This window comes from Mixophyes fleayi, chromosome 2, assembly GCF_038048845.1.
Source record: "Mixophyes fleayi isolate aMixFle1 chromosome 2, aMixFle1.hap1, whole genome shotgun sequence".
NCBI classification, from domain to species: Eukaryota; Metazoa; Chordata; class Amphibia; order Anura; family Limnodynastidae; genus Mixophyes; species Mixophyes fleayi.
In genome coordinates this window covers 145,412,461-145,556,639 of record NC_134403.1, presented here as the reverse complement: position 1 = coordinate 145,556,639, position 144,179 = coordinate 145,412,461, and the positions used below count along the sequence as shown (strand labels likewise).

Sequence of the window (144,179 nt, the reverse complement as noted above, 5' to 3'; positions counted from 1 at the left end):
CTTGAATTAGATTTTTATTCTAGTGGATTACATTTCAATTCAATTCCTGTCATCTACAAATAAAGAACATTACATGATGATCTTCTTGGATTACAATTTTTTTTTTTATTATTTTGAATTCTATTTATTTTAAAGAAAAGATACAGAAGACAGGAAGCTAGAATCAGACAATTGGTTGGTATCAGTGGTACTGAAGAAACAGTCCTTGATTTGAGGGGAGGCACGCAATCCTGAAGCCCTCGCTGTGCTCTTCCACAAATGAAACCCAAAATGGGGCAATGCATATGCGTCAGCCACTGCAGATGCCCTGGCCCCATGCCTGATCAGAGTAGAGTTAAAGCCTCTGGGACGGATCACAAGGCCCCCATACATTTTCTAGAGGTCTCACCAATTGAATGTTATGCCCCTGTCCTTAATTACCTGCTGCTAACATTGATTTTGAAGCTTAAAAAAATGTCTGGTAATGGGGGCTATTTCACAAGCAGAAACTACCAATATTGGATGATTAAAGTGAAGATGCTGCTAATAAAGGAAAGCCAAGCCTATTTCACTCCCACATGACTAGGTTGAAAAAGATCAAAAAGCCCAAAATACCATCTCCCTTAGCATAGACAATGATCAAATTGTGCACATATGTAAATGTGAAACTGCAAAAATAAATGTGGAAGTAGCAACAGAAAGTCCATGAATGAGCAAGTTTCAGCAATAAATTTAATTTAAAAAATATATATTGAACTAGGCTGATTAAGGGCCAATAAATATAGGACAAGAGTGCCTTAGAAATGGTAAAGCACCTTTGTGATATTGGAGAACAATGAGTGCAAGTGTAAAAGGGCCTACCTGGCCTCGACTGGTCCACTTAGCACTAGCACTGATCTTCCAGCAACTCTTCCGTACATGCCATTCCAGTCAGGCCTAGGAAGAAGACAGCAGAAAACTCTCAGGCAGGGTATCAGAGTGGAGGAGAAGAGGTAATAGACTAGAATAGGGTAGAAATAAGCCCACGCTCAGTATATCCCATGTTATATATGGTACAAGTTGCATGGCAATATAAATGCCCATATACAGTATGTATACAAAACAAAAAGACAGTTATTGTCTGCATTTATCCTTAAAACTGCATATCAGTGTGTATCTAGCAAAATGAAAACATGCGGTATTGGTTCATATTTTGATCAAAACATATAAACTTGCATCCCAGTGTCAAGTACACCTCATTGCACACAGGTGTTACACTCTCCTATATGCTTTAAATACTATTAAAAAGCAGTTGAAATCAGATGCAATTAAAAAGACAGTTGTTGTCAGCACTTATCCTTAACACTGCATATCTGTGTGTAGTTCCACTCCAGTCGCCGAAACCTCAGTTTTGTTCTAAGCGTAGGATTACAGATATTTGCTGCAGGAAAGACTCGCTCACAAATGCCTTACTCACCGGAGGTGAGGGTCTACTCAGGAGTAAAACATCAAACAGAATGGGGGACACTCCCCATAGGGACATCATCTCCTCTTGTTAGTTGTCTGGAACTAAAGATGGCTCTTAACAAATAGGTGACAGAGCAGCAGCCTTCCAACTGGACTAACTATTCCTCTTGAAGTATTTACTACCCACTCTATTGATAGCTATAATGCAACAACAACTAGCAACACCCTATTCCTTCCCATATTTTATTTGACCAGTATGATGTGCGCCTGGCACTAGGTGTAGTGTACTACATTAATTATCACACTCACAGTATAATTTAGCCTTATTATAAGAACACAGACTATATATATATATATATATATATATATATATATATATATATATACATACATACATATATATATCACAAATCAGATACCAAAAAAAAAAACTTTAATGAGGCATAACTAATGGAACATATAATTGGGGCACACAATAGCCTACCTTCAATGGGGGCCTGACGAATGAGTGCAGCAAAACTGATGAGGGCACAGGAAAACCTAAGGGGAAGAGCAAAAATAACCTAAACAATCACTGTATACAGTACCAATGCATGCAACAAAAAGACAGAAATAATGTATCCAGGGCTTGGCCCCCAATGAGTGGGACTGAGTGCACTAGCCAAGTGTTACTTTTTCTAGAGGATAGGGAAACCCGCAAAATAGCAAGAAAGTTTGAAACTCCTAGTGCAACAGGCCTAATGCTTAAACTGAAGCCCCGAATAAATGCACCACAGGCCTACAGCCTACTGAACTTGATGACAGGGGTCTAGCACTTGTTTAAATGGTGCCATTGGCCTAAAGCCTGAAGGTCTTACCTGGTTCTTGCAGCTTTCAGCAGCAGCAGAGGGGAACCGTGACCATTTTTTGCCTTCTTTCTGCTGCTTCTTGGGTGGATTGCCTCTAGCAGTCTTCTCCACTTGAGCCCAACATCTTTAGTCTTCTTTGATTGATCCCGCCGTCTTCTCTTCTTTGCTCGCCTACGGCATATTGTTTGCTTGATCCTGAAGCTCCTCTTGCTAAAATCTGTTTGGCTCCTAATGGCTAAATATAAGCCATTACAACGGGGCAGGGTAATGAAGTGGCAAGCCTGGATTGGCTTGCTGCAGTGTGCAAAGTCAAAATGGCCTTTGACTGGACCAAAGCAAATTTTCTCAGATTTCCTTGGTCTAGGGCTGGAAGACTATACAATTATCAGGCGCTTACCTGTCCATCCTTAGCATAAGATGCAAAGGCTGCCTAGGGAAGCAGTGGGGGTTTGAAGCTGCTGATGAAGACAAAATCTGTCAATCAGCCTGAGGCAGGAATGGTTTAGCCATAGGCTTCAAAAGGAATTTTCCAGGTAGGCTTGTGGCTCATTGGGCTGTTGATTAATCTTTTTTAAACTATATGCCTGTTTTTATTTAAACTGGGTACTGCTCACTGGGGGTTAAGCTATATTGTTCTGCTGATGTCTGGCCCCTCCCCAGGGACCAGCCAGCTTATGCAGAGTGTCACAGATCAGACCTGGGCTGATATCCCCCTCCGCTTTGACACCGGTGGTGTTCGCCTATCAGTGCTTCCATATCCATGTGTGCTAAGCCCATCCAATCAGTGTTCAATACACACTACTTTAACATGAGGCTGAGCATCAGAGGAGTGTGTGTTGAGCCCCAATAGGAGAAGCTCAGCGTACATAGTTACTGAGGCTGCTCACTGCCTCCCTCATGTATCTTCTGCCAGACTGCAAATTGCTTCATTTCTGCTTCCCGATTGCCTTGTATTTGCATCCTGCATGTCTTATGTACCCCCCTGCTTCATTCATCTTGTTTCTCCTGTACCCAGCCTTCTCTATGTCCCTTCCTTGTCCTCTTATATACACTTGTCTTCATCTCTTGTCCTCCCTTTTCACCTCATTGCCTAATGGATGCTCCAATTGCCACCTTGGACCATCAGTTTATGTAACCTACTTTCTTTCTGATTTTTCTTCTTTTATCCACGAGTAGAGAGAATGTAAAATTACCATATCTCCGATATTGATTGGGCTCCTGCGGTACATACAGGATCTGATGGCTGGTAAGCCCTAAAGGTGGAGTAGGAGATGCGATGTCTAGATTCAAGTACCAGGGGCAAATAAGTAGCTGCATGGATATGTAAACTACTGCCAGGTGAGTGTGGCCGTGATAGAGGGTGGAGGATATCCTGAACATATGCTGGCTATGTGTCTGTGTACATTTCTCTGCATTATATAGCCATTACTTAGGTGCTTTCTGTATTGTATATCAATCACTAGGATGCTCTCTATAGTTTAAAGCATCACTAGGATGCTGTCTGTATTATATGGTGACCACTAGGATGCTCTCTGTATTGTATGGCAGTCAATAGGATGTTCTCTGTATTGTATATCATGCATTATGATGCTCTCTGTATTGTAAGGCGGTCTCTAGAATTCTCTATATATTGTAAGATGTCACTAGGATGCTCTCTGTATTGTATACTGGTCACTAGGATGCTCTCTGTATTGTATATGATTTTCTGATATGCTCTCTGTATTGCATATCAGTCCTTGGGATGCTTTCTGTATTGCACAGTGGTCTCTGGAATGCTCTCTGTATTGCATATCAGCCACTACAATACCTGCCTTGTATATAGGCCGAGAAAATGTATGTCGTTGTTGTGACTCTGCCTACCATTGCATGTTGCATTGGCTAGGGATAAAGGTGTGCTAACCTTGCCTACTTTTGTGTTGGCCCCACCTACAGTTGATTTGGTCCTGCCTATATGAGGCAACTTTCAGATTTTTTTCCGAGGACACATTAAGTTCACCGTTGCCTACTCTCCCAGAATGTCCGGGAGACTCCCAACTTTTTGGGAGCAGAGCAACCTCCTGAATCCCGGCCAGTTAGAAAAGTTAAACGGAGGGGGGGGGCCTTAGTAACGCAATTCATGCGTCACTGTGGCCCCGTCCCCTCTTATATGAGGTCAATATTATTATGCCCGTTTAGGAGGCGGGGCTAAGTGACGCAACTCACCGAGCCCTGCCCCCACTCGCCCACCTCTCCCTGAATCTCCCGGATTCAATCTTGCCAAAGTGCCAGTCCATTCTCCCACCCCACAGCCTGTGATAGACACACAGCCTATGATTGCCCTCCCACTCCACAGCCTGTGGTAGCACCTTCTCCCACCCCACAGCCTGTGATAGCCATGAAGACTGTTATTACCCTCCCACCCCACAGACTGTGCCAGCACGCCCTCTGTTCTGTAAGCCTGTAGCAGCCCTCCACCTCATTCCAGAGCCTGTAAAAGTCCACCAACCCGACATCCTGTGGGATCTAAGTGTAATTTAGATGGTGTTGGTAGGTAGGGTTAAGGACTATTATTTTAATGATAGGGTGAGGGTGGGCACTCTTCATTCAATGGTGGGTAAGGGCTATTCATTATATGGTGATTGTGGTGATGGGGCTCTTTAATAATGGAGCAAAAGGACTAATAATTTAGTGCTGGGATGAGGAGATTCATTGAATGTGGGGTTAAGTTGCGCTAGAAGTAGGGCTATTTACTTATTATGATTGTGATTAATTTATTGTCAGGCTGAATTGCAGGGGGGGGGGTATAGACATATTTATAATTTTATAGAATCTTATTTTAGGGTTGGTGAGGGGAAGGGTGAACTAGTGTTTACTTACAGCTCTGCTTTACAGGAGGTGAATAGTAATTATCTCTTTTCCAAATAGGGCCCGAACATCCCAGGGACCGGACAAGCAGAAACTGAACTCAAGACGCTAGCAGAAGCGCCATGTAGCCAAAGCTGCAAGAACAGGTAAGAGAGTGCAGCACTGGGTTGGAGAATAGTCTAGCGCTTGTTAAGGGCTACGTGCTTCCGTAGGGAGTCAGCATGTACTGACACCAAATAAAGGGGGTGGTGGGGTTGCAGGTGTTCCATTTTGCCCAGGGCACTAAAATGTCTAGTTACAGCTCTGGTAAGGTGTGTTAAAGAAGATGTGTCATCAAGTCATCTGGTGTTAAGTTTATAGTGTCCTGTACATAAAAATAACAAAAAAACAGGGTTCCTCAATTCACTCAGCAGAGCGAATAATGTTCAAAACAATGTTTATGTGCTATGCTATCCCGTCCTATACAACAGGAGAGCTGTAAGATATAGTCAGAGCCGGCCTGGAAGACATTTATCTGCTCTGATAGCAAGTACTATGTAGAAAAGCAGAAAGATAATATCATAGGACCCAGTGATAGGTTCATTTTAATAACTGTACATTGCAATGATACTTTCAATAAGGCTGTACTAATAATAAAATAGAGGTTGCAAAACTACATCACACATTTAACACTATGTGTTCTGAAGATCTGTGTGATTTTTGAAAAACGTCATGTAAACCAGCCTAATTTCTCTTAACCAGGAACCTCATGTTTTAAACATTTCCACTGGTGAAGTTCCACTATTACACAATGATAGGTCTGGTTTTGTTGATTTGAAACTGAAACATATCTGGAAGAAGTAACATTGACTGGAATGAGATAAAGAAATCTAGATACATTATAATTCTGCAAAGTAATATTTGCTTTATCGGTAAGGGATACAATATTGGTTTTGAAAGGTAATATAAATATGGAGAATGAAGGCGTCAAGGTGGTTATCCTGTTCTTTGAAAAGTTATTGCTATGCAATATAATTAATGTTTTCTAGCAATTTTGCTAAATAATGTGGCATTGCTTTATTGCTGTTTTGTATAGGATATATTATTTTATCTAAGCCATGTAAACAATCATACATATAAACACATAAGTGAGGTACTCTCCAATATGTCTTACTGACCTTTTTTAGACTTGCTAACAAGAAAATGACCATACGCCATAACAAATGTTCTGAAACAGTAAAGGTAAGTTAGTTTGATGTTTCTGATGCTTATATGTATGGAGATTACACAGGTTCACTTGTTACACCGCCTGTCCCCCATCACTCTCTTTTCGATACAGGGCTTCTGTCTTTAGCTGTTACCCACAACATGACAACAAGAACAGGTGCACTGCTTAGGATGGTGCCATTGCCCCAACCTCCATAACCCTCCACCAACCCCACCTTTCTTGCCTTACGGAGCAACCACATGCTCAGTCTAAATGGAGCAACCATTCAAAAAATGACTTGCTGAGGTGTCACTGGATCAAGTGGAGTTGCTCGCTACTAACAGGTGCTGTTTGCCTGCAGTGCATAAAAAGTGATGGGAGCCCGGGGGATGGTGCTGCTCATGAGGACAGAGGCACAGGCTACAGGAGTGGATTGCAGGGCCATGAAGTGTGTGGGTGGTGGCATTGGGCAACCTGAAGACTGCAGTAGTGGTTTGCTCTCTGATGCTGAGGATCTTGAGAGTGCAAGTGACAGCTCCGACAAATCTCTGTGTGGAGGAGATGATGGAGGCTACAGTAGTCCATCTGGGGACAGCAGGGGCAAAAGGAAGAGGAAAAGCAGACTGTCTGGAGTCAGCAAGCAGAGACAAGCTGCCAATGCCCGGGAGAGAGACAGAACACACAGCGTGAACACAGCTTTCACTGCCCTCAGGACACTAATCCCCACAGAGCCTGCAGACCGCAAACTGTCCAAAATAGAAACCCTGAGGCTGGCTTCTAGTTACATTTCACATCTAGCTAACATCCTGCTGCTGGGGGAGGACTGCATGGATGGACAGCCATGTCTACAATACAGAGCCTCTGTGGCCAGTGCAGCACCTAGACCCATCTGTACCTTCTGCCTTAGCAATCAGAGGAAGATGGTAAGTGGTACTCTAATAGAGAGTCTATAGAATCATGTACAGTATGTGACTCATTCTAAACGGCACAAGCTGTTCCCAAAATGTGTAATTTCTTTTCTTTTAGTCTGAGTGCAGTAAGGAACATTTTGTCCGTGCACACTTAAAATAGCACTATATGTTCTAATGGACTGTATTGCTTTATATTATTAAAGATATATAGTTATAGTAACACAATTTAAAAAGTGTAAAAAAAGTGAAACTTTCTCACAACTTCTGTTTGTATACCCATGTTTGTTCTCTAAAAGCAAAAGTAATTTTACACTAATTTAGTTGGGTTATATTATCAAAATGCACTTACATTCTTTCTTGTTTCAATAAATGGATTTTTATGGATATTTGTTAAAAACAATTAAAGGGGAACAAATGGAAGAAAATGGATTATAGGGTTTAACATACATGTGGGTCAAAGCAGGTATATACGTATTTGATATCTCATTTTTTAACATGTTTAATGTAATGTAGGAATAACTGAAGGTTATACAGTGTTGGGTACTGTGCATTTTTATCTGAATACTATGCAATGCATGAGAAAATAATGCTCTACTGTCTTGTACAATATTTCGGACTGATTGGTAGATGTGGTCTGTTAATGCTGAAATGTTTCTAATGTTTACAAATGTTATTTGAAGACACTCATGAAAATGACAGTTTAAACATTTTTCAGTGACCCGGTCACTGGCGAATAATCACTTTCCACTGATCACCCATTTTACATCCACTTATTTTCTTTGGGTTGATCTACACATTGAAAATTGCCAAGTAGCATGACCATTGCCTGTGATTGCACAGTGCCGCAATTTAATAGCATTGCATGAACTTCAAACAATCAACCGCTTTTTAAAATAAATATATATATATATATATATATATATATATATATATATATATATATATATATATATATAAAACTGAGTCAGATACTGGAAATGCTACTTGGATCTATATAAGGAGGTTTCAGAGATGTCAGGTAATACAACTCAGCATAAAGTAGCAGTGTTTTCTAAGCGATTAATCGCACTAGGTGTTATCGCAGAGACTAAAAATCGCCCATGTAGCCCTAGCCTTCCTGTTTATGTAATCAAGTGATGAAAAGCACACAGCTACAAATGCTGTTTATTGCTCCTTTTAAAGAGACATTGGTGATAGTAAACAACTTTGACTGGCTGCAGGAATATTTTACAGGGATTTACTATCATATTCCTTCAAGGTTATATAATGACACTATATGACACTATAAATATAATAACACTATAGCAGAACAGAAAGTCAAGACACATGTTTGCTGCAGTTCTACAATCTAAAGGGCTTCTAAAGCATACAAATATTTTATTGATGCAGAGTAAGTCTACATACAGCTATGTTATTTTCCAATGTAGGCTGTAGTACTGAAGTCAATCGTTTGCATAGTGTGACCTTATGAAGCATGAATTCTAATATATCTGTGTTTTCTTTACAGCACAGGGAAGGGGAGAAGCACTTGTCTATTTAAGGTGTATGTGGCCATTAACTCAGATGAGCAGCTTGCACAATACTTGCACTGAATATAGACCTGTTCTAAATATATCCACTTGACACTCTTTTGTTTACATTGAAGTTATGTAATGTAACTTACATACTTTATTTCTAAACAACAACAACAACAACAACAGCAGCAGCAGCAAAAACCCACCATGACCTGCACTTTATTTTATACTGGAACAACTTTATTTAAGATACTTTGCAATTGAAATCTAATTCAGAATGGAAAGTTGCACCTGGTGTTGTTGCTATTTTTTCCACAAGAAATGCTAAACCCGAGCACAGACGGTGGTTAAACCAACGACACATGATGAAACCTGATCATGGACACGCAATGCTTCCATCAGAGGGTGTTGTCATAACACGCTTTCACCTGTGCTTTTCACCACTAACACTCCTGGCTTTCTTGTCTTAGTACTCAAGGAAACCACAGGTTTGAATGTGAAGGATATATTGCTGGCCCTTTAAGGGTTCTACAGTGGATGGAATTAAAGTTTGGACATAATGCGCATTTTAAAATTGTATTTTGAAGTATAAAAAGTTTTGATGAAAAAAACAATATTATAATGACAAATGCCATTTATGGGATACTAACATGAAAAAGTTTGTAAACAAAAGAAACAAATATAATTGATATGATATTATAATTGTGTAAAAATGTGATGTCATATATAATAATAATATATTGATCTAAATGAAACACTCCTTGGGCTTCCAGTGCTGGAAATGTTAGGGGCTAGTTAAAACAAAACATTCAATTTAATTAAGTTAAAATAAAGCTTAAAAACTCATGGGATAAGAGTTTAGAAATAGCTGGATTTACTGGCATTGTATGTGACATCTACCACAGGACATTTATTTAGTGTTTAACCTTGAAGAAATATATACTGCAAACAGTTCATTATATAGATAAAAACAAACCATTTTATATCACTCTAAGTACTTTAAAGGCATTGCTGTGAGCTGGTGTCTCCTGGTGTACATTGGTTGGAAGCATTAATTAGCTTGTAAATCATGTTATTACTAAAGTATAGCTTTAGGTGATTCTCATTGGTAATATGATGAACAGTTAACAGTTATAACCTAAGGGTTTCCTCTGCACCCATTAACCCCCTCCCACACTATGGTGGGGTCCCACACCTGGGAGTCACCACTGATTCATCTGTACAGCTCACATCTTCAGCTCTCCCAGATAGTGATGCCTGAAGATTTAACAAAATAAATGTTTTAAACTGTTATTGGACATGTTATGTTACTTTCATCTTTTTCAATTGTTAAAGGTATAAAATAAATCCCCATTGGCTGATTGTTCACCTTTAAGTGCAGATACTAGTTTAAACTGTCAAAGCCATTGCTGTGCCACAACAAAATCGCTAGCGCATTTTGTCTGTTGGAGAGCGATACATTTAATATACCTGTACTGTGTATTTAATATATTGTCTTGTTTACATTACATATGCTTTTATATATTCTGGAATATAATTACATCCAACACGGTGACTCACAGGCAATTCAAAGCACAATATATCTACCAAACTTATTTCTTTAAGATATGTAACTTAATTCCATCAGAATGGGACATAAATATATTTTTGTCCCATTCTGATGGAATTAAGTTAGATATCTTAAAGAAATAATTCTGTTTATACCGCCATTTTTTTTAATTATATATTTCTAATTCTAGAATACCTTTAATTCTGCAAGGGCTGATCTGTAATGGCTACATATATTACTGAAAATGCCAGATTAATCTTTCGGTAAATTCCACCAACATTTTGCAAGTGCGTAACAGTGCTATGAACTGAAACTCTTGCTGCCTCATCCCACCTCCTCCCATTGTGATTTGCTAGATGCCATTTACTATTACATACAGTGGTCGAAGTGGAAATTTAGAAGTGGCGGTATGAAAATGTAAATTTGATAGTTTTACAATGAAGGCAGTAGGGTAAGTGGCGGTATGGCAGACCACCGTATACCGGACCCTTTTGATAAATAATTACATCTGATATAACACAGACCTAACCTTGGCTTTAGAAGCCTGAAGGTAACATAGATGGACGAACATATACAGACAACAAACAAAGCTATAATTGTTAGACTTATGGGAGATGTACACGTAGCAAAGGCAGACAATGTGTGGAATGAACCAATATTCCAAATAAATATTTGATCATAATATGACTGGTCTTTCATGAACTGTTAAGCTGCATTTTCATAAATACTGAATCAGTGATTTTAAAAGCTGGGGTCCGGCAATTGTACCATTCTTATATAGCAATTACAGTTCTGACTCTTTCTAATGAGAGCTTTTCTTTAATAAAAAGGAGAACCACACTTTGACAAATGGCAGCTACTTAAGTTCATACACACAAATATGTGAAGCCAATTACCATCGGAAAATGTAAAGACAACTTGACAAATCATATGTTTAATACGACATTAAGGTTGTTTGATTACTGGTAATAAAACTAGATGTATTGCTCAATCATCTATAGGATGTGTATATTTATATACCTGTCTAACAAGGGCAGTCATTACTGCAAAGAACAGGTAAATAGTCAGCACTTAATTTAGATATGTTCATGTATGATGATTATCATTATGGAACATAGTATGGTAGTAATTGAAACATTACTTTTTTTTATAGTAATGGCAATGTTAATATTATTGATCATTTAAAGTGGAACTGTCACCAAGAAATTACACTTACAGAATATCATACACTAACAATATATCAGGTTAACCACATGTTCGAGAAATGTTTATTTTTTCGTTCTCTTTTTGGACATTCATTAGATCTCCTTTACCAGCGGCATTACATAAAAATGTGAAGTTGTAGCCAGAATGAGCAGGTATTTTAGCGGTATAAAAAGTAAGGTTACTCCTGCAAGCATAATTTACGGATGAGGATTTAAAGGTTAATTGCAAAAGCCTAAGGTCATCTGTGTGTTAAGACACAATAGTTTTATGTAGAGGTGACAGGTCCACTTTAGTGCACTTTATTACATGAATACCAATCTGATTACCTCAAAAAATATATGTGATTGTGTAGTCCTCAATGTACTGTATTTAAAGAAACCATGTAAATTTGGTAAAATGTTCATTACATCTATCAATTGCATCTGATTAAATGTAGGAAAAGAGCACTGTTGTGCTTGGTGTACTTGGATCCAGCACAGCGCTCCTCTTCTGAGCTTGGCACATATGAGTAATGGGGTGGCTGTAACAATGGCTGCCTAGTTATGTAAAACACAAAGAGGATCTGCTGTTGTCCAGGATCACAGAACTCTTCACTGAAGCGTGTCTTTTACTCAGAAACTAAATATACTCAGTGCCAGTCCCACATAATGTTTACATTCTAGTTCCATTCAAGTAGTACATTATGTACTTGATGCCATTTGCCCTGTTTACTAAACGGTGCTAGGATGATTTAAAGGTATTTGCTGTACATGAATAATTCAGTATATTTGACCCATAATGTTGTGTCATGCAAACTAATGTTTATTTTTCTAGATTCAGTGTATATAACTTATGATAGAATTGTACTTAGGCTGGAACAAATTGTGTTGTTATATTAAACATATGTCATATAAGTGTGGACAACATAGAATTTATTTTGTGATATTTTCATGTTGAACTTCTATCATATTTATATGAAATAAATGTTATTTTAATAAATAAAAATATAAACAAAATACACCTTTGTACAGTGCCATTTATTTGACCTTATTAGGTTACCATTATACAACCCACCAATAATAGTATACAGTAATGTGAAATGGCTGCTTTCCTCATGCCTTTTGCCACAGATACACTCACAATAACAATGCAGATGTTTCATTTTAAACTGATAAATGTAGAATATGATGTCCTGATAATAATTTAAATATATGTGGCTCTGTTGCTATTGTTGCATATGACATTTGTTAGTGAACAAATTAGGTATTTAATTTAATCAAATAAATCAAATCTAATTAAAATATAAACTTTGAATAGACAAAAAAAATCATGCAAACTGGATTTGAGGGGAAGAGGTTCAGGGAAAGGTGATGGGAGGGAAGAGAAGGAAGAGGTGGATGGGAATATCACGGAATAGGTCGTTAGAGTTCAAGATACAGTTTTAGATGGTAGTAGATGAAGTTCGTGGTCAATGTCCACTTTGAGGGGAGAGTGCAGCTAAGAAGGTAGGGCATACTTGCCAACATTTGTTTTCTGGCTTCCGGGAGATGCCGGCTGGGACGTGGGCGTACAGGGGGCGGGGCGTCGAGATCGCGTCATTTTGGCCCCGCCCCCTTGACGTGATGACGCAATTCGCGTCATTTTACAGCGGGGACGGGGCTAAACGCTGCGATTCCGGGTGAATCGCGGCATTTAAACTGAATTTTGCCGATCAGGGAGATTGCCACACTTGCCCAGGAGTCCGGGAGACTCTCGCAAAATGCGGGAGTCTCCCGGACATTTCGGGAGAGTTGGCAAGTATGAGGTAGGGGTAAAAACAGTGAAATGGAGGGGTTCTACGCATGGGAGGGTGGGTTCTACGCATGGGAGGGTGGGTTCTACGTATGGGAGGGTGGGTTCTGGCCCCCCTAAAGAGTCCATACTTGATTGAAGAAGTCTGGTCTATTATGGTGGTAGTAAGTGATCTTTTCCATGCATGTGACATGCCAGATGTGGTTTTTGACCGCTGAAAGAAGAGACAAGTCTTCCTGCTTCCAGTGGGACACAATCAATGATTTGGCAGTTGCTAGTATTTGGGAGACAAGTTTGGCCACAAATTCTCCAAGATGCTGTATCTGCCGTGGAAAACATTTTATTCAGCTTATCTGGGGTATAATACAACCAATAATACAATGTGTAGGCTGTTTCTTTGATAAATGTAAAGCTTGAGATACGGGATATTCTCTACCTGATCTCATACCAGATCTCTTCATCAGCAGAGGGGTCATGATCCGATGAAGCCAAAGAAGATCTTAGGAGATGCCTAAGAGCATATTATAAATTTATGAGATCATGCCCTGTTCAAGAGTGTCCCTATAATTTGTGCCAGATGGGAAGCTCAATAATAGAGTTTACCATCTGGGAACCCTCTGTTCCTACTAAAATTGATTTTTTTAAGGATCGATTGTTTGATGTGTGGGGAGTTTCCCATTTCATACACATTTTTAGAACATCTGCTGTGAACAGTAAGTGTGGGTCAGCTAGTGGGAGGGTCTGGAAATGGTATAGGAATCTAGGGAGTACATTCATTTTAATCATTTTGATCTTACCCAACCATAATATTATCAAGGGCTACAATTATTCTTTTATTATTATTATTATTATTATTATTACATTTTATTTATAGGGTGCCACAAAATTTCTGCCGCGCCTTACAGAATATAGACAGTGGTACATACAGGGAAAACAGTACAGAACAATAAACAAATAATACAGTACAGAACATTAAACAAATAATACCAAGACTTCAAAACTCCCAACATAGCTAGTAAACTGGTTGGAGCAGAAGAATAGGTAGAGAGACAGGAGGGAAGAGGGCCCTGCTCATAAGAGCTTACATCCTAAAGGGAGGGCAAACGGACAGGAGGCACAAAGGGAGTCAGAGGAGGGGATCAAGTACAATGTAGCAGGACAGGGGAAGAGAGGTGAGGAGATCAAGCATGGAGAGAAGGTTAAGTGGATGGCTGGTAAGCTTTGAGATTAGTTTTGAGTGAACAAATTACTTTTCTGGATTGGAGGGAAATTGTCTTTATTGAGAGTTTTGTAATAAGAGGGAATGTAGATTCCAAGATACTTCATGTTCTTGGGCTATCACAAACTGGGTTTTCATGTGGGTGGATATAAAGTGTCAGTGCATCTACTTTTTAAAAAAGTATTTTGTATCCAGAGACCCTGCTGCAATTGTTCATGACTTTATAGAGGTTTAGGAGGATTATACGTGGTTGGATGAGGGTAAAAATATGTCAAGCACAAGGCGGGAAATTTTGTAGTTAGAGTCCCTCACCTTCACTCTCCTGCCACCCTGCCATGTCCTAATGAAAGCAGTTAGGAGCGCGATCACCAGTGCAAACACAATCAGAGGTAATGAGCATCCTTGTTTGTGTCATTATTAAGAATCCTTTATCAATATTCTAACTGTTGGGGAGATATACAGGGATTTAATGCCTTTGAGAAAGACACCATGCAGACTGAAATTTTGTAAGATCAGGAACATAAACTGCCAAGAAATCCTGTGAAAAGCTTTCTTGATATCTAATCATAGAATGATAGAAGAAATTTTCTTGTTATTGAGGATCTGGATTAAGTCTATATTGCTTCTAGTATTATCCCTGATGCAGCTTTTATAAATATTTTTATTTAATTCCTTAGTACAATATATGTATATTTAATTGTTAGCAAACCAAATGTTCAGTTGTTATATACGTTCAATACTTTATCTGCAGACAATATCTAGATGGGGTCTCTTCTGCCAACTAACACAATCCTCCCATGAGAAGCTTGCCTCGGGCAGCACCATCCTAGTGATGGTGGAGAGGAGTTCCCACCTTGCCTCTTGGCCCCCACTATGTCTCTCCCTGCATGCTACAGTCAGCTATGGCATTTATTTATAATTCTGACCCATTCAAAGTGGCTCTCTGTCATCAATGCAATACCATATTTCCCCAGAAGGGCTTCTGTACAGAACACAGTGGGCAGAATGGGGCTGGTGCAAAATTGGCCGCAATTGCATTATAACAACATATGATTTCACCTTGGGTTATTAATGGCAGTGCAAATGAGCAAAAAACAGAGGAACCAACCTGACAGGTTTTTTTAAAAAAAAAATTGTACTGCTGAGGGACTGCTATAGGTTAATGCATATTAAAGCTTAAATAACATGGTTGCAACACTTTTGATTGTGAAAAAAGAGCCCCTTTATGTCTATACTCCCTTAGCTGTACAGGGCTTCATTCATTCATTCAGAAGCCCTGCTGGAAACAGTTTCTTCACAAATAGACTACCCCAGTGGTTCTCAAACTTTTGCAGTTCGCGGCACCCTTAGAGTCTCCATAATTTTTTCAAGGCACCCCTCCAAAATAATTACTGAGCAGTCCTGTTTTAGAAGTAGTTGGGTAAAAAATTGTAATAAGTATTTAGCTCAGGACAGAAATACATATTTAGTTGTATGCAAAAATGCCCCCTCTGTGTTCAGACACTCTGCCCCCTCTGCATCCAGACACTCTGCCCCCAGACACTCTGCCCCCTCTGCATCCAGACACTCTGCCCCAGACATTCTGCCCCCAGACACACTGCCCCCTCTGTATCCAGACACTCTGCCCCAGACATTCTGCCCCCAGACACACTGCCCCCTCTGTATCCAGACATTCTGCCCCTTCTGCATCCAGACACTCTGCCCCCAGACACTCTGCCCCCTCTGCATCCAGACACTCTGCCCCAGACATTCTGCCCCCAGACACACTGCCCAATCTGTATCCAGACACTCTGCCCCCTCTGCATCCAGACACTCTGCCCCCTCTGCATCCAGGCACACTGCCCCCTCTGCATCCAGACACTCTGCCCCCAGACACTCTGCTCCCTCTGCATCCAGACACTCTGTCCCCTCTGCATCCAGACACTCTGCCCCAGACATTCTGCCCCCAGACACACTGCCCAATCTGTATCCAGACACTCTGCCCCCTCTGCATCCAGACACTCTGCCCCCTCTGCATCCAGGCACACTGCCCCCTCTGCATCCAGACACTCTGCCCCCAGACACTCTGCTCCCTCTGCATCCAGACACTCTGTCCCCTCTGCATCCAGACACTCTGCCCCCTCTGCATCCAGACACTCTGCCCCCTCTGCATCCAGAAACTCTGTCCTATCTGCATCTAGACACTCTGACCCCAGACACACTGCCCCCTCTGCATCCAGACACTCTGCCCCTCTGCATCCAGACACACGGCCCCTTCTGCATCCAGACACACTGCCCCCTCTGCATCCAGTCCCTCTGCCCTCTCTCACGCTGTCCTCCTCCTCTGTCACGCTTCCCCCCTCCTCTGCCCTCTCTCACACTATCCTCCTCCTCTGTCACGCTGTCCCCCTCCTCTGTCAAGCTTTCCCCTCCTCTGCCCTCTCTCATGCTGTCCCCCTCCTCTGTCACGCTGTCCCCCTCCTCTGCCCTCTCTCAGGCTGTCCCCCTCCTCTATCACGCTGTCCCCCTCCTTTGCCCTCTCTCACGCTGTCCCCCTCCTCTGCCCTCTGTCACGCTCCCTCTCACTCTGCCCCCTCTGCCGCGCGCCAACTATAGAGAAAATAAACAACACAAATGTCGATATTCAGTGACAAGCTGCGGGAGAGAGGAGGATGCTGGGTCCCGGCCCCACGCGGATTGGTAAGTTTTTGTCTTGTTTGTTTTTTCTATGGCTGGCCCGCAGCACCCCTCTGACAGCGCCGCGGCACCCCTGGGAGCCGCGGCGCACACTTTGGGAACCGCTGGACTACCCCATTTTACCCATGAATTCTATATATTTGCATATTTGCATTTATTAATATGAGGTAGTTGCAATATTACTTGTGTGATTAGATGAAATGAAGCACCATCCAATAGAACACTGCCACTTAGTGGGTATTTTATCATGAAAAAACTCAGAATGCAACTATGGCATCATTAAAGGACACGTTTTCTGTCCTTTCTGTCCATTTGGCTTCCGTTGCATGAAATCAATTAGGCTGAGTTTTGTTGTGAAACTGGCCATTTTGCAGTGGTGCAAAATTGTAGTGATAGAATCTTCGAGTTCTGCTTTTTGCCATTCCGCATAAAAATTGTATATTTGCATTTTTAGCCAATGAATAGAACTGTTACAATAACAATTCATTCATTATGCTGTGTGGTTTGTACTGGGAACACTTAAGGCCAAAATCAAAATGTGTATAAATTCACGGCCAAATGTGTAAATGTTTCACTTGAACATTTTTGAAAATTTCACTGATCTCAAAATTACTTATTACCTGTCCTGTAAAAGTTAGCTATGTGCAGGCAGGATTCAAACACTACTGGTTCAGTCAAGCTTCAGACAGCCTGGTTATGAATGGTGTGGGAAATATACTGTTTAATACCAATGTAATGCATGCAATGCAAGATACAGTTTTCTGCCATGCTCACAGCAAACAGAGCTCTTTTATAACTTAGCTTATGATGAAAAAAAATTGTACAGATATAAAGCCAGAAATTGGTTACTGGGACTCACAGAAGCTCCTACATATGGTATTTATCAGGTCCCAATGAAAAATAAACAAAAACCCCAGATATATTTCACGTTTATTACCCCCAGTCAGGAGCCTGCCACAGATCCCACTGCCATTATGCAGGAAAGAAACACTTGTTTTCTCTGGAGCAAGTTATGGTAAATACCATGAGATTAGACGAAACAGGAGTGAGTAGAAGACAGAGATGGAAAGAGGAGAGGGGTGAACAGTGTCATGCCCAGCAGGGGAGGGTATACATAAAAGCAGAAAATGACTCACCTCCCCTTGTTTCCAGAAGAAGACACGGAAGCATTTAGGGAATCTATAATGAAAAAGGATTTGGGAGTGCTCATAGACAGTAGACGTAGCAATAGTGCTCAATGTCAAGCAGCAGCTGCAAGGGCAAACAAAGTATTGGCATGCATAAAAAGGGGCATAGATGCAAGGGAAGACAGTGTAATTTTGCCACTGTATAAATCGTTAGTAAGACCTCATCTTGAATATGCAGAACAGTTCTGGTCACCACTCTATAAAAAAGATAATTTAAACTAGAAAGGGTTCAGAGAAGGGCGACAAAATTGATAAAGGGTATGGAGTCATTAAGTTATGAGGAAAGGTAAGCCAGTTTAGGCATGTTTACTTTAGAAAAGAGGCGTCTAAGAGGAGATATGATTACTATGTATGTACAAATGCATTAAGGGTCAATACAGAGAACTTTCATGGGAACTTTTTACCCCAAGGACTATACACAGGACACGCGGTCACCCCCTAAGGTTAGAGGAGAGGAAATTTCACAACCAGCAAATAAAGGGATTCTTTACAGTAAGGGCAGTGAAGATATGGAATTCATTGCCAGGGAAGGTTGTGATGGCAGATTCAATAAATATGTTAAGAAAGGGTTAGACAATTTTTTGGCGGAAAAGTGTATCCAGGGATACGACCATTAATTAAAATGAATTGATAGTAGTAGATATAGGGTAAAAATAGGACTGCAATATTGGGTCTGGGGGGATTTTCACAATTGAAACCAATTGGCGGTTGCTTACTCTGGATCAATTTCAAATATAAGTGCAGGATCGCAGGAGATCCAAAATAGGTTGAACTTGATGGACTGGTGTCTTTTTTCAACCTCATCAACTATCTTAACATATCACCTACAGTAGTTAGGTGTATTTTCTACAGGTGACTACAAGGTAAGTAGAAGCAGCCCCTTCCACCTTATTTGGGCGAGGAGAGTTAAATATTGTTGGGGCCATGACAACATCTCGAGAAATAGGAGTGGAGTTGGGAAGTCCCTAATAGTATGTGGAACGCTTCTAAACCAATCCTGGGGTTACACAGGGGAGGGGACCTTTGGTTGAAGTGGGGTGCTGTCATCGCCAATTAAAGGGCCTGGATCAATGGAGGCATCCAGGGGTTCAGATACTGGAAAGGGACAGAAGGTCCTGAGCTAGTCCCCACCAACCAAGAGAGAAATAAAAAGCAGGCCTGGAGTAAGGACGAAGGCAAAGGACGTTGCATTCTTAAGGCTAATGCATAGAAGCAGCGAACTAGCAGACAAGAACAGTTAGGTCACCATCACACTGGAGTAATGAGGGCGCTAAGGCTTCAGTAGCCAATAGGTGGTTGAGATTCGCAGAACAGACTGCATGTGGTGTGTTTTGGTTTGTAAAGAGTACTAGAGAAAGAGATATAAGTAAATAATTGCATGTGCATGTTGTTGATGGCTTTCTGTTTCCAGGCAGGGATGTCTCCCGCAGTATTAGAAGTGCCTACTTCACCGAATGCGGGCTATGAAGCTACTGGGAGATGCGGAAGGTAGAGATGGGACAATGGCGGCCCCAAGTGACAGCTGAATTATGGTCCTTTCATCCTGGGCAGCAGTCAGCACAGGTAACAGACCTTTGCACACATAAGGTAGCAGCACTGGAACAGTAATAGAAGCATTGTGTGTATTACTGACACAGCACAGGGTGGTAGATGAATGCAGCTGACAATGGAAGGTGTATTTGCCTGCAATTATTAAACTTCAGGCTGAGGCAGGAAATGCAGCAGATATTAAAGGGGAGATGTTGTAGGCATCTTTTACTTAAAAACCCAGCTTCTTTCTTTCTGAGGGTCCCACTGACTGCACTGCCTGAAGTGGTATTATTATCAAACATTTAGGCAGTGCATCCAGATATGCTACAGGGTGCAAATATATGGGTCTATTGCTGCATTTCACATCAGGAAAGCACTCATATCCCTTTCAAGCACCGCCTGTTGGTTTTCCAGACACCAGGCAAAAGGCCATGGGTAAAGGTGTTTGCTGGGCATCTACAGAGGAACAGTGAAAGAGAGGCTCAGAGTGCCATTATAGGCACAGCCTGCTGCGATGCACTTTTAATAAATGTGCACATTACTTAAATGTGCATCAGTCCTCTGAAAACAGCTGTTTTCAGGGGAAAGTTATGAAAAAAGGCCATTAGGGTGATTCTATTAAACCTGTTAAACCATTTGAGCTGCAACAGCTTCTTTCCCTTATCTCTACCCTATATATTATATTTCAATAAGGAACAAATAATATAATGGTAGTGAACAGAGAGTATTTCTAAAGCTGGGTACACACTACAGAAATTTCGACCAACTTTTTATGCCGAGCGATTTTACATGCGATCGATGTTCCGATCGCTCGGTCCATGGACTGCATACGCACTAGCCTTGTTTAGGACGAAAAAGGGAAGAGCGGACATCCCGTTAGCGACTTTTTACAGCTATGTTGTCGTGAGCAATGACTGTAATTTCATACTCACTGTTGTGGATCGGTCGGCAGTTTATACACGCTACACAGCGGAAACGAGATTGGAACGAAAATATTAAACGGTACGACCAACCAAATGAGGCGACAATCGTCCATTTGGGCAGACTTTCGACCATCGTGTCACTGTACACACTGACCCGACTTTTGAACGAGCATTCGTATGTCGGCTGATTTAGCCGATTATTGGTTGAAAACTGTGTAGTGTGTACCCAGCTTAACTGTAGGTGGGTTTCACTAGAGCTCTCTGCTGTTTCACTAGAATATATTGAACAATTACATTTTTCCTTGTATAGTTTTTTTTTTAAAGAGGTGTTGCCTTATTATCTATTTTACAGAATTTATCTATGTGTTGTAATTAAATGTAATTAAATGTGCTGTATTTAAATGTGCTTTCATAAAAAATGATCCATCGCTTCCCAACATCACTACCACACATGCATTGTAAAGCACCCTAATGGACAAAGCTGTCTTATAAAGCCTGGACAATTGGAAATTCAGGAGTCTTCAATTTTGGCCTGGTAGAGGGCCAAGCAGCACAGAATGGGTGTGGCCTGTTCTATGTGGGTGGAGCAAGAAGGTTTGGAAGCCCGGTTCTCAGAACACTAAAGTGCAGCATGCCTTCATGGAACAATCTATTCCTGTCAATGTGTGCACCAGAAGAAGCATTGCAGTTCTCCTCTGATGGTCATTATGTATAAGATGTACGTGAATATAAAAATAATGACACCATTCTATCAGAGTTCTCTTTCTGTAACGGCATATATTTAGTGCATTAATTACAAATGTTGCTAAATTAATTCATGGCCTCTTAATAGAGAGAGCTTGTGATCTAGGGTATTTTAAAACCTGTGATTGACAGGAGCAGGGGTGCTACTATTTTCTACCCCTTTCTAGGACCAAATGTTCTCACTTCATTGAACAGTATTATCTGAAATGCTTTCATGATAGCTGGCCTCTGTTGATTTAGATTTGCTGTTACACATTTCTAATCCTTACATACTATGCATGGAATTGTTCCGACATTTTGTTAAGGAGAGGGAATTATGTCAGCAATTGTCCGTTATTTTTTTAAATATAAATGTGGCTTAGAGATGTAATAATATTGAGAGCAGAGAAACGAGCAAGCAATCTTTTCTGCAGTTGCTCATTGCTGACAAGTGTACACACCAACCCTCTTGGTGAGATACTGAGTAGCTGACAGCAGAGACCAATACTAAGCTGGTGAACAGCAAAATGCCATACCCTTTGTACTAAAAGATCAATGTACTGCCTCTCTATCACTTGTAACTAACAGACATTAATACTATAGCTGTGTTTCATAAAATAACAACATATTTTATCAAGGTAACTCACTTAAGAAAACGGAAAACAGGATATAATTATACTATAAATAAAAATAAAATTCTATACAGTTGAATGGTTTTTTTAACTTCACTGCATTTAGCTGTTGGGTGGTATATTACGGAGTTTCAGAATCCTCTTTAAACTCCTCACACTCACTTACAAGGCCCTCGCCAACTCCACTGCGCCCTACATCTCCACCCTCCTCTCTATTCACACTCCATCCCGCCCTCTCCGTTCAGCCTCTGATCATCGCCTCTCTTCCCCCCTTATTACCTCCTCCCACGAGCGTATCCAAGACTTCGCCCGCGCTGCCCCCCTCCACTGGAACAAGCTCCCTTCCTCCATCAGAACTTCTTCTAATCTGTCCAGTTTTAAACGGGCTTTAAAAACCCACCTTTTTCTTAAAGCCTTTCAGTCTCCCACTTAACTCCCTACCTTTTCTGCTGCCTCTCCTCCTTCTTTCCCCTTCCCCGCCCCTGTCCCCCTATTCTCCCTCTCTCCCCTGCGTCTCTCTGTCTGTCCACCCCTTCCCTTAGATTGTACGCTCCTCTGAGCAGGGCCATCTCTCCTCCTGTTTCCACCACTTCTAACTCTGCTCTCCAGCTACTTTGCCCTCCTCCTTGAGGACCCTCCTCCCCCCGTCCCCTCTGGGGGTCTCCCTGTCTTCCGCGCCCTCCTTCTTGGGCTCCGTTGTTTGCCGATCCTCCCTCCCCCTTTCCCCGCCCTCTCTAGCTGTGCATTGAGCTTACTGAGTTACTGTGCTTACTGTTTACTGTACTGTGCTGTCTCACCTTGTATTGTAATTCATTTTGTCCCTGTACGGCGCCACGGACACCTTGTGGCGCCCTATAAATAAAAATTAATAATAATAATAAAAGTTATATCACCTGCACAGACACCATCTGTCACCATGAAATAACATTTTGATCTAGACTTTCCAGTTTTTTAATGGTAAAATATGTTTCTAGTTTAATTATTAGACATATAAGAAACTAATTATTTCAGATGGTCACTCATTTATTGTTGAATATTGCCTATTTCAATTACAAAAGTAGTTGCATTGCTAATACATTATGCAAAAAAAAATAATCATCCTATTAAGGGATATATTTACTAAGCATCTGTTCTCATGAACCACCAATTCCCGGCACTTTGCTGTCATTTTTTTTTAAAATGGCAATTTTATTAAACACAAATCCTGATGGGCTTTAGCTTTAATAAAATTGCCATTTAAAAAAAGGATCCGCTGCTTAGCAAATATACCCCTAAGTGTCCGTCTCTGCTTCCAAAAAGCACTAAAAAGTAGAACATGTACTTAACCCCTTCATGATTGGACTTAGTTTTAACCTTAATGACATTGACAGCCCAAGGGAGTAAATCTACCTAGTCATCCTGGTTGGCTGAAGAAAAAAATCCTTAAAAAGGTCTCAAGATCCTGGTTGACACTCTCGGTCTGGCCAATAGACTGAGGATGGTATGAGGAGGACAAGCACAGGTGAATACCTAGGATCTTGCATAAGGAATGCCAGACGAACTGTACTCCTGTGTCCGAGACGATCTCTGAAGGACATCCATGAAGTTGAAAACTTTCTTTAACGAAATGATCTGCCAACATGAGGGAGGAGGGCAGACCCACCAGGGGAACAAAATGGGCCATTTTGGAGAACCTGTCCACGATTACACAAATGGTATTAAATCTTCTGCTGGGTGGGAGATCCATAATAAAGTCCATGCTAATGTGGGACCATGGCTTGAAAGGAATAGGCAGAGGTTGAAGAAGGCCAGCGGGAGCTTGATGGGAGGATTTGAATTGGGTACAAATATCACAGGCAGGGACATAATACCTGACATCGTTTCTGATGGTAGGCCACGAATAACTCTGAGAAATGATCTTTAAGGTTTTCCGGATTCCAACATGACCAGTAAAGTAAGAAGAGTGGTGCCAGGAGAGGATTTTTTTTCGAAGCAGATGGGGCATAAAGGTTTTGCCCGGAGGTGGAGTAGTGGAGGTGGAGGCGGATAAAAGGACACATTTGGGATCAAGCACTGGATGCTGCTTTGGGTCTTCAGAGTCCAAGATGGAGCCGAAGGCCCGAGATAGGGCATCTGCTTTCCTATTCTTAGAGGCAGGTTTGAAGGTGATAATGAGGTCAAAACAAGAGAAAAATAGAGACCATCTGGCTTGCCGGGGGTTTATACACTGAGCGGAATGCAGGTAGAGTAGTTTTTTATGATCTGTGAATATAGTTATTGGATAGCGGGCACCCTCCAGCAGGTATCTCGATTCCTCCAAAGCGACTTTAATAGCCAACAACTATTTATCACCGATAGTATCACCGATAGAATAGTTGTTTTCCGCTGGTAGTAGGCTCCGAGAATAGGAGGCACAGGGATGAAGTTTATTCTGTACAGATGTTTGAGACAGAATGGCTCCTATACTGATGTTGGAGGCGTCATCCTCAAGAAAGAACGGAAGAGGAATGTCGGGTTGTTGCAGAATAGGAGCAGTAGAGAATGCTTCTTTGAGAAACTGGAAAGCCTGAAGGGCGTCAGAAGACCATTGCTTGGTATTGTCACCTTTGCGAGTAAGGGCAACTATGGGCGCAATAATAATTGGCGAAGCCCAAAAAGTGCTGGATAGCTTTAAGACACGTGGGCAAGGGCCAATGCAAGACTGCCTTTACTTTCACTGGATCCATTTTGTGACCCACACTGTATACTAGGTAACCCAAGAAGGGAATTTTAGGAAGTTCAAAGGAGCACTTCTCCAGTTTACAGAATAACTGATTCCTATGGAGTCTTGAGAGAACTTCTGCCATGTGTTGTCGGTGTGAAGAAAGGTCTTGAGAGAAAATCACAATATCATCCAGATAGACAACCACACAAACGTAGAGAAATTTAGGGAAGATCTCGTTCACAAAACCTTGGAAGACAGCTGGGGCATTACACAAACCAAAAGGCATGACAAGATATTCGTAGTGTCCATCCCGGGTGTTAAAGGCTGTCCTCCACTCATCTCCGGCCATAATCCTAATAAGGTTGTAGGCACCGCGGAGGTCCAGTTTGGTGAAAATCCGGGCGCCCCTGATGCGGTTGAAGAACCCGGTATTTAAGGGAATCGGGTAGCGGTTTTTGATAGTTATGGAGTTAAGGCCTCTATAAACTATACAGGGTCTTAACGTGCCGTCTTTCTTCTTAACGAAGAAGAAACCTGCTCTGGCAGGAGAAGTAGAAGGTTGGATAAACCCACGCTGAAGATTCTCTTTAACGTAGTCAGACATAGCCTGCGTTTCGGGTAGAGAAAGGGGGTGCACTTGACCTCTAGGTGGAATTTTACCGGTTTGCAGACCCACGGGACAGTCCCAGGCTCGATGGGGAGAAAGCTGTTCCGAACATATCTTATCAAATACATCAGCGAAGAGAACATACTGGGAAGGAAGATCAGGCGGAGGAGAGTTCAGAGTTGAATTAGACAATTTAACTGAAAGGACCCGGGAGAGACATCTGTGATGTTAGGCAGACCCCCATGATAGGACTTGAGACGAACTCCAGTCCATTTGTGGTGAGTGGAATTGGAGCCAGGGAAGGCCCAGGACGAGAGGATTAGTTGCAGAGGGAAGAACCAAAAGGGAGATTTGTTCTCAATGTAATGCCCCTATTTGGAGAGAGAGAGGAATGGTATGTTCACTGATGACTCCATTGGGAATTTGTGAACCATCAATAGCTGTGATGACGATGGCCCTTTTCAAGGGAATGACAGGTAGAGACCACTGAAGAACTAGAGAATGAGAAATGAAATTACCAGCTGCTCCGGAATCCAAGAGTGCCCAAGATGTAAAAGAACCGGCAGTAGTGGAGATGGTAACAGGGAAGGAGCAAGTTTTAGAGCCCAAACAGATTGCAGAGTGTTTCAAAGACCCCAGTCTGACCTCTCCAGAACAGGTTAGAGTCCGACCTCCTGGGACAAGAATTAAGCATATGGCCAGGGACAGCACAATAGATGCACAGTTTATTCTTCAAGCGACGTTCTCGCTTCTCTAGCGTTAGTCTAGAATGCCCCAACTCCATGGGTTCTGCTGGTGGAGAGGGGTGTTGAAAGCGGGATACCAACTGGACTGGTGGACGTAGAGAAGACTCCCTCTCCGAGGTCCTTTCCCAAAACCTTAGGTCCACGCGGTTACACACAGAAATTAATGCGTCCAGAGAGGAGGGTAACTCTTGCAAGAACAGCACATCTTTGATTTTATCCGAAAGACCTTGCCAGAAGACAGTCACTAATGTCTCGTTATTCCACTGGAGTTTCGAAGATAAATTACGAAATTGGATCACATACTGCGCTACTGAACGAGATCCCTGTCGTAACTGAAGGATGCAGGAAGCAGCTGAAGTGACCCGCCTGGGTTCATTGAAGATTCTCCGAAAGGTGGCTATGAAGGCAGCTCTATCATTTAGAAGTGGATCGTCACTTTCCCAAAGAAGAGAGGCCCAAGCCAGAGCCTGGCCGGAGAGATGATATAAGCTACCTTGGAACGATGGGTAGGAAAGTTTTGAGACTAGAGCTCAAAGTGAATGGAGCATTGATTGAGAAAGCCCCTACAGGATTTTGGGTCTCCATCAACTTTGGAGGGAGTAGGCAGATGTAATGTAGGCGATGTAGGTACCAGAGGTGGCTCTGTGAGCTGAGGAGCCACGGGAGGGTTCTGAGCAGGAGGCGGGGTTGCAATTTGCAGGAAGTCCACCCAAGAGACTAAAGATTGGAAGCATTGTAGTAATTGCCGCTGAATGGCATCCTGTTGTTCCACTCGAGCAACCAGATGTTGCAGTAGATTGTTAGCTGAAGGTTCCGTGGCTGGGTCCGTCATGGCCTGTTCTTACTGTCATGGGCACTAGGAGTCTCGACCCAAGTCCTGCCAATAGTAGCTTTACTCACCAGAGGCGCGGAGTCTAATGCAGCGTCTGGTCTTCTCCAGGAACCCACGCAAGAGGGTATGGTTTTAGCGGCTTCCACTGCGCAGGTCGCGGCCCTCGGTAACAGGAGATGCTGAGATGGTCTGCAGACATACACACAACATTTTTTCCCCCAGCACACTGCTATAGCCAGCAACAGATCTGCCATTTCTACTGTAGATAAAAATGCAAAAGTCTTTGTTGCACACATTTGCAAATGTATGTTTAAGCCATCCGCCACGCCAAGACGCTTTTGCTAATAGGATGGTCCTACTCTAAACAATGAGAGTCCCATATATTTGGGCCATACATATGTGTTTTTAAATTGAGAGCCAACTTACCAAAGAGGTACCCCAGAAGCCTCCAAACAGCAATTCAGTGCCAGTACCCCCTCTCAGCTACTGACACCAACATGCCTTTCAGACAAATACAGAAGTGGAAGCTGCTCAAATCAATTTATAGGCCATAACAGGTGCTTGAAAGGGTGGGGTTATCCTGCAAGGAACATACACACATTTCAGACTGGTTTGGAGACCCGGCGAGTGACAAAGATGTTGTCTATCAAGAACTGGTTTCCCCAGTTTAGTGTGAAAGAACTTGACTGGCCTCCACATAGACCTGTCCTCAAGCCCATCTGTGAGCCAGGCGTTATCACCCAACATCAGTGCCCAAACTCACTAATGCGCTTGTGGCTGAATGGATGCAAATTCCTGCAGCCATGTCCCAAAATCTAGTGTAAACTTGTCCCAGAAATAAAAGAGGCTGTTATAACAGCAAGGGGGAGATTAACTCCAAATGAATGCCCATGGTTTTCACATGTGATGTTCAACAAACACATATGAATGTGATGATCAGGTTTCAACATACTTTTGGGTATGTACTTTTCTCACTGTTTGAGAGTTACAGGCCAGTAACAATAATATGATTTTTCTTATTTTTTTTTACCAGAGACTATAATGATCTAATTAGTTTCTCTATTATCAGCACTAATATATTTGATGTAAATTGTATCTATTATTAACTAGTACAGCAATTACAATTCTATCCATTTTGCATGGATCTACTGTTACTGTTGTTCATAGTAGACCTGACTATTAGGTTTTTTCTACTTCAAATGGGAATCTTTCATGTGATTTTACATTACCTTTTACAAATTCAGAAGTGTGTAGCACTTCCACACTTAACATACATCATACATTTTGTTCACCACATGTAATGATTGTGAGACCAGAAACCTGTCTGTATAATTCCTGGTCCCACCATAAGAACCTCCAAGTATGAACATGTTAAGGTGTTGGTTATAAATGGCATGAGGAAAAGTGGTATAATGTTTTTCATACATTTCTTTCACTACCTTTCTCTCTTTCTCTCTATATATATTGAGATATATGTATGTCTACATATATATTCAAGGAGTAGAGAGGACACTCAGCATATATATATATATATATATATATATATATATATATACACACTATATATATTATATGAAAAACATATGACACCACTTTCCTATATTTTCTGACATCTATTTTTTAACGCAAAAATGGTTGTGCACCGCACTGGGTAAACCTAAGAGGATAAGCGATATTATTATAAAGTCTGAAAAGACTTACTTGTGCTATAAATGTATAATCAATCGCTATAAAAGGTGCACCCTCGCATAAAGTGTAATGTATCAACAAATGAAGAGAAAAGGAGAGTATGCGCTGTGGGGCACTCAAGGGGTTAATGAGTGTATGTAATACATTAAAAGTGATATATAACTTTATTGGTATTCATTTAAAAATACATATATAAATGTAGCAGACCTTTACTGCAAGGCCCGACATACGTGGCACCCCCTTAGAAAATTTAGATTTTACGTTTTATACAGACGGGAGTTGTCATAGACATACAGAGACGGGAGAGATATGTACTGGTTACGCTGTTGTAGACGATCAGGATGTTGTAGTAGCTAAACCCCTTGGTCCGCCTCACTCAGCCCAGGTGGCGGAACTAGTAGCATTAAGGAGAGCGTGTGACTTGGCAAAAGATAAATCAGCGAATATATATACTGACTCTAGGTAAGCATTTGGGGTAGTGCATGATTTTGGGGCCCTTTGGCATCTTAGAAACTTTACGACAGCAGCAGGTACGCCAGTGGCACACTCACAACACATAAAAGGACTTCTGACAGCGATACAGTTACCCAGAACAGTAGCCGTCATAAAGTGCAAAGCCCATACCTTTGAATAAGACCCGGCGTCATTGGACAATAACAGGGCGGATGAAGCTGCTAAATGGGCATCAGGGCAACCTATGACTGTATCGACCGAGACTATGATGGTTTTTCAGATATTAGACATGCAGAAATTAATTGAAATGCAAGATTTGTGTTCCCTGCAGGAAAAGGCGGTCTTGAAGACGAAGGGATGTGGTCAAGAGTCCTCAGGACTCTGGAGGGATGGACAAGGTAAGCCTGTAGCTCCTCGAACATATTATCCAAGCCTGGCTGAAGCAGCACATGGTCTGACTCACCTGGGTAAAGAAGGTATGTGCAAACTGGTGAGAGCATACTGGTGTGCTCCTGGATTTTCCTCTAAAGTTGGTAAGAAAGCAATGTCATGTCTTACTTGTTTGAGGAAAAATGTCAGGAAAACTATTCCAACTGAGCCATCCCACATCCCTCCTACAGATGGACCTTTTCAGGTAATACAAATTGACTATATCCAATTACCACCTTGCAGGAATCTAAAGTAAGTGTTAGTATGTATTGATGTGTTTTCCGGTTGGGTAGAAGCATATCCGGCAGCCACTAATACTGCTGTGTTCACTGCAAAGAAAATTGTACAAGATTTTGTGTGTAGGTTCGGTATCCCTAGAATCATTGAAACTGATAAGGGTACCCACTTTACTGGTGATATCTTCAAAAATATGTGTAAGCTCATGGCAATCAGTAGCAGACTTCACACCCCTTACCGACCACAAGCCAGTGGTAAGGTGGAAAGAGTAAATGAACAAGCTTGGTAAGGTAATGGTGAAACTGGGTTGGCGTGGCCTGAAGCTTTGCCACTAGTCCTCCATAGCATCCGAACCACTCCCAGACCTCCTCTTAATCTGTCCCCCTTTGAGATATTGTTCGGCCGACAACCTCATATGATCGTGAGTCCGCAAGACGACTTAAAGTGTAATAATGAAGTGACTGTGCAATATCTTATAAAAATGAGCAGACAGCTGAAACAACAACAACAAAAACTCAAAATGCTGTCACCTGGTATGCCAGAAACGAACTGTCATGATGTTGAACCTGGGGACTATGTTATGATCTGCAATTTCTTACGTTCAGGTTGTTTAACAGACCGTTGGGAAGGCCCGTACCAAGTGCTGCTGACCAGTACCACATCACTGAAGGTTGCAGAGAGAGACACTTGGGTCCATTCCACCCACTGCAGGAGAGCCAGTAACCCAGAGAAAGTGCGAGATAAATCTGAAACCGACGACACTGATCTGTCACTCGTACACCCTTTCCGGGAGACCTAAAGCCTGCAGTCAAAACACCTGAACCAGAGACGTTGCCTCAGAACTATCTTTCCAGCGATGGAGTGGTGGTTATTGTTTTTCTTTTGTTCCAGGATTTTCCTTGTTTTTACTTTTTCTAGGACACTCGATTTTTGTGAAGGAGGATGGAGGACAGAGGCAGGTTCTGGTAGTGATACGGATGAGATGGAGTTATTAGAATACCGAGAGCAGCCCATTATCAAGCTTGGTCCAGGGGTTATGAAAAGGTCTGCTAGCTCGGGAACTCGGAGACAGTGTGAGGGGCTATTGTCTGATGAGTATTGTATCTGTAAGTTCTGTGATTCCCTAGTTGAAGAAACGTGCATCCAGCGATGCTAGTCCACCAGTACCCTGGACATGGGCGGGCATCCTCTGGAGGATTATCACTCCTTAGTGGGTAAGGTTCTTAATCAAACTGAGTGCTGGGTGTGCTCACATGTGCCTCAGGGACAGCATAACATAGGACTAGTACCATTCCCCCTAAACATCACTGAGGTACTAGAATTGAAGGGAGGGAGGCCCATAGAAGAGAGGTACAATAACACTAGGTCCCCTAGTCTGAAGCTTCGACAATACTCCTTAGACAGATCCTTATTGTGCCTAAACATCTCTCATGCAAAGCGTCTGGAGAATTGGGAACCTGACCTATCCGATCAGACAATGGCTCGCCACACTCATTTTGGAAGGAGACTTGTAAGGTCACCAATAGGCAGGACTGTTGATGGACACCACAAATTAGGTCGTGTAACTAAACATAATATAACTTAGTCCGGCACTGAAATGACTGCTCAGACTCGGTACCAACGCTGGGGATCTGCATCCCAAAAATAGATAAATATAACAACCAAGGTATGCGGTGGTATGCCCGAGTCTGCCACAAAAACACTCATGCACAAAGTATATAATTAAAAAATGTTTATTCTAACATATAAAAAACCATAATAGGTACAACCAATGTGGGCTGTTATCGGTGCCAAAACAATTAATAGCGAGGTAGGTGCACCTACACGCTAACCAGAGAATATGTATACCAGTCCAGCAACTGTATAAGAACCGTTCCACTCTATTATTATAGAGATTATGATATGATTTTCACGGGATTTCCAAACCCTAATATTAGGGATAATAATATGGAGAATAAAGTGGTGTATTTGGGAGGTCCAACTCCGGAATAACTGATGAAATCCAATACGGAATGTCAAAAAGGTAACAAAAGTCTCTTACCAATTTCTGGCGATGTATTATAAGACCGGTACCTTGATATGTACTATGTACAGTATAACCGAAATGGATCCTCCTCTTCTAGATGTAGATATTATACGGAGCTCTGTGTATAGCTCTTATTCTCACCACATCAACTCCAAACACTAGCGCGTGGTCCCGCTAGTGACTGACGTCATAGAAGTGCGTCCCCATCTCCTCCGGGACTCTTCAGAAGTGTAAAGGTGAACGGTTAGTAGAAAGATGCACTGGTATAGGCACTGAACTATAGTCCACAAGAATAGTTTAAAATTAATTGCTGTTCATCTGATGCGTTTCATCCCCATATAGGCGATTTCCTCAGAGATAAGTTTCACACTGACTTCGGTCATCTTTTAAGACCACAGCAAATTGCAAACAATTAACACCTGGTAAAAAATTAACCCTTTGTAATTCGTGCATGAGTGTTTCGCCCCTATACTTGTAGAGGGTATATATCCATTAGAAAAAGCATATATATATATATATATACACAAACAAAGATCTACACATATTTCCAAGTTGACATTTTTCATATGTAGTGATGTTCTCTTGTTGTTTTTAACATTTCTTCTTAAAAACATACAAGTATCCATACACTTAGTTGTTCCTCCACATATATAAATGCATATAATTACACATATATACACATTGGGGCATATTCAATTAGCTTTTGGATTCGCGGCAACGCGCGTTACCGCGAAAAGTGCGCGTTCTTGCGGGTATTACGGTACCGCATTAACGCGGATTTTCGTTCGCAACCCTATGGGCTGCGAACGAAAATCCACGTTATTGCGGTACCGTGTATTACGTTTCGCGGCTGTTCCGGCGCGTTGCCGCGAATCCAAAAGCTAATTGAATATGCCCCATAGTGTTTATCAAGTTACACACATAACCATTTTTGAAAATATATATATATATATTATTCTATTTAGCTAACATTCCAACATAAGGATGAATTGAAATTAGCAAAATTGCTATTTATTAGGTCCATATTTTAATAAACATTAGACTATAATCAGAAAGGTATAAAATTTTAAAGATTTTATAGAAACCAGACTCTACCGTTACTGACAGGCAGAACATAAAAAATTATAATAAATAAAAAAGGAAAAAGAGAGATCACTACATAGGCAGACATCTAGTTGTCTAATAAAACTCATTCATATAATATCGTTAAGTTCAAGAGACTCATTTAAACCTACAGGGTACAATGTATCTAAGAGATAAATCCAGTATACCTCCTGTTTGCATAATTTTTTATATCTATCTCCTCCCCTTGCTGTAGGTTTAACACACTCCAAACCAGTAATAGAGAGACCTTCTGGATTACTATCATGCTTATCACAAAAATGTCTCGACACACTGTGAGATCTCAAACCCTTTAAAATATTTCTTCTATGCTCATTGAAACGCAGTTTGTTTTCTTGTCGTACGACCTACATAATATAGGTTGCAACTGCACCTCAGTAAGTAAATTACATAAGAAGAATTACAGTTAATAAAACCGCGTATATTATACATTTTCTTTGACTCTATATTTTCCACTGAAATTTCTTTATTCCTAATATATTTACAGGTTATACAGCGGGTTCCGCCACATCTATAAGAACCATCTGGAACCCAGGCGAACCATTTTGGTTGCGTTTCCATCATAGAACTACCACTGCTTCCAGAATTATCACGTGTCTTTTTTATTTTTATTTGTGAATGTCTTTTCAAAAAACTTGGTGCCAATAAATTTTTTTAATTGTTTGCTTTCTTAAAAACCACTATTGATTTTTCTGGTAAAATAGATTTCAAAACCGGATCTTGTTTTAATATTGAATAATTAGAGCATAATATCTTTCTTATTGCTGTAGAAGATTCATTATATTTAGAAATAAAAGCCCATTCTGTATTTTCATTATTTTTGTTGACTCTACTGTGATCCCTTTTCCCGTCACTTTTAGCCTCTTCTAATTCAGGATCAAGAGTCCCATTATTAGGATTCAACAAAGTTCCTCTATTCATTAGTTCTACTTCTTCAAATGCTTGTTTAACAAGTAGGGGAGGGTACCCTCTATCTAGGAAATTTTTGGATAATATCTTGGCCTGATCTAAATAGGTATCTTTATCCGAACAGTTGCGACGTATGCGCATAAACTGTCCTTTTGGTATATTCTTTTTCCATTTATGATAATGGCCACTTTTGAAATGGAGATAATTACCGTATATACTCGAGAATAAGTCGACCCGAATATAAGCCGAGGTACCTAATTTTACCACAAAAAACTGGTAAAACTTATTGACTCGAGTATAAGCCTAGGGTGGGAAATGCAGCAGCTACTGGTAATTTTTTTTTAGATTTATTCATTATTATGTTTTTAATTTACATCTGTATATGCATTTTTATATCATGTGTGTTTTTCAGTTTATTGCTATTTTGTCATTTTGATGTATGCTTTCACCCCCTATGTACATTGTTGTGGAAAATAAGAATATGTATACACATAAAATACAAATAAATTATTAAGTGTGTAAATTGTGAAATTTGAAAATCTATTACTTGCAGTTTGGTGGGGTTGTCAGTTGTCAGGACTTGAGTTCCAGGGTCACTCTCACACGTTTGCAGCCACTATCAGAAAATATTTTGCACTCCTTTGGGACGTACGGCATCATATTTGCCACAGCCTCTATTATATGTGCATCCTCCTGGAGCCCATATTGTCTTAGCTCTTCCTTGATACACATCTTCACATGCCGGCGCTCCAGTGGCAGAAAGGGGATGAAGAAATCAACTATGTTCTGGTCAATGAGGCTGCTGTGAAAGAATGCACCTTTTTTGTTGTAAAGTGCTAGAGAGATTTCAGGCTCCAGATCCTGTAACTTCATCTCCTCCCTGTCTTTCCCCATTTTCAAGTTCTCCGGCACCTTTGTGTTTATCAGGTTGCCATAATCATTGCTGCTGAAAAATGAAGATCGCTTTAAGGTAAGACACTCCGTTAAAAAAAAAAAAAATAGAGAGAGATTTTTTCAGCCTTTTCCTTCCCCCGCAGTGGAACGCATGTGCGTTCCACCAACAGGAAGTTCGGCATTTGGAACGCAAGTTTGCGTTCCAAATGCCGAACTTCCTGTCAGTGGAACGCACATGCGTTCCACTGCGGGGGAAGGAAAAGGCTGAAAAAATCTCTCTCTATTTTTTTTTTTTTAACGGAGTGTCTTACCTTAAAGCGGAACTTAACAACTGAGGGACCGGACACCAGGTAAGTTCACCCGTGTATAAGCCGAGGGGGCTTTTTTCAGCATACAAAAATGTGCTGAAAAACTCGGCTTATACACGGGTATATACGGTATTACAATCTACCTTTTTAAAGAAAGTGGAGGTGGAAATATTACCATCTTTAACCATTAGGGACAGATCAAGAAACTCCATGTTTGGTATACATATTATCTGGTTAGCGTGTAGGTGCACCTACATCGCTATTGTTTTGGCACCTTGGTTGTACCTATTAAATGGCACCTTGGTTGTACCTATTATGGTTTTTTATATGTTAGAATAAACATTTTTTAATTATATACTTTGTGCATGAGTGTTTTTCTGGCAGACTCGGGCATACCACAGCATACCTTGGTTGGTGTAACTAAACATAAGAAAGTATCCATTGGAAAGGTCTCTATAAGTAATTGTAAGAATGTCATCCATGCTGACACGTGTCTTGAACAAATGGAGGCACTAGGCATGGGTAGTTTTGTCAAAACCTTACGTGATATAATTAATGGGCATACTGTTCCTTATGTTCTCCCTGATGATGTGTTCTCCCTGATGATGTGGGAGAAAAGCTTATTCCTGGGTGACTCGGAGTTCCAAGGGTTTGTGTTTCTTAGGTAAACTGGTTCCTGAAATCATGACTATTACTCATGAAGAAATGGTTGGTATTCACAAGACTACATCCCCACCATACATACACACACAGTATGAACACCGTGGCAAGAGAAATATGATTCCTGGTGAGGAGCCCATAGCTACAAAATTGATTAGTGAAACCGCTGGTTTTCAAGTTATGGTTGCTCTAGACCTCACCAGGACCGCTCGGGGAACTTTAAATTTTAAATATATTCAAGACCTAGCTAAATTGGTAGACAATATCACCGAGATGTGTGATGACACTTTCAGGTATACTGGAAGAGAGCTACAAGCGTACAAGAAGGAGTTGGTGCAACAAAGGTTGGTACTGAATTATCTCACCTCTATTACTGGTGGGTACTGTGTGATTTTGGCCACCCAGTTTGGTGTCAAGTGTTGCACGTACATCACCAATAATACAGATGACCCCAAAGAAGTTATAGACCGGAAAATGGATGAAATTCTGCAACTGAAATGGGAATTTTGAAGGAACCATAATTCTTCGTTATATGAGATTGTGGAAAAGGTGGAAGGTTGGTTCTTGTGGTTGAACCCTGTGAAATGGTTCTCTGGTCTGGGGGAGTGGGTACAGGAAATGGTTGCTAGTGTAGGTAAGCTCCTTCTCCTTATACTGGGTGTCATCTTAGCAATTGGTTTATGTGTCAAATGTGTTCCTACTGTGTTGAAGTGTGGAAAACAGTCTTCTGGGAGAAACATTGAGAACGAGACTGAAAGGGTGGTGAGAGATACCGAGATCATGGTCTGTGAAGAAGTGTTGTATAATCCTGAACTTGAGACGGTGATTATGTGATAGTTTATAACACTATTAAAGGGTGGAGCTGTCGAAGTCAGCAAATTGGATAAAGTCATTTCAATTAATATCGAGCAAACTTGATTGTCTTTGTCTGAAATTATGCGTAGAGCACGCTACGGCGTGGAAGGGCGTATCCAGCCGCAACACGTGGCAATAATAGTTTTTACACTTTTATATACATTCGCACAAACACCCACATTTGTAAATAGTACACATTAATCGTAGTTGCAACACATAGTTATTTATGTCGAAATATAGTAGTGTTTATGTGTAACATTATAAGTTATATGTATATTAGTGGTTCAGGTTAAAGGAAATGTGTCTTGTCAGATATCATATTAATCCCCTTTATATCAGCAGCTGTCCGATGCATTCGGCGAAGAGATCGCACAGTGCATACTCTAGTTATTGATGTTAGGGAATAAACCTTTAATATGATGCTGACTATAAAATGCTAATGGACTAGTTGTAACTGGAGTCTTGGCGGGAACAAAGGAGCACATCCCCTGGAGAGATGACCCCCACCTTTGGATTCTTTAGTTTAAACTAGCCTATGATCTGCAACCCCCTGGACCTTCCTGAAGCCTGGACCAATAGAAACAAGCCATACCATCTGCATTGTTTTACTGTATTTCTGTTTGCATATAAGCAGTAGCTTTCATCTAGTGTTCAGTCATATTGACCACAGACTTCAGACCTGAATGACTGTTCACTGGATCCAGAGCGCATGCGATAAGTAACGGATGTACTTATTATTATTTCACTTGAATTATTCTGCTACTTTTTGAGAATAAATATTTATGCGTTGGAAACACAATCGAGATTCGACAATCGTTATTGGATAGCGACAAAACGTGCATAACAGACTAAAAGTGGCCTGGGACATCCCTGATATCACAGCTACTGTGGTCTGAAATAAACCAGATGCACAGAAATGTAACACAGCCAATAATCAGTGGTTGTACCGATATGCGGATACCTATCAGAGATTCAAGGTCACTCTGCACAATTCTCCATGATGAAGATGGGAGCCTGAACTGGCTTCTGTGTATCAGGCATCCCAAAAAGGCTTGCACGTAACCTAAAGATGCGCTTCCTGCACCTGGGCCATCAGTGCAACTGGTTGTGACATTGTTGCTCCCAAATAAGTAAATATGAAAAATAACATAATTGTTATGTTATATATGAGATTTCTACATTTAAAAAGAACCCTAAAAACAACAATTCAAGACAGGCGATAGTTGGCAATGTATAAAATATTTGTAAGGGTTTTCAGAACTGCTGCACCCTTGTGGCACTTTATAAGTAAAAAATATTAACTGTATGCAAACACTTAAGACAATGGTGGACAAAAGGTGTCCTATCAAGGCCTTTACTTGCTCCCCCCAGCTGGCTGTTTCCAAACTGATTAGATCGGCCCATGTTCACGTCATATATGCATAGTGCAGGGAAGTCACTTCTGTGCGGCTCTTTTGAAGACTGGAGGGCCACTCCCGTGGATCTCCAGCTACTTCATGTTGCCCATCACTGACTTAATACATATATGCGTACCTCCCAACTGTCCCGATTCAAGGTCTGTAAAAGGGGTGGGGCTTACAAAACCAGGCAGAATTTCACCCCAAAATTATTGTTTCGGGTGAGGTTTATGCAGGGCGTGTGCTGTGCAAGGCTTATTTTCACCAGATTCCATGTTGGAGGGTATATATATGTATATATATATATATATATATATATATATATATATATATATATATATATATGACATCCCTGCAGCATAGATGTTGATGAAAAATGTCTTAGATTTCTAGTGCCAGTAATATTCTAAAAAAAGAAAGATTAGAAGTCAAAGACATGTATTACCTCAAGATGGTATGACTATTTTTTATTCATCAATTCAAACACTACTTGTATATATAAATTATACATCTGTTTATATGTATATACAGTATAACCTAGACACTTTTAAAGTGTAGGTCTGCTGTGTTACACCATAAACAAAACATCTTCATCATAAGCACATTTTTATGATGTTGCAATGTATTTAGATATGGACTGTAGATAAACGCAGGATACAGCCTGTAGCCTTGCATGGCCTGTGACGTAGTCCCTGGCCCAGGCGTTGTATAACACCACTGAGCCGGTTATATAAAGTAGTCCAGTGGGGGTGGGGAAATACTGAATTGTCTCACGTGTCCTCTTAAAATTCCCTAACAGCCGAGGGACAGCTATCCCCACCAGAGGGCAACCCTGTGTTGTGTATTGCTCAGGACTGCACAGTGTTCTGTGTTCTCAGGAGGGTTCCGCACGTAGACAGTAAGTAATACTAACAGACAGTATTCTACAGATCTGCATGTAAGCCACGCGTCTGTCACACAGCAACAAGCTAAAAGCAGAGGTGACAAACGTGTAGTCGCATTAACTCCTCCATTCCACATTTGGCAAGGTACTGTAATACACGACAAAGGTGCAACCAATGGAACATATACATTAGTTGGGTAATAAACATATAACGCGCAAATCATTATCATGAAGGCATCAATAATTATAACTAGATTGGCAGTATTGTATTGGGCTGCTCTGGCTCATCTCCACCTGCGTACACTTCCCCCATGTGTCTTTAAGAGGCAGGGCCGGTGATGTCAGGGCTGATGTCCCCTCCTCAAGTGATGAGCTCACAGCTCAGGATAGGGCAGGGAGGGGAACTTGGTGGAGTCTGACAAACAGTGCGGGGCACACGTACCATAGAACCCATAAACTGCCCACACGAGGCCTGGATACACATGCTTATGTATGAGGGCACTGCATGCAGATCTATTTGTACATCTGACACATTGATGTTTATATGTCTGTAGGTCCACTGACACAGCACTGCAGAGAGGCATCACCATTCTCTCCTCTACTCTCCTGGCACTGGAGTCTCATTGCCCCGAGCTGCACTCGTTTTACACTCTACGGAGCTTTGTTTCACCAAAACAAGGCAATGACGGTGCGGTGCCAACTTGAATACTCAGCTAGGAGCTCGCTGTGCGGTGGGCATTGCCCATGTACTGCAATCGATGTTGGGGACTGGGGACATCCTGCAGTGGCACTTTAATCACGAGCTCTATTTTCTTGCTTTTCACAGGGAACAAAGGACTGTGACACTGGAGCTGCACTCAGACAATAACAAAGCTCCGTGACAATGGATTAGCTTTATGTAACAAAGTCACAGATCTCTGGTAATAGTATAGCAATGTGACAGTTACGCTGCATTTGTTGTGACAGTAGTATAGCTCTTTATGATTGTATTATGGTTATGTGACAGCAAACTGTCCTTTTAGACTCTTGCAATGCTGTGATGTAGAACCTCTGGAATCCCTTTGTTCTCATGGCAAGCTTTTTGATAATGTAGGAAGTGTTCTATCAGCTTTCCAATAATGGAGGTGATATCTTTGCAGCTTTCAGACCCATTTTCTCTTGACCCCCCTGGCCTTTGCTCGGAGATGCTAGGGGTGGCAGAGGAAGCTTTTAAAGCTGGTAACTTTGAACTGGCAGCAGAGATCTATGGTTCTCAACTAGATGAGATGCCCCAGCCTGAAAGATCTTTATATCTGAAGAAAGGGGATGCATTGGCTTTAGCTGGTCGAGTAGCTGATGCTTTGGACTCTTACACAAGGGCATCAATTCTTAGTAAGCTGTATCCAGAGGAGCTTGGAGTACTTGTTGAAAGTATTGCTCAAAATATCAGAGAAAAAGAACTTAAATTACCTTGTGCCAAGACAAAGAGTGACTGTATACAAGTCTCCTGTACAATAAGCATCCCTGAAAATCCTGACCGATCCCTGGAATCTGACCTCTTCTCCTGCCTAATGTGCAGGCTCTTACTGCTGGATCCTGTGACTTTGAACTGTGGGCACTCTTTTTGTAAGACATGCTTGTATGACAAGAAACCACCTGAGTGCAATTGCTGCAACAACAGAGCTAAAAGCAAAGTAGAGGGGCAGGAAGCACCTTCCATTGACGTGAAGGTAAATGTGGTGCTTGGGAACCTGTTAGAAAAGTGGTTGGGTGAAGAGACCAAGGTACGGCGATTGTCTGTGGAAGGGAATACCCTATGGCAGAACAACGATTTCACAGGCGCGTTAGAGAAATTCAACATGGCATTGGAGCTGGGTAAGTGGCATCTTGACTTATTGTAAGTGGCATTTTGGCTTACCAGCACTTAGTCACTCACAAGAAGGTAACTTAACACTATATACAATCACTACATTTTGGGGTATCATTTTAGGGTACCAGTAGAACAGTTTTTCCTGAGTACTGCAAAAGTTTTAAAATGTGTACACCTTGAGGGTTATATAAAAACAATTATGTTATATGACGCCAGCCATAATCTCTCAGCAACTACTGTTTATTACTGTGTTAGACATTCGTCATAAGACCTATACATGTAATACATGAAAATAACCCTATAAAGATAGCGTATATACGTGTGTGTGTGTGTGTGTATATATATATATATATATATATATATATATTTATATATTCCATATACAAGAGCCACAGATTGTGTGCTACTTTTCAATATTATTGTTTTGTAATATAACACTATTTGTTTTAATTCTTAAGTTTCAATTTAGAACAAAATACATTGTTTGTATGAGGTGTCCACATACCTGGGTCTGTGCCTTCAGTGATAGTCATGCAGTCCCTTGTAGACCGCTTGCAGAATGAGTTACTACTCTCCAAACATAAGTGATGACCTTATTATTCACCAAATGTTAGCATATATTTCAATGCAGCTCCTACATACGTTTATGTTATATGTATATAATGTATGTGTGTTTACACATGGTGTGGTAGATAGGCGTTCACAATTTGGTAAAATTCACTTGAATCTCTGATACTATAAAACTGGTGGGAAACACCAGCGGCTCCCATCTGTCTGCTCCAGATCTGACTTATTCTCTGCTGTATTTTAAACTCTTCATCCTTATTTGAAATTCATCCTAGTGTCTCTATATTATGCAGTTAGAAGGATGCTGTTTAGAGCAGTGATGGCTAACCTGTGACACTCCAGGTGTTGTGAAACTACAAGTCCCAACATACCCTTCCAGCAATAAGCTGCTATATATAGGCAAAGCATGCTGGGACTTGTAGTTTCACAACACCTGGAGTGTCACAGGTTAGCCAACACTGGTTTAGAGTAACCATAAGGTTATGGAGGATGTCTGATCTGAGACCTTGTGGAGGTCTGCCTGCATGTGGGTACATTTACTAGCAACTGGGGATTTGAGGGCATGAGGGGCTATTTTGGATCAAGTGGGAGGTCTGAGTAGCATGTGGTGGAAATTTGGAGCAAGTGAGGGGCATTTTGGGATGACTGATGTGGACGTGTCCAGGTCCCATTCTCTTTCAAACTACTGCAATACTGATAATTAATAGATCATTTACACCCACCTATGCAGATATTTAAACATCTCTACTTTAAATAACGACTGAACCCCGGCACTGAAATTTTGAGACATGAACCAAGAAGGTAGAATACTTTGTTTAGTGTTAATCTAATATACATCTTCAGTATAGTGATATGATTGGATCTCACACAGGTGAGTTGATGTGATATCGGTGGCCCAGCCCCTGTGTATGAATCAACCTATCCATATTAAGCATTTTTGAAAAGCAACTCTACCTAGCTGTCAGTCACTGTCTGCTTGTGTAGTTAGAGAAGCCCCTCCCTCCTAACATGACAGCATGCTGAGGAGTGAAAGAGGGAATGGAAGACATAATGAAATAAGTATAAAAACACCCGGGGGGTAAATGTATCAAGCTGAGAGTTTTCTGGCGGTTTAAAAAGTGGAGATGTTGCCTATAGCAACCAATCAGATTCTAGCTATCATTTTGTAGAATGTGCTAAATAAATGATAGGTAGAATCTGATTGGTTTTTCAAACCCGCCGGAAAACTCTCAGCTTGATACATTTACCCCCAGGTATTCCAGCTCAGTAATACACAGCCAATGATATATATTAATGTGAAATAGTGAACTTTTCTCTCTCTTTGAGCAATGAATGAGACAATTATGATATAGGTAGGGTAGGGTAAATATGCAGCTGGTAGAAATCCCAAAAACATTGCCATCTCAGCACTGATATCACACCTCATAATAATACTTATATTCAGGTATTGGTTGTCTGGATGATGGAATCTTTATTAGGGTTGTAGATAAAGTTGTCCTTAGATCTTAGATTTCTGCTTTTACATGTATAAACCTACTTCTGTATCTGCTGTTTCTCTGGAGACAAACTGCCTAAGAAATACTCCTATACAAAATAGTGCATAGTCGTAAGACAAAACTTAACTATAGGGGGAAAGCAACAATTAATACTGTGAAAAATAAAAGCTAGACATATCATATTGTCGGCACTAGCTATTAACACAGTATTACTATGGTACCGGAAATATGCAGGTCCCTAGATACTGGACAGATTTAGTTAAGTATAAACACTTAATTTATGTAGGTCATGATCTACTTATCTTAACACCCCCTCTGTGGCTCCAGTGAGCTGCAGATAGCGCCAAGGCTAGCAATTGACAAGAGCTGCATTCCAAAGTTTTAAACTCTCTCTCCTCATTTGACATTCATCCTGGTGAATATGTATTTTGCGGTTAGAAGAAGGATGCTGTTTAAATTAACCCAAAGGGTTCAAAGTGCAGTACCCCCCACTAGGCTCCTACATGCCCCAATTGGCTACTTATAATAAAGGGATGTCTGTATGTAGACTACCTCATTTCATGTCCAATAGTGGCTTTATTTACTCTTTATTTTATATTTTTTCCTCTTCTTTTTCTAGAGGTCATAGAATATTATAATGTTCAGTTGTCCTGTATCAATCTGAAATGGACACCATCATCAAAAAAATGTGTATAACCTATCTTTATGTTTAGTCATTTGGTTAGTTTTTGTCATCCCCAATGTTCAACAGTGAGGACTATATTATTCTTTGTATTTAGTCCTGGAAAGTTGAATTGTACTTTTTTTTTTTTTTTTTAAACACATTGTTCTTCTTTATATTGAAAGATATCAGGCTTTGTGTTTTAGTAATATAAAATATGGATACCCATGTGATGGGAAGTTTAGCCGTGAAAAAGTTACAGGAACCTCTCCATTTGTTTAGTTAAACTGAGTAGTATTGAAATATGTTTATAGATCAGAGTTAAATATTTCCAGTAGCTAAAAAGAGGATTGTCTGGAGGAAGTATGGGGCATGTGGGAATATCCCCTTTCCAACCTCCACTGTGAGTTCTGTTTAGATTAGTGTAAAAGAATTAAAAGCAATGCTAATCTCTTTGGAGAACCTACATGGCAAAGTTAGAGAATGTGAATGTATACAGGAAGAGGAAGTTTTTGATTTACAAATTTGTACATATTCTTAAGTCAGAGTTGGAAGGCGTAATATTTTTTTTTTTTTTTTTTTACAAACTTTAATTATAACTTAAGCAAAAAGTTTAATTGTAACAAAATAAACTACAATGTTTTGCATATTAAATATATAGGACATATTGGGGCAGATTCAATTGTAAAAAAAAAACCAAAACTCGCTGTGTAGTGTCTCTGAATGGCTAGCAATTTTTCAAAAAATTCTTTTGTGAAATATCCGCTCACCTTTGCTCGCACCCAATAGAGGTGCGAGCAAATGTGAGCGTTACTTTTTACCATATAAACAGTAAAAATGCTTTTCCGCGATATTCCTCGGAACATCATGGTGTAATTGAACCTGCCCATTGTCAACCATATATTGGAATAGTTCTACTAAAAAGATAAATGCCAGTGCAAAGAACTCAGCACTCTTTGCTTCAGAATCGGTTTTTATTTAATAAGGGGCCAAAATATAGATGTTGAGGGGCCTGAAATGAACACCTCGATCAAATTAGAACATTTAAAATTTATCGCTGGGCTACAGTTTTCTGCTGGGCAGATGTATCCACGCAGATTATGTGTAGCATACTCTAAATCAGGGTGTCCACATCTTTTTGCTGCAAGCTTCCCTATGATTACTGTAAGCTTTCAGCAAGTGCCACCTAATGGCTATAAATGCTTTTAATGGGTTAAATTGTACAGACTGGCATACTCTTGAAACCCCATAAGGGAGTCATTTAACACAGGTTGAGAAACCATGCTGTATATCCATTGGTGGTCTTTGGTTGGTAGCTTCTCATCCTTTTGCAGGGCGATGCATTATTTTTCAGTTCAATGACACATTTTTACCTTTCACCTAATACTGAACATTATCTTGCCTAAATGTAAACTACATTAGCTATTAGTTGTTTGTCTATGCTGGGTTGACTTGGAAAGTATGTCAACAGCTGTGATTAAGTATAGAAGTAGTATATTACAGATAAACAGTGCCACAATCACTGAAAGCAGCTTAATCTTATCTATGTAAGAAGTACAACTTCAGTATGGAAAAAAACTCAGTTCAACTCTCTGAAATGGTAAATAATAAAAGACAAAAACAACTGCATTTCTACAAGTATTGATGAACACATGGATAGGTTGGTCTGGTTTGGTGATCAGCCCTGAAACCCCAGCAATGTTGCAGGTGCACACACATCCCGATTATGGTCATTAACCATCCAGATTTCCCATCATTCCAAATAGAGCCTTTTGAAATTGGTTGGGTTAAACTGCGAGTACACAGTAAGATTTTGTTGATTGATGTGGTCAATTTGACATTCTGAACAACCATCCATAAATTGGTTTCCATCCAAGCCAATCAAAGTCTTGAGTAATGCTGGTAGCAATAATGAGACTTCTGAGTAGTAACAGTATCTGTAATAAGAGAGTGTGGTCTCGCTGGTGGGGACAGAAATGTTGGGAAAACTATTTGGTTGTTTTTTTGTTTACAGTAAAGTAATACATTTCATGGAGGTGGGGGGCATTATCTTTGGGAAAATATCAAATATGGTTTTCTTCTGTTATTTGCCCATTTCCCTGTAATAGATAAAGTAAAACAAGAAAAGTTAAAAGGATAAAAAGGTTGTTCTTGATGAACCCGACACATTATAAATCTGTGAAAATGGGTACCCCTGGTCATTAGCGGTCATGTAGACTTAATTGCTAGAGCACTTGATATGACATATAACTAGTTTTTCATGTTTTATGAAATAAATGTAAATGTTATTCATGATGACTGGTACACTTTAAAGAGCAGTTGCTCTTGATGTTGACTTTCAGTATAAATGCATCAGTAATGTATAGTGCGTAACTACATAGTAATGTAAGGAAGTGCATTTTTATTAGTGTTCTTTGAGTGCATTGTGAGAACTCTGCTTTTTAGATTAAATCCTTTACTCCCAATCAGGGCTGCCATCAGAAAATGTGGGGCCCGGTAGAAACAAAAGAGGCAGGGCCCCCCCCTTCCCGATGTATAGTGCGGAGTATATTACATTGACCCCATATTAAGCCACACATAGTACCCCCAGATAATATTATGCCACTTATAGTACCCCCAGTTCATATTATGCACTTATAGTACCCCAGTTCATATTAAGCCACACATAGTACCCCCAGTTCACTTTATGCCACACAGTATTGTCCCCAATTCATATTATGCCACACTTTAGTGCCCCAATTCATGTTATGCCACATATAGTACCCCAGTTCATATTATGCCACACAGTATTGCCTCCAATTTATTTCATGCCACTCAGTAGTGCCCCCAGGTCATATTATGCCACACAGTAGTGCCCCCAGTTTCATATTATGCCACACAGTAGTGCCCTCAGTTCATATTATGCCACACCAGTAGTGCCCCAGTTCATATTATGCCACATATAGTACCCTCAGTTCATATTATGCCACACAGTAGTGCCCCAGTTCATATTATGCCACACAGTAGTGCCCCCAGTTCATATTATGCCACATATAGTACCCTCAGTTCATATTATGCCACACATAGTACCCCCAGTTGATATCACGCCACACAGTAGTGCCCCAATTAATTTTATGCCACACAGTAGTGCCCCCAATTCATACTTATGCCTCATATAGCACCCCCAGTTCAAATATGCCTCATATAGCACCCCAGTTCATATTATGCCGCACAGTATTGCCCCCCAATTCACATTATGCCACACAGTTGTGCCTCAATTTATTTCATGCCACACATAGTACCCCCAGTTCATATCACGCCACACATAGTACCCTCAATTCATATTATTTCTGTTACATGTACATATTTGCATAGTGTAGGAACCCCCTGTGTACTCACCTTCTACTCAGCGCGGCAGCCGAGCTAGGAACATCAGCTGTCAGCACACTTTACAGACAGTCCACGGGATGACGCTAACGTCATCGCGCGAGCTCCGCATTGGAAGGACCAGAGACAAATGTAAAGAGACACAAGCGGACATCACACAAGAACACCACCGCTGGGCTCTATCAAAACCCCACCCCCGGGCAGGAAACATTTACACGTTCTCACAATAGAAAGAGCAAAAAAGAAAAGGATGCTGGCTTCATGTTTTAGACATGTCGCAGCCGGCGGGCCCCCCAGTCACTACGGGCCCCCTCACAACAGTACCCCCCTGATGGCGGGCCCTGCACCCAATATCTGTTTGAATTTCTGATAAATTAAAGTACATTGGCTGTCTTATTTTTCTTATGTAACAATTAGACAACAAAACAATTATTTTTGAGAAGGTTAGCAGCTGCTCGGTTGTCCTGTATCCAGAGAAACAGCTTCTTATAGCAGTGTCCTTCACCTCGTTGCTTTGAAGTGCGGTCAATGCCCTCCAGGTTTTAAAGCAGGAGAAAAATGTTTTTTTATTTATTTTTATAAATAAAGCCTACAAAGACAAATATTTCTGCCATAAGCTGATCTTGTAAATCACATGCTGGCCAGCGTTTGAGTAAATGTATTTTACAGTAAACATTTTATTTACACTTAAAAAGCAAACAACAAAAAAACATAATATTGATGGTTAAAGACATAATAGGTTGCTGTAGTTTAAAAGGACTGTCAGACCCATGAAAAGTATTGAAAAAGGGTACTCATTTGCATTTAATGGGGGGATGTCAGTATTGTGGATTTTACAACTTGGATGAAAACATCTAAATTCCCATATGCTCCCTCTGCCAGTTTGAGAGCAGAATACATGCTGGACTTAAATTTCAAGGGGTATATTTACTAAACCTGCGGGTTTGAAAAAGTGGAGATGTTGCCTATAGCAACCAATCAGACTCTAGTTATTTAATTTTGTGCATTCTACAAAATGACAGCTAGAATCTGATTGGTTGCTATAGGCACAGCACATCTCTACTTTTTCAAACCTGCAGTTTAGTAAATATACCCCCAAGTCCTGCTCTTTGTTGGTCAGCTTCCTGCTAAGGTTAGTTTACACTCTGGTATTAAGGGAGCCAAACTCATGATCCAGTGTAGCCTTTTTCTGACAGTTCGCACGCCCTCACTATTCAGCTTACAAATTCTCACACAAGTGCTACAAAACAACATATTTCTGTTTATCTCTGGAAACCGTGAATAGCATGCACCAATTCCTATTTTTATCCTAATTTTATTTAGCCATTATTGTTCACTTTATCATGCTGACAGCACCCAGCTAGGACACCTATATGCCATGTATGCCATGCTGGCATGAAATTATTACAGTGTTATGTTCATCGTGCAGTGATGCTATCGTGTGCCTCTGGTTTACTGGTTTGTAGCTGGGTTCCGACATTCATCTGATGTAACAGCATGTCTATAACATGTTTTTTTAAAAAAAACAACAACACCAAAAAACAACATTGACTCATTTAGCTATAATTATGGTTAAGGGTTTGATACATTTGTGAACACTTATATAGATGTAGGTGTTGCCTACACTTTTTAAAAAAACAAAAACAGAAATCTGACATGTCATTTGCTCATTAATTGTTTCCCTCTAAGTGCTAAATGTAGTAAAACAGGTAGGAGATAAAGGTTCCTGAGTCTTTGCTGCTCCCCACAGGACATGTTTTTTAGGATTTCTCAGACCTGCAGACTGAGGTGACTCTAGATACACTAGCCACTGAGTGGATATCATATTTTCTATTCTGATTAGAGCTGTCATGTCACAGATAATCTCAGCCAATGGGTGCTCTGAATTAACAGCAAACTGGCAATCAAGCATCCAGCAGAGCGGATTATTTTATACATACTTGCCAACTCTCCCGGAATGTCCGGGAGACTCCCGAAATTCGGGTAGATCTCCCGGACTCCTGGGAGAGCAGGCAAATATCCAGCAAACGGCCTCTTGCCGTCAAAATGACGTGATTCGCGGTGAATCGCATCATTTTGACACCGCCCCCCGCGACAAAAAACAGCATTTTGACGCGGGGCCAATATGACGCAATTCACTGCACCCTGCCCCCAACCACGCCCCCCTGCCTGGGATCTCCCGGAAAGACCGCTTAAAAGGTTGGCAAGTATGATTTTATAGCTGATGCTGTCTATATATTTGAGATTGGAGATGCAGTGTTTGCTCAAAACGAAAAACATTTCCATATAAGATGAATTGACCTTATGGCTAGTAAAATTACTCACAGACCTATAGTTAATATTAAATGTCTGTGACTTGCTCACTAAAGGTATGGACCAGGTAAGCTGCCTGTTTAAAAAGTGTCATTTGTAGCTTTTGCATTTTTTTTTCTACTATTTAGGGCAGCTTACCACCCTCCTTTTCTCTATATCCTTGTAGCAAAACAAGGTCCCACACCTTAATGTCACACCACAAGTAGGCCCTTTTGTCTGTCACCTGGCAACTTGAACATCCTAGTGTCGCAGGGCTTCATGCATTAGTGAGAACTGTTTGTGAAAACTTGGTATACGGCACATTTACGTTTCTATTGGCCTTTGTCTCTACAGGCCTGAGCCTGCCACAAAATAGTTTTGCATAGCATAATTAGTACAATAAAAACTGTATATTATATATCTATGTGATATGCTTTGGCAAAAAAATACATGTTGCAGTCGTTCATTTTATGTATTTTTGTCATTTTTATTTTTTTGATGTTATTTAAGGCCCACAGTATGAAAACACTGGCCCTTATTAAATTCAAATTTCTTTATTTATTGTTTGTTAATTCAAGGACAAAACTTGATTAATAACATGTCTTATTGTAATATTCTCTAGACTGGTAAAATACAGCAGCAACCGGTCAAAGAGACAGACAGACTCTGAAGGCTGTGTAGATAATAGCACTGACACATCATGGTCAACAACAAGAGTTCAAACATAGAATAGTCACACACAGGATCAAAGTACAATAATCTGCCACTGACTGAATGCTGGAAGCTGCTTAACATACCCTGGTGTTGTCAGGAAGTCCGTATCAGATATTTAGAGCCATGAGTATTGCACTGATTGAGAATGTCCAATGTGTTATCTTTCTGAACATGCTCAGAGTGTTTTCCTAATAATTAGTTCCAGAAAACTAAAAGCAAAGCTGTCTTACTTATACAGTTTCTTTTGAGAACAAGTATGTACTTGTTTTTTTACATTAAATATAGAGTAGTTGGTTTTTGTCAAGACAGTGACATTGTTCCATGTCAAAAAGGGAGGTCATCTAGAGTTTGGAAGTGGGGCCTAAAGTGTCCCATGTTTCAAATCAGGTTGGCCCAGAGCCATAGTAATGCATGAGCACACTGGGCAGTTGCCTGGGGCCCCACAACCATTGGGGCCCTATAGGCTTGCCAACTTTTCAGTATATTATTCCAGGAGATTTATTCAGAACCTTCAAACTCTATTAAGATGTTTAGGTGGACTAATCACCTCCATATCAGCTGTTATCTGTACATGTGATCTTGCTGTTGTGAATACATATCTTGACCTTGCTGAAAACAACGTACACGTATTATTTGTACTGTACAATTAGTGTGTGTAAGACCCCAGTGCACTGCTTTGCCCCAGGGTTGGGCTGTATCGACCTATGTTCTACTGCCCTATGACAGACATGTATTCTTTCAATTTTAAAATACTCTCCCTCTGATATCTCCTGTAGGTCAAGTGTGTGTGTGTGTGTGTGTGGGGGGGGGGGGGGGGGGGGGGGTCGGGGGGGAGGGGGGCATGGCAAAACAGATTGCATAACTTTGGCCCTGTCTCTGCAGGGTGAGGCGCACATTTTGCTGCGTGTGTCGGGACCAAAGTGGTTTGTGGGAGGAATGACTGCTCTTTTGGGGGTCCAAGAGAACTACCCAAAATTCTAGGGTCTCCCAGGCATTCTGGGAGAGTGGACAAGTATGAAGGCACGTTGAGTACTGCAGCTCAAAGTTCCCAAAAGAAAAGAATAAATGTTGTTTTGTAAGATAAGCCTAAATCGCATTGTTTCTAGAACATAGCACATCTGTAGAGCGCTTAGAGCTGTGTATCAATAGAAGTATTTCAACATTATAAAAACGTATTGCTAGGCACAATGCTGACACATCATTGCATATACCTCACTGAACATAAACAATTGCCTAGACCTTATCACCCAATAGTTTGTACGGGGTACACCTTGTGTGTGGCTAGTTTAAGACCCATATAACCATGTATGGAAATAGCTTGCTTAATGCATCATATCTTCATCTCATTTTACTGATTTGATATTATTATAGGGCAAAATATGAAATTTACTCATCTTTCTTATGCTGTAGTAGAAGGTCTCACATGCTATAATATATCTTTCATATATCTGTTTACAATGGAGAATTATTACACCCTTTTGTGTGTAAATGGTGTATGTTAACAAAACTGCAAGGGGGACCCTGCCTATTGTGCCTGGTGAGAAGATTAACTGAGCCTTTGTTTGGACTGTTATTAATATTACAAAATAAATAAAATATATATATATATATATATATATATATATATATATATATATATATATATATTCATAAAAGTATATTAAGCTTAATTAATTTTTATACAGGATGATTCATACTAATTGCCAAATCTGTAGCATGAGGCTGAGTTCTCTGTAGAAATAAAATATAGAGGGTCAAACCCTCATGCCTTTTTTACATATCACGTGGCAATATCATCTTATTGCTAATAGAATTTTCATTGTTTTTTCCCCATTAAAGCTTTTTTTTATTTCTTTGAGTGGATTTAGCTGCACTTTCCAAGTTTCCTCTTGAAAGGCCAGGTAAATAATTAACAGGCAGAGGGAAGGCTCATATTTAAGTTTTTGTTATTTTGCTTTACCTTGTTGTACTTTGTGAACTGCTTTTACTTTACACTGAAATGTTTTACAGTATCGCTGGCTATGCAGCAATGTGCAAATTCCTTCACTGTTCTCAGCCATGGCCGTAGTGTTATGTTATATGTGTTTATTGGTTGTATGGCTGGTGTTTTTTACATGAATCATATCTTTATCTCAAATATTTTCTGTTACAAATATTGTGTGGGGTTTTTTTTTTTGGGAGGGGGTTAGTAGCTAAGTCTTAGTTCTCTTTACTGTTTTCTTTTTAGCTGTAGATACTGAAAGGTAAGTGCTGCAAATCAAATATAGCTATAAATGTATAATTTGACTTAACAAAAAGAGAGAATATATATTTTGTTTTGGTATTGGTGACTTTTCATAAATAGGGTTCGCCCAGAACATTTTTTTTCTTTTCATTGCATTCGATATTGAATGTAACTGAAGAAACAGCTGGTGAACTAGGACAGGCTAGAGATCTACTGAGATACATACCGGTCTATTGTCTGAGATATGTGTGTCATTGTTGTCTTTATAGATATCACACATGACCTAGCATAGAGATAAACAGATTTGTAGTCTGCCCTATTTTAACATCTGTTTGTTGCAGTGTACTCCATGTTTTAATGATAGGATATTTATTATATGCTATATGGACAAAAGTATTTGGCCACACCTGTTAATTATTAAATTGAGATGTTTCAATCAGACCCGTTGCCAGAGATGTATAAAATCAAGCACCTAGCCATGCAATCTCCATTTGCAAACATTTGTGATACAAAATGGGTCATTCTGAAGAGCTCAGTGACTTCAAGCGTGGTACTGTGATAGGATGCCACCTTTGTAATAAAGACGGTCTGTGAAATTTCATCTCTGCTGGATATTCCACGGTCAACTGTAAGTGATATTATTAGAAAGTGGAAGCGTTTAGGAACAACAGCAACTCAGCCACAAAGCGGAAGACCACGTAAAATCGCAGAGCGGGGTCAACGACTGCTAAGCCACATGGTGCGTAAAAGTCGACAAAGCTCTGCTGATTCCATAGCTGAAGAATTCCGAACTTACATTGGCATTAATGTGAGCACAAAAACTGTGCAGCGGGAGCTTAATGCATTGGGTTTCTGTGTCCGAGAAGCTGCATGCAAGCCTCACATCACCAAGACAAATGTGTTAGTTCTTATAATCCCTGAGTAGTGTGTGGATTTTTTTTTTTCTTAAATGCATTTTTATTTATAAAAGCAGGTAAAATATCCCTCATAAATTTCCAAATGAAAAGGTTATGACGAGCCACAGTACTCAAACCAGCCTGAGCTTAAGGGTTCAGAGCTGTTATTTAGCCATGTGTGTAATTACTGATGTGAGCTTTGTGCCTGTACCATAGTTTACCATGGTGAGTTTTTTTTGACTGAGTCACTGTTTTCCTTTTTTACTATATGATGAGTGAAGTTTATATGGAAAAATGACATGCCACATGCCCACCCCCCTTATATTTACAGGTACTCATTCCACCTCTAACTAAAATCTGTAATCTCTCTCTACTGTTGTCTTTCCATCACTATTCAAGCATGCAGTGATTACTCATTCTAAAAAACTGAATTATGAACCAAACCCTCTCAAATTGCCACCCCATCTCTCAGCTCCCATGTCCCTCCAAACTGTTTGAGCAAATTGCCTACACTCGCCTCACACTTTTCTTTTTTGCAAACAACCTATTGGATCCTCTTCAATCAGGCTTTCGCTCTCAACACTCCACAGAGACTGCACTGACAAAGGTTGTCAATGACCTGATCACAGCTAAAACTGAAGGTGATTACTCTCTTCTAATTCTCCTGGATCTCTCTGCTGCATTCAATACTGTTGACCACTCTCTCCTCATGCAGACCCTACAATCTCTAGGTCTTCAAAACAGGGTGTTATCCTGGTTCTCATCCTTCTCATCTAATCACTCTTTCAGTGTTAATTTCTCTGGAACAACCTCTAATCTGCTTCCTTTATCAGTTGAAGTACCCCATGGCTCAGTCCTAGGTCCTCTGCTATTCTCTATCTACACCACTTATCTAGGAAAACTAATAAGCTCCTTTGGATTTCAGTATCATCTCTATGCGGATGATACATAAATTTATGTATGCTCTCCTGATCTTTCACCATCTGTGGTGTCTCGCGTTACTGACTGTCTTTCTGCCATTTCAGCTTGGATGTCCTCTCGCCAACTCAAACTTTCAAAAACAGAATTTAATAATATTCCCACCCAACAATATAAGCTTCCTGTTTGACATCTCTATATCTGTTGACATGACCATATCTCCCACCCCGCAATCTCACTGCCTAGGTGTAATCCTTGACTCGCAACTATCCTTTGTTCCCCACATCAACTCTATATTTACATCATGCTGCATACATCGAAAATCCATATCCAGAGTATGTACATATCTCACACAAGGCACTGCAAAAACTTTTAATTCATGCACTCATCACCCCCCGCATTGACTATTGTAATTCCCTCCTTAGTGGTCTTCCCAAAATCAGACTTTAGCCCCTACAATCTATTTTGAACACAGCGGCTAGATTGATTTTCCTTGCAAAACGTTTTACATCTGTGTCAGTCTCTACATTGGTTGCCTGTTTTTCAACTAATCCAATATAAAATTATTCTACTAACATACAAGGCCATCAACAAATTTGCACCAACATATATCTCCTCGCTTGTCTCAAAATATCTCTCAACTCGACACCTCCGTTCTACACAAGATCTCTTTTACTCTCATCACTTCCTCCCATTCTATGTTGCAGGATTTTTTTTCGGCTGCACCCACTTTATGGAATTCACTCCCTCACACCACAAGACTTTCCTCTAGTCTTCAAACATTCAAGTGTTTTCTGAAAACCCACCTCTTCAGACAAGCTTATAGTATTCCTCTACACAGCTAACATAGGACAACAACCCTTTGACAAACATAGTAGTGTGACTGAGCATACAGCCCACTAAATACTTTGTAACTCTTTGCATTCTAGCTGTACAAACATTCAATATGATGTAGCACTTACCCTTGTATATCAAACCATTGTCCCATAGATTGTAAGCTTGCGAGCAGGGCCCTCTTACCTCTCTGTATATATTACCCAGTATTGTCTTATTACTGTTCGTTCCCAATTGTAAAGTGATATGGAATCTGCTGGCGCTATATAAATAAATGATAATGATTTACAGTGATACTAGTACACACCACCACCACGTTACAAAGCGCACTACTTTAGAGGGTCATACATTTTCCACCCAAGGGGTGTTAAACAAATTTACCTCCCCAATGATTGCACACACAGCTGACCAGAGGCAGACCTAGTGAGCTGTGGGCCCCACGAAGCACGGAGGAGAGAACCGGTGCCCACAGCTCATTAGTTCACTGTGCAGCGGGTTCCATTATCTCCAGGGGCCCCGGTGCACCACACCTGCTGCACCAATGGTAGTTCCGTCACTGCAGCTGACCATCCATCCTATTTTCATGGTCCAGCATTGGGCTGAAGCTAACACAAAGCTCTATAACCAAAAATATTTGTTCTGTAAATTGTGCCTGTCACACACTGTGCAACCACCTGTTTTATTGACAGAAACAGTATTCATAGAAAAGCAGTTTTTAACTTCTCTAAGAACTAGTAACATCACTGAGACACATCTTGCCTAACACTCATTAAAAAAAGCTCTCTTCATTTTGAAACAAAACATATGGGTCCGTCATGTGTCCTGAAGTTTGCTCAGGTCATTAAATCCACCTTTTACATCCTTTTGAAGAAAAACATATAGGAACGTATCTCACATATATGTGTGGTCAACGGTCTGAATTAGGACAATATAAACATTGTAAAATAAATATTTTGGATGGAAAAGGAAGGATTTTCTGGGAGAATCGGGTCACACAGGAGCCCTACTCACAAGGGATAAACAATATTCTCAAAGGCACTGTTTCTTAGTGAATGATTGCATTCTGTTAAATATTGGTTCATCACACAAAATGACGTGTAGGCAACAGGTACACATTAATACAGCTAACTTTATACTATCCCTCTGGATAGACAATGGGTCTACTTAGAGATTAGTGTATATACAGCGTGCTGCAATTCCTGATATGTAACAAGTCCATATTGTCAGTGTATGGACATTCCAGATAACCAAGATTTTACATATTAATGTCCCATGCAATCATTATTACAACTTACCTTGTACAGTCTCATAACTTCTGAATTCACTTAGCACTTATTGCTAATGCTGCTGCACATATTACAGATGGAATGTGGTTTGTCAAGAGTTGATGCCAAGTAAATAGTATCTTTACATGTTATATACATTGCTTTGATTGAAAGTCAAGACATACAAAAAAGTACTATACTTTCTGCTGAAGTGCTTGTGTAAGCTCTATTGGGCCAGTATTTCCAGAATATCATGTACCTGAAAAACATATGCAAGATGTAATACAACGGTAGTGTTCACATGAAACAAAATGGTTGTGCGGCCTTGTATCAATTTTTTGTTGCTATGCATATATTTTCTTTATTATTCAGTATCTTGTAATTGTAGCTTGCTTTTGCTACATATTTTTACTGCATTTTGAAAGTTGATTGACTGAATTACATGCCAGGTTTTGAAAGTTTCCCATCTTGAAGGACCACTTCACATAATGTACATCTGTGGTGGTCGAGACTGATGGGATTTCCTTCCCTTACCTTGTCCTCCAGACACGAGTCAGGTTCTTTTTTTTTGGTCGGATATCCGGTGGTCAGGAGATAAATACTTCAATGAAAGGGACAAGGATTGGTCAAATAACTTGGGATTATTAATAATGCGGTAAAGATAATTTTGGCAAGCAACCGCGCCACTGACCCCTTCAACTCAATGGTAATGACAAAATATTAATTTGATCAACATAGAGCACAATAGCATTTAACATATAATAACAATAAATCAATTTTCAGGTAAATCACATAACATTAACATCATCTAAAACATTTGGTGCACCAATATTATTCCTGGTAACGTTACTATATTTTACACTCAGTCCTGGGCTGACCTGTGCACAGGAATTTTATAGAAGTGCTGCACGTGGTTGGGGCCCATAAATTACTTTTTCACGCCAAATAAACTGATGATCTTTTGTATTACACAGTCTCTTTTGTGTATTCACTAGAGATGGTCACTGACCCCCGTGTTTTGGTTTTGGATTCGGTTTTGGATCTTGATTACCGTCGTGTTTTGGTTTTGGTTTTGGTTTTGCAAAACTGCCATTGCGTGTTTTGGTTTTGGTTTTGTTTGGTTTTGTTTTGCTATTTTTTTGGAAAATCCATGTTTTTGGGCCTAAATTAACCCAATTTAGTGCTCCAACTGTTTTAGAGACAAGTAATCTAATTGTTGAGGTAATCATCCAAAAAAACAGTTTAATTCTTCGTTGGTAGGCCTATTCTACACACAAAACAGATTGTCTTCCTCTCCATCTATGCATATTGGCAATGCAGCCATCGTCTTTGAATGTATATTACACCCTACACTTATAGTTAAATATGTAAAGAAATGGAAAAAGCCAGTTTGGTTTCTGTCTCTCAAGGCCCCCCTGTATAAAATACCAAAAAATTCAGCCATTATAGACTGTACAATATTAATTGACATGGAGAAAGCCAGTTTGGTTTCTGTCTCTCTAGGCCCCCCTCCACTTGTATAAAATACTAAAAAATTCAGGCATTATAGACTGTACAATATTAATTGACATGGAGAAAGACAGTTTGGTTTCTGTCTCTCTAGGCCCCCCTCCACTTGTATAAAATACAAAAAAATCCAGCCGTTATAGACTGTACAATATTAATTGACATGGAGAAAGCCAGTTTGGTTTCTGTCTCTCTAGGCCCCCCTCCACTTGTATAAAATACTAATAAATTCAGCCGTTATATACTGTACAATATAAATTGAAATGGACAAAGGCAGTTTGGTATCTGTCTGCATCAGATCCTCTCTCCACTAGGAGTAAAATAGAAAACTATTCAGCCGTTATATAATCTAGAATATAAATAGAAATTGAGAAAGGCAATTTGGTATCTGTCTGCATCATAATCATCAACATCATCATTAGCGCCCTCGTCGCCTACACAAATCTCCCCCTCATCCTCTTCTAATTCCAAAATGGCATCCTCAATTTGGGTATCACCGGCTACACTCGGGCTATTAAGGCACACATCAGCAGAATGCTCACGATTAGACATCCCACTGTTGGATGGACTCTCCACAGGGATTGTTGTCATTTGTGAATCAGAGCAAATATTCTCCTGTAATGCCTCACTGTTATCTTGCAGCTCGGCTTTGACGCGTAACAGTAGTTGTGCACCAATTGTAGGCTGGGTAACTTTTTGGGATCTGCCACTAATAGCCAAAGGTGAAGGCCTCATTCTCTCTTTGCCACTGCGTGTGTAGAATGGCATGCTTGCAATTTTTTTTTTATCGTCACTTAACTTTTGCTCAGTTACACTTCTTTTTCGCTTCAATACAGTAAATTTTTTTTTGGTTTTTGTTTTTTGCACTAATTTGAAAACACTCTGTTGTTTGACATCGCCTTGGCCAGATGACGTACTGGGAACACTAACATCAGGACTGGTGACAGAACCTGGTTGCTCATTCAGATCATATGTGGACTGCTTTGAATCCATTCTGAGCGCAAACCACTGGGGAGTGCTAAAAATTATTTAGGAGATACTGCTGACAGATATGACTTTTGACAGCCAGAAATATTAATGCACAATTAGGGAGGACACCCCAAAAGCACTGAGGAGTGCTAAAAATTATTTAGTAGATACTGCTGACAGATATGACTTTTGACAGCCAGAAATATTAATGCACAATTAGGGAGGACACCCCAAAAGCACTGAGGAGTGCTAAAAATTATTTAGTAGATACTGCTGACAGATATGACTTTTGACAGTCAGAAATATTTATGCACAATTATGGGGGACACCCCAAAAGCGCTGGGGAGTGCCAAATATGAAGAAAAAATAATAAACCTCTATCCTCCTCTCTGCACTAGCGATTTTGGTTAGAGCAATTGCAAGAACAATATTGTATTCTCTGTCCCTGCTCTAATTAGCCTATGACTACACCCTGCTCTCTCCCTCTGTCAAATGGCGATGGATTGCTGTGGAGGCGTGTATTTATAAAGTTGAAGCATCGCGAGAACCGAGCCCCGAGATCCGACGACGTCACAATGACGTTCGGCCTCGATTTGGATTCGGAATGGGCGGGAGAGTACCGAGCTGCTCAGCTCGGTACTCGGATACCCAAAGTTCGGGTGGGTTCGGTTCTCGGAGAACCGGACCCGCCCATCTCTAGTATTCACAGACCTCTCTATTTTCTCTCCTCTCACACTGTTCTCAGTACATAGCTCAGTCTGTTTAGTGTGATGTCACAGATCTCTATACTGCTTATTTGTTTTCAGTACTTTCCTTTTTACTCACACCTCTCTTTGGCTCACTTCTTATCCTCGTCTCTTCTTACACTTACTTCACTTTTAATCTGCTTATAGATCACTTTGTCCGATTTTCATTCTGTCCCTATTTTTCTCTCTCAGTCTATGCAGACACAGGGCTCTCTCTCCCTCAGAAGTCTAGAACTTTCCTCTTCCCACTGCCTTCTGGGAGTTCACAGTTATTACCAAAGTTAGTGGACTTGTTGCTATGCCACACACTCCTCCTTCCTGTTACTCCCGGCAACCACTCCCAACTGTCACTTCTCCCTCAAGAAAATATATTTTTTTTAGTTTTTTTTTTTAAATCTTTATAAACACTTTTAACAATTAACAAATTAAATTAACAAATTAAAAACATATAGATACACCCCAGGGTACTCGGATTTTGGGGCACCACACATCCTCTTTTCTTCCACTCCAGAAGATTGTTTGGAGTTCATGTTTTTCCTGGAAACATGATTTTTTTTATCCTGCTGTTCCGTCTGCCACACGTGTCCGGAGAAAGGGAGAACTGGCTCGGCCTGGTTACCTAGAAACAGCATCTTAAGAGTCTTAGTCAGTGGCCAGGGCTTTGCATGAGCTGCTGGCCTCTCAACACTATTGTAATCTAGAATATAGCTTGCACATGCTCATAGCAATTTGCTGTAGGAGATTACGAGAGCGGGTCATGTATTTGTTTTCATTCTTGCTGGAGAGTGCAGCAGATTTCATCTTTAGAGATACGGCTCATGTCATGTGTTGTAGAGCGCCCACTCATATGTTTGTTGCTAATGTGCTGCATGTGACACATTCTTTTATGTAAGGTTGTTGGTTTTTTTTTCTGAGAAATCTTCGCACAGTTATAACAGAGGGCTATGTTTCTCCCACATTTTGGTAATGTCTTTTTCTTTTTTCTGATTGTATCATAATAAACTGCATTCCATCATTAGTTTATTTATTTTTTTGGGAGGGGTCATTTACAAACATGGAAAAATTAGAAGATACAGTGCAAAAGCTGTGTTTTTGTTTTTCCTTTTATTGTAATATAAAATGCACAGTGCGGAAGTTCATAGTGTTTACCATAATACCTTCTAAACCAATAACGACACGGACACCAGAATAACGTTGGAATTAAAATATATTTATTAAATGGATAATATTAAACTAAAGGGGCTGAAAGGCGGACGAGAGCAGGGCAGATGGCAAAAACAAAACCAATAACGGTGGAAAGGTCAGACCATTGAACCACCAACCCAGGATTATACCTTATCTATTGGCCGGTGCAAAATATATGTCCAACGGCAAGACTACACCCCCTATATAAACCGCCAGCAAGATAATCAACATACTGGCCCAGAGTCCCATTCACTGGACCCAACACACGTGATGACAACACAATCCGAAAGGTGGAGTAGTGACCTATGACATATAACCCAAGCACCATATGCAAACTTACCAACTGCACTGCTCTCCCACCCACGCTGCAGAGATGACTATAAATGCAGCCCGCCAACCACAGCCCTAAAAATAGGTCTAAGTTTCCAAAATAACTGATCAATAAAAAGGATAATGCCTAAATCCGACAGATGAACCCCGTCTACTCTAAATAAATGAATATATTCGGCTTTTAACAAAGGATGGGAAATGGCAAAACCTCCAGACTGACGAAAAATCTTACTCGCCACCTGATTCACTTTTCTGACCACAGATGAAATAGCCATAGGAGGCAAATCAGACCTCTATGTCCTGCGGGGAACAATGTAGGACCAACAAAACTTTATAGACGGCCAATTCTCAGAGGCCGATAAAATGTCATCAGGGATATTTATAATGAGTTCCAGGGATTTAACTTGCCCAATGTCCTTACCGCCCAGGTGAACCACGAGGATATCAGGGGCTCCGCGAACAGCAATCTCACAGGATAAAACCGACAAGAACTGCCTCCATCTCATGCCTCGACGACCTATCCATATGACTTCTGAATTCACAGGGACCCACGGACATAAACGCACAAACTGATGTCTACCGGCCCAGAAGATAAAGGAATGTCCGAAAAACCACACCGATATTTTTCTGGAATCAAGCTCTACAAGAATAACAACTTCTAACAACGAAATGTCAAATGAAACAACTAAAAAATTGGCCAAAAAAAACTGGAATCTAATGAAACTACTAACCAAAACAAACAGGAAGAAAACGACCCTGAAACTAACAATAAGGGTGATTTTACTTCCAACATTAAATAGAACGGAAAGGAAAGGCAGCGACCCAGGTGAAGGTGAAAACCCGGTGGGAAAAAGCCCTTCACGCACCCGCAAATAGCGGCGAGCAGCTAGCCCCTGGGTCTACCACTTAAGGAAGAAAAGCGAAGAAAAAGGAGACTGCGTACAAGGGAAGCAAACAATTGTTAAACATCAGGTCTAATGTATCTCTTATAGCAACTAGATTTCCATCTACCTAATGCCTGTATAGCTAAAGTAGAAGCCCCATTTGCTGCTGCCTCTGTCGCTGCGCCAATACGAAAGGAATGTGTTCCGAATTCAAAGGGGGGGAAGCCCAGGTCCTGTAGAGCCTTGGACATAATGGAGTGGAACTGAAACTTGGTAAGCGGGGAACTGTCTTTGTGAACTAACCAAGCTTCCGCCTGCGGGCGTGATTCTGATAACTGATGACATAGCCTGACCGGACAAATCCTACCATTGACCTGCTTTGAAAGGGTTAACCAATGACTGACTCCCAATTGATCTGTTTTAGACCGGGCGATCCTAATTTGAACAGAATCCGAATTTATGATGACATTACTTGCTAAAATAGCTGACCCTAACTGCTTTTTAGACTGAGCAACCAACTCCCCTACTCTCAAAGCCCCGTGAAAAGCCATGGAAAAAGCCTTGCTAAAAAGGGAAGCTTCAAAAGCATCTATCATTATACCAGGCAGTACACCTATCAAACGGGACAACAAACAAGCATCAATGGGACGTCTGTGATCTCTTGGAACAGGGTGTAACCTAGCCCATCCTTTAAGGGCTTTCTTAACCAGAAAGGATTTCGTAGGATCCGTTAACCCCCGAACTCTAGACATAAAAGATATACCTGCTAAAGTGGAAGACATAGACGCCTTGCTAAACCCCTCCTGATAACACCTCAACATGAACTCCTCTATGTCTGAACCATTGCCCAACAATCGCCTACCAGAAATTACCAAATAATTCTCCTAGCGTTGCCACGCCAACCGGTAAGTCTTCAGCGTAGAGGGAGCTAGGGCCGCTTCAGTCAAAAACCTTAATCCGGACCGATCATCTGCCAAATATAAAATGGACAATCTATACCTACGGGATTAGCTCTCGGGGCCAGTAATCTAAACCGCACCCAATCAAAGCGAGAAAGAGCGTCAGCAATGCCATTTTTAATACCCGGGACGTGTTTAGCACGAAAATTAATGTCGTAGTCCAAGCAACGAAGAACCAGAACCCGCAATAAATTCACTGCTGGTCTTGAGGATGCACTCTGGCGATTAATTGCCTGGACCACTCCCAAATTGTCGCACCAAAAGGAAACATTATGGCCCTTAAGCTGAGAAGCCCACAACTCCAGGGACACTATAATGGGAAATAACTCCAATACCAGTAAGTTTTTAATCAAATCGCTGTCAACCCACTCCTGAGGCCAAGAAGCTGCGCACCACTCGCCCTGAAAGTATGCTCCAAAACCTTTAGACCCGGATGCGTCTCTGAACAACTCTAAATCCCTGGTGGAAATAGGGGGGGAGGCCAGATTCTAATGCCATTAAATCTCCCCAGGAAAGATGTCCAAACCAACAAATCCTGCCTAATCTCCTCCTTGAGTTTGATCAACGCATGCGGCCTGTTCATACCCGTCGTAGAAAGCTGTAGTTTTCTACAAAAAATCCTCCCCATTGGAATAACCCTGCAAGCAAAGTTAAAAAGCCCTAACAGGGACTGAACTTCTTTCAGTTTAAGAGAGGGGGAAGACAAAGCATTATCTATCATTCCTTTTAGCTTCATGATTTTATCTGCCGGCAACCTACAGCAGCCCGCCATTGTGTCTATCTCAATTCCCAAGAAAGCCAGACATGTAACTGGACCTTCAGTTTTGTCCTGTGCCACTGGCACCCCCATGACTGAGAACAGGGCCTGTGCTGAGAATAATAGGTCTTTACACGTTGGGGACTCGGCCGGGCCAACAAATAAAAAATCATCAAGATAGTGAGCGATGCCCTCCTGCCCCGTCCCTGCTTGAACTGCCCAATGAAGAAAGGAACTAAAAGCTTCGAAATAGGCACATGACAAAGAACAACCCATGGGCAGACATTTATCCACATAAAACCCTCCCTTAATTTGGAACCCCATATATTTGAAGGAATCTGGGTGAAGGGGAAGTAATCTGAAAGCGGATTCGATATCTAGTTTCGCCATGAGAGCTCCCGCGCCAAAGTGTCTAACCATCAATAGGGCCTCCTCAAATGATTGATAAACTACCGAGCTTATATCCTGATCGATAGCGTCATTAACTGACTCGCCTATCGGGTGTGACAGATGTTGAATTAGACGAAATTTACCCGGAACCTTTTTTGGAACAATCCCCACAGGGGAAATGACTACATCTGATAAAGGGGGTGAGCTAAAAGGGCCGATCATGCGTCCTAAGCTAATTTCTCCACGAATCTTTTCATCAAGGACTTCCGGGAAAATATAAGCTGATTTCAAATTTCTCGCCGCTCTGGCCTTTACCGTTGCCCCAATCGGCAACCGGAACCCGTGACGAAAACCCTCCCAGAGAAAAGAAGCCTGTTCTATATCTGGATATAATTTAAGCCATCGTTCTAAATAATCAATACGAATAGGGGAGGGGCCCTTAACCCATATTTCCGTCGCTGCCACGACCTCTGCCGAGACCGGGGGCACTCCTCGGACACTCCTTGGCAGAATGTGGTCCGCGGCAATACGTACAGCTGTGTCGATACCTACACGTTTCCCCCCGCCCACAGGATGTATTGTTAAAGGCGAAACATCTGTTCTTAGCAAACTGGGGAGCACTACGTCTCCCCCCCTGCGGAAACTGATTCCCTTGCGCCCCTGGACCGAAAGCTAAGCTAGCCCGGTTAAGTTGCATCCAAATCTCGACGTCTTTCACCCCCAATGGCATGTCAACACGACCGTCCACCCTCTCTCGAAATAACTCATCATATTTAAGCCAGGTTCCTGGACGATCGTTAATATACATCTCATTTATGAGGTGCAAGTATTTCCAGACCTCCTCATGCGCCTCCGGCCTCGTCTCGATGTAGCACGCCGCAAAGGCACAATAACCGGTCACCCAATTAGAGAAGGTTTTATATGCCTCCTCGCCGATACCCCCTCTTTCGCAAGCTGCATCTAAACCTTTTTTGGCCGCTTTCGTTATCTCGAACATGTTAACGTACCATCCCTTCCTAATCCTGTCTTTAATACTGGGCCGTAACCCTGCTAAAAGAGCCGTGTTCTCACATAGCACCATGGGGGCCTTGGACGCTGCCAATTTAGCTACCACACCCCGTCTCCCTCCCTGGGATCTAGACCTGCCAAAGTGTGTGTTAAGCAACTTAATCAATTTCCGAGGACCCTCCCCCGATGAAGAGGGAGAATCCTCGTCAGTGGAGGACAAAGGAGAACTATGTGTGAGCTCTTGTGAAAAAACAACATCTGACAACTCACCACCAACAACAGCCTCTGCTTGTGGCCCGGATCCTGACGCCCCGGAAGGACCTGATGCTGCTACGCCCTCCGTGACGGCCGCCTGCTGAGATACCAGTCCCGACCGATCAGCTGCTGTCTTCGCTGCCGGCGACAGATTATCTGCTGCAACCCGAGCTCGCGCCTCCACTCCTGGCCTGTCACCGACCACCTGCAATGGCTGCATTCTCGTCCCTCCAACCATAACTTGAGAATCTGTAACAAGAGACACGTTAACATCTGACGGTCTTGCTGGCATCACTGCCAATGAATCTGCCACTGTTACTGAAGAAGTGTCTACCAAGAGCTCCTTCTCTAAACCTAAAAACCCCAGGGGAGGGGGTCTATTCGAAGAAACGCCTGGGCCACACCCAGGTCAAAAACTTCCCCGCCAATGGGTACTTCGGGCACCGGGTAGGAATGAGTGTAAACCCCGGATGGAATAGGGTAAGGAGGGCCTCCCCCAGCCGGGACCAGGGCCGGCCCGCCCACCAGAGGGTACGGCAAATCCCACGCAACCCGGGCGGGAACCGCCATGGCTGCCGGGAACTGAGGGAGCGGAGACCGTAAGCTATACCGGCCTAAAGGAGGAGAGGGAAACCCTGACCTGGCACCCGCCCCGGCCAGAACCCCCGAGGCCAAAAAGGGACTACCTGCCCAGGGAAAAAAGGCCCCAAGACCCGAAGGGTCCGACCCTCCTCCTCCCCCCACCGGAGGCAAAGGAACCTCACCAAGCACGGGCTTATACTGACCTAACCCCGCTAACCCGCTATCCCCACTGGAAACACCCATGGAGGAAGGGGGGGGAACCTGACTGACCCCCCCCCCCCTGCTAACACCCCCTGGAAGGACTCGTGGGCAGGAGGGGGAAAAGGAAGCCCCCCGGGGATAGGGGGATCCCAAATCACAGGCCCCAAACCTCTGTAGGAGGACCCCACCCTAGCTTCCACCCTGGGCCTAGAAACTCCCCGGGACCCACAGACCGGGGAAGACTCCCTGCTCCTGAAAACACCACCTGATGAAGCTGGCCTGGGAGGATAAACGGAGGGGCAGGAACGGACCAAGGGCCCCCCCTGAACTTCCCCGTTGACAGGGACACCCGCCCCCACCCCTGCCCCCGCCGGGGAACCGGATGCCTGAGCCGACGGAGAGATACCGCCGACCGATGTACCCACCCGCGTCCGCCTACCCCTGGTGACAGCCACACTCCTGGAAGAAGAAGGGGGGGAGGCGCTGCGCGACCCCCTGGAGGGAATGCTGACAGGAACCGGGGGAGGGAAACCCGCCGACCGGGCAGACGGGGAGGAAGGAAGGGACACAGGACCAGGCCCCGTCTCCCGGAAGCGAGCTGGTGCGCTACGCACCCTGCTAGGCCGCGACATACCGATGGATGAAACAGAAGAAAGGAGGAGAGAGGGGGGAGGAGAACACCACGGGGGCGCACGAGAGGGAAGGTAAGGGGGGAGAAAAACGGGAGGGGGGAGAGGGGGAGAGAGAGAGGGGGGAAGGGAGGAACAGAGAAGAGAGGGGGAGAGGAGAAATACGGGGAGAACAGAAACAAAAGGGGGAAAATACACACAGGCAAGAACACGGAACAAATACAATACAAAGCCCTACAATACGATACCACAAGAGCACTCTTCACGCGTCCCGAATCCACAGCTCCAACCGCTCAGTTAGGAATCCGGAAACAGAGAGGGGAAAATGGTGGAGAACCTTCACCTATATAAAACTAAACCACCCCCCCTCTCTGCCTATTGGTTCACATATAACACAAGCCCATAGGCTAAACACCTAATTACTCACCCACGTGATTTTAACTGCGTTCAGACTGATGGCCACACTTCTTTTATACATATATTTTTCCTCACCTGTTTTATGAATGTGCACAAGGATTACCACAACAACTGCAAATCTGACCAGACATAACTGGATTGGGGAGTTAAGTATCATATGCAGGAAAATCACTAAAAAAAACATATCCTTGTATGTGTATATTGACATAGTGCTATTATTTACGCTAGCTTTACAAGAGACAATACAGATAAATCTAGTGTAGGGCAACAAGTGTAACACAATTAAGTACAAACTGAATCAACCATTAGGAGAGTAGGTCCCTGCGGCGGCACCGCCAATACAGCACCGCTGCGGACGCTTCTTTGACAGCTCTGCGGCTGCTGGATAGTACAGGGGCACTTCTTTAGCGGAGGGGAGAGGTTTCTGGAGACCCAGAACCCCCCCCCTGTGTGCGCCACTGTGCCCCATAGAGCTTACATTCTAATTGTAGGTTGGGACACACACAGAAGGTGGAGGAATAAATGTAGTAGGTATGCTTGGCCACAGTAGTTGCCATGTGTGACCAATTGACTTAAAGGTGAAGAGAGATGGTGTTTGATATATTCCTTGTGATCTCAATCCGTCAGTATGGGGCAGAGTGGGAGAAAGACTTGAGGTTGAGAGACGGCTGTAGTAGTGGGTGACAAGGAAACTATATGCGCAGAGTACAGAATATTATTAGGGACATAGCAAGAAATTAAAGCAGATGTGTAGGAGGAAAGATTGCAATGTAGAAAGATGGGTGGTTCTAGCCTTGTTAGCCGCAGGTTAAAGTATTCTAAACGAGAGAGGATGAGAGCAGGCGTCAATTTTAGAGTGTTTTTGTCTGTTGTGCTACAAAGGAAAGGATCAATCTTGGCAATATAACTGTTTGTACACACACATGCAAAAACTGTGGAAAAATGATTGCAAAGCACCTTTGTGGCTAAACTATGAGAAATTTGAATGGTGCATGTGCTTCAAAGTATGCACTGTGTGAAGAAATAGGCCCAATCATGTCAAGTTAAATGTGTTGCACCTTCTAACTTTTTTTTGTTATGAATCACAACCTTAGCCTCACAATACTGGGGCAATGTGTGACACTGGAATGCTAGCCTGTAGCAAACTACATTTTACATAGACATACATTAGACTACATTAAATTATTATCAAAATACAATCCTATAAATTACTAACTTAACTTGGCTTTTTTCCACCTCTCTTATAAAAGTTAAGTCCATGATTGAGGTTGTGATTTGTTCTGCTTCAAAGAATGTCGTTCAATGTGTGTATCTGTGCTGATCGACACAAACATGACATTAGAGTAAGAGAGGAGTGTAATCAGCTTTGAAAAAGAGCACATGGACTATATCTGTTAGAGAAAAATAGAAAGCATATATTACTTGTATGGGCAGTAAAATGTACTGTATAAACATGCAATTAATACATGCCATCTTTGGCAGCAAGCTCTCCAGGAGGGGGCCGTCCTTGGGGCGTGGCTACGCAAATTGTGTCATTAGGCCCCATCCATCTGCTAAACTTTACCAATTTTGGCCTGTTACAGTAGCCCCTGCCCACTTCACCAATGAAGAGAGCACGCTACAGGAGGTTGCCTTGCTGTCCTGGGAGTCCGGGAGAACTTCCAAAAATTCAAAAGTCTCCCGAACATTCCGGGAGAGTAGGCTACTATGAATTAATATCTGCTATACGTGATTCATTCAAATGTGCGTTGCATCTTAAAGTTATTTTATGAAAGTAATAGTTCACCTCTTGTGGACTTTTTGTTGCCTAGCTAGTATACCCATAGGGATATGTTTTGCAAATGCAATATTATTACAATCCTCTCTCTTGTTGACATCAAGGGGTATATTTACTAAACTGCGGGTTTGATATAGTGGAGATGTTGCCTATAGCAACCAATCAGATTCTAGTTATTATTCGTTTAGTACATTCTACAAAATAACAACCTTATTGGTTGCTATAGGCAACATCTCTACTTTTGGAAACCTGCAGTTTAGAAAATATACCCCCAAGTGTTTCGATATCCCCAGCATAGCAAGCTATTCATGCTGGGGTATTCAAAACCACTGACATTGGGCACGTGGCGTACTGGCGAGGTAAGGCAGGTGTGTATATAATACATTCCTTCAGCAGAAATAATTTTAGTGTTTTCAGGTGCCTTATTACTTTCCTAGAGATGTCTAACTGACACTGCAAATAGACCCTAGAAGTCGATTTACATTTCATTTTAAAGAACAAAATGTCCACAATCCCTTTTATCTTTTGTCTTTCTATTTTTGAACTATTTAGAGGTAAACATATAATCAATTTTCTATAAAGGAGTTGTGTTCAGTGCTCATTTGGTAGACAACTATTATTTATGTTTCTCATAATCCTCTTTATATCCTTCTAGTTAATATCAACGGCTCTATTTATTATGGTGCATCAATGACATAGATTTACTATCGATGCTTATCATAGCGATAGGAAATGTATTAGCATTGCAATTTACCATTAATGTATCGCAGGAGCCCCCCCAGATACCACAAAACACCAATTCAAGCTATTTCATTTCTGCTGTCAGCTCGCAGCGTACTGGAAATCCCAAAGCTTCTCCCTCTTTTGCCGCAGTTGTGAAACGCATACTTCATAGTAAACAATTTGGCAAAACCATTTTGTAAGACCTGGGAACCCAGGGCAATCTACATTAACATCTACCTGCCTATGACATACTGAATAAACTCTGCTTCACAGGACCACTATATTATCTCAACTCCAACACCCTGGACTTTATATCCCCCCCCCCCCACCTCTTCTTTATTCCTCTTTCTTTTCCCTTCTTGAAAAAAAAAAAAAAGTAAATTCAAAAAACCATGGTGACAATCCCACAATCAACCTTCATTTTTCAGCAATTTTGAGATCTTCTGAATACTTATTATTATTCACTGTATTTATAAGTTTTGTTTAATGAAAAAAATATCTGATTTGTTTGTATGTTAATTGTTTTGACAACTGCATGGCATTGTATAAAATAAAGTTAAAAAAAATATATCATGCTTGCCAACTCCCGGAAACTTGCTTCCGGGAGTTGGGGGCGTGACTGGAGGGCGGGAGGGGGCGGGGCGAGGCCAATCGCGCCATTTTGCCCCCCCCGCCGCAAAACCGTACTGTATGACGCGGGCGGGGGCGTGATTGACGCGATTCAAATGACGCGATTGTCGGTGAAATCTTGGATCCGGGAGAAATGCCAGCTCGCCCGGGAGACTGACCCGAATTTCGGGAGTCTCCCAGACTTTCCGGGAGAGTTGGCAAGTATGAAATATATATATATATTGAATGGGCATCTGAGTGATAGTCAGCTGCCTGGCGATACTGGCTGGCAGTGGTACGAGGATGCTTACCACTTCACCAGGCCAGTGCGAAGGGCAAAGTAAAACTGGAAGCCCTTGTTTTGACTTCCATTTTCACTTTCAAAAAAAAAATAATTATACATATATATATATATATATATATATATATATTATACATATACATTTTCTTCTGTAATGGTCCTCTAACATCGTCATAGGAAGACTGCAGTAAAACCCTGCAATAGCTATCACAGGCCAGGAGGCCTTTACAGATAGGGAGAAGCCGTTTTTTCGCCTTATAAAGGGCTTTTCTTTCTTTCATAAATAGGCCCCCAGTGTAATAGTCCGCTAACAGTGCATTAGCCTGGAATAGTAGTCTATTGGCAATATCACTGGGAGCTATGCTGTGGAGGAATGAAAATGTGACCGAGAGCAGTTAAGTAGGAGGCAGATACAACTTTCTAACTTAACACCTCTTGTACAGAAAGATATAATCCTGTGTATGCCGTCCCTTGTGCTAGTTAAACAGAGAAAATTGCCTAGGTTTGAGTGCCTTTTAAAAAAACACATATTAGAACTAGAGATGTTCACTGATCCCCCCCCCCCCCCCGTGTTTTGGTTTTGGATCTGGATTAACTTTGTGTTTTGGTTTTGGCAAAGCCGCCCTTGCGTGTTTTTTTGGTTTTGAATCCCAATTTTTTTCTAAAATCACATATTTTTGCTTTCTTTTTCCCCCCTACATTATTATTAACCTCAATAACACTAATTTCAAGTCATTTACAGTCAATTTTGGCCACCTCAAAGATCACAATGTTATTTTCATACACTTTCAAACAAAAACTGCAGATTTAGAGGACCAAGCCTGCCAGACCTATTATTTGTATGTCATCAATGACAATTAGCAAAGGAGCAATGGAGCTCTCCTCTTTGTGTGTTACCTATATAACACAGTACAATGTGACTGCAGATTTAGAAGACCAAACCTGCCAGACCTATTATTTCTATTTCAGCAATGACAATTAGCAATGGAGCTCTCCTGAATGTCACTGGAGACTTTGAAGAACACTGCTACCCCTCCTCTTTCTTTTTTACTTATGACACTGCCCAACTGCTATAGAGACTGCCAAGAACTGTGCTACCCCTTCTGTGTCCCTCTGTGAAATGGCACTGGATTGCTGTGGAGGGCGGTACTTATAGAATCCAAAGCTCGAGAGATCCGACAACGTAACAATGACGTTTTGCCTCGTTTTCAATTCCGAGGGCACGTGAAAGTACTGAGCCAAGCTCAGATCTGCAAATTTCAGGTGTGTTCGGTTCTCGGGGAAACCGAGCCTGAGCTTCTCTAATTAAAACACATAGATCTGGAGTTTGAATACTAAGGGCTAGATTTACTAAGCTGCGGGTTTGAAAAAGTGGGGATGTTGCCTATAGCAACCAATCAGATTCTAGCTGTCATTTTATAGAAGGTACTAAATAAATGAAAGCTAGAATCTGATTGGTTTTTATAGGCAACATCCCCACTTTTTCAAACCCGCCGCATAGTAAATCTAGCCCTAAGAGTATATGGTACCATACCTACCAGGTATTTTGGACTGTACCCAGACAGACAGCATGCCATAATCAGCTAACAACTAGGCCCCGTGACAAGTACAAGACTCTGACCCACCATTCACCCCTACAGTGGAGGCTTCCATGAACCTACCTGACCTCAGACTGGTACATCATTGTATTAGTTATGTTGTCACTCCTGTTCTGTACTTTCCTATATGTCACTGTTGTTATTGCTGGTTCTGTGTCTTATTTATTTTTTCCGCAATGACTAAAAGCTGTCACTAACTAGTAATGGTACCATGCTACTACATCTGAAAGTGCTCCCTTCTCCAAAGGATTTAATTATTCAGTAAATGCTGTGTCTCTATTTCTAATAATGTATGTGACCAATTTTGTTGAAATATGTTCACCTCTTATAAAATGAAAGCGTAATAATTGGCAGGATATTGTGTGAAATAGCACAACTGCTGCTGTACCTAGTTCACAGTGTTCTAAATATAGGGCAGCCTGTCCCACAGAGAACCTATTGATAGTAAAAAAAATAGCTGCTTTATGTTCCTTCCTCACATAATAGACAAGCATGACTCTATTTTTAGTTGGAATAAAATGTGTGTGAACTGGTGAAGGTATTATATTGGTTTTTTTTTATCCATGTCTTGAAATCAAAGTTACGCCATTGAACCATATTTACTGTTTATTTGGTGTTTTTTTTTGTTTGTTTTTTTCATGAGTAATGTGGACCAAATTAGACAGGAAAAGGATGCATAGAATCAGACTATATGACTTGCAAATAAATTTAAGTGTAAAGTAAAAGTTGTGACTACCTAGGTACCAAAACTTTGTAACTCTACATATTATTTTACAATGACATAGATATATTTTGCCAAAACTAATTTCACAGTGATAAATTAAAAAAATGTAAATAAATGGGGTAAGTTTGATTCACTGAGATCTTCTTGTTTATATGTGCACAATTTGATTTATGAGCATGTCAGTCAGTGGCTAGCAAAAATAAGTTTTATTTTTTATTTTTTTCTGCAGCTCCCCGTGATTCCCTGTTAACAGTGCAGCGAGCAGAGCTCTACTCAGCCATGCAAAACTTCAAACAAGTCCTTATTGATGCTGATACTGTCTGCCGGAAACAACCGCTCTGGCCTAAGGTAAATACAGGTACATGGTGAATGGAAAGCAATGGCTAATCTTATTGATGGGAGGGCCGATAATTTTGACCTGGGAGTAGGCACAAGTTAGAGGCCCATTGAACAAGCGTATAGCGGCCAATCAGAAATATTTTGCTGTAATTAGAAATACAAGTTCTAGATTTATAATGCACTTTGTAACATTTGTACTATTTATTTCTATTTCAGCAAATAACTGTTATGAAAAATGTGCTGTAACCCTTAGCAACCAGTTAGATGTTTGCTTTCTTTTTTCAATTGTATTGCGCAAATTAGAATTAGAAAATGTTTGGTTGCTATGAGATGTGAAAGACCAGCTTGGAATTGATGTACTAATCAGTTTCACTAATTACTGTAATAAACTGTGTAAGGTTCACCTTCTGTTCTCCTTTCACAGCAGAGTGCTGGCCACTGGATTGTTACTTCCAGCCAAAACACCCAAATTTGGCTTGTAAAAAAAAACGTTGTCAAAGGGATTTGACTTGCTCATTCACAGCTTCCATTGCTTCTAAAATATTGCATGGAGCATTTACACTCTATTGGATTTTAAAAGCCACTAAGCTATAGACAAGCAAAAATGGTTGTCAAAGGTTACCAGATTCTGAAAAATAAATTTCAATGATACATCTATATTTTGACAGTACTTCCTTTTAAGCCAAAGCCACCATAGGATAACAGTAAAGTATTACTATAAACATGTTAATGCACTGTACAATGTCCATCGCTAATGAAGTTGGCCTGCTACTTCTTTTAAAATTACATTTGTTGTGTGCAGTTTGGTGCACAATACAGTGAATAAATAGACGTGTGTTTTAGTGAAAAGAGATAATTTACTCTTTGTGAAATGACGCTGAGTTAAACAGAAAAATCTTTCGGAACACAAACAAAGTTATGATCGAGCATGCCAGAATACCAGGCATATGTGTAGCTCTTTTGCCCACTTGGTGCTAGCTGGTAAGTGCGAAGGCATGTGTGCTGGCTGAGGGTACCTAGTACATCTACGATTATTATTCACTTAGGCAAACAGCTGGAAAGCACAGGTGTACTTTATTTTATATCAAAAATACATATATACATAAACACATAGGAATACAACAATAAGTGCAGGTACCAAAAGTCAGGGATTTCACCGCACAAAGAGCCTACTCAACCCTAAAGAGACTGTAATCCTTTTTTTTTCCCCTTTGAGCATTGTCTTGGACAGTCATCCACAGTCTTCACTCCTCCATTTATAGGGCAAGGACCAAGCCCAATAGCCTCCTGTTTCTTGCTTTTTTTTGGTATACAAAGTAGCCAAGGCCACTGAGACTGAGAGAAAAGCAGCAGGCATGAAGCTCTGAGAGTAGGGCATAAATGCTGTCTAAACTGAGGATTTAGATAGGATTATAATTTATATATAATATACAGCAATCTGCATTTTCCCCAAATTACTTGCTGATTCATCATTTAAAAGTTTTGTGTTATCTCTAACAATCAGGCACACAATGACCACACACGCTAACACCATCATCCTGCCTTTTCTTATACCAAATGCTTAATTAACATGGATCTGTGTTACCGGGTCTCTTAAAATGTGAATACCAACAATACAGTTACTGCATTACAATACTATACCAGACACACTGTACTAATAGGAATAACTTTTTTGGGCAGCACAGTGGCCTAGTGGTTAGCACTTCTGCCTCACAGCACTGGGGTCATGAGTTCGATTCCCGACCATGGTTTTATCTGTGTGGAGTTTGTATGTCCTCCCTGGGTTTCCTCCGGGTGCTTTGGTTTCCTCCCACACTCCAAAAACATACTGGCTGGCAGTTAATTGGCTGCTATTAAAAATTGCCCTTAGTCAGTGTCAGTGTCAGTGTCTGTGTGTGTATAAGTTAGGGGATTTAGATTGTAAGCTCCATTGGGGCAGGGACTGATGTGAATGAGTTCTCTGTACAGCGCTGCGGAATTAGTGGCGCTTTATAAATAACTGATGATGATGATATTTGTAAACCCACCTAGTGTCATTTAAGAATCACTAATACATTCAATTTCTACAAAACTGGCAGAAAGGGGGTGCCAAGCTGAATTAACCTGTTTTTACAACATGCCTGGCACCTTGATCTCGTCACAGAGCAGAAGACAAGCCCACATAGGAAGTATGCAGCACACCTTAGGCAGCCATTGAGAGCTGGAAGGGAAGTGTGAGTGTATTTTGTACATGCCAGAAAGCACCTGCTCTACTAAGGAGTAACTTTCAATTCAAGAAGCTTCTTCAGTAACACATACACTAACACATGCTGTAGCTCTCACTCAATCCTCATCCTACATGTCTATAGCCTCCTTCGACAGATAGCTGCTACCCTCCATCCACAACTCATCCTTTACAAATTGCTCCTCCAGCCCTGTTCCACTAATATACCAAGGGGACCCAAGCCTGTTGTGTCCTGTTTATAGTTCTAGTGATGTTGCACTCTAAACAAACCCCCACCGCTACCTTCTTAGCTGTCGCTCCTTTTGGTGCTTCTGCTCCACACAAAATGCACTGTGCTGTCCTAATTGCAGCTTCTGTGATGCTTGTAAGCATTTTCCTTCCCAGCTGAACTGTACACCTTCCCTGACTGCATGCTCTGAATCTGCAGCTTCTGTCTGCAGTTGCACACCACAATCTTGTCCCTGATGCAGCCTTTGGGTAATTTTTATAGTGGATAGGATAGGAAGAGTTAGGGATGGAGAAAATGTGTTTGTAGTTAGAAGAATGCATTGTTTGATTATGATATGTATTGGTTAGAATTTGTATGTGCTGGGGCATGCATGTGTACTATGCTACCATTTTTACTACACTGTCATCCATACTAAGGCAACTGCATAATATACTGACACAAATCTTCTGCTATAACCTACAGTGCACTGCACCCTAAACTGTATTGACACCCCATACAATACTGAAACCCATACTCTGCTAAGTCTATAGCACACTACCACCTCGCACGGTATACCATACTGCTCATCAATCAATGCATAAACAAATTGTGGCAAAATTAGGCAAACTTGCATTCTGTCCAGGCCATGCCCTATATCTATCTGGGCACGAACACAGTTATATGGGTCACACCCTTTTTTAACACAGGAAATCAAGACTGTGCAATAAAAATCAGGATTGACCAGGTTACTTTATGCTACAATATATATTACACAGAGATTAGCCTTGCTCAACTTCACTTGGCACTAAACATGCTCGTGTGCACAATCATTTTATGCACAATTGCACAATCTATTTTAAAAAATGATCTTACCACTGACTGATTTGTACACGCACTGAACAATCTGAATATAAAATACACCTGAAATTCTGAGCATGCTTGAGAATAAAAAATTGTTACCAATGCACATATCAAAACAACATTACTTTTAAGTAGACCTAATACGTAATAAGTAAAACGGTAGGATTGGACAGTCACGTTGCAGCTTCTTTTTTTTTTTTTTTTGGCTTATGTTTTAGACACATAAAACTGACAGAAATATTTGCACAATGCAGCTGTCCTCCATTCTAACTTATACTGTAGCTGTAGTAGCTGTATAGCTGAAAGCTGCAAGTCAAACGCACTGATAGAAATGATGGCTGGCTCCTTACTTTGCCCATGACAACAATCCCGTCAGGAGTCGGCTATCATGTCTACCAATGTGTTGAATCCTAGGACTTTCAGACAACTCCTCTGTCTCAATTTTTTCAAAATACCCTATGTATTACATTACATTTCATTACTCTAAAAATCAAGCCAAGCTATTTTATGCCCTACAAGTGCAAAAAAAAATACATAGTTTCACATATATAATGCTCTGATTCAAAGGTGGAACTGCCATAGCTGCAGCGGGTACCTATCCTGTCCAAGCCCTATGTGGGCCCTTACATAATTTTGCTATGAAGTCCACACATATCTAGTTATGTCCCTGCTCCAGTTCATCATGTAGCCTTATTTATCTTCAACTCTGCAAAGTCACCCTCTTTGCCACAGGGAAAAGCAAGGGCAAGGACATCACAAAGTCAGGCTTCAGCTTTGCACTGCGCTCGACCAAGGTAAATGGCCCCACATTGTTGGAGCTCAGCCTCTTGACCGCCAGTTTTGCAGCATCTCTATTTTGCTACGCATATTTATATGCCCTTATTATTGTGGAAAGCACGTCATCATTAATACATTTTCCTGTCTCCTGAGCACAGCCTGTCCTTTGCAGTTAATGTAATCCTGTGTGCTAGTTTAATAGAGAGGACTATTTATAGCAAGCATGTTACAAGATGTTTGGTTAATTGCTAATAAAGTATGTCGCATTGCTATGTGTGCAGGGACATTATGTGAAGGCGCAGGCTCTTTCTGGACTCGGAAGGACGGAAGAGTCTTTCAAGGAACTTCTGTATTGTGTGGCCTTAAACCCCGAATGGAGTTCAGTGAAGACCAAAGCACAAAAGGTAGCACTCTACATTTCTCACTGTGCGATGCCTGTGTTTTCTTTCTCTGTAAAACCTGATATGCAATGATATAAAATAATATCCAGGAACACTTTGCTTTGCTTGTCTAGTCTAAGTTTGTTACCTGTAGTGATAGAGTTGATGGGTGAACTACAATCTCCATTGTTGCATGAATATTGAATTCAATTAGAATATATATTTTTTTTTTTTAAATATTGAGGATACCTACTGAAAGATGCATTAAATCTACAGTGGCCACATCCCTGCAATAGTGGTGGTTCCACCACTGAATATTTGTTAACTGCCATTTATTCAAAGGGTTTATTGAAACACAGTAGGCACATAATTAATTGTGTATCTTATGGACAACTGTTACATAAATAAAAATCAGAACAACAATGTAATACACCTCGACTAAACTATACGATGAAATATACCACGGTTTATAAATATATATGTGATATAATCATGAAAAACTGGCATTTGGTTATGTTTGAACCCATACTAACCCTTTATCTTATGAAAGAAGGAAAACTTACAAAAAACATATTGGGCCTGATTCATCTTCGGATATAAGTTCCGTTGTGTGCCGTATCTTGCGTGAAATTGCTCCTTGTATGCTCATAACCTGACACTACACGAGTGAACGCAAGTGCATGCAATTCAAGTCCAAACACAAATGACTTTTGTCAGTCTATGATTTGAAGGAGGGGCACGGATTACTTTCATCTGATTTTATGTTGGGTTTTTTAGGAGTGGGAAAGAGGCCCTTGCTTAGGTCCATAATGCCTTAATCAAACTCCTGTATTAGATCAATTTGTCTCAAGATCTGGTGAGTGTCTGCCCACAAAATGTACAAAAGGGTTGATTTATGTCCCGCTGTGCCAAAGCCCAGTTCAGCATAAAGTAGAATTGTGTTAGCTGCACTTTAAGCAATTAAACAGGAGACATGTCAGAAATCATAAATTCTAAACCATAATTCTTGTTGTTTTTCTCCCCAGTTGATGTGCGAGATGCTGTTTCCAGCCTTTGAGAATGTACAGGCTAGTTTTACTGCCCGTGTCCCAGTTCCTTATACTAGATTGAAGCCGGTCTCCTTAAATAGCCACAACAGCTCTCCTTCTTTGGATGATGTCCCCCTTCCAGGAGGCTCAAAGGTAAAATGTGGTGATATATACTACTTCATACACTGAAACTGGGGACATTACAACTACTTTGTTGTTTTATTTGTATGAAGAAATGCATATAGATATTTACTTTTACGTATTTTCAATATTAGTATGATATACTTTGCTACATTGTGTGACACAGTGTAACTATTAGATAACCTCAACCAAGATGATCTAACTTCCCTGTGATTTATAGTCCACAAATATATGTATAAATAGTGATTTCTGATGCCATTACTTAGAAGATGTGAGTGTTCATAAGGAAAAGATGTGCATTATAATCAGTAATCAGGGCCGGATTAAGGGAATGGAGGCCCCTGGGCTAAGAGAGTCCGACTGATCAGTAATGCTGCTGAGCACTTTCAAGGGCCCCCTAGATGCCCAAGGCCCCTGGGCTGTAGCCCAGTTAGACCTCGGGTTAATCCGGCCCTGATTATAATGAATAGTGCACCTCCTACGTATAAACCATTGTGCATATTAGAAGTCTGCTGTGCTCCCGTTCCTTTATATGGTCACAGAACGATTTAGTGGCTTTGAATATACTTCTAATGTACAGTAGGAGTTACAGTAGCCCATATATAATCACATGAGGGTCACATTATTCCATATATATTCTTGCTGTATTTATAGCTTTCTATTAAAAGCATGCTTGTGGTGTAATATGAAACATAAACACTAGGATTGCCAAGTCAGACATTTCAACCTGAGCCTAAACATGCCTTAGTGTGTGTCTGCAGAAGCAGGCACCTGAGTTGCACCGTACAGCTTTACATCTTTATTTTTATATGTCTCTGGGGTTCATTGAGTGATCTGGACACCCATACTTTCTTCTCATATTTTTATTCCCCAGAATACCTTCCTAAGCTTTGGTGCAAAGGCCACAAAAAATAACATCTAAAATATAGTAACATTATACTAGAGAGAATAGCCTATGAAATGTCTAAAACCGTAAATAATGTGAATATCAAAACATACAACCGCAAAAAATGTAAACTAAAATATGCCTAGAATTGGTTTTGGTAAGTGTTTTGCCGTAATCTAATTTACATTAAATTGTTATATGGCAGCAATAACTTCTTAATTAAAACAATTGCACAATCCTAGCTTAGACTTGTGTCTCAAGTGCTAAACTGTTTACTTGCATATTTCACTGCAAAAATGAAACTGTATCAGGACTGTAAGCCTATGTACACATGGGTGCTGCTCAATGACTGAGGTCTGGCAACTTAGAGCTGCTTCAAGTTGCATTTTCTTGTAGTCCACCTAATTCCAGCTCTCCACATCCTCCTATAAAGAATAGTATCCTTGTATGACTACAGATCTGAGGGCAGCAAGCGGCTGACAACACAGCAGCACCTGTGTGTACACAGCCTGAGGGCATATCCAGGCCAATTCCTTCTTAGAAACTATACACCTTTCTTTCCAAATGTCTGCAAAGTGAGTATACTGCCAGCTGATAATCTACTGCTCCCTGTACCATACGTGATGTGTATACTGTACTGACAGACGGAGATGAAATCCGTGCTTGAGAAAAGGGTGTCTGCATTTTATCCTTGCAGTCAGCTAGCTCTGTGTTGCATAGAGACTATGATGATGGTATATTAGATGAGACATATAGCACATTGGTATTATCCACTGATTATCTTATTTCAGATTAATACTGTTGTAAAGCTTTGAGGAACATATGTGGTTTCTGACTGTCCCATGTTTGTTTTGTCGACAGGGCTCTGTGTTCAGAGTAACCAAAGCCTCCTTTCCAGAGTCTGATCTGTTTCAAATGAAAGATTTTCCAGGGTGTCCTGAAATATGTGACCTCCCTGATGACAAGGCAACGAAGACCCTGGAGGGCGTCCTCTCTTGTCTTCCTGGAGTAGGTCTGAAGAGAAAACGTGCCAGCACCTCTAAAGAACTACACAGTATTGAGGTCCCTGCCAAAGCCATGAGGAATGGTAATAAGCAGGGATAGTCTGTACCAGGTCACTTCATATTAAGCTGACGTTGACAGCAAAGTAAAGTACCATTAACATTAAGGGGTATACTTACTAAACTGCGCGTTTGAAAAAGTGGAGATGTTGCCTATAGCAACCAATAAGATTCTAGCTGTCATTTTGTAGAATGCACTAAATAAATAAAAGGTAGAATCTGATTGGTTGCTACAGGCAACATCTCCAGTTTTGAAAACCCACAGTTTAGTAAATCTAGCCCGAAGAGTGAATGTATAGAAAAAAAAATATAGCACTAAAAAGACCAGAAATGCGCTACAAATGAAACCATGAACAATGACTATCTCTCACGACTCACCTCTACTAATATAGATACCTTTAATGTAATCCAAAAACATATGAAGCACATATAAATCTCTAGTAGTGTAATAAATTCTGTCTAAATATGTTATAAATATTTACAGCGTTATATGTGGTTCATATGTATTTGGGTTACATTAAAATGACCTATATATGTACAGGAGATTCGTGAGAGGTTTCCATTATTCATAATTTTAGCAATGTATTTTTATTTCTGTTTATGTGTGGATGATTGGAGCATCCTTTATGCAGCTGCTTAACTGTTGCACTCATTGATTAGTTTATAATTGTTATATAGTGTGCACCAAACAAGAGTTTTTTTGTTTTTTGAAAGTGAATGTATGTCTGATGTAACTCAATATGTAACTTCCAGAACAAAAGATTTCAGTAGACTAAAATGTTACTGGTTACTTAAAGAAATTACCCAGCGCAATCTTGACTAGATCTAGGATTTCCACTATGTTCCCGCTAAAATTCAGTTTTACTTGGCGGTATATTTTGGTTAGATTATCACTAGACCTAAAAAAAAAATTCTTTCATTATGTTCCATACATAAATAAATCTAAATGAATTGCGGAAACTTATTTATATGTATAAAAATAGATTCTAGTAGCAAATTGTACGGAAATTGGTTTAGAAATGTATCATAATTGCACATTTTAAATAAAAGCTGTGACTCTGGGGGGACAATTTTTTTCCTAAGCACACCGATCTGTCTTTCAACCTACTGAAGGGAAAATACCTTATAACAGAACAATGATTTGTAATGGCTAATACAACAAGGTTGCTCCTATTGTCGGCTATCAAGAACTTTTAAAATGTATATTTGTGCAAGTTACAAGATGCCTTTACATAATGACATTTTAATTGGGGGTAAAGCCAAACTTTGGGGTATAATTTATACTACAATACAAAGTGGGGAACCTGCTGATGCATTGTAATGCACTGATTAATGTATTCATTCTCTGCAATTATTGAACTGTGATGACCAAAAGTTTTTTCATAACAATAGTAAAAACGTTTTTTATTGTGCTGCGGGCAGGACATACCATCATGTGATAATCCATGCTAACAAAATGCTGCTTAATTCCCAGATGCTGAATTCCAGGGGGAAGAGTCTTCCTCACACTCAGCAGTGAGAGAGATCTCAACAATTCTAGTGGATGCTTCTGATTTTGAGTGTTCCCTCTGTATGAGGTACGATTTCAAAGACTTTTGCTACCTTGTTTTTATTGCGGAAATTGATGTTGTTTCCATATCCTTACAACAATGTGCTGCTTGTTACAGCAGCCCAGAGCATTCAGCGTAATTAAATGTCTCCAAAGCCCAAAAAAATAATTATGCGAGACAACTAGCTAATACAGATATTGACATAAATACCTACTAGCAGTAAGCTCCCTCTATATGAAAACAACAGTACTAAAGGTAACTTGCACTCAGCTAAATAAGTAAGCTCACAAACCATTTCTGTTTGCGCAAATGTGCCTAACTATACTCCTCGGACATAGCAAGGACAAATTCACAATGTTTTCATTGTGGGCCTTTCCCACATAAAAGGCTCTGTGCGAATCCGTGTGGAAGTTTCTTTGTAGATGCACACAGTAAAATCAGAGAAAAACATGACTTGAAGGTCTATCCAATTACAAATTAAGGGCCCCATCCTCTATTAATGTAACCTGTTGTCACTGTGTATGGCCTTGGGGTGCATAGGTAGGTGATGTGCCTCTTAATCTGCACTCTTCTCTGCTCTGGTAAGCTCTTGGGTGTGTGCATATATGAGCAGAGGATGTTGACATGTAAAATGTTTCCCACATCCAGAGTAGATTCGTCAGTGCATAAAGCTTTGACACCTTTTCTGTGTTGCTCACAACTGCAGCTCACCCCTCCTCTACGGGGATGATATCACTTGCTTACTTGGCTTAGGCTCCGACACTCTCTCTGTGTATTGTCGGCTCTGGGCTCTCACATTCTGTGCCTGTGTGCGCTCGGCCCCTCCTGGGACACTCTCACTGTTGCCACACTGCTTCGGGCAGCCCTTCACCTGTTTAGTCTCTCTCTCACCCTATATGGGTGTTTTGCGTTATGTGGCCTCCTGCCGCAAACCCACTCCCAGGAACGCCTGGGGACCTCCTCTACTCTTTCCTGGGTCTCCGGCTATGAAATACCGATCCCCTAATGCAGGATTCCAGAGTCTCTTAAAGGCTCAGGTCCCATGTGAATGTCTGGCGGGGCACTAGACTTTTCTGCCACGCTTCATTCTGGTTTTCCGTGTCTCCTCTGAGCACTCCGTCTTTGAAGCCCATGCCAGCCCAGTGACTGCAGGCACGCTGTCTCCAGGGGAAGTGGCTGATACGCTGCGAATGGGGAGTTACATTAATTTAAACGTTTATGTTTTTATCATATGGTACTGCTCGGTTAGGCTTATTTATATCTTTGGTTATAAGAGTGAGGAGACATCGAGATTGTCTGTATTATATGTGTGTTTGAAGCTTTTTATTACATTTCATCTAGAGACAATATTTAATTTTTTGGGATTATTTAAATATGATAAATAGATGAGTACCCATTTACAGGAGCATTATCGGAGGGAGCACTGCAATAAGGACTTCAAGGCTGCTCCAACTCTGAGATTGGGTCCCTTCCCTATGCTTAATGGGATGCATTTTGCACATTCCAGGTGCACGGAAAGCACTTTTGTAAGTTAACTTTCACCAATGTAATAAAAAGCATCAAGCACACAAAAATTACACATGTAATAAAGACAGCATAGATTTCCCTTTACTTTCAGGATTAATTTAAGCCATAAATAAAATGAACTCCAAATCTGCTTATGAATGTTTGTCTTTACACCACATTTCAGTCTAAATTATTTTTGCAAAAAATAGGGAAAAGTTTTAATTCATTAAGGAGGTGGTAGTACTTTGGATTTTAATGTGACCTTTTTCTGTTTCTAACCTGTGTATTTTCCTGGGTATCTACCACCCAGCAAAATTAGATGAAAATTGATTTTATTGGGAGTTCCCAAAAACATTGATGTGGGTGTATACTTTGCTGGCTGGACAAATAGTGTCACGTGTATAACAAAGCATTGCGGGTGCACAGACTTTGTGCTTTGTAAGTGACCTTTAGTGAATACAAACATAACTCATGTAGACATAGCAGTGCCTTGCAAATACAATCGAGAAAGCAGATTAAAAATAAATGGCATCACTCCAGGATTAACCTCCACCAACCTATGCAAGGGTTAAACCTCTTTGCCAGCTGGCCCAGATTTCACTAGCTGCCCCAGCAGCTCATATAATATCTAGCTCTTTTATAGAACAGGTCAGGCACAGTAGAAATGAATCGTGAGCAACAAAACAGGTCAGGTCAGGCAAGATGCATAGTAATCTGTCATCTATTGATAATCACTCTCGCAAGGAACCTTGCTCAGGAAATATGGGAATGATGTTAAAATAGGCATGATATCTTCATGGTTGCTCAGCACAACATTCCCAAATAGGCACAGGCTACGTAATGATTTAAACTTCCATCTGATTCTCAGAAATCCTGCAAATAAAAAAAGTGCATGTATCCATAGTATCACCGGAAGGAGTTCCACCCGAACAATCTGGGGTATTTTTATATAAAACATTAAATGATCCCTCTCTTTTGTTGTGAAATTCATCATTGGCTCAACAGCGCCACCCTCTGATAGAAGGAAGCTTTGTAGTTTATTCAAGCACTGGTTTTATTTTGTTTTATGTCACAGACATGTTTTATGTGTGATTAATTTGGTTTATGAACACCATGCACGTTTTCACAAGGAATATCTATTGAGTTTGTAGTACTACACTACATGGTTATCACTTATCAGTGGCAAACTCCACGCTAAGCTGTTGCATGGAGTAAACGCTGATGAGATGATACAGAATATAAATCCGTGAGAGTGGTGTTAAATTGGTCAATCCTTTTGATCAACAATGAAGAAATAAATGAGATATATAGATTAATATGACTCTATAGTATACATCTATATAAGTAAACCGAAAATCCAGAAAGACATAAATGTTTTTGTATTTGGTCAAAAATGTGATCAGAAATGTGCTCCTGTTCTAGGACACAATCTTGTATAACATGGTTTTGATTATCATAAAAGCACAATAAAAATGAATTAGATTTGCTGTGTAAATAATCATAAATGCATTAGGGTCTGCCTGGCTCTTTTCATAGCGTGATAATGGATTGTTTCTACTCTTTCCATATCAGACAATTGTACTTTTCAAAGGAGTCAGGTTGGCTGATATGTGAATACACTGCATTAAAAAAATGGTATTTTCATCCATCCATCCAGGTTATTTTATGAGCCTGTAGCCACCCCATGTGGGCACACATTCTGCTTGAAATGTCTTGAGCGATGTCTGGACCATAACCCGCACTGTCCGCTCTGCAAGGAAAACTTATCACAGGTGAGTGTGTCATCCATACACAGATGTCTATCACTCAGTGTTTATCCAGCTGCTTGTACACAATACACACTCATTTTTCAGGAGATTTCTATGTGATGTGCATACATCTCTGTAAATATCCTTTAAATTAAGGTTATTAAGAACTGAAGAACTGAAAGCATGCCAGTGTAAAACACAACTGAATCCATGTAAATTACTACATGTAATGATCACATTTGTGCTCGAGCTATTTAAATGGACCTACAGACTCCTTTACAAAATATCAGTTTCATGAATGTGAGCCACAGTAGAGGGACACTGATGTAGATGCCAATAGCATTTTCTGTTGTCCCTTTTCTTACTTTTTTTTTTTTTTTATATACATTTTAACTGGTATGGGCTGCCAAGTTGTGCACATTTCTCTGTGTAAAATGGTAACACAGATATTGCATGTAAGGATGTCAAGCACTGACTACAACTATGCAGGAAATTAATGGTAGATTCTGTAAACACCGCCTGTTACACTGTTTTTATAGGATCTCACAATTCTATAGTGTATTTCACAAAGCACAAAAAATAAAATAGAACAAGAGAGCAACCGCATCACTATGGTCACTATTACCATCTCTCAGTTTACATTCATGTCAGTGGACTTCAGATAACCTTCTGAATAGGAACAAGTTCATCACAAAACATTTATATGCCTCTTCATTAGTATCCCAGAGCATCAAAACCTGGACACTGGCTGAAATGAAACAAACTACAATATATACCTTGTAACCCCTGACCAATTAGTGCAAAACTGCTTTTAGAAACCGCCCATTGCTGAAGACCTTGAATTTTGGATTCTTTAATGGCTTCTATTTAAATAATTGAATATTCATGGACAAAAGGAAAGTGGTTGAGTTGTCACCAGTAAATTTTTCCCCAATTACAAAGTGATAAATATTTAATATTTATTTCTTTCATTTGCACTTATGCTGTATACTGGGAGTTTCCATGGCTACACACAAAGTTGTAGCACACACTGGCAACTGATTATCCCTCATACTTCTCTCACAACAATAACCATGTAAAGTACTCGTGGAAACCTCATTTGTCATACTGTGAGGAACAATAAGCACTAACAGTAGGCACACTCGCATGAATTGCAATAGAAATGGCATGACTACATGTAAGTGAAGGACCTTGACAAAACTTTGTGTGTCATATTTTGAGATGTACTTTGCTGTTGGGCATCGACATCAGTTGACTATAGATTAGGGCTAGGCTGAGACAACTTGTGGCTCTCTAGCTGTTGATGAGCCTGTTGGGGCTTGTAGTTACACAGTGGCTTGGAAGCCTAATGGGTAAATGTACGAAAGTCCGTTTTTTTCATCTCGCGGGAAATCGGCGACTTTGCAGCTAAAATTTAAAGTGCCTTTTACAAGCCATCGCCGCTTTAAATTTTAGCTGCAAAGTCACCGATTTCCCACGAGATGAAAAAAACGGACTTTCGTACATTTACCTCTAAATCTGCCTTTTTCTTCTATATTACTATAAAATACCATAACTTTTATGTGATATTTTCAACTTTGTATCTTCATGTAGTACCTTGCAAGCAGAGCTTATAAGAAGACACTTCTGACAGAAGAACTGATTACACGTTATTTACCGCAAGAACTAACTGAGCGAAAGAAACTACATGATGAGGAAATCAAAGAATTATCAAAGTAAAATTAAAAGAATTATCAAAGTGCTGTATCATTGGATATTTTGTCAGTGTGGTGGAGCTGAGAGTGTCAGTGAGATGCATTTTAAACATACAGACTTTGTACCACTACTTTATTTTGTTTTTGTTTTATATTGCTAAGTTGTAACAATCATTTCATTTATAATTTGACTTACCAAGCTGATCCCAGATGCTTAATCATTAATTTTTAGTATGGCCTGTTTCCCCTAGGTCCATCTGTTTTTACTTGGAGTTTCATAAACATTGTTAACTTCCTCTTACACTTATTTCATTAGACACTATTCATATTGATCATTCCTCCAACCAACAGTTTTCTTGAATAAATTTTCACAAAGGGTCTGGAAACTGAACAGATTATCTCCAATCTGTCTCTACTGTGCCTGTGTTTCACTGTGGACAGTGCAGGATTCTGCTGTGTTACCATCCCCTCATGTCAGATGACCCACTGATGGGTGTGACTCTGGAAGATCTGCCTTTCTTGTCCAGTCCCACTGAGAGCCTAAACTGATAGACGTGCATAACCCTCCACCAGGCAAACAATGGATTAGCTAAATCAACTTCCACAATAAACAGGAGAAGAGTATGAGTAACCCTTACTCCCCTCTACTGCACCCTCACATAAACCCCTCACCCCTTCACCACCTAAAGCAGGGGTGTCCAACCTTTTAGCTTCCCTGGGCCACATTGGAAGACGGCGAGTTGCTTTGGGCCGCACATAAGATACAATAACGATAGCTGATCATCCAAAAAAACATAGAAGACATAGTTAACATATATATATGAGAAAAAAAGTGAGATATATATATATATATATATATATATATATATATATATATATATATATATATATATATATAATCCCTTTTTTTTCAAATCTCCCTCTACTTACCTTTCAATCGCCCTGTTCAAAAAAGCCTCTCTAGTTATTATACTATAATCACTTTTTGTATTGTTTCGATGTAATATCAATAAAGTGAATTTAAGCCAGGCATTGTATATCAGGGTGCCCTGACCAGGTCTGCGGTACCTGACATATACATCACTGTGACCGCTAATTGTGACTTGTTTTGCTAATTACACCACTATGTTAGTTAAGGGATAACAACTTATAATGGGCCAAAGAGAATAATATATAATGCCCTATTAGTATTACAAGTAGAAGTATGTAGCAGGGAGTTAAGGTCCATGATGCTCCAGGACCAGGGGACTTTTATTCACTGTTCAGCGTCCCTTGAAATAATAAAAAAAATCCCCCTTAACTTACCTTTTAATCGGCTTGTTCTCCTGTCCTCTTCTCTTCTCCAATTCTGTGCTGCTGACTGTTCTTCTCGCGCGAGTGACTCCTCTGTGCTGCGCTCCGCAATGGATGTTGGGCGTGATGACATCACGCCCGACATTCACTGCGAGCACCGCACGGAGGAGGAGACAAGGGAGGGAGCCGGAGTACCAGATGACGTGACCGCGTGACCGCAAGGTAAGTATTTTCTTTTCTTTTTTTTTGCAGGATTTTTTTTTTCCATTAACAGTGTTGCCCCCTTGCCACAACCAAAACTCCCTCTGGGCCACATTTAAAGGCGTGCTGGGCCGCATGCGGCCCGCGGGCCTCGGGTTGGACAACCCTGACCTAAAGCCTGCACACAGTAAGTAGCCCTTTTTGTTGTGGGAGAAGAATCTTCGCACATTCTCTACATCAGTCTTCCTACTTCTGTAGTACAAACATTCCTATCTCCGATCACTGGAGGGAGCTAAGAGTCTCTTCAGCTACCTTTTGTGCCTCTTCTAGGAGTATGGACCTTATCTTCATGGACTTCTGGGCGATGTGTCTCGCCGCTCCCACTCAGGCTCAACTCATTAAAGCTCATTGTCACTGTGGACTCCTCATGACCTTATTTGTCTCTCTATCGGCTCAGGTTCTGTGGTCACAAGCTACCCCACATACAGAAAAAAGCAGTTCATCTGCATGTACCTCTACTCCCGTTTACTCAGTGTTGGTTCTGAAGCTGTTCTTACCACCGATCTATGTCTTAAGCCTGGACAAAAGACCTAATGAAGTCCATTGACAGGCTGTCCATTTTGCACACCAGATCAGCTTCTCTCCCATCTAAACACTCATTCCCTCAGGCTTGACTTCAAGGAGGTGGTTCTTCTTCCATAGTCAGGTCCAGACTCTCTGACTCCCTGACTCTTCTTGATTAGAGCTCTTGATGATGCCCATGAAATATCAGAGAAGGTCATGGATAGTCTTGTCTTATGACAATTGTAGAGACCTTGAATGTGGAAGACAAGTCTTTCTTCTCAGACATAGAATTATATTTAAATGGCTAAAGACGTCCACTGTGGTCTTTCCTGAGAGCTCAAATGACAATTATTGTGAGAGGAAATCTTCCTACCCAAACCGTTTCTCTCATTGTTTTCTGTTTTGAGTAGATTCCCCAGCTAACATTGAGCCCTACATGGTGGATCCTTACATTTACAGTCTAAGACCACCATCCCAGTCCATTGTGTGGCAGCATTTAATAACTCTATGGGCAAATACATGAAAGTGGTTTATAAGTAGATCCTTTTTGGCCTCCAGGGTGTCTCCTTTGCCAAAGCCTGTGCTAGCAAGAGTGTCCAGGGATGCTTCTCTCCTTTTACTGCTCTTTAATAGTATGACTGTTGGGGAAACATGGTTTTCCTGACACCATGAACTATGCAGCAGGTGATTAAAACATTTTTGCAGAGTATACCACTTTGTATGGTGTGAATGGGAATCATATTCCCCCTATCCTCTTCTCCGCTCTGCATCTCCTAGATTTCCTGCAGACGGGATTGGATTAGGAGTCCCCTTTCCCTAAAGCACATATAGCAAAAACATTTATTGGATCAATACAATGTATTGTATGTGTTGGTAAAATGCTTTGCTTTGCATAAGGTTATCATGTTTAAAATATATTAAATCAATTAAATAGCATTTTATATCTTTTCTAACGATACGTGATTTACTGATGCCAATTACTTGCAGCAAAACTCTCTATTATACCAAGTGATATTTTTCCTTCCATGAGGCTTGCAGGTTTATGCTAGTAGCAGTGTTGTTGGGCTTAAAAGTGAACAGTGGTTTCTTTATAAACCAAGTCATCAGAGTGCAATAGGAGTGTCTCATGAACCCAGATGCTTCAATCGATCTTCTAACATAAGAAGTTGCTATCCTTGTACCAGTCACCTCAGCCGCAGTTTATAGATTGTCAGCTCTTTCATGCAGGGCTCCAAACATCACGTCATTGCACTAAGGTAGCAAGTTCCTGATTTCCTTCCTAAAGCAATGCATTCCTTTCACCTGAATATCACCCCTCTAATTCCAATCTTTGGGAGTTGGTTCTTCATTACTGGGTACTTTGTAGAATTCAAACTACAGCTTTTTTCACCATTCCCGATTTTCTCTTTTTCCTCTTTTTTGACCGTGTATTGACAGAGCTTAAGATTGTTTAGACATATTCTGTATAGGGTAAGTTTACCCCCTGTCAAGATTGTTAGAATATCCTAGAACTTCCAAAATCAAGCTTCTTTAGGGCAGCTGTGCAAGGTAGCAACATAGTCCTCCATGCACACTTTCACAAAGTTCTACACGAGTTGTTTGACATTTGATAGAACTTTGAGTAAAAGGTACTGTATATGGCAGTGCGCTAACAGCTTTTGGTCTGTCTTGGGCTACTTTGTTTTTTTTGCCGTTGTTTTGTACTTCCTTTTTCAGGTGGACTAGTTGGGGAACATCTGGTGATCCTTTGAATTTCACAAGTTATACTCGATCACCAAAGTTTTCTTAGCAGGGGTCTGAGATTCAGTAGATCCCATGTCCTGCATGTTGTCCTGTGTTCTGCTGGGTCCTGTGTTCTCCTGCAGATAGAGCAAGGAGAGTGGTTCAGTAAAATAAACTTTTCCATTTTATATCCAAAAATCCTGCTCCGCTTAACCTTTGTGGCCTAAATTAATCATGGGAGTCAATGGATAACTGGACTATCCTTATTACATGTAGCAGTTTTGTGCATGAGAAACTTTATATTAAATTGATTGATGTGTGGCTGGAAATGCACTTCTCCTTAGTAGTGCGGCATGGAGACACAAGTTGAGCCCCATTCAAAGTATAGGGTGAGACCTGCTCACAGCTGGTGCAAAATTCAATTCCTGTGCGTAAAATGTAACTAAAAATGTGCCCTTGCCACCCCTTTGTCTTCATTTCAATAATCTTGTTTCTCAAAATGTAATGTCATTTTTGGAGTGTTCTGTAAAGTAGGCGTACCGGTACACCTTCCCTGTACTTGGCTAGTAACCCCTCACTGTGTCCAACACCACCCATCAGCCGCTGCAAACATCTCTTCCTCCGCAAATGCTGCCATTTTGCTCCGCAATGCTCATGCGCTTTAGCAGAAATCTTGGATCACCTGCATAAATTGAAGTACGTGACTCTACCAAAGGGCATTTTGAACTACACCTCCACTATTTTGCACTTCGTAAATGAAAACCATTGTACACTTTGGGCTAGATTTACTAAACTGCGGGTTTGAAAAAGTGGAGATGTTGCCTAGAGCAACCAATCAGATTTTAGCTGTCATTTTCTAGAATGTACTAAATAAATGATAGCTAGAATCTGATTGGTTGCTATAGGCAACATCTCCATAGTTTAGTAGACCCCTTTGTCTTTACCTATGATATACTTTGTTATTTCCTAATAGACTAAGGTGTTCATTTGATTCTCAAATGTAGTGTAGATGCATATTGCGTGTATACTGGAATGTATTCTACAATTTTAACATACATTATTGTAACCCATCACAATGACCACTATTTGTTTTTAACCCCCCAAAACAGCCTGAATAAGGATGTTCCTATATTTGTGTGCACCATGGCCTTCCCGACAATTCCTTGCCCACTGCATGTCTTTGAGCCTCGTTATCGCCTGATGATCAGAAGGAGCATGGAGACTGGAACAAAACAGTTTGGAATGTGCATAGCTGATGAATTAAAAGGGTATGTATGTAGAGTCTTCATGTATTCATTCAGAATATTATCATGGGTATAGATCATATCAGGTCCACAGCAAACTTATCACTACATTGTATATAGAAAACAGATAGGGGGTGCCATAGTATTGGGAAAAATCACACAAGTATAATACAAATATCTGATCATGAATACTACAGAATATAATGTCAGAAAAAAAATATTTATTACCTATTAATATAACTAATGATGTATATAAAACCAGGGGCGGACCTAGATTTTATTTATTTATTAATTAATTTATTTATTTTTTGGTGGTGAGGGGGGGGTGATTTAGCATAATTACGCCCCTCCTTGTTTTTGATTGGCTGTCACCGGTTGCCCTGCCCCTGCCACGATTGGCCTCACCCCTTCCCTGTTTTGATCAGCGGTGGCTTGGAGCAATTTAAAGTTAAGTTTGTGCTGTTAGGGGGGGATGATTGCCCCGATCATGCCCCCTCCCCCCCCTCCTGGATTCGCCACTGTATAAAACATACAATTTTTAAAATATCAATGAATAGTCTCAAATAAAATCAATTGCATGCTTCTCAAATGATGTCCATATATGACTTCACGGTATGATAAAACAAAACCAATTTAAAATCGGAGAATAATTTAGATTTTAATGAGGGCTCATATTGTGATCTGTATACTGCAAAAAAAAAAACGCATGTCCATATGCGAGACTGAATAAAGTCTCGTATAAAAGCAGTGTAGGTATCCTAAGTGAGTGGCCAGCTCACTCCCACAGTAAGAGATATCTTTAGTAAACTGTTGGTGCTTCCTATTCTGCACCAAAGTGCTAATGTGTAGATAATTCGAACATGACCCACCTGAATGTAATTGTCAAAATGTTCTTCAGTGATATCAGAAAATTTTAGGAATGGTCTCACCCGATCTTGGTTGTGGCTGTTAAGGGAAGAATATCCCAACTCTTGGGGGGTATATTTACTAAACTGTGGGTTTGAAAAAGTGGAGATGTTGCCTAATGCAACCAATCATATTCTAGGGCCTGATTCATTAAGGATCTTAACTTGAGAAACTTCTTATTTCAGTCTCCTGGACAAAACCATGTTACAATGCAAGGGGTACAAATTAGCATTCTTTAAATTCAAATATCAACTTTAAATTTCAGTGTACAAATAAGCTATCAAGTATTTGTGTGCTACATGAAAAAACAGGCAGTATTTAACTTATGTGCAAAACAGAATGCTAATTTGCACCCCTTGCATTGTAACATGGTTTTGTCCAGGAGACTGAAATAAGAAGTTTCTTAAGTTAAGATCCTTAATGGATCAGGCCCCTAGTTATCATTTGTTTAGTACATTCTACAAAATGACAGATAGAATCTGATTGGTTGCTATAGGCAACATCTCCACTTTTTCAAACCCGCAGTTTAGTAAATATACCCCTTGATCTTCGTACAGTCTGAATTACCTCCCAATCAGGCACACTGTACCTTTTTTAGACATATTACTCCATATTACAAAAAATTCTTATCTGGAAGTACATGCATTTGGCATAATCGATCCAGGACCTCTATACTATGTCACTCTAGCATTGAATGAACAGTATAATATATATTGGTCATGCAGTGGTCACAGAATGTTTGAGAACCTTTTTAGAATGACCTATATTCCTACAGTAATTTGACCTATAGCCATACTTGTACATACAGGATCTTTAGAGCTCAATAACATGTAAAGGGAGGTACATGTATGGCTATTGCAGTGATTCACCTCTTGTTTGGGGAAAGGGACCCACAAAATCTAGGCAGTCATCTCGTTGATTATTATATTTTAGTCAAATTATCTTCTTTACATAGATTTTTTTTTTTTTGTTAAAGACAACAAATGTGGTCTGTGTATTAAATAAGGACATGAACAAGTTGAATTGTTAGGTTATTTGTCTAAAAACTACTTGTTAGGACCAAGAAGATCATCTCTTATTTTAGGTCAAATGAATGAACATCTTTAATTCTAAATCTTAAATGTTACTGCATCTGTCCTAAAACCCCAATGATTTTTAGAACAAGTCAATGAAAAAATATTTAAATTAAAAAACATCTGCAATTATTATATAAATAGTATTTTAGCCACATATAGGATTGCATATTCAGTAAATGTTTATAATGTTTGACAGTTCTACATGTTTTTTTGCTGTTCTTTCAGGTTTGCGGACTATGGCTGTATGTTGCAAGTGAGGGATGTGAAGTTTTTCCCAGATGGCCGTTCAGTGGTTGATACCATTGGCCTGAGTAGGTTCAAGGTTTTGAGCCATGGACAGCGAGATGGTTACAATACTGCAAACATTGAATATTTGGAAGACAAAAAGGTAATTCCACAAGATTGTCACTCAACTGATAGCTGGTTGATGGTGGAAACCATTGTCTCCAGGATATTCTATAAATGCTTTGTTGGGTTGAGAGAAAGCAATAACATGTGGATAGCGTCAGTGTCGTGCTCCTCAGCCAATTGGAAATCTGTCTGCTGACTACGAACTTGACAGACAATAGGACGGAGAGAAAAGATTTGCTTTCTAATAGATTATAAAATCTGCAGCCGTGGTTAGTAACACATTTAGAGAGACTACATAAAGTACTGTAACTGCAATATTATTATTTTTACAATTTTTTTTTTACCTTTGTTTAATGAAGAAACTGATAGATACAATACAACAGTGAACAAGTTGTAACAACAGAATTGTTTCCTCAGTGTTATGTATTATATATTTTTTAAAGTAACTGGGAGAGGAAGGGAGGGGAGTATCTAGAGACAGGTGCAAAACAGAGTGAACGCTGAGGTTCTGTACGAACAATAAAATAATAGCAGAAAGAGATCTAATAGTTCCAAAACATCAAGAAAAAAACAAAACAAAGGCAGGGTAACTTACATATCTGGAAAGTATGCATCTTATACTGTGAAAAGTGTGCGGAGGTCCCAGAGACGGGTTCTGGAATATCCAAATGATAAGATACTCACGGATGCCTCAGAGAGGAGTTGGCACTCTCGGCACATGTCACCTAGAATAGCTTTCTCTGAAGGTACCAAGGGGCTCATTTGGCATCAAATTTAAGCTGTTTGGAGCATAAGTAATATGTAATGCTCCCCATATATGCAATGTGCCAGATTAAGTTTTTAAAGGCAGAGATTGAAAGTCGGGGAAAGGGGGGTGGGGTATTTATTGTTTCCAATATTTGGTTATTTGAGCTTCAGCAGCAGCAAGAATATAATCTATAAATTTCATAGTTTGGGAACTCAGGTCTTGTAGGGGTAGGGAGTGCAGAAATGTCCAGAGGTCTTTATTATTAACTCAAAATGTGAACAACTCATATCTAGAGTGTACTCTATTCCAGAACAGTTTGATGCGGGAGCAAGTCCACCATATATGAAGGAAGGTGCCCCTATAGCCACAGTTCCGCCATCAATACTGATCAGACAACGGGAACATTTTGGTTAATTTAGTTAATCATATTTAGTATCTCTTATACACCATCTCTTTTATTCTTGTCCATCTTGAACTAGTAGCTATTCCTTCTCCGATCTCCTCCCAACAGAATTCATCAGGTGGTCGTCCAAGATCCATCTCCCATTCCCTCTGGTTGACCCCAAGAGTCACAGGAAACCTCTATGAGCAGATTGTAAATCAAAGAGATTAGACCTTTCCTTATGGGGGTCTTTAGGAAGATTGTTTCAAATGGGGTTAGATCCCTTAAAGAATCTGTAGGTGAAGGGGGGGTAAGAAAATACCTAATTTGAAAAAATTCAAAGAACAGGGATCTTAACGGGTGGAATTTCCGGTGAATATCATCCAGAGACCCAACTGTTGTGTACATTAAGATCGTAAATAACTTTTATACTGGCCTGAATCCAGTGCTTAAACTGGAAGGTGTTAAGGATTCGAAAGGAAATCTTGGTTATCCCAAATTGGTGTAATAGAGGAGATTGTTGTAGAAAGTTTGCAGTCATTTTTTCTGCAGTTGCTTATTTTGTCTTGCATTTCTAATTAATGCATGGATATCACAATCATGGAGTAGGCTATTCCCCCACTATTATCTTATGCCGATTATGTTTTCCCCTCAGCGTTCCATGCACCTTAGACCTTGTTTCTCAAAAAATATTAGCTAGTCTTGGTCAGTCTCGGTCACATGCACACCAGCAATTGCCTCTCTTTTAAAGTCACGATCTTCTCTTCAGGCAGTGCTACCTAGAATTATAGGTAACCGGGGCAGTCCAGTATTTGTGTCTATGACCCTCTCCATGCTCGGTTATTATTTGCTTATTAACATATGAACCACACCTCTGTGGACGTCCTTGCTTTCAACTTGTTTAGTGTTTCCATTTTTTTTTTTTTTTCGACCTATCTATATTTTACAAGCCCCACCCTCTTTTCAATTGATGATGTGGAATAAATCAATCTAAATGTATCTACCCACTAGAAGATCACAGTGATGGGCACGATCAGGTAGATGAGACAGTGACCTATCTAGATTGATGACATAAACCAAGTAGGCAGATCATTTATGTTGGTGACGATATCACCAGGACAATGAAAAAAACAAATTGTATACAAATCATAGTTTTATGTTATGAACACAACTTTCCCATGTGTACCTCCCCTTTACTGCCTTTTTATTTTCATGTATCAGTGTTTCATTAATTTGTTACTGATCTTCCATTTTGCTCGCAGGTGGAAGGCCTAGACTATGAAGAGCTTCTCCTTTTACACAATTCTGTATATGACCAAGCCTTGGCCTGGTTTACCTCTCTTAAGGATAATTTGAAAACACAAATCCTTAATCATTTTGGGCCTATGCCAAGCAAAGACTCAGATCCACAGGTCAGTACACAGTGTTAACTACACTATGCCGTGTGCCACAGTTTTTTGTGTTGAGTTTGCAGGTAAGCTGGGTTCTGTAAAGCACCACTTCATAGTGGCTGCCCCATGCTAGCAACCTCCATATTAACTGCATTATAACTTTTATGTGTCCAACAGATGTCATTAATCAAGTGTCCCTCTGCAGTATATAAACTAACGCAAGTCAAATGTCTCCTGTCCTTCCTGCTTGTGCTCCAGTCAGCATATTATTAATGTCCTCTATATACCTGTCCCATATATTCTCCAGACCACTATTAAAACAACCCCAAGCCTTTATTCCTCACCTAAAGTTTTACAAAAAGAACTGGTCAATGTGCTTCCCCCTGCTCAGTATGGTTGGTAACAAGATCGCACACACTAGTGCAACCAGAGATTGATACATAGAGCTCTTGTCTGATCCAGATGCATACTCACCAGACATACATAAAACACTATAATTCTCATCAGCAAAACTCAATAATCCAGCAATGCAATCTATACAATGGTTCAGTTGTGCATTACAAGCTTGGATGGTAGGCTGACCTTGGCCTACAGACTACCAGTGGTCTCGCCTGTATTTTGAGAGAATTCAATATAATCTTTGTTGATTGGCTGAAACTAACAGAGGTGTTTTGGGTGTCATTCGGGCAACTTTCTCATATATTTTTATTCTAGTTATAGGACAATAGTTTTTGAACTAGTTTTCTAAGTTTTGAATGTACTAGATATTCTGGAAAAGTAGATATTATTTTTGTCTGATCCATGAACACACCCTCAAAGCACACCCCATGCTTCTAAATCCTGACTCTCCGTTCAGTGTAGGCTTAGATTTACATGTTCTAGTAATCCGTTCATTTATCTGTAAGTGTACTCTGTGTTGCATGTTTGGAATTGGCTTATAAAGTGGCATTAAGTTTAAATCTGCAAATGTATGCTTTTTTCTTTCCTCTTTTAGACTAATTCAAGTGGTCCTACCTGGTGTTGGTGGATGCTGGCAGTGCTGCCGCTAGAAAACAAAGCTCAGCTAACAATCCTGGCGATGACATCCTTGAAAGATCGCCTACACGCCATCAGACGTGTCTTATTATTTGTCACCCGTAAAAGACCCAGATGACAGAGGTTTCCCTCTGGGGGTGTGACTTCTAAATTGTTATTGTTACATTTTTGTGGAAGTGGGGGAAGAGCATTGTGTCTTTTGTTTTGTTTTTTAAGAAAAGACTTTTTCTCTGCACTTACAGACACTTTTTTGACTTTAATTTTCTTGGCGTTTTATCTCTTTCTGTGAAAATACCATGCAGTGTCAATGAATGAACAACATTTCTACCTGGCTTATGTCTCATCTCCAGGCTCTCTACAGGTGCTTTATTACCATCAAATCATCTAGCATAAGGAAAGATAGTTTGCTGGTAACCAATCACCTGCAGTGCCTTTTGCTGACACAATCATACATGTCTGATATGTGTGTTTAGAAGCAGAGGTGGGAGAGATCAAACAATTATTTGTTTACTGCAACTGAACAGTGTTCAGCCATGCAAGAACCATGTACATATCTAAATACAGGACTTAGGACTGTGCTCCTATAAACGGCTTTTATTTTGTTAGATTATGTCATAAAGCCATTGTTTATATACTAGCAATTTTTGATCAGGCATCTGTTACACTCCAAGTGCATCCTTTTATAATTGCTATAAATATGGAGTATATAAAGTAAATAGAAAATACGTCATATTAATAGGATTTATGCAACATAAATGCGTTGTTGGAGATCCACATATCTAAGGATACTTTGTCTCATGCTACTTTGAATCTAATTTTATTATACATTCCGTCTAGTAACATATTGGGAAACACAGGGATGTTGCACAAATTGGAACAGTCTGTTTATTGAGTGCATAATGGCAAACAAGCTTATTGAGGGAATCCCTTTACCATTGGGAGTGTCCTCTTTTCATTCTGCTAGAAAGTACTATCAATTTTATTGTGCAGCAGATAAGTACTCAAAGCAATACAAAATAAAAGTGGCAGCATCTGCCTAAAGCAACAATACATGTGTTGTCATGAACTTGCTCAATTCCAGGTTCCCATTTTCACTATTTTGCCATCTAAGAATAAAGATGTAACAATCGCTAATGTAGCCGATAATAACAACTTCGCGCTCATCAATATCTAGTAATGAATGTTACGGGTAGGAGAGGGCCATTGTTTGCCTTTTTTTTTGGTACTTTATTTGTTAAACAAATCTCTTCCAAATATGACAGCTGGGTATATTAATACTGTTAGTTATGTGTTTGATCTCTCTCTCCTCTGAAAGGGGATGATCACTTTGAGGGTATTTTTCACAATCCCCTCTAATCCAATGGTATCTCTGTCCTTGGCAACATACAAATGCCCCCGTTTCGTACTGTTTAGCTGACTAGAGAGATCCTGGATATCTAACATTCAGGATCTCTGCATACTCTCCACTCAGCTACTGTATGCATGTAAAGAACAAGGGGCAGCTGTATCTCACTAATGGTGGGCTCTCATGCCAACCTACTAATAGGGGGGCAAGGTGGATTTCGTGAAACTGTCTTGGATAACAGCCCAGGTGCCGCTTGTGTCCCTTTTGACCAGTGTGACTGTCAGAGTGAGTGCCAGTCCATTCACTCAGTCTACATAGCAGATTAGGCTGTAGATGGTGATGGCTTCTCACCAGAATAACAAGCCAGCCATGGGTTAACCTAGGGTTTCCCAAACCCAGTCCTCAGGGCTCCCCAACAGTGCAGGTTTTCCGGATCACATGTGACCTAATTAGGACCACCTGTGGATCTGTTACAATGTGTCAGTCAGTAATGAATACACCTGTGCTCCAGCAAGGAGATATGGAAAACCTGCACTGTTGGGGAGCCCTGAGGACTGGGTTTGGGAAACCCTAACATGCTGCTTGCATTAGGTTAACACTTGATGCTGCTGCGATCTGATTATTTTCTACAAAGGTAATGGGTGGACGAAGGGCCACATGGGATTCCTCTGAAAAATATATGTTGCCCTATCACTACTGTAATAACCCTCAAAGGTTGACATTCCCTTTATATGTACACCACATTGTACTGCAATCCAGAGCAATTATTCAGATATTTCCTACATTAACTTTGACTAGACCAATGAAAGCTTAATAATTGTTCTGGTTTAAAGTGCATTTTTGTCTTACTCCATGTTATAAATTAAGCCTTTTGGTGTTCATTTTCTTCTTCTTCTAGATATTGAATAGCTTTTTAGTAAAGATAATATTATGTTATAATAGAAATGAAAAATCGTCAAGTACTTTCTCAAAACCAGCATTTTACAAAAACTTTGTGCCTGCGCCAAAGATGTTTAAGCCTCCGTCCATGTCTGTAGGAAAGATATACACACTGTATTAAGCCATACGTTCAGAGAGAGGAGCAGTAAACTCACAGGACTGCATGCATTCTGATTGGTTGTACTTCCTTCAGGGTTTGAGTAAATGGACACTCTTACTGCAACCAATTGTTCACACTCACAAGGTAATCCACATCTTGTGGATGTTAACTACTGCAATTCTCACTGTTAAGCAATGTCTGTGTTGTAGTACTCTGATCATATCTACATGTCTTCCATGCTGCATGCTTAGAATGTGGCAAAGGAGAAGCCATTGTCATTTATGCATACATGTGTTGTGAATTTACAGCCCAAAAGACTAGAAGATCATCTTAAATTAACAAGGGAAAAAGACTGCCTTAAACAATAGCGACTTTAAATGAGATCAGTAGCAAAATATTGTAACACTTAATATTATGGGAGAGATTCTGTGGCAATATTATTACAAAGTCAATTGTCATTTAAATAATATTGTGTCTTTAGTGCAGTTTGAATGTGTTTGTTTGTTTTGTTTTTCAACATTATGTTTTACTGATTGCAGGAATAAGTGGAATCGAAGTATGCAAGCATTTGTTTATTAAAGCAGTAGAATATGAATAAAATACCAGCCGAAGATGAGACTTTATGGAAACTGTTTTTTTAAAAAAAATACTGTTTTATATATTGTGTAAAATTACACATACCTTGAATGTATACCTTTAGTTTATTATAATGCTCATTGACTTTAGCATGTTGTCTACCGTTAGAGAAAGGTTATCTGGTAAAGTTCTTCAGCTGTAGAATATTTGACAACTACATTCTACAAATGAAGCTATTACCCAACATACTAAAAGAGGAGGCACATTGTAACAAAAAAATGTTGTTAGAATATACAAGTGATTCTGACATATATAATATATGTATAAATCTGTGAAGTTTGATGTCATCACTTCAGTATTCATTAGGAACCTCTTGTTCATTAGAAGGAATAATTCACTGCATACTGTAAATTATCACAGATTTTAGACATCACCTTCAATTTCTCTCACCTTTATACAAGTGCTCGGCCTGCGGTCTTGTTCTTTTACAGATTTTTTTATATATATATATATATATATATATATATAAAAAAAATGCATGGAAATTATGTTTAGAACATATCTTGATGGTTCTTTTTTTTTTTTTTTTTTTTTTTACTCTTTTATTATATAATATATACTGTCTTTTATCGATATACTGTCTGTTTGTGGCAGAGTGGGGTAAATGTGGTCTGTAAAAGGAATGAAGTCATGGGGATAATTGTGTATGTTAAACTGAACACTTCGGGGAATATTTACTATGCGGCAGCTCCATAGAACTGCCCATTACCGGTGCTTTTAAGCCATTTTTTAAAACGGGACTTTTATTAAAGACAAAGATCATCAGGTTTTGTTTGGAAAAAAAATGGCTTCAAAGCACCGGTAGTGGGCGGTTCTATGGAACCGCTCCATAGTAAATAATACCCCTTTGTGTTAGAGATGTCATTAGGTATGGTATTTTATAAGCTTCATTCTCATGCATACTAGTTCAGCTGTCGGTCATTGAACAGTATTACCACCTCCTAAATTACATCAAAATTAATTAGTACAGTTATGGCCAAAAGTTTTGAGAATGACACAAATATTATTTTTCACAAAGTCTGCTACCTCAGTTTTTATGATGGCAATTTGCACAGAATGTCATTAAGAGTGATCAGATAAATTGCAATTAATGTCCATCTTTGCCATGACAATGAACTTTATCATAAAAACAACATTTCCACTGCATTTTAACTCTGCCACAAAAGGACCAGCTGACATCAGGTCAGTGATTCTCTAGTTAACACAGGTGAGTGTGTTGACGAGGACAAGGCTGGAGGTCACTCTGTCATGCTGATTGAGTTAAAATAACAGACTGGAAGCTTTAAAAGGAGGGTGGTGCTTGCAATCATTGTCCTTACTCTTTTAACCATGGTTACCTGTAAAGAAACATGTGCAGTCATCATTGCTTTGCACAAAAAGGGCTTCACAGGTAAGGATATTGCTGCTAGTAAGATTGCACCTAAATCAACCATTTATCAGTTCATCAAGAACTTCAAGGAGAGAGGTTCAATAGTGAAGAAGGCTTCAGGACGCTCAAGAAAGTCAAGCAAGCGTCAGGACCTTCTCCTAAAGTTGATTCAGCTGTGGGATCGGGGCACCACAAGTGCAGAGCTTGCTCAGGAATGGCAGCAGGCAGGTGTGTGTGAGTGCATCTGCATGCCGAGTGAGGCGAAGACTTGGAGGATGGCCTGATGCCAAGAAGGCCAGCAAAGAAGCCACTTCTTTCCAGGAAAACATCAGGAACAATCTGATATTCTGCAAAAGGTACAGGGATTGGACTGCTGAGGATTGGGGTAAAGTCATTTTCACTGATGAATCCTCTTTTAGATTGTTTGGGGCATCTGAAAAAAACGCTTGTCCGTAGAAGGAAAGGTTAGCGCTACCATCAGTCCTGTGTCATGCCAACAGTAAAGCATTCTGAGACCATTCATGTGTGGGGTTGCCTCTCAGCCAAGGGAGTGGGCTCACTCACAATTTTGCCTAAGAACACAGCCATGAATAAAGATTGGTACCAAAACATCCTCCAAGAGCAACTTCTCCCAACCATCAAAGAACAATTTGGAGACGAACAATGCCTTTTCCAGCGTGATGGAGCACCTTGCCATAAGGCATAAGTGATAATTAAGTAGCTTGGGAATCAAAACATTGAAATTTTGGGTCCATGGCCAGGAAACTCCCCAGACCTTAATCCCATTGAGAACTTGTGGTCAATCCTCAAGAGGTGGGTGGACAAACAAAAACTCTCAAATTCTGACAAACTCCAAGCACTGATTAGGCAAGAATAGGCGGCCATCAGTCAGTATGTAACTCAGAAGTCGATTGACAGCATGCCAGGGCGAATTGCAGAGGTCTTTAACAATAAGGGTCAACACTGCAAATATTGATTCTTTGCATAAACTTAAAGGCTTTTATTGACAATTACATTGACACTTATGCAATGCTTGTAATTTTACTTCAGTATACCATAGCAACATCTGACAAAAAGATCTAAAAACACTGAAGCAGCAAACTTTGTGAAAACCAATACTTGTGTTATTCTCAAAACTTTTGGCCATGATTGTACATAAGTGCCAAGTTATGTAACCTTCCTCCGGGAGAGTAGACAAGTATGGTTTAGTAACATTGCACAAAGGTGAAAATCTGTGGTAACCAATCAGCCATTAGCTTTTATCTGTACAGTATAGATTTATTTTAAAATGGGAACATACACAGTGTTACAGCAACAGAGAGGTTAGAGGGCCCTGCTTGCAAGTTAAATTGGTAGAATAAGCAATAACAGCAAATAACTAATTGTAAGTATTGTTTTAGTGCAGATTTGCACCTCTGAGCCATATTCGTAAATAACGCTTTGTGGCTCTATTTCAAATAACACCATCACATGCAGTTTTATTGTGTTATAAAAATATACCAAAATCAAAAACTCGCCAGCCTGGACTTCGTTTAAAACTAATATAGTAAAGTACCAGCCACTCGTATGTTGCACACTATATTTAGGAGTGTGACTTCACAGGTCTTTGAGGCAAGACATCCTGTACCTTAGCATAGCCAGCTGTAATAAAGTGTCTTGTGCTGTGTCAGTTCCTCCAGACAAGTTCAGGTGGCTGCATCGATCTGACACTGAGCTGTTTTTAGAAAGCTCATTTTCCTAGGAAATAAATGTCATTGAAGTGACGCAGATATATCACAAGCAGGAGGCATAACTGGATTTTTTTTATAAGGATAGTCATAGTCAATACATATTGCTCATAATAAGAAAAAAACATTCTATATAACAATCCAGTAGAACTTTCTAACAATTGCATGAACTCTTCAAACAAAGAACCTATGCAGCATTGCCGTAGGACTAAGTTCACACTGACAGGATTGCTGAGCTCGTTCAGGATATAACTTTATTTATTTCGCTATTTTTTTATGGACTTCATTTTAACTTAAAAGTTTACTCTGGTTTCTTGTTTTGTTAAAATGACCACATTTGGCTGAAATCACAAGTACAGGTGTATCGGTTTGTGTTTTCTTAAACACCACAAAAGGTGCACAGAGCTTACATTAGGGGAATCAATATTTCCATAATTATGTGTGAGTAACTGGTTCTAGTTATGTACCAACCTTATCAACATGCGCACAATGAACTAGAATAACACTAAGTCACTAACACTTAATCAGACTTTCTGTGGGTGGATTGTATAAAGTGTTTTGCACATGCAGGTCTGACAACAATTAAACAGCCTGTGGAAAAAAGTGTAGTAGTATGGTGGTGCAGTCCAAACAAAGGTATCACAATAATGGCCACTAGGTTATGTCTTGTAGTCTTAAATTATTTTTATTTACTCTTTCCTCCTACATTGTACTTAGAAACAGTCTGGTTGCAAATGGCATACTTCCTGGTTTTATCTGGTGCAAACACCTTCACATAAAACCATACCTCCCAACATTTGAAAATCGTAAAGAGGGACAAACTGGCGCTGCGAAGCTGCTGTACAGTAGAGGGGCTCTGTCTTGTACCACCCAGTGGGTGTGTCTTGTGGGATGTAGGTGTGTCTTGCACCACCCAGAGGGAGGGTCTAGGGCTCTGTGCAGCATGCTGCCGATGATGTTTGTGATGTCTAGTCATTTTAACCATTACTATCAACTGTGTGCTGATTCAGAATTTTAGGCTACACGCAATAAAAACATTAAATTCAGTCTTTATCTGCCCAAGTTGCCCCAAAACACCCACATTTACCCCAAACACCAGATCTGTAGCCACCTCTACTCACTTCTTGTCACTCCCAAAGCACCTAAATACACACCTCAAATCTCTCATCACCACAAACCACACACAGTCTAAATTGGGTCTTCAGGAGGGCTTGTCATGTACCAATATCTAGTGGGGGTGGGGACAGCCTCCCAAAGAACATGCTGACATGAAAAAATTGTGAAACAAACATATTTTATGTGTCTTCGAGTTCTAATCACAGGGTTATGTGATCACGTGAGAAACAACTGCCAAGATCCCTTGTGCTTAGCCTGTCAGATTGTCTGTCAGCGGGGAAGATGGAGGACATTATCGCAGTAGCTCCTACAAATCGTAGCATTTTCTCTTAAAGCTGTAAAGTGCAAAATACCATATAGGGAGGTTCCTCTTCCTTAGAAGAGGCTCCACCAATTAAAAAAAACATAGACATATTGGCAGGGATTCCTGGAGTTTTCACTTTCATCTAACTCAGAGCCAGTTACAGCAATAAATACCATATTCCCTCAAAATAGTGGGATATTAATGAAGTACCCACAGGAGGTTCCAATAAATAAAGGTATGTGCAGTCTCTCCAAAGAAAAAGGGAAGCTTGTTTATGCAAAACAACATGCCCTGGCAGGCGTGTTGAATTTTCCCTCAGGTTGCTTATTACATCTGCCCAGTTGTGGCAGTTGGAAAGGGAGCCAATCCAAGTGTCATTTTTTTCTTCGCTGGGCCCCAGCCAATAGAAAAATTCTAATCCACTCAAGTGGAGGATGTTAAACGTTCCACCAGTCAGTTGGGCGACTGGGAGTCAGAAATGGTCCCAGATCCCTGGCATTTACTGACAGGTAAAATCAGCAATCTACATATGACCAGGGTAGATCTAAGGTAGGATTCACCCTACAAAATTATTCCACACAAACTGGGCTATAAGACATGATTCAGAGGTAACGGATTTCACTAAATGCGCTTTCTGTACCATCCTTACAGGGAAGAAGAACCTAAACCTCAGGAAACTCACCGGTCTCTAAGATATTCTGGACTTAGTAGCCCCAGATGTTCACTCTGCTTGAATTTTGATTATAGGGTCAGTGTCCATAGCTTCTTTTGATAAGTCACTTAGGAAAATCCAGTTCCAGATTACATTCCCTTCTTCCTAATGCTCGACAAGGCGCAACAGGAGGGGCAGACTCATGTCTAGGGAAAAAGCTTCTAAAGAGGCACTACTCACTATAAGCAGGCCAGTGCTTATAATTGGCAATCTTTTAACAAGAGATCTAATCTTCAGAGATCTCGCTGGCTATATATGTCAGGGTTGAGTAATCTAGCACCCTGGTCCAATGAATTTCCCAATTTACAAAATCCTGTCCTTTTCAGTCAGGATGTTACAGATTAAGTAAAATGAAGACGTATGTCTAGGAAATAATTTGCAGGTCTAAAGAGACGCACTTCTTACCCAAGGAAGCCCTTTCAGAAGAAGTGTAATTTCTTAAGAGCCAGTGGTCCAACTTAAGACTCCAGAGGTTCTTTCCAGTCCAAGTGGGGAGGAACTGCCTGCACAGAGGAGATGGCACCAACATCATAAGCTTTCAGAAAAGAGGTCATTATCATGTTAAGTATTACACCTCTCCTCACTCAGTCTACTTCAAAGGAGACTTGTTTAGCTGTTTGGAAAACAACAACTTTACTAAGGACAGTTCAGTCTGGGCTACACCTGTGTTTAAGGAACTATCCATTCTAAAACTGCCCAAATCTCAGAAGTTGCAGTCCTTTGCTAAACAAGGCATTGGAATAAGCATTCCTCCAAGGGAAGATAGAGTTGGCAGATTCCTTAGTCAAAGGTTGGATCAGCTACCACTTTCACATAAAAGCCAGATGACTCTATATGAACGATTCTCAATGTAAAAGGGCTAAATCAATATTTATTCCATAGATGTTTCTGCATGGAGAGTCTATCAAGCGTACACTACCTCTTAGAGATTAATTATTCTTGCATAAAACCAGACCTAAAAGATGACTGCCACACGATTTTCGAGTACCCAAATTACAGGCAGTTCCTATAATTCAGATGACAGGGCCAGACATACCAATGGACTGGAATTGGCTTTTGGTTTGTCAATCGACCCTTTTGAGTTCACAAGAGTAATGAAGGCTATCATTTCTTACCTATGCCAGAGAGGTGTACTCTGTCTAATATAATTAAATAATATCCTATTGGTCCATCCAGATCATCAGTGCCTCAGTACTCACAGGGACATACATGTCTCTTCTGCAAAACCTATGGTTCACAAAAATGGAGGAAAGTACATCCACACCATCCCTGTCTCTTATATTCTTAGGGTGTGTCCTGGATACTACCTCGCTCTGTTCTGATAACCAGAGAAAGTAGTGGTCAGATGCTTTCTCCACAGCCCTTAGGCTATTCTTCGAGGTCTATCTCAAATAATTGAGAAGCATGTAGGCTTGTCACCAGGGTTCTTTCATGCTCCATTTTGCTACAAGTATATGCAGTTTTTCCTAAGAAGCCTTCACAGACTGAAATGTCCTAGGTCAGCACATATATCGTCAACGTCATCACTATTTATTAATATAGCACTCCCAATTCTGCAGTGCTGCACAGAGAATATTTATCAGTCACATCAGTCACTGCCCCTTTGGAGCTTACAGTCTAATAGGCTTATATTTTTGAATTCGCACAAAGTTGACAGTAATTGTTAAAATGACTAGACATCACATACATTTTCAGCAGCATGCTGCACACAGCACTAGACCTGCCCTCTGGGTGGTGCAAGACACACCCACCTACCACAAAATACACACCCACTGGGTGGTGCAAGAAACAACCCCTCCACTGGGCAGGGCAGTGGCTACGATGCACCAGTTTGTCCCTCTTTACGATTTTCAGATGTGGAATACAAAATCCCAAAAGAATGCACAAAAAAAACCCACTTAAATTAATGTCACCTGTAAAGAATATAGTCATTAATATAAAACATCTTTTTTTTTTAATTTTTTTTTTTTCAATAAAATACATTTATTAGTATGTTATGAACGTCTACTGTAGATGAAATGCACTTTTACAGTAATCACCACTTACACCACACCTGTTGCTGGTGCAAGTGAGACAGAAGCTGCGGCACTCGAGCTTGGCCATTTCTGTATACTGATTATGTGCATACACCCACTCCCCTCCCTGTTCTGCCTTTGAAATCATAGGCTGTAATAAGGTTCCTTTGCGCTTGAAGATGAATTCGACTTTTTACTGCGTTCTCTGTTGTATGGTTTGCTTGTTTCTGGGCATGCGCATGTGTAGAACGATTTTACGTAAAATAAGGCTCATAATTTTGACACACCAAGCAAAGGAGGGACTCAGTTTGATGACATGTGCCCTTCACTGTCCACTACCCTTTGCCCTCACCATATTGATTTATTCGAATTAAGAGCTGCCAGATTATCTCTCCATGCTTTATTTCCTCCTTGATCTGCCACAACATTGCAACCACTGACAAGTGAAGTGAATAACATGAATTATCTCATTACAATGACACCTGGGAATAATGGGCAAGCGTTAGGATCTGAGCAACTTTGACAAGGGCTAAATTGGCTAGATGACCAGGTCAGTGCATCTCCAAAACGGCAGGTGTTCCCGGCATGCAGGGGTTAGTACATATCAAAAGTGATTCAAGGAAGGACAACTGGTGAATCGGCTACAGGGTCATGGGCGCCCAAGGACTCAGTGATGCACATTGAGAGTGAAGGCTAGCCTGTCTGTTCCAATCCCACAGAAGAGCTTATTTAGCACAAACTGCTGAAAAAGTTAATGCTGGCTATGATAGAAAGGTGTCAGAACACATAGTGCCGCAGACTGGTCAGAGCGCCCATGTTGACCCCTGTCCACTGCCGAAATTCCCTACAATGGGCATGTGAGCGCCAGAATTGGACCATGGAGGAGTTTAAGAAGGTTGTCTGATCTGATGAATCACATTTTCCTTTATATAATGTGGATGCGTGTGCCAGGTGCATGTGCATCATTTACCTAGGGAAGAGATGGCACCAGGGTGCACTATGGGAAGAAAGCAAGCTGATAGAAACAGTGTGATGTTCTGGACAATGTTCTGCTGGGAATCCTTGAGTCCTGGCTTTCATGTGGATCTTTCTTTGACACGTAGCACCTACCTAAACATTGTTGCAGCAGGATAAGGTCTCCTGCCACACTGCAAAAATGTTTAGGAATGGTTTCAGGAACATGACAAAGAGTTTGGCTCCAAATTCCCCAATCCAATCAAGCATCTGCGGGATGTGCTGGAAAAACATTTTCTCCGGGTGATCCTGCTTCCTCCCACACTCCAAAAACACACTGGTAGGTTAGTTGGCTGTTGACAAAATTAACCCTAGTGTGTGTGTGTCTTAGGGAATTTAGACTGTAAGGTCTAATGGGGCAGGGACAAATGTGAATGACAAATATTCACTGTACAGCTCTGCGGAATCTGTGGTGCTATATAAATGGTGGTGATGATGAGGATTGTCAACTCCTCCTATGTTCTTTATAGATTATGAGCCAGAATAGCCATGTCAATCCCCACCCCCTTTATTTTCTAGGTATTAGGTGACAGAACAGTCATATCAACCTCCCTCCCCCTCAAATTATTTATAGGTTAAGAGCCAGAATAGCCCTGTCAAACTCCAACCCCTCCCTCTCTATATTTTTTTTTATAGATTTGGCACCAGGTTTTCCAAGACTTGACCTCTCATCATGACACTCCACCTGTCACATGCAGCCCTTTCCTCACTAACATAATTGCACAAGTAGACAGACACTACTTCCAACAAGATCATCACACTTATCTGCTGAAATACTCTTTGCCAATTTGAACATTTCAATGATTTGATTGGCTAAAGGTTGTTCGGCCTAGCAGCAATAAATAGAGTGTACAGTACACATGATACAAAACAGAGTGTACATAAAATGCCACAATATACTAAGGCACAATGACATCAAGGTAAATGAGGTGGGGGAAAGCAGAGCCTACAATCTTGCGAAAAGGAGCAAAGTTGAGACATGTAAATTGAAGAAGCAAGAGCAGGGGCGGGCTGGGCCGGGGGGCAGGGGGGCATCGGTCCCCCGGGCCGCTCAGAGTGACCGCTGTTCGGCCCGGCCGCCCCCCCGTGGATGCAATATTACCTCAATATTGCATCCACGGACACGCGATGCGGCTGCGTCAGCGCACAGACGGTCGCATCACATGACACACGATGCAGCCGCGTCATTTGTGATGTGGCCGCCTGTGCGCCCCCGGGGCTGCATGTTGCCAGCCCGCGCCTGAGCAGGAGACCACACTTAGGCCAGCTGGAGGCCTAATTTCCTTTGTGATTGCAATGGCACTTTTTCAGTGGAATAGACTATTAACTCATTGTAGTACATGAATATAAAGAAAAATCTTAAAGTGACAGTGTTCAAAAATATGAAAGCCTATTAATTCCATACATATCTGGGAAATATATTTCTTTGTTTAATAATTACAATAAAATGGTAAGAAATACAACATGGCAGAAATGTGTACTCCATATGTTCCAGTGACCGAAAATAGATGAACATATGAAAACAAAGTTATATATGTGTACAAAAGTCAGGATCTAGTAAAAATTGGGATTCTAAATTATGGAGCAACTAACACAAGAAGCAATGATCTATTTATATGTAAAGGTGCCTAGGATATGTAACAAATAACAATACTTCACAAACACTATTGTACACAAGAAACAGGGATTTAAAAAAAAAAGGAATGATCCAAAACTTTGGACTGCTAATTATAGTGTACTTGATAATTATACAGGTGAAAATAACATGGACACTGCCCACTTGTCATTCCAGGGATTCAGTTATCCCTCCTCCCCTTTTGCTTGATCCCTGGTATTACAGGTGGGCAGAGTCCTTATTTTTTCAAGTGGCGCCCATATAATTATCACGCACCCCCTTTTGTTGCAAGTTGCTTTTGCAAATTTGATCACAACATGAACCTTACGGTTATTTAAATTTACTTCAAGAGAGAGCTTCAAAGACACCCAACCTTTTCCACAGATCTTGTGTGCATTGAAGAGGGGCCAGTCCACCTAGCAGTATTAACAAAGGGTGGTGGGAAGTTTAATTACAGTATAGCTGTCTGGCCATCCTTATCATTATTTATCTATATGGCACCGAACAATTCTACAGCAGTGGATATTTGGTACAACAATCATACAAACAACAAATCAGACAAAGAAAGAGAACAAGGCTGTACGAAGTTGACGGAAAAGGTGCAGACATGAAACAGGCTAGAGAGGGCTCTGTTCATGAGAGTTTACAATCTAGAGGCCATTAAGCTCAAATATGAAGAACACCCTGTTGGAAAGAAAATATCCCTTACCTGCTCGATGACAAACAGGTAAGTCCTCAGCATTTGCGACGTCTTCTGGCCTTGAACCAAGTTATACGTCTGCCTTGTCTCATGCAATAAAAGATTTTCCAATGTGATAGCTGTGGTTTCAAAGCACAAGAGTTATATTCGCAATAATGACTTTATTACAAGGTTTTGCATATATATGCAGTGTCGGACTGGCCCACTGGGATATTTGACCACATCCTGTTTTCTATGAGGCCGGAGCCTACTCTGGTCCTGTGTGTTTAATCTAGGGGGCCCATCTGATCCCGAAATGTGTATGTTCAAGTCCCATGGTTAAAGGTGACACCTGCACCTTTAACTAGATCCTCCTCCTTTAAGTAATGATGTTGCGACGTTAGCAGCATACAGTAGCCGCGAGGACCCTGTTCAGCGACCACAGAGAGGAGAGGAAGCATATGTAAATCACCCTTACTTCATTTTATTGTAATTTGTGCGTTTTTTACTTTTTTTTTCAAACTTGACGTTCCCTTTTTATCTGGGGGGAGCATGAGATGTTCTTGGCACAATGTGACTTGGGGGTATTACTGTGTGGCCTAATGTGACTGGAGGGCACTACTGTGTGGCCTAATGTGACTTGGAGACACTACTGTGGGGCCTAATGTTACTTGGGGGCACTATTGTGTGGCCTAATGTGACTTGGGACTCTACTGTGTGGCCTAATATGACTTGGGGACACTACAGTGTGGCCTAATGTGATTTGGGGGCACTACTGTGTTGCATAATTTGACTTGTGGGCACTAATCTGTGGCATAATAAGAGTTGTAGCATAAATTGAACAATGTGGCATAAATTGCACTATGTCACTACTGTGTGGCATAATATGATTTGGGGGCATTACTCTGGGGCATAATATGAATTGGGGCATAAATTGAACAATTTGGCACATAATAAAAATAAAGATTTTACAGACCAGATAGTCTTTTCAACAGCCTTTAACACACAATCCTATAGGGTTAAAAAGGCCATAAAATAGTACTGGTCAATTGTTGCCACAGATCCTTTACTGAAAGAAAAATGTAAAAAAACCACCATTAGTATCCTACCGCAAGGGCTCCAACCTCAAACAACTACTGATGAGACCATAATTGAAATCTACTGTAGAAAAAACAAAAAACTGGTGGAGTAATGGGAGATGATATTTACTGTGTAGTGGTAGAATGTAGTATTTAGTAGTAGTTTATCAACAGAAGTCTGAAATCATGTGACCTTCATATGTGTTTCAGGGTGGAACACATTGTTTGTAACACTGTGGGGGGGTGAACACATGCACTAGAATTGACAATTTCCTAAAATGAGCTACAGTTGACAACCCTTTGACACTATATAGTCAGGTAATTATAATGTTGTATTGTCTATGCTTGTTTTGTCGGCTGTTCAATGAAAATCTGTCTTGAAAAAGGTCTGGATGTAAGACCAAAACGTTGACTATAATATAAAGGAACTGGATTGAAAATTAAGAATAACCTATCTGTTTCAATGGTGAGTGCCCTCTCATATTTTTTTGAATATGTACTAGCCACTATGGAAATAGGAGCTATTGTGGAGCACCCCAAAGAGGATTTATTTGAAGATGTGAGTGCAGACTTTTCTAATAATTATCTATACATTATATATATATATATATATATATATATATATATATATATATATATCTATATATATCTATATATATATATATATATATATATATATATATATATATATATATATATATATACATATATATATACACATAGTATCTAAATGCACATCTGGCAGTGGGCTTGACTAGATTTTGGTTGACCCCTGATCTGCAGCAAAGGTAATTCCCATGAATCCAAGGTCCGGGGTGGCACTGACTGTTCTCACTAAAGGCAATAATAGTATGTGTTTGGACAGGTTAATTGTAACTATTTTGAGACAAAGTGCCCGTCTGTTTGTATATATGTTTTGTCTGTGTTTTCATTTTTTTGTCTTTACTTGAAACATTAGTTTTTCTGATTTTGTCTGTCTCATTATAACAGATAAACAGATTCAATATTAAGGTCCACATATATAGGTCGATAGGTCATGACCTCCCAAGAACTTGACGCTCCAATTGCTGATTCATCTGGCTATTGTCCCTTGAGGTGGGGGTCATCTTTCCATGTTTGGTGTATATCATCAAGTTTCCGCCCGTATACCTATATAAACTGGTTTCTTTAAGGCATACCGTATATACTCGTGTATAAGCCGAGTTTTTCAGCAAATTTTTTGTGCTGAAAAAAGCACCCCTCGGCTTATACTCGAGTCCTACTTACCTGGTCTCCGTTTTCCAGTCTCCCCCGCTCATCTGCAGGCATCTGCAGCCTCCATGGATCACTGTCAGCCACCATTTTATTGTAGCCCGTTTTTGTGTGTTCATTGCACATGGAACAATAAAGTTAAATGAAAAGGAGCCTGTCAGTCAAAGCTAAAGACCGGGACATTTCCATCTAGCCCCGCTGGTCAGAGACACATGTGAGTACCCTGACTTGTCCACTGCAATTATTTGCAGCAGTTTTATAAAGTCCAATATTTTCATTTTTTGTCACCTATTAATAAGTGTCTGAAGATTCTTTTGCATAACTGTGAAATCATTGAAAAGTCTAAAAACATCCCAAACTTCAAGTATAATAAGGGTTAAATCACACAAAGCAAATTGTATTGTTCTGTTAAAATGTTTCTTCCAGCAAACAAAATCAAACTTATCTTTATCTGAGCTATTATATCAAATTCTATTTAGTGTATGTGCAGCATCTTTTGCATTACTAAAGCCTAAATTACTGTACTGTTCTGAACACTTAGGAGTAACTGCTCATCACCTTCTAAAGGCGAATAAACTTAACTGGCACATGTATTTAGTATCCACAGACTGTCTCATTGATTTATATATTAATGATCTGAGTTGTCTTTAGTGAATGTTATTTATATCTGTGTTCACCTATTAGGCTTGATACCAAGTGCAGAGGATTTAGTTTAACCATTTGTGTACAATTTATTAGGATATGGGTATATATTATGTACTTATAAAATTTTATTGATGTTTAATAACAATAAATTTTGATATATTCATTTACAACCTCACGTTTGTATTATTGGGAGCCCAGTGTTAACGATATCCAGCACTGTTTTTATTTTTGAAACTTACCAGTAGCTGCTGCATTTCCCACCCTAGGCTTATACTCGAGTCAATAAGTTTTCCCAGTTTTTTGTGGTAAAATTAAGTGCCTCGGCTTATATTCGGGTCGTCTTATACTCGAGTATATACGGTATATAGATTTACAGTTTGATGTATTAAATCTAATATTCATTATACCTAGCGTTTGCACTGTGTGAACGCTAAATAAATACAACCGGAGACATTCTTATGAGATTGCAAACCGAATGAGACTAAACTCGATATGATTAGCATGTTGGAAACATTCAATACTTCTTTTACCACTCTGTATTTTGTATAAACTAAACGAAAGACGATTATTTTTTTTATACTGTTTACCATAAAAATCATTACGATGGGGGCGTGGCTTGGACTCCACGTTGGTTAGACGTGCTTTGCAGGAGCTTTTCAACTTTACCTCTAAAAACCCCAAAAAATCAGAGTAATTCAAGCCAAATATCACCACTAATTGGGCTGGTGATACAGTTATAACTTCTGGCTTCAGAGGGATTCAAGCCGGGATTTCCAACCCGCCGGTCTGCTCGAGTCATCGGAGCGAGGCCTAATCCCTAGTGGCAAGCGGCCCAGGACCGGAGTTTATTCCTGCATTTAAAAACTCCCCGCTAGCAACCTCGTGCTTAGCCCAGTTTCACACACTGATCCCCTCTCTGTCCTGCACTTCGGAGGCCTGCCGCGACCTCAATTTCGGGTCCAACTGGCCGCATCCATTCCTCTTCCCCCGTGATCTGCTGAAGACTGGCCCCACCGAGGATCGGAACCAGCGCCTTACCTGGTGCTTGCCGGTGGTTCCCCCGGCTGGCCGAGGCCTTCTCCCTCCTCTCTGGCCGCGACCTCCAGTGCTGCTCCGAGCCGGCCCGACTGACTTCCGGTTTTCCGGGGTTAAACATCTGGTCTGCGGACAAATAGTGGAAGAGGATCTGCCTTCCACCCTCTCCCCGGCGGTGTTCCTGGACCTCCAGCGCAGAGCAACTGTAGCAGGAACCAGGTGCCTTCATCACCTGCAGCCTCCTCCTTCTCTTCAGCCATGGTCTCTGACACCCTCCAAGCCACTCTTCCGGTTTGCGGCATACGGACCCCCGGTCTGATCAGGTGCTGCTCGAGTGCACTGAATTTCCCCTGGAGGGGTAAGTGTACTATCCCCCAACCCTTCTCTACAATCAGTGGGCACAGAGGTGCGAGCTCTGTGGGCTAGGTCCTGAGCCCTGTTATAAATATACTTTTTATGCTCCTTGAGCTCTGAACCCATCCCAACTTGTCTTCGGGGTCTTCCCTGGCTCCCTCTTCTTGCCCTGTCTGCCTGTCTATTACTAACACCAGGTCCCATCAGTCTGCTACCTGTAAGAAGAGAGGTAGAACAGGCTGCAATTCTCCAATACACCTACTGGGATCTGAGATTTGTCTGCCATCTAGTGGCTGCTTGCTGAGCTTGTATATTGTGTGTGACAATTCAAATTGGAGGTACCATCATAAACAACACGTTTGGAGGCAACTAGAAGCGTCTTCTTACACCTGCCCGAGCTGCTCTACATACAAGAGTCTGCACGTATGTTTTAACTTCACATCTTGCCCCCAGAGGATGGCTGGGGTCCCCATCTCCTATGTAAATGTGATGTAACGGTTACCTCAATCCCGAGGGGCCTTTTCTGATCGAATTTTCTGCTCGAAACGTTGCTGTATTTGACCTACCTTCCCCGAATCCTCCTTCATCTTTGACCCTACTCTGCTTAGCTATGCCGAAAAACAAAAAACTTCATTCGAAGGGTATCCATCAATATTACCCTAATAAGTCCGCCTCAGTCTCTGGAACGGAACAAGCGGCCTCTGCTGAGGATTCTGACTCTGATGAAGATGCCTCCGCTCCAGTTACTAAAAAAGACTCCTTGATCAAAGAAATGAAGGAGCTGCGTTCTTCGGTCCATGCTGAAGTCCAGCACGCTCTTTATAGTCTGAGATCAGAGGTGACCTCGCTAGGTTCTCGCACGGACCATATTGAGAGGAAGATGGATGAGGTCGTCTCGAGTCAAGAAACTACGACTGATAATCTAACTCAAATCCGCCAGGAGCTCGATAATATCCATGAACATCAAGAAGATATGGACAATAGAGCCCGGAGAAATAACCTCCGAATTAAAGGCATCCCAGAATCCGCTGAATCCGTACACCTGGACTCCTATCTCCGGAAACTATTCTCCCAGCTTGCTCCAGAAGTCCCGGAAGATCAATTCCTGCTGGATAGAGCCCACAGGGCTCTTAAACCTCGTCCATCGGATCAATCTTCACCTAGAGACGTTATCCTCCGTCTTCATTATTTCACGACCAAAGAGGCTGTCCTGCAAGCGGCTATAAAGCTTCCTTCCTTATCCTATGAAGGATACACCCTTCAAATCTTCCAAGACCTCTCTCCCACCACCTTATCTCGGAGACGGGAACTCCAGCCTGTCACCTCAATCCTCAGAGAGAACAACATCAGATATCGCTGGGGGTTCCCCTTCCGTCTCTATTTGTGGCACCAGAACCAGCAACTTTCAGCCAAAAGTCAAGGCGAAGCATGGGACCTCCTAATAAAAGATCGGTCTGAATCAACAAGCCTCCCCTGGAGCTTCTCAAGCCCTTGCTAATGTGCCGGGGCCCGCCAGAGACTGGTCAACTGTCCCTCGCCACTCCAAACCGCAATCTGCGGATCCCTGACCGACAAGCTCCCATCCCTACTTCTTCTTCAAAAGTGCGGCCGCACTACCATCTATGGGTCTTGATGTGGCCCTCACAACTTCCGGACATAGTTCTATAATTGGGACATAGAATTCAAGACTCCCATGTCCGCGGAATTTGCCCCTTGTTGTCTACTACACTAACACTGTAATGATGGCACCGGACAAAATAATGCCTTATACTACCTGTTGCCTTGTTCCTGCCTACCCCTTGGGAAGGCGGGTTATTGTTTTGTGTATCTCCTTCTAGGTGGGACGAGGTACTGATGATACACAAGCTACAGTTCCTGCTTTCGCCTCCGACAAGCTGCGGTGATGTTTTGTTTTAATTGTCTTTATGTTGCATTTACGGTTATTATGTTGTCTATTTGATTCTCTTTTGATAGCTCTCTTATTGGGCCACACCTGATAACCTCACATGTGCCTACTACGATATGCCTAGTATTATTGAGCTACCTCCTACCTCATATAATATGTTTTTTGATGATAATTATTGCCTCTGTTTCCTCCATCCATGCATTCCCCCTTTCCCTCCCCTACCATTGGAGTCAGTATTCTCCTTGTATCCTTCCCACTCCCCTCCTCCTTAATAGGTCTTATACACTAAATTGGTCTCTCGGGCTCCCTTCCTGGGTCCCCCGGCCCTCCGCTTTCTTTTGTGGTTGCTTCTAGTCTACCACCCCCCTTAGAGCCTAGGGCTCTACGCTGGCCCCCCTGATGGCTCGTCCATCACGTCCTATCCTTTACCAGCATTTGCGACAAGTGGACTTTGACCCGCTATGTCGATCCCCTTGTACCCTTAACCTTTGGTTCGCCCCTCCCTTTCCTCCTTCTCCTCACTGGTCGCCACTTATCAGCTCAGTACCTGTACATTCTTCCTTTTTTCTCCGCTCCGCTGACATCTCTTACCTCTTCTGGTCTCTAGCGCTCCCATCATTGATCTTCCTATGACCCTTAACCTTATCTCCTATAATGTCAAGGGCCTCAACTCCCCCCAGAAGCGAGCTAAACTCCATTCCTCTCTTAAATCTCTTAAACGAGACCTGATATTCCTACAAGAAACTCACTTTGTCCAACATCTCCACCCCGAGCTTCGCTCCAGGAAATTTCCTCTGACATTTCATGCGTGTGACCTTAGGCAGAAAAAGCGAGGTGTAGCAATTCTGTTTGCACGCCATTTAAATTTTGAGCTACATGACTCTCATAAAGATAAGGAAGGTAGATTCCTGATCCTCATAGGCACTCTGAATAATTTCCCCTGTACTCTAGTGAACCTCTATGCACCCAATACTGGCCAGCATAAGTTCTTCAAAAAACTGGGTTCTTTGTTAGCGCGTGTTCGTCAGGGTGAACTCATGGTTGCTGGAGACTTCAACGCAGTCCTAGCCCCGACTATAGACCGTTCCATAAGCCCCTCCTCTTCTCCCTCGAGGAGAGATGCCCACACCACAGCTGCCTTGCAGGCTTTTCTAAAACTCCATAATTTATATGACTCATGGAGAGTATTGGACCCTCTGGCCAGGGACTATACCTTTTTTTCTCCTCCGCATAATACCTACTCCCGGATTGACATGATCCTGCTCAGCCACGACCTCACTCTTAAACTTTGCTCTTCCCAAATTTTCCCTGTTACCTGATCAGACCATGCCCCTGTCTCTGCTGTACTCACTTCCCTTGCTCACCGCCCTCCTAGAGCAACCTGGAGAATCAACGAATCACTCCTACATGATAAAGAAACCATAACCAACCTAAATTCTCTTCTCTCTGAATACTTTGAGATCAATGATACCCCTGAGATCTCTCCTATGACTCTCTGGGACACCCATAAGGCTGTAATACGGGGTCATCTTATTGCTTTAGCGGCTCGGACTAAGCGTTCCCGTTTAGCTAAAACTATCCAATTGACGGACTCGCTGAGAGCCTTAGAGCAACGGCACAAGTTGAACCCTGATCCCTTGGTTCTCCAGGAAATTGCCTCTGTCCGTGGTGAATTAAATCTCCTGCTATCTCACCAAGTTGCCAACAATCTGAAGTGGCTCAATCAGCGGTACTACGAAAAGGGCGATAAGGCTGATAGATTGCTGGCCACCAAACTTAGAGCTAGGATAGCGGCCCGGAATCTTCTGGCTATCAGGGACTCCGATGGAACTTTACACTATGACCCTCAACGGATTCGAGCTGCCTTCCAATCCTATTACACTAAACTCTACAACCTGCCCCAACCGTCCGATCCCTTAGTCTCCCAACAACACTCGCAGCTGATTGAATCTTTTCTTTCCTCTGCTAAGCTTCCGAAACTCTCTCCACAGGCTAGTACTCTTCTGGGGGCTGAGATTACTAGTGATGAAATTGTACAAACCATAAAGTCTCAGAAAACAGGAAAGGCTCCGGGGCCAGACGGCTTTACTGCTGTGTACTATAAGAAGTTTGCTGGCCTCCTGGTTCCCCGCTTACACACCCTATTCAAGTCAGTCCTGACAGGGGGTTCCTGGTCTCGGGATTCCTTGGAGGCTCGGATCTCCGTCATTCATAAAGAGGGTAAAGATGTGCATGACTGCGCCAGTTATCGCCCTATCTCCCTGCTTAATATAGATGTCAAATTATATGCAATAAATTTGGCCAATAGACTAAATTCGGTCCTTCCATCCCTTATACATTATGACTAAGTTGGCTTTATACCGGGGCGTCAGGCCAGAGACAACACCAGGAGAGTCGTTGATCTGATTCATATCATTAATACCAGGAAGACCCCGGCCATTGTTCTCTCCCTTGATGCCGAGAAGGCTTTTGACAGGATCTCCTGGAGCTTTATGTCCCAGGCCTTGTCGGCGTTTGGGATTTCGGGCAACCTCCTCACGGGTATTCAAGCCTTATATTCTCGACCCTCCGCAAGAGTCATGATCAAAGGCTCTCCCTCTGACCTTATCGCCATATCTAACGGTACATGCCAGGGATGCCCCCTGTCTCCTCTCATCTTTGCCCTTGTTATAGAACCTCTTGCAGCCTCAATCCGGGCCTGCCCGAACATACAGGGTGTGCGGACGGGGAAACTGGAGAGTAAGCTCTCTCTATTTGCGGACGATGTCCTTCTGACTCTCCTGCAACCTGAGAAGTCTCTTCCTGGACTCTTTAGCATACTACATCATTATGGCCACCTCTCGGGGTACAAGATCAACATTACAAAATCGGAAGCTCTCCTCCTTAATATTCCCTCCCCTGAAGGACTGGTACTCACCTCCCGCTTTAACTTTCGGTGGCAGAGAAAGAAAATTAAATACTTAGGTATCTTCATTACAGACTCCTATGACTCCCTCTACCGAGAGAACTACCCGGCCCTCTTTGCTAAGATCAAATCTGAATTCCTCTCCTGGCGCTCACTGATCATTTCGTGGCTGGGCAGGATCATCTCTGTCAAGATGAACCTCCTTCCTAAGCTCCTCTATTATTTCCAGACCCTTCCTGTCCGAGTTCCCCTTTCGGATCTGGCATCTATCCAAAAATACCTCTCTACGTTTATCTGGAACGGCCGGTCTCCCAGGATTAAGTTGGCTCTCTTAAAAAGACCCACCAGAGGTGGTGGTAGAGGTTTCCCGGATTTGAAAATATACTATTGGGCGGCTCAGCCAGATCGTAGCCTCCTTTGCCCCCCCTTCCCCCCTGCGGCACTATCGTGGGTTGACATCGAATCCGCTTATCTTAATTTTCCAATTTTGTCCTGTATATGGGGCCTCACAAAACAAACTAGATCTCCCCTCACTTCCCAATGCCCTACCCTTCTATTCTCAGCTGCAATATGGGAGACCTGCCGTCCCCATCTCAAGATACCAGTGTCCTCTCTTACTGTCCTACCTTTTTGGGGTAACCCTGCCTTTTCTCCTGGCCTCTCCTCTGCTTTCTATGGTCCCTGGGTCACTGCGGGAATTCGTTTTGTTGGAGACCTACTATCTCAGGGGGCTTTTATCTCCTATGATGGCCTACACTCTAAATATCCAAGGCTCCATCCCAAATTCTACGAGTATTTCCAATTACGACACTCTCCTCGGGGGGGCTCCTCTCCCCCCTCTTAGGTCTCCCTTTGAATCTCTATGTCTCTCCTCACCCTTGGGTAGGGGCATGATCTCCTCTATCTACAGCCTGATTCTCAATGTAATTTTGCCCCCGGGTGGTAGGCACGAGAGGGAATGGGAGAGAGATCTGGGCCCCCCCCCCCCCCCCCAGAGGAGGACTATTGGGAAATCATAAGGGACCAAGTTGCCACCAGCTCTATTTCCACTTTGGTAAAGGAGAACGCATATAAAGTATACTATAGATGGTACTATACGCCTGATAAACTCACTAAAATGTTCCCCTCTAGCTCTCCATTATGTTGGCGGGGTTGTGGCCAGACGGGCTCCTTTTTACATATTTGGTGGTCCTGTCCTAAAATATCCTCCTTCTGGGATCGAGTTAGGACCCTCCTCTCCTCCCTCCTTCCGTGCCCTGTCCGGAAAGACCCATGGTCTTTTCTTCTCTGTTACCCACTGATTAATGATGATAGACAGTCTGCGAAATTGGCCTCTCATGTCCTGGCTGCTGCGCAATGCCTAGTAGCTAAGTCTTGGAAACAAGCTGAACCCCCCACTCTGGCGGCCCTGCGAACCTATATTTGGTTCATTGCCCGGATGTAACAGATTACATACCACCTACATGATACGGATGATAAATTTCACCAGGTTTGGGCTCCTTGGCTTTACTTATAACCCCATACCTCTTGCACCAATTCCTTTCTCCTAAAAAGACTCCCTACGTTCATAAGTGGCCTGACTCTTGGCTCTTGATGCTGCTTCCCTTCCCAGAGAACCTAAGTAGTAATCTCCATTGAAACGCGTAGGGCCCCTTTTCTAGTTATTTGTTTCTCCTCTTAAAAAGGGAAAGATAGGGACAAGGAACTGTGCGTATAATTGGGAAGTGTGTCCTCTTTTTCTTTCAGTTTCGGTGGCGACCAGTGCCCCCCCCTCCTCCCTCCCCATCCCATCCCCACATTATATTGTTATAAAATGTTATAGTTTCTTGAGTGTTCTGGATAACAATTGTATACTCACCTGTCTGTTTATTGACAACATCTGGCTATGTTATATATTCCCGACTCAAGTATTTTTAGCTTCTTTGACATTCGCCCATGACAGGTACCGCTCTCTGTTTTTGTCTTTTACCAATTAATGTATTAATTGTTGATTGTTATCTGTATATGTTGGCTATTTTTCAAAATAAACAGTTAAAAAAAAAAAATCATTACGATATTAGTGTACAGAAATTGCCGAAGTATTACCTTCATCCAATTATTAAACTTTATTGCAAGTCACTCTAAGGAGATTCGCTTTGATCCAATCACAGGCCACCACAGCAAGCCAGTCAGCAATTTTGTCTGGTTTCCCATTGTTTGTCTGTCTTTTATTGTGGATGATTTAGATAGAGTGCACTACACTTAGTGGTAGAAGTTAGCATATAGGTCACATTGAATGACCAGGGCACTGTTTTTGTTGTTTCTAACACTAACAAAGATACATAGTCCTGTGGATGGGTTGTTGTATCTTGCCCATTTCCTAGAAGTTATTGTTGGGAGTGTCCATTGCGCTCCTTCTTATTAGCCGGGTTGGTGAGCCAATCAGGGTTTTCCTCCCGACAGCAGAGAGCGACGGAAGAGGACATCAGTTAAGAGACGTCGCGGGAAGAAGAGGATGGTGCTGGACAAAGAAGAAGACATTGCGATCAAGAAAAGAAGCCAGAAGACGGCGGACGTCGCAGAAGTTAAAGCGTAGGCGGAGAGCCCTTGTCAGGGCTAAGAGCTACTCTGCCTCCCGAAGACCTAGAGGGATCAAGACCCGAAGACGGTGGCAGAGTGTTCAGGCGGCAGACAGGGAAATCCTTGGGGATCCCCAAAGACTTACGAGTCAGGTAGGGCTCTTGTGGGCATCCCATCCTCCCGGGTCCATGCCCGCACCACTCTTACCTGTACACAAAAGAAGAGCGTAAGGCCCTGCTGCAATTTGGGAATTAGGCTCTAGAGCCAAATAGGGAGGCACAAGGCCCCAGCCCAGTTAGAATATTTGGGTACTAGCCCATAGTTAGGATTAAAGGGCACCAGGCCCCTTATAATTAAGAAAGGGGCATCAGGCCCCTGTAGCTAGTTGGGGCACATAGCCCTCTAGTTAGAGATATGGCACAAGGCTCTTTAGTTAGGATTGGGCGCAAGGCCCATTAGCTAGTAAGTTGAGGCACAAGGCCTCCAGTAGTGAGAGGGACATAAGTCCCCTGATAGGTGGGCACAAGGCCCTTATTCAGTTAATAGGGTGTAAGGCTCTGAGTTGCCTAGTAGGCGCTAGGTCCGTTGTGTAGAGGGGTGCAAGGCACCAGTTAGTTGTAGAGGGGGCATTACACCCCATTTGTTTAGGAAAGGAATTAGGACCTGTTGGATGGGCAGTAGGCGGGTAGGGGGGTACATGGGGGGGTGACAATCAAATCATTGGTGGTCAGTGGCAGCAACAGGCAGCCAATCGTGAGGCTGCCTGTTGCTGATTGGCCTCAGACAGGAAGTGCCTGTCTGAGCAGTGAGGAGAGATGCAGCAGAAGTGCACCTAAAGGTAAGTGTGTGTGTGTGTGTGTGTGTGTGTGTGCGTGTTTTGATGTCAATGTGTGTCTGTGTGTTGAAAAGGGGGCTTGTGGCAATGTAATGTGTGCGTGTGATGGCAAGGGGCTTGTGGCAATGTAGTGTGTTTGTGATGGCACAGGGGGCTTGTGGCAATGTAGAGTGTGTGTGATGGCATGGGGCTTGTGGCAATGTAGTGTGTGTGTGTGATGGCATGGGGCTTGTGGCAATATAGTGTGTGTGATGGCACAGGAGGCTTGTGGAAATGTAATGTGTGAGGTAGGTGGTGTCTAATTAATGGGTGTTATTTTGTTTGTGGAGTGATGGTGGGGCAATTTTATTTAATAGTGGGGTTGGTGCAGATTTATTAATGTAGGGTGGGATGATTAATTTAATGTTGGGGTGGTTTGGGCGCTATAAATTAAATGTGTGGCAGAGTTTTGGAGAAAAGGATTGCTACTTCTTAAAAGTGAATGCAAGTTATTTACTGTATGGTAGAAAATAGGTATATTTAATAAATGTGATTACAATTAATGTTGGGGTTGTTTGGGGGAAATAGGTCTTTTTATTAAAGGTGAATAAAATTATTTTACAGTCGGGCTGGTTACAAGAAAGGGGCACTAATAATAAAACATTAATTGTTTTGATTTAATATCGGACTGCATAGAGGTAGGGAGGCCTACTGTGTTCACTCATTGCTGGTATTTCTATATCTCATGTACCTATTCTATTTCCAAACAGGGACCCAAGATTACAGGATCCAGGCAAGCACAACTGAGCTTAGGACACGAGCGGCAGCAACAAGTATTGAAAGCAGGAAGAACAGGTAGGAGAGAGCAGGACAATCTGCCAACTGTCCTGATTCTGGTGGGGCAGTCCTGAGTTTGGGGACTGACCCACTCAGTCAGGACTTTGTCCCGACTACAGGGACAGTTGGGAGGTATGTCCCACTTCACACTGCTCTGCTCATGAAGGGGGAGCTGCATGCACCTAACAGTAGTGCACGCAGCATTGCTCGTGTATTTAAAGGGGGATTAGCACTGTCTAAAATAATAGCCACGCCCCAATGCATGCTGGTCACGCCCACTGACCCCCCTCCTCAAATCCTGCGTTTGCCCCTGGAGGCCTGAACCATTAATCAGGCCGTGGGGGAAAGGATCTGTATCTACAATAGATTTGGGTATATTGCACCCACACAAGGAATATATAGTCAAGGCCCCCCCATGATTTAAGAAAAAAACATTATGCATTCTCCTAAAACAGTGAACATCAACTTTATACACTGCAAAGACTGCATGTGCAGCCCTCTAGCTCACACATTACCCTTGTCTTAGTAATAAAACAATACATTTAAGCACACACCTACCTCCTCTATCACACTCTGCTTCTTTCTTTCTTCCTCTCTTTTTCTGCACATCTACATAAGCTTCACCCAAGAACCCATAGAGCTGGGAATAAGTCAGAGTGGAGGTATAATACAGGAAGGAGATAGGGGCGCAGGTAAAGGCTCAATGGGCTGCTGGCAATCCCAGCTCTACCTTTTCCCTAAATAGTCCTAAAACATCCTCTTTTATCATTATGCATGCAGGTTACCATAACATATCTGTTTTCCTTTGCATTAGCGTTTATAAATATCCTATATTATGCAGAGAAGTGCACATATATATGTAACAGGGCAGATGGTTGGCAACCCAAAAGTAGTATAAGGAAAGGTTCTACAGGCCCGTGGTATGGTAGAGAGACGAAGGTCCCTCCAGTAGTGTTGGAATAAAACAAGGAACACAGGACTAAAACTGCATAAACTTGTGGGTTTGTTCTCTTTGCTTGTGGCATACGGCTTTACCACAGCAGCAGATCAGTAGCAGTAGTGTAGTGAAGTAATAGCACAATACCATCAACATGCAATGTTATTCAACATGTCAAAACAAAATCACATTTTAGGAATCTTGCTTCAACAATATGCAAAAATAAATCAACACAATACTTTTAGTGCAATTATACAGATTATACGTATAAAACAAAAATCGGGGTAAATTATAATCCACAGGTTTAAGCAAAGTTTCAGCGGACACATGAAGCTTATTTACTTGTACAAGTTGAAATCAGTAGTCCATTTAGCAATCTGTCTAATGGAATAAGCAACTCTCTCCCAGCAACTGTAGGGTTAAACAATTTGCAATTCTCTCATCAGCATCCATTTTAGGCAGTTTCAGTCAGCTTGTAGATAACTTTAAATACAGCAGATTTGGCTGGAACAAACTCTTTCTTTAGCCCAGTGGTTCCCAAACTCCCCAAGCTGTCAGCTGCGGGAGAGAGGAGGATGCTGGGTCCCGGAGCGCCGCGCGAATTGGTAAGTTTTGTTTATTTTTAGGGATGAGCGGGCTCGGATTCCGCTAATCCGACGGAATCCGAGCACTGTTCGGGTATTTCCGGCGGCGCCCTCAATCCAAAACAAGGCTATGACATCCAAGTCTCGCGTCGGATCTCGCGAGACTCGGATGTCATAAATTCCCCGCTTGCGGTCGCCATCTTCATTTGGGCTGAGATCGGGGAAGAGGGAGGTTGTAGGGTAGTGGTGCTCCAATGTGATCAGTCCAGTGGTGCTTTATGCTTTTGTCTTGTGCTCTGTGCTGCTGAGTCCAGTGGCGCTTTGGCAAGTGTTCTGTCCTGCTGAGTCCAGTGGTGCTTTTGTCCTGTGCTCTGTGCTGCTAAGTCCAGTGGTGCTTTGTCCTGCTGAGTACAGTGGTGCTTTTGTCCTGTGCTCTGTCCTGCTGAGTCCAGTGGTGCTTTGGCCAGTGCTCTGTCCTGCTGAGTCCAGTGGTGCTTTGGCCAGTGCTCTGTCCTGCTGAGTCCAGTGGTGCTTTGGCCAGTGCTCTGTCCTGCTGAGTCCAGTGGTGCTTTGGCCAGTGCTCTGTCCTGCTGAGTCCAGTGGTGCTTTTGTCCTGTGCTTTGTTCTGCTAAGTCCACAGTAATTTTATAATTATTAAAAAATCATAAACATTTTTTTAAAAAAAATAAAATAAATTATACAAAAATAATTTTAAAAAAATATAAAAAAAATATTTAAAAAGTATAAAAATAATTCTAGTGCAATATATTCTTGAAGTCCAGAAATATTAGTACTGCAATATTTACCTACGTTCACTGTTCTTGCAGTCCAGAAATATTAGTACTGCTAAATTAAAATACGTTCACTGTTCTTGCAGTCCAGAAATATTAGTACTGCAATACTTACCTACGTTCACTGTTCTTGCAGTCCAGAAATATTAGTACTGCAATATTTACCTACGTTCACTGTTCTTGCAGTCCAGAAATATTAGTAATGCTAAATTAAAATACGTTCACTGTTCTTGCAGTCCAGAAATATTAGTACTGCAATATTTACCTACGTTCACAGTTCTTGCAGTCCAGAAATATTAGTACTGCAATATTTACCTACGTTCACTGTTCTTGCAGTCCAGAAATATTAGTACTGCAATATTTACCTACGTTCACTGTTCTTGCAGTTCAGAAATATTAGTACTGCTAAATTAAAATATGTTCACTGTTCTTGCAGTCCAGAAATATTAGTACTGCTAAATTAAAATACGTTCACTGTTCTTGTAGTCCAGAAATATTAGTACTGCTAAATCAAAATACGTTCACTGTTCTTGCAGTCCAGAAATATTAGTACTGCAATATTTACCTATGTTCATTGTTCTTGCAGTCCAGAAATGTTAGTACTGCAATATTTACCTACGTTCACTGTTCTTGCAGTCCACAAATATTAGTACTGCTAAATTAAAATACGTTCACTGTTCTTGCAGTCCAGAAATATTAGTACTGCTAAATTAAAATACGTTCACTGTTCTTGCAGTCCAGAAATATTAGTACTGCAATATTTACCTACGTTCATTGTTCTTGCAGTCCAGAAATATTAGTACTGCAATATTTACCTACGTTCACTGTTCTTGCAGTCCAGAAATATTAGTACTGCTAAATTAAAATATGTTCACTGTTCTTGCAGTCCAGAAATATTAGTACTGCTAAATTAAAATACGTTCATTGTTCTTGTAGTCCAGAAATATTAGTACTGCTAAATCAAAATACGTTCACTGTTCTTGCAGTCCAGAAATATTAGTACTGCAATATTTACCTATGTTCATTGTTCTTGCAGTCCAGAAATGTTAGTACTGCAATATTTACCTACGTTCACTGTTCTTGCAGTCCAGAAATATTAGTACTGCTAAATTAAAATACGTTCACTGTTCTTGCAGGTCAGAAATATTAATACTGCAATATTTACATACGTTCACTGTTCTTGCAGTCCAGAAATATTAGTACTGCAATATTTACCTACGTTCATTGTTCTTGCAGTCCAGAAATATTAGTACTGCAATATTTACCTACGTTCACTGTTCTTGCAGTCCAGAAATATTAGTACTGCTAAATTAAAATACGTTCACTGTTCTTGCAGGTCAGAAATATTAGTACTGCAATATTTACCTACGTTCACTGTTCTTGCAGTCCAGAAATATTAGTACTGCAATATTTACCTACGTTTATTGTTCTTGCAGTCCAGAAATATTAGTACTGCTAAATTAAAATACGTTCACTGTTCTTGCAGTCCAGAAATATTAGTACTGCTAAATTAAAATACGTTCACTGTTCTTGCAGGTCAGAAATATTAATACTGCAATATTTACATACGTTCACTGTTCTTGCAGTCCAGAAATATTAGTACTGCAATATTTACCTACGTTCATTGTTCTTGCAGTCCAGAAATATTAGTACTGCAATATTTACCTACGTTCACTGATATATTAGTACTGCTAAATTAAAATACGTTCACTGTTCTTGCAGGTCAGAAATATTAGTACTGCAATATTTACCTACGTTCACAGTTCTTGCAGTCCAGAAATATTAGTACTGCAATATTTACCTACGTTCATTGTTCTTGCAGTCCAGAAATGTTAGTACTGCAATATTTACCTACGTTCACTGTTCTTGCAGTCCAGAAATATTAGTACTGCTAAATTAAAATACGTTCACTGTTCTTGCAGGTCAGAAATATTAATACTGCAATATTTACATACGTTCACTGTTCTTGCAGTCCAAAAATATTAGTACTGCAATATTTACCTACGTTCATTGTTCTTGCAGTCCAGAAATATTAGTACTGCAATATTTACCTACGTTCACTGTTCTTGCAGTCCAGAAATATTAGTACTGCTAAATTAAAATACGTTTACTGTTCTTGCAGGTCAGAAATATTAGTACTGCAATATTTACCTACGTTCACTGTTCTTGCAGTCCAGAAATATTAGTACTGCAATATTTACCTACGTTTATTGTTCTTGCAGTCCAGAAATATTAGTACTGCAATATTTACCTACGTTCACTGTTCTTGCAGTCCAGAAATATTAGTACTGCTAAATCAAAATACGTTCACTGTTCTTGCAGTCCAGAAATATTAGTACTGCAATATTTACCTACGTTCACTGTTCTTGCAGTCCAGAAATATTAGTACTGCAATATTTACCTACGTTTATTGTTCTTGCAGTCCAGAAATATTAGTACTGCAATATTTACCTACGTTCACTGTTCTTGCAGTCCAGAAATATTAGTACTGCTAAATCAAAATACGTTCACTGTTCTTGCAGTCCAGAAATATTAGTACTGCAATATTTACCTACGTTCACTGTTCTTGCAGTCCAGAAATATTAGTACTGCTAAATTAAAATACGTTCACTGTTCTTGCAGTCCAGAAATATTAGTACTGCTAAATCAAAATACGTTCACTGTTCTTGCAGTCCAGAAATATTAGTACTGCAATATTTACCTACGTTCACTGTTCTTGCAGTCCAGAAATATTAGTACTGCTAAATTAAAATACGTTCACTGTTCTTGCAGTCCAGAAATATTAGTACTGCAATATTTACCTACGTTTATTGTTCTTGCAGTCCAGAAATATTAGTACTGCAATATTTACCTACGTTCACTGTTCTTGCAGTCCAGAAATATTAGTACTGCTAAATCAAAGTAAGTTCACTGTTCTTGCAGTCCAGAAATATTAGTACTGCTAAATTAAAATACGTTCACTGTTCTTGCAGTCCAGAAATATTAGTACTGCTAAATTAAAATACGTTCACTGTTCTTGCAGGTCAGAAATATTAGTACTGCAATATTTACCTACGTTCACAGTTCTTGCAGTCCAGAAATATTAGTACTGCAATATTTACCTACGTTCATTGTTCTTGCAGTCCAGAAATGTTAGTACTGCAATATTTACCTACGTTCACTGTTCTTGCAGTCCAGAAATATTAGTATTGCTAAATTAAAATACGTTCACTGTTCTTGCAGGTCAGAAATATTAATACTGCAATATTTACATACGTTCACTGTTCTTGCAGTCCAGAAATATTAGTACTGCAATATTTACCTACGTTCATTGTTCTTGCAGTCCAGAAATATTAGTACTGCAATATTTACCTACGTTCACTGTTCTTGCAGTCCAGAAATATTAGTACTGCTAAATTAAAATACGTTTACTGTTCTTGCAGGTCAGAAATATTAGTACTGCAATATTTACCTACGTTCACTGTTCTTGCAGTCCAGAAATATTAGTACTGCAATATTTACCTACGTTCATTGTTCTTGCAGTCCAGAAATGTTAGTACTGCAATATTTACCTACGTTCACTGTTCTTGCAGTCCAGAAATATTAGTACTGCTAAATTAAAATACGTTCACTGTTCTTGCAGGTCAGAAATATTAATACTGCAATATTTACATACGTTCACTGTTCTTGCAGTCCAGAAATATTAGTACTGCAATATTTACCTACGTTCATTGTTCTTGCAGTCCAGAAATATTAGTACTGCAATATTTACCTACGTTCACTGTTCTTGCAGTCCAGAAATATTAGTACTGCTAAATTAAAATACGTTTACTGTTCTTGCAGGTCAGAAATATTAGTACTGCAATATTTACCTACGTTCACTGTTCTTGCAGTCCAGAAATATTAGTACTGCAATATTTACCTACGTTTATTGTTCTTGCAGTCCAGAAATATTAGTACTGCAATATTTACCTACGTTCACTGTTCTTGCAGTCCAGAAATATTAGTACTGCTAAATCAAAATACGTTCACTGTTCTTGCAGTCCAGAAATATTAGTACTGCAATATTTACCTACGTTCACTGTTCTTGCAGTCCAGAAATATTAGTACTGCAATATTTACCTACGTTTATTGTTCTTGCAGTCCAGAAATATTAGTACTGCAATATTTACCTACGTTCACTGTTCTTGCAGTCCAGAAATATTAGTACTGCTAAATCAAAATACGTTCACTGTTCTTGCAGTCCAGAAATATTAGTACTGCAATATTTACCTACGTTCACTGTTCTTGCAGTCCAGAAATATTAGTACTGCTAAATTAAAATACGTTCACTGTTCTTGCAGTCCAGAAATATTAGTACTGCTAAATCAAAATACGTTCACTGTTCTTGCAGTCCAGAAATATTAGTACTGCAATATTTACCTACGTTCACTGTTCTTGCAGTCCAGAAATATTAGTACTGCAATATTTACCTACGTTCACTGTTCTTGCAGTCCAGAAATATTAGTACTGCTAAATTAAAATACGTTCACTGTTCTTGCAGTCCAGAAATATTAGTACTGCAATATTTACCTACGTTTATTGTTCTTGCAGTCCAGAAATATTAGTACTGCAATATTTACCTACGTTCACTGTTCTTGCAGTCCAGAAATATTAGTACTGCTAAATCAAAGTAAGTTCACTGTTCTTGCAGTCCAGAAATATTAGTACTGCTAAATTAAAATACGTTCACTGTTCTTGCAGTCCAGAAATATTAGTACTGCTAAATTAAAATACGTTCACTGTTCTTGCAGGTCAGAAATATTAGTACTGCAATATTTACCTACGTTCACAGTTCTTGCAGTCCAGAAATATTAGTACTGCAATATTTACCTACGTTCATTGTTCTTGCAGTCCAGAAATATTAGTACTGCAATATTTACCTACGTTCACAGTTCTTGCAGTCCAGAAATATTAGTACCGCTAAATTAAAATACGTTCACTGTTCTTGCAGGTCAGAAATATTAATACTGCAATATTTACATACGTTCACTGTTCTTGCAGTCCAGAAATATTAGTACTGCAATATTTACCTACGTTCATTGTTCTTGCAGTCCAGAAATATTAGTACTGCAATATTTACCTACGTTCACTGTTCTTGCAGTCCAGAAATATTAGTACTGCTAAATTAAAATACGTTTACTGTTCTTGCAGGTCAGAAATATTAGTACTGCAATATTTACCTACGTTCACTGTTCTTGCAGTCCAGAAATATTAGTACTGCAATATTTACCTACGTTTATTGTTCTTGCAGTCCAGAAATATTAGTACTGCAATATTTACCTACGTTCACTGTTCTTGCAGTCCAGAAATATTAGTACTGCTAAATCAAAATACGTTCACTGTTCTTGCAGTCCAGAAATATTAGTACTGCAATATTTACCTACGTTCACTGTTCTTGCAGTCCAGAAATATTAGTACTGCTAAATTAAAATACGTTCACTGTTCTTGCAGTCCAGAAATATTAGTACTGCTAAATCAAAATACGTTCACTGTTCTTGCAGTCCAGAAATATTAGTACTGCAATATTTACCTACGTTCACTGTTCTTGCAGTCCAGAAATATTAGTACTGCAATATTTACCTACGTTCACTGTTCTTGCAGTCCAGAAATATTAGTACTGCAATATTTACCTACGTTTATTGTTCTTGCAGTCCAGAAATATTAGTACTGCAATATTTACCTACGTTCACTGTTCTTGCAGTCCAGAAATATTAGTACTGCTAAATCAAAATACGTTCACTGTTCTTGCAGTCCAGAAATATTAGTACTGCAATATTTACCTACGTTCACTGTTCTTGCAGTCCAGAAATATTAGTACTGCTAAATTAAAATACGTTCACTGTTCTTGCAGTCCAGAAATATTAGTACTGCAATATTTACCTACGTTCACTGTTCTTGCAGTCCAGAAATATTAGTACTGCAATATTTACCTACGTTCACTGTTCTTGCAGTCCAGAAATATTTGTACTGCTAAATTAAAATACGTTCACTGTTCTTGCAGTCCAGAAATATTAGTACCAGAGATTTAACTATAATGGAGTACAAAAATTTGGAGGATAAAGTAGGGAAAGAACAAGACCCACTTCCTCCTAATGCTGAAGCTGCTGCCACTAGTCATGACATAGACGATGAAATGCCATCAACGTCGTCTGCCAAGGGCGATGCCCAATCTCCTAGTAGAGGGCATGTAAAATCCAAAAAGCCAAAGTTCACTAAAATTAGCAAAAAAAGAAAAATGAAATCATCTGAGGAGAAACGTAAACTTGCCAATATGCTATTTACGACACGGAGTGGAAAGGAACGGCTTAGGCCCTGGCCCGTGTTCATGACTAGTGGTTCAGCTTCACCCAAGGATCTAAGCCCCCCTCCCCCCCCTCTAAAAAACTTAAGAGACTTAAGCTGTCATCAACAACACAGCAAACATCTCTGCCTTCTAAAAAGATGGCATCACAAATCCCCAAGGCGAGACCAAGGGTGTTGGTGGTTGCGAAGCCTGACCTTCCCATCACTGTATGGGAAGAGGTGGCTCCTTCCACCATTTGCAGCACGCCCTCTGCATATGCTGGAAGGATCACCCACAGTCCAGTTACAGATTTGGCTAATGAAGGTGTCAATGTTGTACACCGGGAGAAGGATATTGATGTAGCTGGCGCTAAGGAGGAACTTGACAAGGAGGATGCTGATGTGGTTATCTTAAATGAGGCACCAGGGGGGGAAACAGTTGTTGTCCATGGGATGAAAAAGCCCATCGTCATGCCTGATCAGAAGACCAAAAAATCCACCTCTTCATTCTGGAATTATTTTTATCCCAATCCGGACAACAAATGTATGGCCATATGTACCTTATGTAATGCTCAAATAAGCAGGGGTAAGGATCTTGGCCACCTAGGGACATCCTCCCTTATACGTCACCTGAAGAACCTTCATAATTCAGTGTTTAGTTCAGGACCTGTGGCTAGGACCGTCAGCAGTCCAGGGACACCTAAATCCCTTGGTCCTGTTGTATACACACCACCAACACCCTCCTCGTCAACTTCCTCCACGATCTCCATCAGAGATAGTCCTGCAGGTCATGTCACCAGCATGACTGAGTCCTCTTCAATCCGGGATTCTACCGGGGAATCCTGCAGCGGTAGTCCTACTACTGCCGCTGCTGCTGTTGCTGCTGTTAGTCGGTCATCTTCCCAGAGGGGAAGTCATAAGAATGCTACGTCTTTCACCAAACAGTTGACCGCCCAACAGTCGTTTGCCATGAGCACGAAGTACCACAGTAGTCACCCTATTGCAAAGCTGATAACTGCGGCTGTAACAGCTATGTTGGTGTTAGAGGTGCGTCCGGTGTCCGCCATCAGTGGAGTGGGATTTAGACGGTTGATGGAGGTATTGTGTCCCCGGTACCAAATCCCGTCGAGATTCCACTTCACTAGGCAGGCGATACCCGGGATGTACAGAGAAGTATGAACAAGTGTCCTCAGTGCTCTGAAAAATGCGGTTGTACCCACTGTCCACTTAACCACGGACATGTAGACAAGTGGTTCAGGGCAAACTAAGGACTATATAACTGTGACAGCCCACTGGGTAGATGCATCGCCTTCTGCAGCAACAGCAGCAGCTGCATCAGTAGCAGCATCTCCACAACAGCTGCTCGTTCCAAGGCAGGCAACGTTGTGTATCACAGGTTTTAATAAGAGGCACAACGCTGACAACCTCTTAGAGAAACTGAGGGAAATAATCTCGCAGTGGCTTACCCCACTTAGACTCTCCTGGGGATTTGTGGTGTCAGACAACGCCAGTAACATTGTGCGGGCATTACATATGGGCAATTTCCAGCACATCCCATGTTTTGCCCACACCATAAATTTGGTGGTGCAGCATTACCTGAAGAGTGACAGGGGTGTGCAGGAGATGCTTGCGGTGGCCCGCAAAATTGCTGGACACTTTCGGCATTCTGCCAGTGCCTACCGCAGACTCGAGCAACATCAAAAATGGCTGAACCTGCCCTGCCATCACCTCAAACAAGAGGTTGTGACGCGCTGGAACTCCACCCTCTATATGCTGCAGAGGATGGAGGAGCAGCAAAAGGCCATTCAAGCCTACACAGCCACCTACGACATAGGCAAAGGAGTGGGGATGCGCCTGAGTCAAGCGCAGTGGAGACTGATTTCGGTGTTGTGCAAGGTTCACACTGGTACACACTGAAGGGGGCGAGGAATCAGAGGATGAGGATGAGGACGACATCTTGCCTCAGTAGAGCCAGTTTAGTTTGTACAGGGAGAGATGAATAGCTTTTTTTGTGTGGGGGCCCAAACAAACCAATCATTTCAGCCACAGTAGTTTGGTAGGCCCTGTCGCTGAAATTATTGGTTTGTTAAAGTGTGCATGTCCTATTTCAACAACATAAGGGTGGGTGGGAGGGCCCAAGGACAATTCCATCTTGCAACTCTTTTTTTGCTTTGCCAGTTCGTTTTGGGGGGGTCCAAACAAACCAATCATTTCAGCCACAGTTTGGTAGGCCCTGTTGCTGAAATGATTGGTTTGTTAAAGTGCGCATGTCCTATTTCAACAACATCAGGGTGGGTGGGAGGGCCCAAGGACAATTCCATCTTGCAACTCTTTTTTTGGCATTATGTGCTCTTTGGGGCCTAGTTTTTCAAACTGCCATCCTGTCTGCCACTGCAGTGCCACTCCTAGATTGGACACCTAAATCCCTTGGTCCTGTTGTATCCACACGAGCAACACCCTCCTCGTCAATTTCCTCCACGATCTCCATCAGAGATAGTCCTGCAGGCCATGTCACCGGCATGACTGAGTCCTCTTCAATCCGGGATTCTTCCGGAGGATCCTGCAGCGGTACACCTACTACTAATGCCGCTGCTGCTGTTGCTGCTGGTAGTCGGTCATCTTCCCAGAGGGGAAGTCGTAAGAATGCTACGTCTTTCACCAAACAGTTGACCGTCCAACAGTCGTTTGCCATGAGCACGAAGTACGACAGTAGTCATCCTATGGCAAAGCGGATAACTGCGGGCGTAACAGCTATGTTAGTGTTAGACGTGCGTCCGGTGTCCGCCATCTGTGCAGTGGGATTTAGACGGTCGATGGAGGTATTATGTCCCCGGTACCAAATCCCGTCGAGATTCCACTTCACTAGGCAGTCCAGAAATATTAGTATCAGATATTAAACTACGTTCACTGTTCCTGCAGTGCAGAAATATTAGTATCAGATATTAAACTACGTTCACTGTTCCTGCAGTGCAGAAATATTAGTATCAGATATTAAACTACGTTCACTGTTCCTGCAGTGCAGAAATATTAGTATCAGATATTAAACTATGTTCACTGTTCCTGCAGTGCAGAAATATTAGTATCAGATATTAAACTACGTTCACTGTTCCTGCAGTGCAGAAATATTAGTATCAGATATTAAACTACGTTCACTGTTCCTGCTACATCAAAAAAGCATAAACCTGCCCTGCCATCAACTAAAACAAGAGGTTGTGACACGCTTGAACTTCACCCTCTATATGCTGCAGAGGATGGAGGAGCAGCAAAAGGCCATTCAAGCCTACACAGCCACCTACGACATAGTCAAAGGAGTGGGGATGTGCCTGAGTCAAGCGCAGTGGAGACTGATTTCGGTGTTGTGCAAGGTTCACACTGGTACACACTGAAGGGGGCGAGGAATCAGAGGATGAGGATGAGGACGACATCTTGCCTCAGTAGAGCCAGTTTAGTTTGTACAGGGAGAGATGAATTGCTTTTTTGGTGTGGGGGCCCAAACAAAACAATAATTTCAGCCACAGTAGTTTGGTAGGCCCTGTCGCTGAAATGATTGGTTTGTTAAAGTGCGCATGTCCTATTTCAACAACATCAGGGTGGGTGGGAGGGCCCAAGGACAATTCCATCTTGCACCTCTAGCAAACTCTTGCAAACTGCCATCCTGTCTGCCACTGCTCTGCCACTCCTAGATGGGCCACGTGTTTGTGCCGCCCACTTGTGTCGCTTAGCTTAGACATCCAGCTACCTGGGTGCAACCTTTTTGACTAAAAACAATATTGTGAGGTGTGAGGTGTTCAGAATAGACTGTAAATTAGTGAAAATGAATATTATTGAGGTTAATAATAGTGTAGGAGTGAAAAAAAAACAAAAACATGGATTTTAGCACTTTTTATGCTTTTTTAAAAAAAAAATCAGAACCCAAAACCCAAAACCAAAACCAAAACCTTTCGTGGGGTGTTTTGGCAAAACAAATCAGAACCCAAAACCTCAAGCTAATCAGAACCCAAAACACCAAAAGTGGCTGGTGCACACCCCTATTTATTTTTGTTGGGTTTTTTTTGTGGTTTTTTTTTCTGGCTTGCCCGCGGCACCCCTGTGACAGCGCAGGGAGCCACGGCTCACACTTTGGGAGCCGCTGCTTTAGCCAGTGTTTTAACACCTCTCAATAGCAATATTACAGTCCCGGTCCGAGGTATTAATAACACAGTTTGATATCTCACTTAAATAACTTGAACATAGCAAAGCAAAAGAAACGTATCTGTCTTCATATGAGTCCTGCTGACAGCTCATGGGCAGTGGCAAGTCAGGTATTTTCCTATACTGCAAAGTAGAGATGTTCACTGACCCCCGTGTTTTGCTTTTGGATCTGGATTAACTTCGTTTTTTGGTTTTGGTTTTGGATTCCTATTTTTTTTCTAAAATCTCTATTTTTTTTTACTATATTTGCATTATTTGGCTCTTTTTTTGTTCCTACATTATTATTAACCTCAATAACATTAATTTCCAGTCATTTCCAGTCAATTTTTGTCAAGTGACAATAAAACTTCTACCCCTCCTGTTTCTGTATGAGCAATGGCACTGGAGACTGGAGAGTGACAAGAACACTGCTACCCATGTTTCTGTGTGTGCAATGGCACTGAGCAATGTAACTTCAGAATGGAGAGTGACAAGAACACTGCTACCCGTTTCTGTGTGAGCAATGGTGCTGGATCTCCTGGGGAGGGAGGTACTCATGGTATCCAAAATCCGCGAGATCCGACAACTCAACAATGACATTTTGCCTCGATTCAGATTAGAGGATGCGCGAAAGTACCGAGCTGGCTCGCGAGCCTACTTGGACCCCCTAAATTCGGGTGGGTTTGGTCTTCAGAAAACTGAGCTCGAGCATCTCTACTGCAAAAGGTGCTTATTTCTGGGCTGGCTGCAAACATTCCTCAGGACAACAATTCAGCCATAGATTTAGTGGGTCTTTAAGGGAAGATCCTGCATTAGTTCAGCCAGCAGCCACAGACATCACTTCTCTCTCTAGCCAGTCCGTTTTTTGGCTCCTCCCCTTTGTTCCAAGAATTTCCTTGAAGCCTTCTAGGTTATTATTGGGCTCTAGAGAGCAGCCTGGGCTGTAGTTTGAAGTCTGTCCACCCAAAAATGGCCTTCACAATTTGCAGTTAACTTCCCAGAGGCACTCCGTGGAACTATAGTTTTCTGAATCAGTGCATACAGTAATATACCTGTGATTTGCAGGGTATCACATATACACTGTGCCTAGCAGTGATCATATAGTCATTATGATGAACAGTGCATGATAGACATTGTACCCATCACCACTCACATACACATTTTTAGCATGACCATATTCCGATTGTTCACACTATTTCCCCAGCAGGGCTCACACACAAAAGTGCCATGACAGATAATGTGCCCAGCGTTGTCCAAGTACACATTTACCTGCAGTACCATACTGCAAATAAGTGTCCACATAAATATAGAGCCTAATGCTGAGTTGAACTTATGGCAGTATACATGGCATAAATTATGAAAAATTGTAATTGCATGCCCACAAAGAGAATGCACATATATGCGCACTTGCAGAATTGCACGTATCTGACACTTCATCATCATCATTTATTTATTTATATAGCGCCAGCAAATTCCTTAACACTTTACAATTGGGAACAGTTATAAAACAATACTGGGTAATACATACATACAGAGAGGTAAGAGGGCCCTGCTCGCAAGCTTACAATCTATGGGACACTTGCGCTTCCTTACAAGTGTCTAGGCAGAACAAGGGAGGGAGGGTTCATTCTAGAGATGGTCACTGACCCCTGTGTTTTGGTTTTGTATTTGGTTTTGGATCTGGATTACCGTCGTGTTTTGGTTTTGGTTTTGGTTTTGGTTTTGCAAAACCGCCATTGCGTGTTTTGGTTTTGGTTTTGTTTGGTTTTGTTTTGCTATTTTGTTGGAAAATCAATGTTTTTGGGGCTAAAATAACCAAATTTAGTGCTCCACCTGTTTCTTGGATAAGTAATGTAATTGTAAAGCTAATAAATTATCAAAATAACAGTTTAATTCCTGGTAGGTAGGCCTTCATTAATTCTACACACAAAACAGATTGTCTTCCTCTCCATCTATACATATTGGCAATGCAGCCATCGTCTTTGGATGTATATTACACCCTACACTTATAGTTAAATATGTAAAGAAATGGACCAAGGCAGTTTGGTTTCTGTCTCTATAGGCCCCCCTCCACTTGTCGAAAATACAAAAAAATTCAGCCGTTATAGACTGTACAATATTAATTGAAATGGAAAAAGCCATTTTGGGGTCACTGTGTATATGACACCCTACCCATAATGAGAAATTGCCAAAACAGCAACCTTTCAAGATGGTACGTGATATGGAAATGCCCCAAGTCCCTTTCCTCTTTGGGGTAGATTGAACCCTAGACTTAAATAGAAAGTTTTAAAAAGATGTTATCGTCATAATCTGGATCTTCATCCTCACCCTCATCAGTGTGTACATCATCATCACAGACTATCAATTCATCGCCGCTTGAATCCGCCATTAGAGAACAGTCAGTGCTTGGATGTCTTTGATGGTCAAGGCCTTCCTCGTGGAAGATGTAGTTCATTTTTATAAACATAATTTTCTCCACATTTTTGGGAAGTAACCTTCTACGGCGATCACTGACTAAGTTCCCGGCTGTACTGAATACTCGTTCAGAGTACACACTGGAGGGTAGGCAGCTTAGGTATTGCAAAGCAAGTTTGTACATGGGTTTCCAAATGGCCTGCTTTTCCTCCCAGTAAGAAAAGGGACTGTCTGACATTTCCATATCAATTACCTCTTGAAAATAATCCTCCACCATCCTTTGCATGTTTATACTCGTATTGGATGGAGTTATGGGCAAGGTGACAAATTTTTTTTGAAAAATCCTTCAAACCAGCCCAAAAGTTAAATTGTTCTGGTCTGCCCCCTGCGTCTTCCCTACTTCTTTTTGGGAAATTTTATTTTTTACAAGCAGCAGCAGCTTGAGAAAGTGAAGGAGGACACGTAGTCAAGCCGAGGCCCAGTTCAGCAGCCAACTTGCTGAGCAATAGCTCCTTGCAACAGTTCACATCTCGCTCATTTACAAGTAAATACTCAATGTAGGTCTTAAACCTTGGATCAAGCACAGTGGCCAAAACGTACTGATCCGAGTTCAAGATCTTAATAACTCGAGGATCATTGTGAAGCGAATGAAGTACTTGATCAACAAGGCCAACATACTTTGCTGAATTGCTTGCTTTCAGCTCCTCCTTCAGTTTCTCAAGCTGCTTTTCCAATAGTCTAATTAAAGGAATGACTTGGCTCAAACTAGCAGAGTCTGCACTCACCTCACACGTCACAACTTCAAATGGTTTCAGCACCTTGCACAGCACTGAAAGGATTCCCCACTGTGCAAGACTGAAACACATCCCCCCTCCTTTCCCAATGTCATGGCTTGTGCAATATGCTTGGATGGCTTTGCGCTGTTCCTCCATCCTCTGAAGCATGTACAGGGTGGAATTACACCTAGCTACCACCTCTTGCTTAAGTTGGTTGTAGTTGAATAGAAAAAAAGCAGCCTGCATAGACTGTGGAATTAGAAAGTAAAAATAAATGGACCACGGTAGTTTGGTGGCTATCTATGCCCCCCCCCCTCCCCGCCCTCCACATGTAGTTGAATAGAAAAAAAGCAGCCTGCATAGACTTCGAAATTAGAAAGTAAAAATAAATGGACCACGGTAGTTCGGTGGCTATCTATGCCCCCCCGGCCCTCCACTTGTAGTTGAATAGAAAAAAAGCAGCCTGCATAGACTGTGGAATTAGAAAGTAAAAATAAATGGACCAAGGTAGTTTGGTATCTGTCTGCATCAGACCCCCTCTCCACTAGGAGTAAAATAGAAAACTATTTAGCCGTTATAGACTCTAGAATATAAATAGAAATTGAGAAAGGCAATTTGGTATCTGTCTGCATCATAATCATCAAAATCATCATTAGTGCCCTCGTCGCCTACACAAATCTCCCTCTCATCCTCTTCTAATTCCAAAGTGGCATCCTCAATTGGTGTATCACTGGCTACACTCGGGCTGTTCAGGCACACATCAGCAGAACTGCTGAAAGGGCCCTTCTTCATGGGTACACTAACAGAATGCTCACGATTAGACATCCCACTGTTGGATGGACTCTCCACAGGGATTGGTGTCATTTCTGATTCAGAGCAAACATTATCCTCTAATGCCTTACTGTTATTTTGCATCTCGGCTTTGACGCGAAACAGTAGTTGTGCACCACTTGTAGGCTCGGTAACATTTTTGGATCTGCCACTAATAGAGAAAGGTGAAGGCCTCATTCTCTCTTTGCCACTGCGTGTGTAGAATGGCATGTTGGCAAAAAAATTTTTTATCGGCACTTAACTTTTCCTCAGTCACACTTCTTTTTCGCTTCAACACAGTAAAAAAAATTTTGGTGTGTGTTTTTGGACTGATTTCGAAACACTGTGTAGTTTGACATCGCCTTGCCCAGATGACGTACTGGGACCACTACCATCAGGACTGGTGACAGAACCTGGTTGCTCATTCTGCTCATATGTGGACTGCTTTGAATCCATTCTGAGCCCAATGCACTTGTAGTGCTACAAATTGTTTTAGATACTGCTGACAAATAGGACTTTTGACAGCAAGAAATATTTATGCACAATTATGGAAGACACCCTAAAAGCACTTGGGAGTGCTAAAAATTATTTGGTAGATACTGCTGACAAATATGACTTTTGACAGCCAGAAATATTTATGCACAATTATGGGGGACACCGCAAAAGCACTTGGGAGTGCTAAAAATTATTTGGTAGATACTGCTGACAAATATGACTTTTGACAGGCAGAAATATTTATGCACAATTATGGGGGCATCCCAAAAGCACTTGGGAGTGCAAAAAATTAGTTGGTAGATACTGCTGACAAATATGACTTTTGACAGCCAGAAATATTTATGCACAATTATGGGTGCCACCCCAAAAGCACTTGGGAGTGCTAAAAATGATTTGGTAGATACTGCTGACAGATAATACTTTGGACAGCCAAAAATATTTATGCACAATTATAGGGGACACCCCAAAAGCACTTGGGAGTGCAAAAAATTAGTTGGTAGATACTGCTGACAAATATGACTTTTGACAGCAAGAAATATTTATGCACAATTATGGGGGACACCCCAAAAGCACTTGGGAGTGCTAAAAATTATTTGGTAGATACTGCTGACAGATAATACTTTGGACAGCCAGAAATATTTATGCACAATTATGTGGGACACCCCAAAATCACTTGGGAGGGCAAAAAATTATTTCGTAGATACTGCTGGCAAATATGACTTTTGACAGCCAGAAATATTTATGCACAATTATGGGGGACACCCCAAAAGCACTTGGGAGTGCTAAAAATGATTTGGTAGATACTGCTGACAGATAATTCTTTGGACAGCCAGAAATATTTATGCACAATTATGGGGGACACCCCAAAAGCACTGGGGAGTGCTAAAAATTATTTGGTTAATCTGCTGACAGTAATTTTGATAGCCAGAAATATTTAGGCAAACTAATGGGCAGCACAGTGGCCTCGTGGTTAGCACGTCTGCCTCACAGCACTGGGGTCATGAGTTCGATTCCCGACCATGGCCTTATCTGTGTGGAGTTTGTATGTTCTCCCTGTGTTTGCGTGGGTTTCCTCCGGGTGCTCCGGTTTCCTCCCACACTCCAAAAACATACTGGTAGGTTAATTGGCTGCAATCAAAAATTGACCCTAGTCTCTGTCTGTCTCCCTCTCTGTCTGTCTTTGTGTGAGTGTGTGTATATATTAGGGAATTTAGACTGTAAGCTCCAATGGGGCAGGGACTGATGTGAATGAGTTCTCTGTACAGCGCTGCGGAATTAGTGGCGCTATATAAATAAATGATGATGATGATGATGACACCCAAAAAGCACATTGAGTGCCAAATATTGAAAAACAAAACAAAACCTCTATCCTCCTGTCTTCTTTAGCAATTTTTGTTAGCACAATTGGAGTCAGAATATTGTATTATCTGTCCCTGATCTAATCAGCCTGTGAGTACACCCTGCTCTCTCCCTCTGTCAAATGGCGATGGACTGCTGTGGAGGCGTGTATTTATAATCTTCAAGTATCGCGAGAACCGAGCTTCAAGATCCGACAACGTCACAATGACCTTCGGCCTCGATTTGGATTCCGAGTGGGCGGGAGAGTACCCAGCCTACTCGGCTCGGTACTCAGATACCCAAAGTTCGGGTGGGCTCGGTTCTCGGGGAACCGAGCCCGCCCATCTCTAATTCATTCTAATGTAGGCTGAGTACAGTAAATGAGAATGTGGCTGAGGCAGAGCAGCATGGAGACACCTATACACCTTTAAGGAGCCGTATCTTTCCACTTGCTAGCGGGCATGTCCACGCTGATGATGACGGTTGCCAGCACAGCACACTTCTGTTTTGATGATTGCAAATTCACCCGTGAAGCTATAGGTACTTTCTTAATTGATCATAAAAATATAGGATTTGTGGGCATATTTTAAAAATATCTTTTTATGCTATTTACTTGAGAAGGAGTATTATATCTGGTGTATTGTATTGAGCCTAATAGTGAATGTGTTTTTCACTATCAGAACAAATGTCAAACTTTTATTGTGCTTATGACTTGGTTGTGTGTATACGTATGTGGGTGTATGTATGTCTGAAATAAACCTGGCGCATATACTGTAGGTGCAG

At 41.1% G+C, this 144,179-nt stretch overlaps 1 protein-coding gene and 1 pseudogene across 1 annotated transcript; both read left to right on the top strand.

The window, feature by feature from the left end:
- Positions 1 to 4,647: 4,647 nt before the first annotated feature.
- LOC142139859 (basic helix-loop-helix transcription factor scleraxis-like) lies at positions 4,648 to 12,376 on the top strand (annotated as a pseudogene).
- A 26,420-nt stretch (positions 12,377 to 38,796) lies between these two features.
- LONRF2 (LON peptidase N-terminal domain and ring finger 2) lies at positions 38,797 to 100,821 on the top strand. The gene is made up of 13 exons (XM_075200164.1): positions 38,797 to 38,888; positions 39,428 to 40,727; positions 72,735 to 72,853; positions 77,196 to 77,318; positions 78,320 to 78,475; positions 80,211 to 80,436; positions 81,885 to 81,987; positions 85,124 to 85,238; positions 86,808 to 86,929; positions 91,798 to 91,956; positions 94,140 to 94,302; positions 96,658 to 96,807; positions 97,781 to 100,821. The coding sequence occupies exons 2-13, from the start codon at positions 39,992 to 39,994 to the stop codon at positions 97,937 to 97,939; spliced, it is 2,331 nt and encodes a 776-aa protein (XP_075056265.1). The 5' UTR covers positions 38,797 to 38,888; positions 39,428 to 39,991; the 3' UTR covers positions 97,940 to 100,821.
- The last annotated feature ends 43,358 nt before the right edge of the window (positions 100,822 to 144,179 follow it).

What these genes read in the sequence shown, in the direction of transcription:
- LONRF2 (XM_075200164.1), top strand. Translation starts at nt 39,992, where the DNA reads ATGGAGGTGATATCTTTGCAGCTTTCAGACCCATTTTCTCTTGACCCC. An exon ending in TGAAGACCAAAGCACAAAAG is followed by an intron (nt 77,319 to 78,319) that starts GTAGCACTCTAC and finishes TTTTCTCCCCAG; the next exon opens with TTGATGTGCGAGATGCTGTT. An exon ending in AATATTTGGAAGACAAAAAG is followed by an intron (nt 94,303 to 96,657) that starts GTAATTCCACAA and finishes TTTTGCTCGCAG; the next exon opens with GTGGAAGGCCTAGACTATGA.